The following is a 144,179-nucleotide window of genomic DNA, read 5'->3' as shown; positions in this document are numbered from 1 at the left end:
GAAGTTCTGATGGTTGTGGCAAGTATCACAATGGTAGAGAGAAGCTCTTGAACTTTTGAAGGGATGGAATGAAGTTTTAGAATGCTTTGATGCTCCTTTATAACTTGAAAAATCAGATTTTTGGCTTGGTAGTGGAGTGACATCATGTGTACCTTTGAGAAAATGACTTTATGATATGATTTGACTACAACATTATTACTTCAATAGGAAATGTTACTTTGATTCTTTTTTAAAACTTTATTCCCTAATTTTCTAACTCCCATGATGATGACCAAAATGGATGACATGACTCCCTAAATGGATATTGATGACTAATACAATGATGACCATCAAATACATATCCTAGACCATGACCTAAATGGTGACCAACTAACTCATTTGATAACCTAGGATAGGAAATGATGACATGACCAAGATGGCTTTTTGTGACTTTGAACAAGTGGAGGGAGTAGCAATGATACCTAGACAATGACTTGGAACCATTTGACAACCAAGAGAGATGTCAAATTTAATTTGAAAATATTATAATTTGACCTAAGACTCTATCAACAACATGAAAAGAGTAAATTTGATCACTGTGACTATTGGACACTAACACTTAATATGAAAAATTAACTATTCTAGTCATTCACACATAATTTTGTTTAGTCAAAGTATTGTGATTTGTTGAATTGTGCTTGTGCATTAATAAAAAAACTTACATTCTTATTGAACTGCATATACACTAGTAGAAAATAAACAATTAGTGACTAGGTGACTAAAAATGTTAGTCCCCACGGCTTTTCCAAGTGAAACATTACCAAAAATGAGCAATCTTATGTGACCAAACTAAAAACGACTAACATAAATCACTAATTTAGTCACGGGTTAAAATATGTGACTAGCTAATAAGTAATACAACTAAAAATGACTAATTTAGTCTAAGAACAAAAATACAACTACCTAACAAGTACTACAATAATATGAATCAGTTTTTTATGTTAATCATCTTAATTGTGTCAAGCAATCTAAACTTACAAGTGATAGGGGATTGAAAGGTTGTTAAAGATTGGTTGAAAGGTTATCCTTCCTTAAACACTTCTTCATCCTCACATGGTGTATAGGTGAGCCAACTTTGCACTATGTATCTCTAATAATTTGTAATTTTAAAAATATATTTTTTAATAAAAAAAATTATTTTATGTATTTTTTAAAAATCTATTCATTGAATCTAGTTCTAATTTGAAATTAATTTAAAGAGAAATTTTAATTTTTAATACTATAATATCAAATAAAAACTACTTTAATTTCATATTAACGACCTAGATCCATCTTAACCCCGGATCTATCTAGAGTTGAGAGGGATCTAATCTCTCGAGGTGGAAACTTTTCTTCTAGTGCAAAACTTGAGGAAATGTTTTCACCTCAAGAGATTGGATCCCTTGCGGCACTTAATAGTTATAGGGTTAATATGGATCTAGGTTGGTTATATAATATTATATAATATCTATATTTGGATTTATTTCTCTTTGTTATTCCCTCCCTTTATCTCACCCCCCAAACATACACGCACTCTCTCTCCCTCTCTTCCCCTTCTCTGTCTATTTCTCTCTTCCCCTTCTCTCCCTCTCTATCTATATCCTTCTCTCTATTGCCTCCCGCTCTCCTCTCTCCCTCTCTCTCTCTCCATGACTCCCTTGTCACCCCCTCTCTCTCTCCACCTTTCTCCCTCTATGTTTTTCTTGTTTCTCCCTCTCCTACCCCCTCCAGTTCCATCTCTCTCTCCTCATCTCTATATTCCTTCCTCTCTATCCCTTATCTCCCACCTCCCTCTATCTCTACCCCCCAAATCACTCTCCCTCTCTCTCTCTCTTTCGTCCAACTCTATCACTATCTCCCCCCTCCCTGTCCTTCTCCATCTCTCTCCCTTCCCCTTCTCTCCCTATCTCTGTCCTCTCCTCTTCTTTCTCTTCCCTCCTCTCCTCTCTCCCTCACTCTCTCTCCATCTCTCCCTTCTCACTCCTCTCTCTCTCTCCACCTCTATCTCTCTATGTCTTTGTTATTTCCTCCCTCTCTCTCCCACTCCAAATCCATCTCTCTCTCTCTCCTCTCTTTCTTCCTCTCACTCCCTCTCTCCCCTCTCCACCTCCTCCCCAACTCTCTTAAATTTGATCACATTGTATTGTGTTTAAGAAATTATCTAAATTATAAAAACTTAATTGGTTGGAAAATATTAACCCTATATTTTGAATCAATCATGTCAAAGAAAATAAAATAATGAGAAACTTTAAAAAATCATGCACTATATTTAATCTATTATCATTAGTCAATTTACTTGCTCTCATTCTTTGGATCCTTAGCTATGATGGATCATGTCGGTTCTTTATATATATATATATATATATATATATAAAGAATCTGCATAGATCCATCTTAGCTTAATTTTATTAAAACCTTATTTTAATTTCTATGGGAATATTTTTAGTAGTTTGTGAGGACAGAGGGTTTAGATATATCTTAAATTGTAAGATTTTCCCTTTTAGATTCAATTAAAAAAATTTGTAAAATTAAATTAAAATAAAATATTTTTACTATGAAATAAGTTATGATTTTTTGGAATGTGGTATTGATAAGCCATGGTATTGTAACAAAGCGGATTTACAAGTTAATATCAATGGATTTAGATATATCTTAAATTGTAACATTTTCCCTTTTAAATTCAATTAAAAAAAATTGTAAAATTAAATTAAAATAAAAAATTTTACTATAAAATAAGTTATGGTTTTTTGGCATGTGGTATTGATAAGTCATGGTATTGGCCCATGGTATTGTAACAAAGCGTATTCACAAGTTAATATCCATGGTAAAATGAGGGTGAATATCCATGGTTAACAACCTTGTCATATTGTTATAAAATATTTCATTGTGAAATAATTTATGTTTTTTGGGCATGTGGTATTGTTATAAAATATTTTGATTGTGAAATAATTTATGTTTTTTTTGGCATGTGGTATTGATAATCCATGGTATCGCAACAAGCTATTTTTTACAAGTTAATAATATTTACCATAATGTGGGGGTGAGTATCCATGGTTAAGAATTTTGTCATATTGTTATAAATATTTTAGTTGTGAAATAAGTTATGGTTTTTGGACTTATAGTATTGATAAGACATGCTATTGGCCTATGGTATTGGTTGTAAAATATTAAACCTATACTTTGGATCAATCATGTCAAAGAAAATAAAATAATGAAAAACTTAAAAAAAATCATGCACTATATTCAATCTATTATAATTAGTCAATTTTCTTGCTCTCATCCCTTGGATCCTTAGGTAAGATGGATCTATGTCAATTCTAGATCCATCTTAACTTAATTTTATTAAAACCTTAGTTTAATTTCTATGGGAATATTTTTAGTAGTCATGAGGATAGAAGGTCTAGATATATTTCAAATTGTAACATTTCCCTGTTAGATTCAATTAAAAAAATGTTGTAAAATTAAATTAAAATAAATATTTTTACTATGAAATAAGTTATGGTTTTTTGACATTTGATATGCCATGGTATTGGCCCATGGTATTGTAACAAAGCGGATTTACAAGTTAATATCCATGATAAAGTGGGGTTGGGTCCCTTGTCCCACAAACAAGGGGTCTCATACACCAATTTGGTGTCTGATTTGGCTGTGACCTTAAAAATGGATATTATTATTATTATATTTGATTGTGAAATAATTTATATTTTTTGGACATGTGGTATTGATAATTCATTATTGACCATGATATTGTAACAAAGGCTACTTTTTACAAGTTAATAATATCTATCGTAATGTGGGGATATAATGTGGGGATGAACATCCACGGTTAAAAATCTTGTCATATTGTTGTAAAATATTTTGGTTGTGAAATAAGTTATGTTTTTGGACTTGTAGTTTTGATAAGCCATGGTATTGTAACAAAGCATATTCACAAATTAATAACAAAATCAAAATATAACAAATTAAATTTTATTATTTTTATTAATTTAACTTTGTATTATTAATTAAGGTCATATTTAAATGTTTACACTCATCGCAATATCATTTTTAACTTCTTCTTCTTCTTTTTAATTTAGCAGTCTTACGAAAAAATAACAAATTCTTAGTAAAAATAAATCATTTAACCCAATTGCAATTTATATATTTTATTTTATATTATAATATTTATTTTATTGTTTCTATTATAAACATTTCTTTTCTTTTTCATTTCCAGTTTAGTTGGGTTCAAATAAAAAATTCAGAGATTATAACATCACATTGTAGCACTGTATTTTTCTTTGCCTTGTCTACGTGGAAATTCCAGAAGAAAGATCATCAACGTGATCTATGGATTTCATGGGATTCAAACCCCAAATGAAGTTTGCATGGGAAACACTTTATGAGAGCATCAACTATTAGATGGAGCAAGGGCAAGGTCACTCGGTATGAATTTGGATTCTGTTCTTTCTTTTTACTAAAGAGGATTTTTATTTATATGGGTAAATAATTTCGAGGGGCAAGGTCACTCGATGTGGATATTTTGGTAATTTGTACATGGGTATGAATTTGGATTCTATTCCTTCTTTCTACTAAAGAGGATTTTTATTTATATGGGTAAATAATTTCGAGGGTTTATATGATCAAAGTCGTTATTTAGAGGCAGGGTTTAATGGTAAGGGAAAGGTCATTGGACTGTGGATATTTTTGTAATTTGTACATGGGTATGAATTTGGACTCTATTCTTCCCTTTTACTAAAGAGGATTTTTATTCTATATGGGTAAATAATTTCGAGGGTTTATATGATCAAAGCATAAATTTTATTTAGAGTTGGGGGTTTAATGATTATGATAAGGGAAAGGTCATTGGACGTGGATATTTTTGTAATTTGTACATGGGTATGAATTTGGACTCTATTCTTCCCTTTTACTAAAGAGGATTTTTATTCTAATGGGTAAACAATTTCGAGGGTTTATATGATCAAAACATAAATTTTATTTAGAGTTGAGGGTTTAATGATTATGATATTTTGGTAATTTGTACATGGGTATGAATTTGGACTCTATTCTTCCTTTTTACTAAAGAGGATTTTTGTTCTTATGGGTAAATAATTTTGAGGGTTTATATAATCAAATCATAAATTTTATCTCGAGCTGAGAGTTTAATGATTATGATAATGCAAATCTTGATTGGGGCCAACAATTCATCAAAAGACAATGCACAAGTAAGCATTTTGCATGTCCTTATTGTACAAAGGGTTTAAAGATTATGATAATGAAGATCTTGATTGCGGCTAACAATTCATCAAAGACAATGGACAAGTAAGCATTTTGCATGTCCTTATTGTACAGATCAGTTCGCTCCTCCCTAACTTTTCTAGGGTCAGAATGCATGAAATTTTATTTTTTCTTTTCACCTTTTTTTTAGTGTTTGATTGTTTTTGTAATGGACTCTACCATGCCCAAATTAAAAGGGCTCAAGTGATGCAAGAAAAGTTTTTGGTAGGATGCAAATGCTAGACCTTCCTCAAACTTTGTTACATGAAATTAAAATTTCTTGTAATCATGAACATAAAATCTTTTTTGTTTCATCCTTAGATTCTGATCTCAATGCCTACAGTTTTAAACCATGTTACTATATTTTAAGTAGAATATACTTAAATCCATTAAACCTTACAACTCTCCAAAGCTTAGGTTAATTTCAGCTAAAAGAAGGAACTTGAACAACTTTTGCAATTTAGATTCAATTCTTACAGATAATGATTAGAAATGGAAGAACTCAATGGTCTAATAACTTTTACCGACACATCAATTTCGAAGACATTTGGTATTATTTTGAACCTAAACAGAGAGAGTAGAAGAAGAAAAAGAGCATGGATGAGGTGGAAGAACTCAATGGTCTAATAACTTTTACCGACACATCAATTTCGAAGACATTTGGTATTATTTTGAACCTAAACAGAGAGAGTAGAAGAAGAAAAAGAGCATGGATGAGGTGGACCCTGACCTGCTTGATATTTTTGAAAAGTTGGGCATGTGCTTGACTAGAAGAAGAGATTGACCAACGTTGTTGTAGATGTTGTTTTTGACAGTGTTTTCATTGCTACCATGCATAGGTAGACTCTATAGGTAGTTTAGGTTATCTTTTGTTCATTATAAGAGGTAATTTAGGAGTATATTGATCTAGTTAGGAAGTAGCTTGGCAGGGTTGTTGCTCCTATTGATAACTATTATGATGCATTGTATTTTTATTTTTTTAGTGATAGCTCCTTCTATTAAATCTCCAAGCACACTTTTTCACCCATGGAAATATCCACTTATTTCAGGGTGAATGAGATGGAGACTAGGCATTTTGAGAGGACTCTTATTTTTGTAGATGAGAGGAGTTCTGTGAGGTGAAAGGAGTTTTGTGACATATATTGAAGGATGAACTATACCATTTTATGACACCAATCATCTCCATGCCATAGTAGTGGATCTCTATTGCACCAAGGGAGAAATGATAAAGTATTCCACTTTAAAGAATTGGTATGTCGGGGACGAGGAATGTAGACGTGGGATTTATGATTTTATTACGAAAAGAGCTTTTTGTGATGGATACAAATCAAGGATTTCATGGACCTGAGTAGAGACTGTTCAAAAATCACCTGGAAATACTCAAGCATTGTTTTGAAAGGCAATCATGCATTTGGAGAGTTCTATTATATTGCCTTGAAAAATAACTATCAATACGGGGGGACAAAGATGATCCATATAGGGAAGAATTGTAGTAGGATTGTTTCTAAAATTATATCTATAGGCAAGGCGATGGACTACTACAGAGGATTAGTGTAGGTGTAACCAAATTATCATAATTCAAGGAATTTTTCACATTGTGATTTGATGCTCATCAGTGACCAGGAAACTGTAAATACTTATCGTTACATTCAAGTACAATTGAGTTTCATTATAAAATCTCTAATTTCATTTATTGATAGTCCTTCTTGTGTCCTTGTCTCTCTTAATTTCATTGTGGTAGGATTGGAATGGGTTAATAAATCAAGCATATCATTGAGTCAAATAGACACCCACATGTCACTACATGTCATTTTGCATACTCTTTGTTTTTTATACACTTAAAAGTGAGCAATATGATGTGTGCACACACAAAAAATCCTAGCATGCATGATGAATCCCCCTCCAATTCCAATTTCTATGGTGACATTTTATTTGCTTTGTTTATACAAGTCATCTAGTCACATAGTGGCCACTATCGAATGTTGAGATATATGTCGTATAAATATTTTATAGTCTACTTTATTTTATATTCAAGTATTCATCGTCTTTCATGTCTTATACTCTGCATTGTATCTTCTTTCATTTTCAGGGGAAGAACTCAATATTGATGGGAAAAAGCAACAATTAAAGAAATAGAAGAACAATAGCACTGGAATGACAAATGAAAAATGAGAGAGAAAAGATAATCTGTCTAGTGATACCCTTAGAGCCAATATCTTGCATAAGAGACACTCATAGAGACTGAAGGTCAAGCCTTCAGAGTTGGTGAATTCACTTAATGACTAAACCAATGAAAAATTAATGACCAAATTTATAACTAAATATACTACTACATAGTAAAATTGAGGAAACCAATTAATGACTAAGCTAAAAATGACTAAAAGTTGTTCGCGTTATAAGACACTGTAAATTAACTACTATTGGTCACCGACAGAAAAATGGTTGTTTATATGCAAAATTTAGTTGTTTTTTTAGTAACTAATTAGTCATTTTATACTAGTGATATTATCGAATTGTGTCTCAAGCACCTCTAATATAAATTTCTTCACATTCTAATTGAAAGGCATATGTTATCAAGTTTTGTCTCAAGCACCTCTAATACAAATTTCTCTAATATAAATTTCTTCACATTCTAATTGAAAGGCATATGTTATCAAGTTTTGTCTCAAGCACCTCTAATACAAATTTTCGTTGTACTCCGTAAATTTAAAAAGGAAAAACCAGTGTTACCAAAGCAAATTTCAATGCCCCCACCCTGTATTTACATTATTGTAAGCAACAATTGTTAGACATCAATAATCTTATCTACCTGCAAAATTTATCAGAGCAAATTGACATGATTTTAGCAGATACATAATTTACATTCAATAAAGCATGGAAATGGTCAGTGGTCATGTTTATCTATCATACAAGTAAATGCTCTGAAAATTGTTACCTTCAAGTAGGTATCTGTATACAATGACATGTTTGAACATTTTTAGTTCCCTCTTATGCTTTAGTTTCACTTTTTGTTAGCCCAAAAAGTTATTTTTTGTAGTCATTAACAAAAATAGTGTTGTCTTTGTTATTTATTTCTGTTAAACTCTGTAAATATATAATGTTGCCTTTACATTACTAGAATTTCTTTTAGTTATATATTTGTAGACATATTTATATCTATATACTAAAGTTCAATAATTAAATAAAGTGACAGGAAACTCTAACCATGCGGGCTTATTTACACAATTGTCTCATTATAATCTAATTTATTAATTATAAAATCAATCTCTAATTAAAACTTTCTTTTAATTTAAATTCACATATCACTCTACCTATAAATAATATACAAAATAATATATAAAACAATATATATATATATATATATATAAACAATAAACCCATGTACAGATCTAGATAAATGTTTGTTTGTTTTTTTTTTAAGAAGGAAAAATCGCAGAATTCTATTATACTGGTATATATGAATTACATAACAGAAAGTATAGAGTTGATTTTTTTTATTTTTTTTTACTAGAAGAAAAAAAGCGGAATTTTATTATATTGGTATATTTGAATTACATAACAGAAAGTATAGAGTTGATTCAACAACTCAGAATGTATAAATAACCTTCATAGTGTTGTAATAAAACTAAATCCATGGAGACTGTAGTCATGAGAATTCTGGAAATAAAGTAGAACGAAAGTAGGGTAATACTTACATAATAGAAAGAGCTTGAGCGATAGAGTAAATCAAAAAACCGAGGAATGGTACATACCAAAGCCAGATGAATGGAAGAGAGAGTTATGTACCTGGAAGATCGAAACCCTGAATATGGTACCTTAGTTCCCCCACTGCAATTGTCATTTCCCATTTACCAACTTGTGATTGAAGTCCTTTCTTTGATAGTACATCTGCCTGTGTATTTTGGGACCTGTTCACATGTTTTATTGCAAAATCCTTCCTTGATGACCATAGGGATTCTATTCTGTTCATCCATCCAGACAGATAGTGATTTTCTATGGAAAGCTTGACATTAACATGATCTATAATGATCTTGGAATCACCATAGATCTGTAGGGACTCAATATTTAAGAAGACACTGATTTGAAGAAGCCCTGTTAGTGCCATAGCTTTCGCTTTGTTGTCTGCTCCTTCAGCCCCATTCCAATATATGGCAATATGCTGATCGTCCTTTGTGACAATGTAAACTCCACAAGCACATATTCCATTTTTAGCAGCCCCATCAAAATATGCTCTAGGAATGACCACCGGACAAGGAGAATAAGAATGTTCCTTAGTCTTAGCTTTCTTCTACTGTGAGCTGTAAGGAGAAATCGAATGGTACTAAGAGATGATGTTTTCAAAGACATATTTATAACTATCCTTGCCGTTTTGAAATAGAGACTTGTTCCTTCATTTCCAGATAGACCATAAAGCAATTAAAGGAACAAGTCGCCAACTCTCTTTCTGATTACTCCACCAGATAAGTGCATCTATTATAGAAAGATGAGATATACTTGTGAAACCAAAGTAAGTGGCCAGGGCCCTCCAAAGCTCCTGGGAATGTACACATTTTAGGAAAATGTGAAGATTGTTTTCTCCCTCCGCTTTGCATATTAAGCAAATCGCTGGAGCATGCCAATTCCTCTGATCTAGATAAACGTTACATATTTCTCAGAGATAAAACTCATCAAAGCCAATTTCTTTCCTTTCCAAGGGTCAATTTCTGTGTCAATCAAATACTCACGGTCAAAATCCATAAGGGTAATACTTGCAGGCTTGGAATTTGACGCTCCACGTAATGATTTTGGTGCCTTTTTAAAGATATATTCGAGGGTGAATAATAATTCTCAAATGTCAAACTGTGATTAGAAGAACAGAGAAAAAAAAACGAAAAAAATGAAAATGATCTGGAAAAATTGTGAAATCTTAGATTTAACATCGAATGATTTAAATTATTTATATTATTTGTCATTAGTTATGGAAACTGGTTTACCGACTGGACCTAAATTGAGAGTTACCCTATTTAACTTTTATAAATTAACAATAGGATTAAATGGGAAATAGATGTATTTACGATATACATATTAACTTCATTCTATTGAGGACATTTATTGGACAATATCCTAAGTGTTCTTTCATTCATGTTCATCATTCGTTCAAAGAATGCTCGACGTGTTTCTTAAATTTGGTTCCACAAGTACACCATTATCTTAAAAGTCAAAGCAAATCCTATGAAAAGATGTTGAGTCAATGCAAATCACAAGAGATTTACGAGGAAGATCTCATGGGAGGAGCTTCAAAAAAAACGCACGTCCACTATTATTAACAACTACACTCAGTGGTTACCACTGGTGCACGAGCCATTTGTTCAGTTACAAGATCTGGAAGTGGATTCAAGAGATTTTGTTTTAACAGTGACTTCAATTAGATTAAATATCAATTATTAGTTCCTCATTAATTTTAGAAGAGTGTGAGAGTAAAAACCAGAGTTCAACATGAGTGTACAACTAGTTTAAGGTCCAACTAGTAGAGATGGCCCTACTTGGAAGCTTTTACCAAAAATAACTACCAGTTCAAATACAACATCAATACGACCATAAACACGAAAAATAAAGATGTACATAGGTTATTTATCTGATTCCTTATTGATAAGAGCAATATTAATTTTGATTAACAACTAGTTGGTCAACGTTTCTAACTATCTAGTATAGTTCATCAGCGAGAAAAAAGTGAAAAAATCAATCTATCATCATGTTTAAATATCATGTTTAAATAACAGAGATCCATCCAGTTCCAAAAATAACCGTTTAGAAAATAAAATAATTTAATTAAAATTTAACTATTGTCGTTGCTCTTTCCAATTTCATCATTATGGTTTCATTTATGCTTTTTTTTAAGAGTTTATGAAATTGTCCACAACTTTGAAAAGCTTCAAACACAGTGAATCAATTAAAATATAGAACTTTGCAGTTTCTTACCAAAATGTTTACCATGGTAGTAAATTGTTGGAAATATTGAGGGGGTGAATTAATATTTCTTTTCAATTGTTATTTTTACCAGTTAAGATCACTTATAATCAAAATACAAAATGAACAATAAGAATAAATACTTTTATTAATCTCTTTTTTACAGTAAATTCAATACAATAATGTGTAGGGCTCCAACCCTAGATGAAGACACCAATCTTCAATCTCCCAAGCTCCAACCTATATTTTGCCAAGCACTGACTTGGACTTCCCAAGGCTCCAACCTTGTCACTTTGAGGCATCAACCTCTAGGGCTCCAACCTGGTCTTCTTGAGGACTCCTATCCTCTAGGGCTCCAACCCGATCTTCCAAGGCACCAACCTTGCCTTTATGAGGCTCCAACCTCTAGGGCTCTAACCCTCAAGCTTCAATTCGTCAAGATAAGTTTTTATGATTGTTCACGGCTCCCAAAATCTTCTTCAACAAGCCTTGTCTATCTTCAGCCATGCCTCCTCCAAATCACTTTATTAATGACAACCTTGTTTTCTTAGAAGGTGTCACCACCACTCTTCATATTACCCAAAACAAAGATCTCCAAAGTTACCTCATGATGACATCAACAATGCATCATGGTCTCCAATAATGTCTCCAAGACCTTCAAGTTCTGCAATTATTTTTCAATAACTACTTCAAGGTTTGACTCCAAATAGGTAGGCAGGGCTCCAAGGATGCTTTCTCGGAGGTGTCTATAGATTTGCTTCACAAGATAACTGACCAAAAGATGCTTCCAAGAGTATCTCCAATGAATATTCTTCACAGTCCAATACTTCACTGTCAAAAACACCAAATGCTCCACTGTCCAAGGTCTTCAAGTTCTCCAGCTATCATTACCAAGCTTTACTGATGAATGTTCTTGCCTCCACTAGTTCTCCACAGAAAACACTGATCGCTGAAATGATGATAATCCACAATTATGTGACCACTCAACAGTTGTATCACCACAAAGCCTTCCTCAGTTGTATTTCCAGTCTTCCACAAATCTATCCAAGCTCCAAAGAATCACTGGTCTATACTTCCGATTCTGTGATGATCCGAGCTGCTTCAGAGGTCTGTTCACACAAGGCTGGGGTCACTAAAGCAGTGATCACAGGTCACAGTTCTGACCCTTAATACAGGGGTGCAACACAGGTCCGAGTTATGTGGTGTGGGCAATCTAAAACACAAGTCTGAGCCCTAACATTGGGTTGTAACACAGGTCTGAGGGTTGGTTCAGCTGATCCAAGTTCTGTGTTATAGCTCCAGCAAATAATCTGAGTTTTGTGGTATAGCAAATGATCCGAGTTCTAAGATTTAGCTCTGTCCTCCAGCAAATAATCCAAGTTGATTTGCAGGTGACTATCCACGCATATATCCAACGTATCACAGGCTATTTCTGAGGCTATAATCCGAGGTAGAAGTTTATGTTGTGAGCTAACTCCTAGTTACCACAGGTTTGTGGTATATCCACCGAAACCTCAACAAGAATTGTCCAGTAGTCTAAGCTTCAAGAGATATGCTTCTCTTCAAAATATTTTGAGCCTTAGCACAAATCCGAGTCCTAAATTTTCTGTCACAGGATACTAGTAAATCGAGGTCTGTACTCCTCCTTGTTCAATCTCAGATATAACCCAAACAATAATTCTTCAAATCCTTCTCAATGTCCCTAGTTCACAAGTTGTGAACTTTTCGCTCTTCTATTTTATGTCTGTAGTATTCTTCACCGAGATAATGATCTAAAATGATGAATTCGAACCCTTATTTATACAGATTTATTTTATAACTGAAGGGACACGTCTATTTGAAGTGAGGTCGACTTGTATGACTGAGTGTAGGTCGGCTTGCCATAAAATATATATTTCTCAACTTAAAAATTCATTTTCTCTTCAACCACTGGGAGTTTGAGATTGAGTGAGGGCTCGTTGGAAAGAGGAAAGAGTCCTCTTCAAGATGGGGAAGTGTTAGGATATTCCAACACATAGGATACCGATATAGTTAAGTTCAACTTGGTCTAGTGTAGAGTTAGGTAAAGTGTGTTTCTTTACCGTTGTACATTTTGTAACTTACAATCCGACGGTCACGATATGTAGTGATCCGACGGTTCACTCTCTCCTCGGTATTACCGACACTTGATCCGTGGCTTGACACCCGATTGGTCCATGAGTTCTATTTAAAGCGCATGGAGGGTCATTGTTCGGGTAATCCGTGCATGAGAGAAGCTTATGTAAATTTTTATTCTTTGATTAATAAATTGCCTGTAGTAGCCACGTTGGTGCAGGCCGTGGACTGTTTCCCTGTTTGAGGGTTTTAACCACGTCAAAAATACTGGTGTATTGATCTGTGATCTGGTTGTGAGCGGTGTCCTTTTGGTGTTCTTTCTGAGGAACTTACCCTGTAAATTCCTACATGGTATCAGAGCTATTTGAGGGCCACGTCCGTTGGTGATCCAAATCTGAAGCCGGTAGAACTGCATGCGGTTGTCGTTTCCTAGATCTGCTGTTTCTGACTGCTTTCGGGCCGAGAGGACTGCTCTGTTGCGTTCGGAGCATCTGTTCCAGTGAGGAACCCCTTTCGTTTCACGCGAAAAGGTTTCTGGTAGCCCTAGCTGCGTCATTTTTCAGATTGGGAGGTATACAGTGTTTTTGCAGTTTACTGTTATTTTCTCTCTGCTTATTTCGGTTTCGGTTTATTTAGCCCTTTTTTTAACCGGATCTATACCTTTCATTTCTGCGTATGCTCTTTGCCCTGCGACTCTGTGCGATCTGGGCAAATCAGAAACAGAAAGGAAGGATTTTTCTCATGCGTATGCTCTTTTCCCTGCACCTTAGTGTGATCTCGGAAAATCAGAAACATTGAGAAAAATATTTAGTTTTTCGGCTAAAGCTAACTTTGAGAATTTTTTTTAAAAAATATCTAGTTTTTTGGCTAAAGCTAACTTCGAGCCGCAAGGTTCGTTTTTCTTTGCATATTCGTGTTGGGTTTTTTGTTTTGTGTTTTGTAGGGAAAAAGAGCTTTCTCAAGGCAAGCACGCAAACCAAGGCCCCCCTCTCTCTCTCTCTCTCAAATTTTTTGTATAGATCAATTGGTTCAAAGCTATTTTAAGAGAGTAGAGGTCTTGGGTTCAAGTCTCCATTTTGTGGGGGCGGCTTTTTTCATTCCCGCACTTTCGCGCACTTTGCCGGCAACTTCAACAAATTTTTTTCAAAAAGCCATAACTTCTTCATCCGGAAGCCTTTTTCAGAGCCGTTTTTTTTAAAACAGCCTAATTTTTCGAGATCTATCCATTGGAACACTTACCTTCAGCATCTTCAGCTTCAGTTTTTTTAAAAATGGAAAGTCCATGCCAAGTCATTCTTGACAGCACTAACTACTTCCAATGGATAGCCTACATGGAAGATTTACTTAGAAGTAAAGGTCTCTACAGAATAGCCACAGACCAAGAAAAGAAACCAAAAGATGAAGACAAGGCTGCAAAATGGGAAAATAGACAAGATCAAGCACGTGGTTTGATAGGGATGTCTATTTCTCCTGATCTTAGATTCCATATTGCAGAACTTGAGACTCCTCATGAAGCATTGGAAAAACTCACTAAAGTTTTTGGGATTAAAAATGAAATTAGAGCCCATCAACTTGAAAATGAGTTGCTTACATTGGATCCTAATAATTTTTCTTGCATTGAAGATTTCTTGTCCAAATTCAAGACCCTTAGATATCTTTTGGAAGGTGTTAAGGTTAAGAAAGAAGATAGTAACCTTATTTATTCCATCCTTACTAAGTTGGGACCAGCCTACTCTGTATTTGTTTCCACCTTCCATTCTACAAGGGAAGCTTTCATTTGTCAAGGAAAAGACTACAAGGCCCCTTCCTTTGACTCTTTTTGTGATTCTTTAATAAGAGAACAAGAAAAACTCTTACACCTTGGTCTTCTTAATCTTGGAAACTCTTCCACGAAAGCGTTAGCCGCCCAGCAGCAACCAAATTCAAAGAATCCTAAGAAGTCATATCCTCAAAAGAATGGTCCTAAACCAACTCAGCCTCAAAATGAGAGATCATTTCAGCAAAATGATAAGACCAATAAAAACAAATGGAAGAAGACTGATAGACATTGTAACTTTTGTAATCGAGATGGCCACTTAGAATCTAAATGCTTTAAGAAGATGGAAGCCTTGGAAGCCGCAATGAAGAAACATAACATCCATGTGGAGCATACTTCAACTTCAACTTCCGGAATGGCACTTTCTGCATGTCGTTGTCAATCATCTCAGTCTGGTTATGCATTAAATGTATCTTCTTCCTCTCCTTCTCATGAGTGGCTCATTGATTCTGGAGCCTCTTATCACATGGCCAAAAGCCAAGCCATGTTTTCTTCTTTAAATGATTGTAACACCAAAAATATATATGTTGGTGATGATAGATCTCTTAATGTTGTCGGGACTGGAACTGTTCATCTAGACAATGGTCAGTTTAATGATGTATTATGTGTTCCAACCTTATCCTGCAACCTTCTATCTGTATATCAGATAACTCATTCAGGTGAAGGTAAAATTGTTGAATTTTCACCTCATGATGTTGTAATCAAGGATCTAAGAGATCCTAAACAGATTCTAGCTACTGGTATTGCTGATGATTTCACAAGGTTGTATAAGTTTCACAACTTTGGGTCATCAAATCTTCCCTCAGTATTTGTTGCTCATAATGATGAAGTGAGCAAACTTTGGCATGAGCGATTTGGTCACTTAAACTATCGCTCCCTTCAGCATCTATGTAAAGAAAATATGGTGACAGGTCTTCCTATGGTATCTTGCAGAGATGGTGTTTGTTCCGGATGTGTACTCGGAAAACATCATCGGGACAGTTTTGACAAACGTGCCTCTTGGCACGCCTCAGCCCCTTTACAGCTTGTGCACAGTGATTTATGTGGTCCACTTCCTGTTGCTTCATTCTCTGGCTGCAAGTATTTCTTAACTTTCATTGATGATTTCTCCAGACGCACTTGGGTATACTTCTTAAAACTCAAGAGCGAAGTATTTAACACATTTTTGGCCTTCAAAGCCTTTGTTGAAAAACAATCTGGACATCAAATTCTTAAGCTAAGAACTGATAATGGTGGAGAATATGTTAAAAACACATTCATCAACTTTTGCACCGAAAATGGAATTCAAATGCAACATACTGTTCCATACACTCCACAACAAAATGGTGTAGCTGAAAGAAAAAATCGCACCTTAAAGGAAATGGCTAATTGTATGCTGCAATCTAAAGGACTCAGTCTTAGTTTTTGGGCCGAAGCAATTAATTGTGCAAATTATATAATCAATCGCACTCCTACTAAGGTTCTAAAGAATATCACTCCAGAAGAAGCTTGGAGTTCCATTAAACCAGATGTAAGTCACTTTCGTGTTTTTGGAAGTGAAGCATGGGCCCATTTCCAGATGAAAAGCATAAAGCTTTAGAACCTAAGAGTGAGAAATGTACTTTTGTTGGATATTCTGAAGATGTAAAAGGTTATAGACTTATTCCATTTAAGTCCAAAAATGTTATCATTAGAAGAGATGTAAAATTTGATGAAAACAAATCGGCCTGCGACTCTAGTCCGGCGGATGTGCCACCTCTTCCTATCTCTTCTACTTTTGAAAACATTTCTTCTTCAGATGATGAAAGTGAGGATGATAATCCTCCCCCACCTTCTCAGGATCCTCAACTTCCAAGATGGGTCCGTGCTACTCGGGATGCAGCAGGTGATCTTGCCGGTGATCCTACAGATCAGCGACGTACACGTTCTCAGTTTGAAAGAGCCTCTTCTTTACTGGCTCAAGCTCCAGTAAATCATGATCCTGACACTTTTGCAGAAGCTTCAGGCCATCCACATTGGGAAGCAGCTATGAATGAAGAATATCATTCATTGTTGGCAAATGATACATGGGATCTTGTTCCTCTACCAAAGGGACGCAAACTTGTTAGATGTAAATGGGTTTACAGAACCAAGTATGGACCAGATGGGAAAGTTGATAAACATAAAGCTCGTCTTGTTGCTAAGGGCTTTTCACAGGTTGAAGGCATTGACTACACTGAAACCTTCTCCCCCGTTGCCAAAATGAACTCTATCCGCCTTGTTCTTTCCCTTGCTGCCTCTTTAAAATGGGAAGTCCATCAGATGGATGTTAAATCTGCCTTCTTGCATGGGGACTTGCAGGAAGAAATCTATATGGAACAACCCATTGGCTTCATACAAACAGACTCCAGCCTTGTTTGTCGACTTAAGAAATCCCTTTATGGTCTCAAGCAAGCTCCTCGGGCTTGGTATGCCAAAATGGATAGCTTTCTTTTAGAATCTGGCTTTTCTAGGTGTTATTCTGACAATACTGTCTACACCAAGAAAGTGGGCAACTCTCTTATCATCCTTGTTCTTTATGTTGATGATCTTATTCTTACTGGTAGTGATCCCAACCTTATAAACCATGTGAAGTCCAGCCTTAAAAAGAAATTTGAAATGACAGACTTAGGACACTTACACTATTTTCTCGGTCTTCAAGTCTTGCAATCCAAGGAGGGTATTTTCCTTTCCCAGTCCAAGTATGCTTGTGATATTCTTCGTCATTTTCACATGGAAGACTGTAAGCCAGCCCCTTCTCCCTTTCAGTCTGGAGTCAAACTTTCAGTCTCTTGTACTTCTCCTGAAGTTGATGCTACCTTATACCGTCAACTTGTAGGAAAACTCTTGTATTTAACCCATACTCGTCCTGACCTTTCCTTTGTTGTTGGCCTTGTTGCTCGTTTCATGCAAAACCCCGTGAAAGTCATTGGAAAGCAGCTAAAAGAATACTTCGTTATGTTCGAGGTACAGTACAGTTTGGGATTCATTACAGTGCCAAAGCAGCTCCTCTATTAGTTGGTTTCACTGATTCTGATTGGGCTAGTGACCCTGATGATCGGAAGTCTACTGCCGGTTATGTCTTCACTCTTGGTTCAGGACCTATTACATGGGCTTGTAAGAAACAGGCTGCCATTTCTCTTTCGTCAGCAGAAGCAGAGTACCGTGGTGCCGTGGAAGCTAGTAAGGAAGCCTTGTGGCTTCGTCAGATCCTATCAGAGTTTGGCTTTGAGCAGCAGCATCCAACCACACTTTGGTGTGATAATCAAAGTGCCATTCAGCTATGCAAAGATCCAGTCCAGCATCAGCGCAGCAAACACATTGAACTACACATGCACTTCATCGGAAAGCTCATTCATGACCATGTTCTTGAAATGCAGTATTGTTCAACAGATGATCAGGTTGCAGACATCTTCACAAAGGCTCGCACAGAGGCGAAGTTCACTAAACTTCGATATATGCTTGGAGTTCAGGAAGTTGTCACTAAGGGGGGATAGGCTCTAGTGCCTCCTTCCTTCTCCTATTGTGTCATATTTGTAAATCCTTCAATCCTATCCCAAGTTGCTCTTAAGGGGGGATGTTAGGATATTCCGACACATAGGATATAGTTAAGTTCAACTTGGTCTAGTGTAGAGTTAGGTATAGAGTTAGGTAAAGTGTGTTTCTTTACCGTTGTACATTTTGTAACTTACAATCCGACGGTCACGATATGTAGTGATCCGACGATTCACTCTCTCCTCGGTATTACCGACACTTGATCCGTGGCTTGACACCCGATTGGTCCATGAGTTCTATTTAAACTTTAAAGCGCATGGAGGGTCATTGTTCGGGTAATCCGTGCATGAGAGAAGCTTATGTAAATTTTCATTCTTTGATTAATAAATTGCCTGTAGTAGCCACGTTGGCGCAGGCCGTGGACTGTTTCCCTCTTTGAGGGTTTTAACCACGTCAAAAATACTGGTGTATTGATCTGTGATCTGGTTGTGAGCGGTGTCCTTTTGGTGTTCTTTCTGAGGAACTTACCCTGTAAATTCCTACAGGAAGGAGCCAACTTAATAGGATGTCTCTGTTGACACATAATCATAGGGATTGGGTGAACCACTGTAATTAATGTAAATAAATAATAGAAAAGATGAAGAGTCACCGGGAGATGAAATGAACAGTCTCTCCCTCATGTACATAACAATGACCAACCTGAATGAATATCATAATTCGCTTTGAGGAGTTACCTCCTAGCCTGACATGGTATCAGAGCCAACCCTATTTTTAGTTTTCTTCTGTCATGTAACTCCTTCCTGCCTCTGTTCTGCATTTTTGTAGACTGTCATCTCTGTCAAATCTCTATAAAATCTTTGTAATACTGTCCCAAATTTTTGCGCTACATCCTCTGTCTACCCTTAGTGCATTACAATTTTTTTGAACTATCCCTTTGTGTGTTCAGATAGAGTGATGAATTATCTATGTGTTTTATGTTCTCTGCGTTCAACACTGAGTGGTGCATTGAACAGATTGGTGAATGTTGAATTCTGTCAATGCAAATGTTATAGAAGCTATTAAAAAAAGGGTCGTGACCAGTTGCGTTTAAATTGATGCATGGATTTGAATAGATTTATGTCGGTTGAATAAATTTTGAGGCCGTGGTGAACCTGATACATGGAAGATCGTACGGCATCTATGTAACTCGTATCCTTGTGACTAGAGAATAGGCATATAACTGAGTGACAAGTATAACCCGCACTCTGCTATGGTATGGTCTGTGTTTCTCCAAGTAAGGGACTGCATTTCTTTATGATAAGATCTATAGTTTTCCAAGGCTCGCAGGCCCTCAATTCTTTGAGCTTGCATACCGTGAGGCTCACACCATTGGCTGACATACTCTGTGCCCTGACGTGAAGCAGCGGAAGCGTGGTGAGCGTGGACTGTGTGTTGGCTTCCTGTATATGCTGACTGACAACTTTTGGTACTGTGAACATGGATTTGAAGACTACAAATTCTTTTTTTCTCTACTCTCAGCGTTGATTGTTGTCGGAAACTCCTACTATGTTACATTGGAATTTTTAAAGGGATTCATTTGGTAAATTGAATGTTGTGTCTATATTCTGTCAAATAATTCTAGAAGATTGTATATGGACTACCATCCGGACACTCTTTTCCCTAGCAGCTCAGAACGGTTGGAAAGTCCATCAAATGGATGTAAAAACTACTTTCTTGAATGGAGATCTAAAAGAGAATGTTTTTATCTCCTAGCCTGAAGGATTTGCTGTGAAAGGACATCAACATAAAGTATGCAAACTTGTGAAATCCTTGTATGGCCTCAAACAAGCACCGCGAGCTTGGTATGAAAAACTAACTGAGCATCTTCTGAAACTCAATTTCAAACATTATGATCTTGATGATGCAACTTTGTTTGTCAAGAAGGTTGGCAAAACAGTTGTATATCTTGTGGTATATGTAGATGATCTTTTGATGACAGGGAACAATGAAAGCTACATTACATCCATAAAGAAGGAATTGAGGAAAGGTTTTGAAATGACTGATTTGGGCTATGTTCATTACTATCTTGGTATTGAAGTAACTCAACATCCGAAGTCCATATTCCTTTCTCAAAAGAAGTACATTGGAGATCTGTTGAACAGGTTTGGCATGACAGAATGCAATCCTCTTACTACTCCAATGGAACAAAACTTAAAGCTCACATCCATTGAAGGAAAAGAATTTGAGGATGCAACAAAGTATAGACAGCTTGTAAGAAGTCTCAACTACCTAACTACTACCAGACCAGACATTTCATTTGCTGTTGGAATCCTCTCCAGGTTTATGCAAAAGCCTTGTGAGGGACATTGGTCTGCTGCAAAAAGAGTTCTAAGTTACTTGAACGGAACTCAAGACTTTGGACGACTTCAGCTTGATTGGATACTCTGATTCAGACTTCAATGGAGACAAAGAAAATGGGGTATCTACTTCAAGTTATGCTATGAGTCTTGGATGAGGAGTTGTCTCCTGGAGATCACGCAAACAATCAGTTTCAGCAGATTCCATAGTAGAGGCAGAATATGTGGCAGCAGCTGAGGCAATAAAAGAAATTGTGTGGCTCGGGAAAATTCTTGAAGATTTGTAGGTAAAACAAGTACAATCGACTCCACTCATTATTGACAATACCTCAGCAATAAAGTTGGCCAAGAACCCAAAGTTCCATGATCGAACAAAGCACATCAATACTAAATATCATCTGATTCAACATCATGTTGAGGCCAAAACAATCCATCTCCGCCATTGTTCCACTATTGAGCAAATTGCAGACATCTTCACCAAAGCGCTTGGAAGAGAAAAGCTTGAAAGATTCAGAACGATACTTGGACTCACCAACATCCCTTCAGATTAACAGGGGGAATGTTGACACCTAATCATAGGGATTGGGCGAACAATTGTAATTAATGTAAATAAATAATAGAAAAAATGAAGAGTTACCAGGAGATGAAATGAACAATCTCTCCCTCATGTATATAACAATGCCATTACCCATCTATGCAGCATGATTCCATCCAATTGCACCAATCTTACTGCTCCAGACTCTCTGATTTATGTTACTATAAACGGTCCCAGCTAGTGCATCTGTAGTTTCCTTGGGAATTTATGGAACTCGCTGTCGTATAGTAGTACCTGTTGACCACTACCGGTCAACTACCCATGCAGTACACCCCCTTCTCTTTGCAAAAAGGGGCAGCGCTTGATCGACATGTCCGTGCCATTCAGCAGTCATCAGTAGCTTTGTCATTTTAATTGTAAACCCAGTCTGCATGTATGAATTGTAAATAATCTTAGCAGATATGAGTCGTGTATGTAAATTGCCTAGGTGGACCTAACTTTCTAATGGTAATCTACGTCCCGGAAGGTTTTTCGTCTCACCAGTCCATGATCGGCAGAGTTTTCCTTCAGCCTGACCCCAAAGCCGGGATGGATTTTGTCATTAGAATTTTAGGAGAATCCTAGTGTGTTACTCTGCTAGATTATAGTTGTGTCGCAGAACTGGGTGGTTTATGAGGATCTATGATAAAGGGGTTTTCCCCCTTAAGATGTAAATTGTAAAAGTCATGATGTAAAGTGTCTTGAGGGTTGGAAAATGTTTTAAATCCCCTCATGAGTCCTAAGTCCTAGGTCCTAGGAGATTTTTCCCAAAGGCTAAGTTCGAGGATCCATTTTAAAATGAAGCCGGGATGGATTTTGTCATTAGAATTTTAGGAGAATCCTAGTGTGTTAATCTGCTAGATTATAGTTGTGTCGCAGAACTGGATGGTTTATGAGGGTCTATGATAAAGGGGTTTTCCCCCTTAAGATGTAAATTGTAAAAGTCATGATGTAAAGTGTCTTGAGGGTTGGAAAATGTTTTAAATCCCCTCATGAGTCCTAAGTCCTAGGTCCTAGGAGATTTTTCCAAAGGCTAAGTTCGAGGATCCATTTTAAAATGAATTAAAAAATTAAAAATAATTAAAAAATAATAATAATAAATATAAAATATAAAATTATAAAATATAAAAATTATAAAATAAAGCAAAAACCATAAAATAATAATATTTTGAGTGAATGCATGTAAAATATCATTTTTTAATAAATCGACGGATGAGATTAAGAGATGTCTTGATTCTCATCAACGGTCGAGATCATTTCGACATGGATCACTCGAACTAGCCGTTGGGATCATTTCCTTTAAATAGGGTGCTAGGGGTCAGTTGAGATCAGATTGGATCTGTGAGTCTTGTGCTGAAGAAGCTCTCTTGTAGTTCATTTTTTGTGCAATAAAGAAGACTTTGGGGTTAAAAATCTTGCTGGTGTTACTCTTCTGAAAATGCTGTAAGATTGTTCTATTTGTTCTGCATAATTTTATTTTCAGCCATTAATGATAGCTTAATGAAGATTGATCTAGGCACACGTATCTTGTCTGATCTTTGAGGTTTGAATGATAGTTTAGATCCTGAAATATATTGGCAGGTATCTCCATTTGATCGGGGTTTCATTATTGTTTTCTCCTTCTATGTTGATGGTTGATTTTAAGCTGTGCAGGAAATCCTTTTTTCAGATTACCGGGCGTTAGGGGAAGTTCTCGGCTGAACCAGCCAACTCCCGAGTTGTGTTTTCTGAAAGAGCCCAGCCAGTTCTTGATCCCGGGCTTATCACTCGAAATATATTTTTTATGAATGCATGCAGGGTTTTCTGAAGCGTTTTACATTAAAATCAAATTTTGATAATATTTCTGCTCTTATTGCTAAATCTGGCTATTAAGGGGCCACAATTTGTAAATTAACTAGCTGATCTGGGTTTTAAATTTTGCCTTATACGCAGTCTTCATTAGGGTTTTGTTTCCTTGTGTTTGCAGGTATTGGGTTTTGATAAATTTTTCAGCGTTTCTGGAGCAGGAGAAACTGAGAATTTTTTAGCTCCTCATTTGTCGAACACCCGACATATCTGAAAACATTGTAGGCTTTGAAAGACTCAGCTGCACGCCTCAACACTCCAAATGCTGTTATGAATTTTTTTTTTTTTTTTTAAATTCCCGGCACCTTCAGTTTTCACATAATAGGTGCAGGGCCTATTGTTCACCTGGGCAGCGAATTTTGGTGACCTTGTTTCTCAAAATTTGGATCGTATATGATACCCACGCGTTTTATAAACTGCCGCCATCACGTGAGCCTTGTCGGAGGCTACAACGCACACACTTGAAAATCCTTGGCGATATTCTTTGGGTAACGTTTCAAACCACAAGTATCCGTCGAAGTGTTGACGGCAGTATTTTCGGTAGACAAATCTATGAGCTTCACAGTCCCGGATCAGTGGATTTCAACTGCAAAAAAAAAAAAAACCAACCTAAACACGTTGCTGTCGAGGGTATCCGCAGACAGAGGCGCTCAGGTAATAAAATCCATTTAGATACAGCATTTAACGTGAAGCCGTTCCTAGCCAGGATCAGTCGAAAGTCCTCAACGTGCAAACCTTAATCGTTCCTGTCTGAGGCTGAAAGCACGCACTGAGGTTTTCTGGGCATATCGCTCCATATATCAGTGCGTCATCTGGGTAATTTTCTCTTCAAAGTTGTTTTCAGTTAACAATCGGTCTCTGCGACGGCTGTTCCCAGACGTGACTGCAAATTGCCTCCACGATTTGTTGCATATTCAGCTCTAGTAAGGATTAACAGTTTTTTTTATCGTTCCATTCGCAAACATTTCAGGTAAGCTTCGAATTGGCTCATGTTTCTATCCATCGCCGTCATCTGCTATCACATTGAAACTCTTTACACATTCAGTCATCGAGGCATTCAGGGTTACAATTCTGTCATTTTAGCCGCCATAGTGTATCGTGTTATGCACATTCGACTGTGTTATAGACTTTTACGTGGTTATGTTTTAGTTTCCTTAGATTAGGGTTTAGTTATAGTTTCGAATTTTATTTTTTTAGGATTTTAATTGTATTTTAAATAATTTTCTTTTGGGACTTTATTTAATATAAACTCAGAAAAAAAAAAAAAAAAAAATTAAAGCGTAGAACTGGATTTTATTTTTTGCCATAATTTGAAAAAGCATAAAAATATTGTGGAGGTTTCTTTTGCCAGATTCAGTTATTCTCGGGAAATTATCTCGTCATATTTTTACGCTGAGATTTAAATTTATGAGGAATGAATGTTTATCATTTTAGATAAATCTGCGCATGAATGATCATGTTAAAGATTAGCTGCAAATGATATCTGGTTAATGATTCATGATTTGTGTTGTTGTTTAAAGCATTCATCTCTTCAAAATTCTCAGTTACTGGATATCGTTATTGAGATTTGGTCATTACAAGAACGTTGTTGTTTTAACTGATATCTTGCGTCGTTCTAGTCGTTTGATGATAAATGATTGTTGTTCATGGTTTGTATTTCTATATCATCTAGTAAGTAATCATTTAAACATAAATCTTACAAGGAACTGGTCTTTTAACTTCTAAATCTTTTTTTAGTGCTTCGTGTCTCCCAACCCAACTATTTGGCAGTTGGTCTTCATCATCTCATAGGGTCTATCCCCCTTAGCCGTGGGAGACAGGCTTAAACGGAGAGATCGGGGATCAGAGTGACAGCCCCCGGTCTGAGCGTTGTCGTGACAACCTGTGCGACAACAGTACCTAATCCCCAATTTTGAATGTATTTTTCTTGATATGTTATCGTGCCAAGATTTTTGCCTTCTTTGCTCCATTGAGTGATGAAACTTAGCCAAGAATCAAGATTCGTCAAGTTCCATTAGCTAACTAAGTCTTTCTCTCAAAGCCATGATGTTTGTCATTCTTGTTGCTTCAGATATGAACATGCTTGGTATAATGAACTCTACTAGTATCACTGCCTCCCTTCTGTATACTAGCTAAAATGGAGTTTTTGTATGGAGTCAACCTAAATGAATATCATAATTCGCTTTGAGGAGTTACCTCCTAGCCTGACAGTCTCTAAGGTGACAAAAAATATTTTTCTTTGTGACTCTTCTTGAAATTTTCTAGGTATAAGGTATTTGGGATAGAATGAGCTCATTAGGGCTTTAAGTGAGGTCTCCAACCATTATACAAGTGTGTCATATATGATCTCCATTGTCATGTCTTCAACTATGTCATCATATCATCTCCATGTCATCATATGGTCCTCCATATCATCATGTGGTCTCCAACCATGTCATTATGTATAGTCATCTAAGTCATCAACTTATTAAATGTTTAGGTTAAGGCTTCTTCACATGAGCAAGGACATCATCATGGTTTTAGGGCCTCTTCATCAAGAGCAAGGATATCATATTCCCACAACAAGGATAGTTCTAGGGCTTGTATATTGGACACATAATTGACACTCAAAGACTAGATCACTATGAACATCAATCTTCATGTTTTAGAGCATCATGGGCATCTTAGACTAGACTTATTCATTAGTGGCTTGACATCTTCATAATGTAAGAGCAACCTTAGCACCTGGGGATTGCATGAGGTTCATTGACATCACAAGAATATTTTCCATCTCCAATAATGCTATATTGACATCAATGACAACCTTGAATAACAAATTTCTTGATAACGACCAAAAATTAACAAAGAATCACATTGTTGAGCTTCTAAAAATATGAACTCTAGCTGTCAACGTCTTCACACTACACAGTGGGGGTGACAAATATTTTGTTTGTTATTTGAGATACCTGCTAGTGTGCCAAAGAAGCTCACTTATCAAGGAAAATAATAAGTATTTACCAATGGAGCATGGCAACCAATATTTCTGGAGTTATCTATCCAGTAATGCACAGAGCAGTATATGTCACTCGTTGGATTTTGTACTTGATTAAATCCAATGAGTGGCATATACTGCCCCGTGCATTAATGGATGGATAGCTCCAAAAATATTGATCACCATGGAGCATGATACAGTTGGATATGGAATACTTGAAATAGAGTGGTGCACATGTCAGTGTCATGTCATTTGATGTGCATAATTTCTTGACAATGATAGAAAACGGTTATGAATTTACCATAACTTGAGTTTTGGTTATCTTGATTTGAACAATATGATTGTTATTTGATCAAGATAAAAGTATTTGAAGTGCTTTGTCTCATGAGTAACATATGAACCATAATTTCGACCAACAATGCAGTGCCTCATGGGACTATACTTCTTGTCGAGCTCCTTTTTTATGTAAGTTGCGACATCCTTCTCTACAGTACGTTTCTCCAAGGCTTCCAGGGAAAAGTTAGTGGCTTCCTTCTACATCTCATCGCCCATATCGGGGCTCTTGATGATTGCCTTCTTATTAGTTAAAATGAATACTTACAATAAATTGTATATATATTTTAATAAAATTAATCTTAATTATATACATAAAATTACATACAAATTTTCTCTTTAAATCATATCGTGGATAAGTACTAAAGCTAAGGATTGCATCTCCTTTCCTTAGCTAACAACCAAGTATCTGAGATCTATAGTATGCACAGTTGAACTTACTATTGCAACAATTGCACAATCTTATACCATGCAAGTAGTAATCAACTAATTCAAGTTATTAATGATAGTTGTGATTTCGGCAATTAAATTAACAAATGCTATCTAATTAACACAGTGTCAACATGGTGAGTACAACACTTGATTATGCCACATGTCCTTACTGTTGATTTGGGGTAGCATCAGATGTGCTCTAGCCATGAAAATTGGTGGAGAGGCTAAAGCACATGAGATCTCCAAGACCCATAAATGGTTTGGACAGATTGTACCTGGTTTGGGAGATATTAAAATAATTAATATTTTTAATGGAGTTTCTAAGTCAAAACTTAGGAAAAATAAAATATTAATGGGTATTAATATAAAAATGAGTTAGAAGGTTCCAAAAGTCACGGATCAAGTCAAATCTAATCTTAGTTGTTGATTAGAGATTTAATCTTGATTGTTGAAGGACAAACGAGAAAATTATAAGAAGAGGCTTGAGGGTCAGTTGGGAGAACACACCAGAGTGATCAGTCATTCATTTTGCTAGAGCAGGGTTGCTAAGCAAAAGTGAATCAGTGATCAATAGCGAGGGGCAATGATTACTGGACAGAGAGGCAGAGACAGTGCCAAGAGACCAATGCAGAGGCAGAGAGCGAGAGTAGCAGCTAGAGCAGGCCACGCAGAGCCCAACAAAGACAGCGGAGAGCCCAAAGGGACTGCGTCATCCACGCAGAAGGCAGAGGGAGTGACACAAAGGGTCCCAGAGGTTGCACAGTGCCTCAGAGGGCTGGCGCAGAGAGGTTTGAGGCTGACGCAAAGGCCAGAAGGGCCAGCGCTGAGCTTCAGAGTCGCTGGAGAGGGTTTCGTGGGACAGGTTTTCTGAATACCTGTTTCCGAATAGAGAGGTATTGCTACCGTGTATTTTTCTCTGTCAGGTGAGTCGGTTAGGCACCCAATTGTACTCAAGGAAATATTGCATAATAATAAACCCTCAGAATAGTTGCACCGGTTTTCCCACATTGGGTTTTTTCAGGGACATTTGTCCAAAAATAATGGTGTCACTTGTGTGTTTGTTTTCTTTTAGCTGATGATCTGTAGATGTTGTGAATGTATTGTATTTATTTTGGTATTTAAATGATTTAAATAACTTGTTCAGAATTTACAAGTAGAAGAAATAAACTAGCAGAATACAAAGTAATTTTTTAACAAATAGACTTAGAAAATTCAACATGGTATCAGAGCATGGTTGCAGATCACAAGAGAGCTGAAGGCATCAACTAAGCAGAGAAGTTGCAGCAAAATCAGTTGTCCTGAGTGACAGAAGTTGATCCGTGTAGAAGCGACAAAGGAAGGGTTGACGCAGAGGGATTGTGTCATCAGTCTGGGCCAGAGAGAGGCTCACGCAGAGCCACGCAGAGACTAGGAGGGTTGACGAAGTGGCTGAGGGAGTTGTTTTTTCCAGTGTCGGGATTGCGCAGAGCCTAGAGGCTCATTCCTTCAGTTGTTGGGGCATAGGAAGCTGTGGGCAATTTGCGGTAGCATAGCTGGTGGGGTACTATGGTCAGAAAAGTACCTAACAGGGAAAACCCAAGGTAGATGGAGTTGCTACCGAGGCAGATATCTAGCCAAGAAATCTGGATCACTGTTGCAATTGCACAGACGATCGAAGAGGGGCAACTTGACGATTGGCAGAAGGATTTCTAGGAGGGAAATCAGGACTCAAAAGGGAGTCTAGCAGAGAACTTCCAGACGGGAAGTAGAGAGACTCGGAGGAGTCGACAGAGACGAGCAGAGAGATGGGAGTGAATGGGCTGAGGGATCAGGATAGGTTGGACGAAGCGTCCAACTTTGTGGTCTGGAAGGCCAGGATCCTGTCCATTTTAGATAAACATTGCATCAAGGCCTTTGCCTTGAGAATTGTGGTGATCCCAGTTGACCCAGCTGAAAATGAGAATTAGAGGAGGCAATGGCCAAGGCGAAGTGCATCATCCTTGATGGAGTCAAGGATCATGTGGCCCAACATATTGCTGAGAAGGACATGGCAAATGAAATGTGGGAAGCCCTGAAGAAATTGTACCAGCATACTTCCGTGCAAAGGAAGGTCATCCCAGTTGACCCAGCTTAAAATGAGAAGTACAAGGAGGCAATGGCCAGGACGAAGTGCATCATCCTTGATGGAGTCAAGGATCATGTGGTCCAACATATTGCTGAGAAGGACACGGCAAATGAGATGTGGGAATCCCTGAAGAAATTGTACCAGCATACTTCCGTGCAGAGGAAGATGTTACTTGAGAATCAGTTGCGGTCATACCAGATGCAAAAAGGGGAGCAGATAGATCACTTGATCGATCGATTGAAGGTGATCTGGGACAAGCTAACTTCCATAGTGGCCACGCCAGATGAGGAGATGTTAGTGAGGACCGCACTTAACACAGTCTCCGAGGAGTGGGAGACATTTGTCCAAAGTATACTGGGTAGGGCAGATCTTCCAAATTAGGAAGAATTGTGGGCGGCTCTTCGCCAAGAGGAGATCAGGCGGTTGAGCAAGACGGGGAGTAGCGGGAAAGGAGTCAGGATCAAGAAGGAAGAGGAAGAGGATGTGGCTCTAGCATCTGCGGGAAAGCAGGAGAAGAGGAAGAAGGACCTCTCCAAGGTCAAGTGCTTCCATTTGTGGGGAACTAGGTCACTATGCGAACCAGTGTCCGAAGAAGAAGAGTAAGGGAGAGGCTTCTGACTCTAAAGTAGCGCCAGCAAAGGCAGAGGAGGAGGTCGAGGAGGATGACGATTGTGCCATGAGTGCTCATGTACCTCTAGAGAAGAGGTGGGGAGACATCGAGCTGTAGTCAGAAAGACTATAGGCGATGAGGGGCAAGATCCTTGAGGTACCCAACCTCTTGGATTATACCTTGCTACGAGAGCCCCAAAGAGAGAGTAGCAGGACTGGCGGATGCTGGTAGAGACGGATGCGGATGAAGCGGCAAAGGGTGCTACAGTGTAGGAGTCCCCGGGCAATGCGAGGCTAGAAGGCTATAATAGTGCGAGAGGCACGGAGAGTGTTGCAACAATGCAGGATGGCATAGAGAGGTGTGCAACAGTGCGAGATGCAAGGAGTTGTTGCAGCAGTGCAGAGGTCAGCAGAGGGAGCACTTGTTAGCGGCAAAGAGAGCTTCAGCATCAGGAGTATTTATAGCCTAACAGGGATGTCAGAAGTTGGGAGGATCAATTACTTACTTCTTAGTAACTGAGTTGAAGTGCAGTAGCACGATGCAGCATGATGAGAGGGGGATGGAGTGCAGATGTAGTGTTGGGAGGATGGACTAGCAGCAGCACAGATGCAGAGGGAGTTATCGTATGGATGCAACAATGACAATGGCAGGGCCATGGGCAGTAGTACAGGATGCAACAATGCAGAGGATGTTGGGCGGGGAGGCCTAGCATCAACACAGGTACCAATGCCGTATGATTAGAGTGATTCTCAGTGTGGAGTATTATTAGAGCACAGTCCTCACTAAGAGGGAGTGTTGATTTGGGGCAGCATCGGATGTGCTCTAGCCATGAAAATTGGTGGAGAGGCTAAAGCACATGAGATCTCCAAGACCCGTTAATGGTTTGGATAGATTATACCCAGTTTGGGAGATATTAAAATAATTAATATTTTTAATGAAGTTCCTAAGTCAAAACTTGGGAAAAATAAAATATTAATGGGTATTAATATAAAACTGGGTTAGAAGGTTTCAAAAGTCATGGATCAAGCCAAATATAATCTTAGCCATTGATTAGAGATTTAATCTCGGCCATTGAAGGAAAAACGAGAAAAGTATAAGAAGAGGCTTGAGGGTCAGTTGGGATAACACACCAGAGTGATTAGTCATTCATTTTGCTAGAGCGGGGTTGCTAAGCAAAAGTGAATCAATGATCAGCAGCGAGGGGCAGTGAGTACTGGACAGAGAGGCAGAGACAGTGCCGAGAGACTAGCGCAGAGGTAGAGAGCGAGAGCAGTAGCCAAAGCAAGCAACACAGAGCCCAACAAAGACAGCGCAGAGCCCAAAGGGACTGTGTCATCCACATAGAAGGCAGAGGGAGTGACGCAAAGGATCCCAGAGGCTGTGCAGTGCCTCATAGGGCTAACGCAGAGCAGCAGGAGGCTGACGTAGAGGCCAGAAGGGCTAATGCTGAGCTTCAGAGTCGTTGGAAAGGATTTTGTGGGACAGGTTTTCTGAATACCTGCTTCCGAATAGAGATGTATTGCTGTCGTGTATTTTTCTCTGTCGGGTGAGCCGGTTAGACACCCAGTTGTACTCAAGGAAATACCGCATAATAATAAACCCTTAGAATAACTGCACCAATTTTCTCACATCGGGTTTTTCTGGGGACATCTGTCCAAAAATAACGGTGTCATTGTGTGTTTGTTTTCTTTCAGCTGATGATATGTAGATGTTGTGACTGTATTGTGTTTATCTGGGAATTTAAATTATTTAAATAACTTGTTCAAAATTTACAAGTAGAAGAAATAAACTAGCAGAATACAAATTAATTTTCTAACGGATAGGCTTAGAAAATTCAACACTTACAATGATTAGGGTGTATGTTTAGTTAAGAGAAGTGGCAGTATATTTGATAACAACTCTTTCAAACAAGGATGACTGTTGGATAGATGGAGGATCAGATTGTGATGCTTGACGTCTTTGACCTATATTAGAACCAAAAGTAGGAGTAAGAAATTGAATATTGACATTGGTCGTTCCTGGAGGTGCCCCATTTGGAGAGAGAAAGTCACTGGGGAGAAATCTCGTCACATTCTCTATGGCGAGAAAGACTCTTTTTAATCCCATCGAACCAAAACTTGATTGAGCTCAAGCTTACAAAAGGAAGTGATGAAGGTGGATTGAAGATTGAACAAGGGGAATTGCTGACCAACAAGTCCCTGTCTAAGCATTGTATGCAGGGGGCAGGGGAAAGGTAGCTTTGACCATGTTTAGCAGTTTTATTACTTTATATATTATGCAAGTGATATGTTTAATGCGTCAAGTGATAAGCTTTGGTTGTCAGTGGCTAGAATTGCTGTTTGCTTTTTAGCACAACCATCAAATTTCAATTTTTTAATGTTCTCTATCAGCCTATTGATTTCAGAGGACTTTGTTTTGTTTATGGAGGAACTACAACAATGCATATTATGCAAAAGTAGGTGGTCTTTCCACCAGGGATATTAATCATCTTGAAATTGAGTTCTTGTTCATGTTAGACTTTCGTCTACAGATAAGTGGATTTGTTGCAGATTTCGATTGAATAGTATTCAGTTTATGGATTGAAAATTTTCAAATGGCTTATCTTTGTACTTTGTATTTTATCAGGGACGGGACCTTGTCATTGCAAATGTTGGAGACTATCGGGCTATTCTAGGAACAATGTCTGCTGATGGAAGTTTGTCAGCCATTCAGTAGACAGTTGACTTGAACCCAGCCTTACCTGGTAAGCCCTCTATCTCAAAAAATCTTGCAAACAAATTTGAGATGTATTTAGCTGATTGCATCAACTCTTCAAGTACCTATTCACAATTTCACATACTATTTTATCTATCTATATACAATAGCTCTCAAGAGGTTGGCTATGGTGTTTGGGACCATGGAATGTCTTGGTCATTGGAACATCATGTACATGCAGTCACCTGTGTGTTTATGTGAGTGAGAGAGATCCTTTTTGTTTGAAATTTGAGTAGTGTATTGTTGTTGCTAATGGGATTTTTTTCTTATGCTTGCAATGATCTATGACTCCATTTCAGTAAAAGTTCTACTTTCTTTGATATATATTTTCTTTTCTATTCCACCTCATAATTTCTCTCAAAATATGCTCTTTGGAGGTTTTGTACAACAGGGCTTCTGAGTGACATCCTTATTGAAGTTGCAGATATGTCCTTTCACTTGCACAAGGTAATACATCACAATAAATAATTTTCAGTAAAATTGGAAACTATACATCACAATAGAAATATCAAAGAAATATTTTATGAGAATAATCTGAAAGCTGTCCACCTTTATCTTCACACACCAACCACATCCCAGCAACCAGTTGATTCCTTTCTTGGAATATGTAGGAGAAAGTAACCTGTGTGAAACCTCCTGAATCATCGGATATAAGTCAAGAGGATATAGAGCAAATCTCTTGCTAACTACTCACAATGATATCTCTAACAACGATAAGGATAAATACAACCTATAACTACTGCAATCCAACAAATAGAACCTATAACAACATTCAGATAACTGTGTCAAGGACTAGATTTACCATTTATGTTTTGACAGGGTGAGTTCTCTTTGTTTTTTTGAGTGAAAAAGTTACTCCATTTTTTCATTTAGAGATGTCAGAACTTATTATAAACAAAAAAAGTTGGATCTCAAGCAAGCCTCATAAGCCAGAATTAATTTCTGGCAAGATCACCAAACTAGTTGCTTCCATTCACTCAGTTTTGCATAAAAGTTAAGTGATACCTAGATTCAATGATATTTGCTGCAGGGAATTCCATCTCCAACAAGGTTCACAGAATGCCTATCATATAAGTACTGTCTTGACCAGATATGATGTCCATTTCAAACTTCAGAAAGATGTGAATTTTTGCAATATGCAGTAATCGTGGCACTAAAAATTATAGGCCTTAACATTATTTGGCCTTAAAATTATTTGGCCTGCAATAGAGACAAAAAAAAAAAAAGAAAAAATAGCCATTTTAATTGACCATTACTTCCTGAGCTTCCTTGAGTGACTTCAGTGGCAGGACTGGAATCTTCAAGCTTCACAGTAATGGATTTTAATACCCTAATTTGACTCTAACTGAGCAGATCTAAAAAGTTGCTTGAAAGTTTGCAAAGTATAAGCTATTGTAACTTTCTTCAATGAAAAGAAAAATTGCCAACAACTTGTGGCGAGTATATTTACAAATGAATATCCTAAACTTGGTGATGAGAATATTACAGACTTGGCCAGAGTAACTCCAAGACAGACCTTAGCCAAAGATTCCTTGCTCTCATGGACATTTAGTAAGAAACTTAAGCACCTACTATGTCAGTATAATGAGACAATCTGTCATACAGTTTCTATTACTGTAACTTCTCTTGCACACCTGCCACTTCATCCATATCATTATTACATAATTGCCAATTCAACCTTAATTTAATTCTTTTTTCTAACATGTTAGATTGAACAACATCATTAAGTGAACACTTGATGGTCAGTTTACTGTGATCATCAACTTTTAGCATATAATGAAAAGTCAACTTTTACATGGATCTTCGCCAAGCAGGTCAGGTCACCGATCAATAGCCCCCCACTCACCCTGCATATCTCTGTTGAGTCAAGCAGGGTCACCAACCTACCAGTGTGGACCAGTCCCTACTAGGGACATCAAAGCGCATAATAGCAAGTGCATACTCTGCAACTGATAGCAAGTGCATACTCTGCAACTGATTCTATTGGACTTCAATTTCAGATCAACAATTTGCATTCAGATTTCATTGGCTGGAGTGTTTAACTCTCATAACAAGAATTCCCCCAATTTCCGTTACTAAAACCTTTGCTGGACTGATCAACCAAGAAAAACAACCCTTAGATAATGCTGACCATGCGTAAACCGTACCTGCCATAGCCAAATCCATACCTCACTTCTATTTACCATGCTACCTGAGCCCTAAGCTGTTATTAATAGCATCACATTGATGTTAGCCAGCATTTAGATCCATCTCCTTGAATAGCAGAAGACCTATATGCCCTACAAGAATTAGCTCACATGTATTGGAACCACCTTTGTACACTTCATATCAGAGAGGTTAACTTAGGTTTTTTATCCCACTTAGTAGTTTTATCTTATCTCGCTCTTAAGGAGGGGCTTGATCTCCTTAGTTTTTCAACCATATCCCGCTAAAGTGTTGCGCTGGGCTGGATTCATAGCGGAGTGAGTGCACTTAATAGGGAGAGCCTTTGACATTTAAGGGATCACCGTTGAAAAATACAGACAAAGAAGAGATGGATTCGGCATGGAAAGCTTCATTCATAGAAACCAGTATTAATTAGTCTTTTGAAGGATTAGATAAGTAGGAATTACAAAGAATAGATATATGTATTAGGTGTTTATTTTATATTAGGTATTAAGTAAAGGAAGATATTAAGTCTGCTTAGCATCTCTTCAACGCTGCTGGAATAAAAGTAATCTATTTTATACTTAACAAATCCACGAGACAAGGGAGCTTTGCTTCCTACCCTACACAGCTCACGTTGAATTAATTACTCCAAAACATTACTACAAATACCCAGACACACCTTTATTAATAAGGGAATAAACCAAGGTGAATAAGACTTTGACCCATATTACAATTAATACAAGGTAGGATCTCTCCTAGAAGAAAGGAGGTGTGGTAACCATCTTGCTCCCCCCTAAGAGCATATCTTGCTACAACAGAGTGGCTAGGTAACAGGAGTTACTTAAATTCTTAGAACATTAATAATTAGAAGATAGTAAGTATGAAAAGTAGAAGGTTATGGAAATAGTAATAGATAGAACTCTTTTGTAACAAATAACCATATGAAATTCCGCAAGCATTTTTCAAGCGGCAGCAACAAATAACCATGTAGAAAACATAAGGAATCTCCAAAATTTGCAAATTTGCATGTAAAGGTGTTAGGAATACTTTGGAATACCAAGAGTGCAATTGGTCAAGAAAAATGCTCCATGTTATTTTGCAAATTAGATACAAACTTTTGTTTTTACTTGAAAATCCAGACATGGAAATCCACCAATTTATTATGTTCATAAAAGTTTTACCAACTTTTTCTATAAAATATAATCCTTGATATTAAAGAAAGGATGAGTTCTAGTTTACTCGACTTTCATGGCAATGGAAAAATATAGACAAAGGCCACATTCAAAGAAATGGATCTTCATTGCTTAATTATATAGAGTGTTTTCTCACTTTCATGAAAGGCTGTAACAATCCATGTATGTTCAGAAAAAAGTACCTACTGCGAAGGAAGCAGAGAATTCAGTTGAGGAATGCAAAGATTTGGCAGGGCATGAAGGGCCCTATGAATGTTTAACCCACTCATTAGCATTCAATATGTTGGAAGCAACAGTCAGAATCTCCTCATTCTTCACAACTATTACAACAGAGAGACCTCAGTTGGCAAACGTAGTGAGAACTTCTGGGTCAGAATCATAAAGCTTCACTCTGCCTATTTTAAGGGCTTTCATGAGTGGAACAGCCTTGGCAGGGGAGAGGAAGATTTTTCCCTGCACGAACATAGTTGATACCAATAGAATTTCATTAGCATTCACAGATAAAAAGAACCAATTACAGTAAGTACAGCAAAAAACTCCAAACAACACTGATGTATATGAAAACCCCAAACAAACAATAGGATTATCGTCTATTGATTAATCATCCATGCAGCGAAGCATTTAAAAACAGGAAAGGCCACAAACCGTCACAGAAGGCACAACATGTCCAATAATGGAGTTTAACAATAGATATGCTACAAATATTTGAAGGCCATAGTAACAGAAACTTAGTGGGAATCCTGCTCATCATATAGTAGGTCACGTCTTTAAGGTAGCAGCTTCAATTAATAACAAGGTGGCCGGAGGGATTTACTCTAAGACTTTGTTATAATGTGTTACCAAATGCTGGGTGAATGCTATGCTGTTGTTGTATCGAACGCCCGTCCTGTCCATCTATGTCAAGACCAATGCCTCTTATGTCAAGACCCATGGCTCTATGTCAAGACCCATGCCTTTTCAGCTGGTAATTGAGCCAGTAAAAGGTAGATGAAATACAAAAAACACTCGGATACAAGACAGACAAAGGGTTCAAAAATGCAAGCCCACCTACAGCCAAGTTTTTTGTTTTTTAATATTAGCCTTATCTTCTTATATTAGTTTACTATATTTTATTTTTGATAGTAAATTTTCTCAAAAACACGAGGAGAATTCAATATAAAATAAGTTGAATAACTGTTGCAGCAGCACACCTGTATAGGAGGAGGGTGTTTAGGGTCCTTTTAAGGAGAGTTGGACCTATTGGCAGCTGTTGTCTGAACCAATCCCAGCTGCCCCTGTAACTTAAGCCAGGCCAGGGAGCGATAAGCCAGGCAGTGACTCTGATTATAAAGTATTCATCTTTATAAACCATACCCCCTAAGCAATGGAGTTCTTATCAATAAAGCAGGAGAGCAGGGGAGCTATTACGATTATTTCTTTCTTTATTAACTAGCCAAAGCAATGGAGGGACTCTACTCAGCTAATGCAGCCAGATGAATGCGAGAGTAATTTATTGCAGCAAGACCAAAGCCCCTCGTCCAGCTAGTTAAACCAAAGAACGAAGTAGCTCGAGAAAAGGGATAAGAAGAAAAGAAATAGCAATAGAGTAAGGTAAGGCAGGCAAGCTTAAGAGTTCTAAATACTATGTTCATATATATATATACATACAGATTCAAAGGGTAACTTGTTGTGGAATGTTGATTTTTGTAGCTCGGGAGGTACTCCAAGCCTGGAGGATCGAGGATTTGGAGGAAGGAGCTCCACAAATGGCCTTGTGGGCTTGAAACCCAAGCTTGGGGTTTTGCACCCATCGATGTTGGGGACTAAACTATGGAGAGATTTTGACATGTGATGGATGAGGATGATGGTACTCATTGAGACGAATCTGAAGCATCGAAAACCATATGATTCCGATTTGTGGTTGAAGAGAAATGAATTTTTGAAGTTAAAATGGGTAAATTTGTCTAGTTAGGCAAATCGGCTTGAGGTTAAAGTAATGCCAAAGAAAAATTCATTGGAGCCACTTGATGCCTATAAATATAGGTCAAGTGTGAGGCATTGAGACACATCTATGGCACAACACATCTAAGAGAAGAGCTTTGTTTTGGCCACAGAATAGAGGAGCCCAGCAAAGGTGAAGGAAGTCATAGTTTATGCCTCCTCTAGACTGTTTGGGAGCCGAGTTACTACAGGCAGGAAGTCGAGGTCATGGTGGGAATTTTTGGGCAGAAATAAGAAGAGACCTCATAAGTGAACAAACCGAGTCTCTTTGGGCAATTACAGGTAGGAAGGAAGGCTTGTTTTGGAGGCTGAGTCGGGTATTAGGCCCTCCAAAACAAGGTCGCATACTCCTGTAGCAGCAGCGAAGGAAAGGGAGGCTTGGAAGGGTTTCCGAAGTGTTTTTGCAAGCAAAATGATGCCCTAGGTAGGGCCAAGCAAGTGTAGTAGGGATACGCATTGTAGAAGGACAAACCAAGGTGGTTTGTGGAGCAACTTGTGCATGGAATGATGGGTATTCTCTCTGGTTGGTGAGCCGCAGACCTTGAGGTGAGTTGCAGATCAAGCCGAGGTCTTGAGGAGGTGTTTGGAAGGGTTGTGGGCCCTTAAAACAAAGACAAGACTACCTAGAGCAGCAACAGGGTGTTATTTGAGGGAGGCCATAGTCTTTAAGAGGATTGTTGTAGCTGGAAGAAGGGTTGCGTGTGTTGACCCTGCTGCCTACACCTTACTACAAGTTAGTGAGAAAATCCTTCAACCCCACAAGGTGTGGTTGGTGACAAGGAACTTAGAAAAGGGGTTGTCAAACTAATTTCGACTCTCTCCATTTGAGCTATCTCCTAGTTAGCTAACGGGGGTGATCCCTAATGAAAAGTTAAGTTAAAAAGGATGTGAGTTTCTAGGAGAATTGTTTGAGTTAAATAGATTATCTCTTTAAGATTGATAAGCAAAAATATGATATGAGCAATAACCATCATAAGATAAGCATGAAATACATAAACAATCAGTGTCTTCCAAGTATTTTCTCTTTAAGAAATGAAATTCTATTTTGCTTAAAATGAATTGAAATGCTTTCAAATGGAAAGCCAAAATAACCCTGAAAAGTGAAACACTAAATTGTTAACACAAGATATTATAAATGCTTTCAAGATGAATAAGTCTACAAATAAAAGCATGGAAATTATCTTGCTCAAAAGGATACAAAAAGAACTCAAATGTTAGACCAAGATGACAACATGCAATTAAGTTTGCAACCCAAAATAATAGTACTTGAAAGTGAAATCAACCATTCATGACAATATGCAATTAAACCAAAAGATGAGTCAATTTCCAAGTACAAGAAAATTAAACTTGTTGCAAAATTAAAAGAGATTACAATGCTTGCATCCAAAGTGCCTCTTGAAATAAGATTTGCATGTGAGACTTTAAACCATCAAGATAGCAAGAAATTTAAGAACTTTGCAAACAAAGCAAATGTGATGGAATGAGTTCTTGGTTTATTTTATTAATTAGTGCTAAGGCAAAGTTACAATTGAACTCTAGTCCTCAAACCTCATCCTCGCCCAAATATTTGGATCTCACAATGAGGAGTCAATAGAGGTAGAGGGTCCCTAAAAGTCTATTCAACCAACTTAAGTTGGAGGTAAGTTTTAGTGATGCTTGGGGCATGTAAATAAATTAACCAAACAATGAGAATTAACTTCTACTTGAAATGTACTTGCTTGACATGAAATAAAATGTTACTTTATGGAGAAAATTTGTCCAAATACTTGATGCATGTAAAATGTGCTTAATGGTGAAGCATAAGTAAACTTGGAACTATGTTCAAGCCAAATAAGATCAAGTAAAAAGTGTTTGCATGCAAAAAATTTGAACTTGTTATGGATTTAAAACATGTAGTAAGTTAAAATAAAGTGCATGCAAAATGAGTGTGATGCATGTTGTGTTAATTTCTCAATTAGATGATATGCATGCAAAATGAAATAAACCAACAAAGTCAAACCGCCAAGCCTCTCCAAAAGGTGGAGAGATAGGGATACCAATGGGTAAAACCCACGCTCCCAAAATTAGAAATTTTATTAGTTGTTACAAAAAAGAAAAGACAATGAAGTCTTCTCTTCAATCCAAAGAAAGTTTTAATGAATTAGCATCAAACCATGGACCTTTCCTCGCTAAAAATTTCTGCAATTTGAGGCCCACAAAGGCTCAACAAAATGCAGATTTTTTTTGAAGAAGAAGAGAAAATAAGCCTCCTCTATGGCCATGGCCAAGAGAGAGAAAGAGATGGCCAAAATGAACTATGCCTCCCTCAAGAAGAACATGGCCTTATCCAAGATGTATTCAACCTAAAGGTGGAAGTAATCACTAAATCTGAGCCCCAAGGTCTTGCATGCAAACTTGTAAGTAATTTTCTGATAATGAATCCCGCAAGTAGCTGCAAAAGAATATGTTAGAAACAATCTACAACAACAAATGTTAGCTCAAGATAATTACAAAGTATGTTACAAAAATAATCTACAAAAGGCTAGGCCAAAGAATATGAGCAAGCTCTCCTCTTTAACTAGCCATGACTTAGCTCTTTGAAATAAACAGATATTTATAAATGAAGTACAATACGTAAAAATAATTTTTTCCAAGTTTGATATTTTGATGCAAGAAATAAAAGCTTTAAGAAACTTGAAAGAATCCCTGCAAGACACAAATAAGATATAGATGAGACTTTGGAATTTAAAACATGCATGTTCTCCTTGAATATTTTTCAAGAATGGGTTGATTCCTCTGAGAATTTCCCCTCACGCTTGAAAAGCTTGACCAAATAATGATTCATCTACAAAACTTCACCACAAATCATTAAATCGACATGAAATTAAATAAGTGCAGTGGAAAGAATTCCTAGAGATACATCTATTATCCACTAGAAGATTTATTTTCCTAAAGAAAATAATTAATTCTTATGCTAATATGAGATAGTTGCATACTAACATAACTTGAAACAAGCATGAAAGAAACAATGACATGAGGAAATAAATAGAAGCATAACAACAAGTCAAGAATTTACCACACATGCAAGGAGAAGAACACCATCACGCTTTACCCCAAAGACTGTTGTATTATATTGCAAGTAGTGAATACAATCCCGCAGAGTCTCCTCAAGCACAATAGCTCGTATTACATGATACAATATGAGAGCATATAGCCTCATTATATAAAGAGTTGGAAGCAAATCCCAAGGAAGAATGCATGTGAGAACTAAACTTGGAGCAAATCCCAAAAAATGATAAGTCAAGTTCGATGTGGAGAAAATAGAGACATCAGAGCAAAATCGAATTCCATATGTGCACATCAAGGGAAATCGAATTCCATATATGGCATAGTAAACTCATCCATGAGTGAATCCAAGTACCATGATAAATCCACTCAACAAATGCAAACTCGAACTAAGTGATGCCACATGTGTAGATGATCCCCAGATAGCTCTGCGTAAGTCCCCAAGAACTACGTGATTCCTCCATGTGCAACTCATAGTCTGGCCAAGTGAAACTCGTAATCCCCAAGAGTGGAGTGCTAAGAGAAGAAGAACCTGAGATAACTGTGAGATGAGGCCCCACATAATCTTCAGTCTAAGTATTCCATAGAATATTCCTTCAGTACATGATATCCTCTAATACATTCAATTTTTCACATGTTCAACTGTTGCTTTATATCTAGGAAATTCGATTTTATGAAATAATGGTATATTTCTGACTCAATCATCTTCCACATGTCCGTTGACTCAACTCTTTGACTTAGGATAATTTCCAAGTCATTTCCATGTCATTCTGTCACATGAAATAATTTATTTCTCTCTATTTTATTTAATTCTAGCCTAATTAAAAGCCACAATTTCCACTACACTTAGGAAATGTGGTTTTTGAGGGTCCAAAACACGTTATTAACCCCTCAAAGTGTGTCATAGTAGAAAGTTGAGGGTGAGAGGTGTAATTTCGATCAATGTTGTTAAAATCGCGATATTATCGTTTAAGCGTGATTTTTTCGGTAAAAATCGCGAGAGGCTCGGGCAGCACGATTTTAACAGGGAAAACACGATTTTTGTTTATTTCATTTGGACAGTAGAGCGCGTGGTGGGGTTTGAAGGCTTGGAGTGTTGGAGAGGCTTGGAGATCTTGCCATTTTGGAGCTAAATCAACTACGTGGAGGAGAAAATCAAAGAGTGTGCTAAGGAGGAGACAGATTATCTCCATAAAAACGGTATGGGCACGAATGTTTTTTGTTTTCATTATTTTGAAACTTTGTTTTTGTTTTTTTTCAATGTTTTTTGTTGGGTTTGGAATTGGGTTTTTGACATTTGTCCAATGTAATTTTTTTTTTGTTTTTTTGGTTGGGTTTGGAATGGGGCTTTTGACATTTGTCCAATGTATTGTTTTTTTAGTTTTTTTGGTTGGGTTTGGAATGGGGTTTCTTAAATTGTATGTAGTTTTTTTTAGTTTTTGTACAACGTAAATAGTAAAATACTAAATTGTAAGTTTGTAACTTGTAAATACTAAATTGTAATCCTTATTTTCCCATAGGTTCACCGAAACACCATTCAAGTTTTCAACTTCAAAGTTCAAAATCAAACATGCCAAGGAAATTGGACCCTTTCTGGGAATTTGGTGAACCTAATGCTCCGAATGATAAACTAAACTTGACTTGCAAGTTGTGTCGGCAACATATGTCTGGGGGGTGTACAGATTGAAGTATCACCTTGTAAAAATCCCTGGATTTGATGTAGGGCCTTGCAAAAATACAAATCCTGAACTCATCCAAAGAGCCATGAAAGCATTGGAAACTTTAGACCAGAATAGAGAGGCCAAAGAAAAATTGAAGAGGCAACTAAAAAAGTTAGCTGAACAAGCAAGTGGCACTGGTTCTACTGCAGCATCAACCAATCCGGTAGCTGCCTCATCATTTTTTGTTCCTCGAACCACACCTGGTTCACAACCATCTATCAGTTCAATGCTAAAAAAACTGAGAAAGAACAAGCTGACAAGTTGCTGGCAAAATTTCTCCTTTGGAGTGATATTCCTTTCAGCATTGTAAGGAATAATCCATTTTTCCAACCTGCTATTGATGCTATTGCAATTGTTGGCCCAGGGTACAAAATCCCTTCTTATCATGATTTCAGAGGCCGGATTCTTCATAATGAAATGCCTGACTGCACCAAAAGATTGGAGGATTTTAGGGCATCATGGGCACAAACAAGATGCACTGTGATGTCAGATGGTTGGACTGACCAAAAGGGGAGAACCCTTATAAACTTCTTGGTTAGTTGTCCCAAGGGGACTATGTTTATCAAATCTGTTGATGCATCTGCACAAATCAAAGATGCAAGAACTTTATGTGATTTGCTAGATGTGTTTATTTTGGAGGTGGGTGCAGAAAATGTTGTCCAAGTCATAACGGACAATGCTGCAAATTATGTTGCTGCTGGCAGGATGCTTATGGACAGGCATACTACTTTATTTTGGGCACCTTGTGTTGCACATTGATTGATTTGATGTTGGAGGACATAGGTAAAATTCCCTTTGTCAACGATATTGTTGAGTCATCCAAAAGCATTACAAAATTTATATATAACCATACATCTGTGCTTAGCTTGATGAGAAGATTCACCAACAACAAATAGTTAGTGCACCCCGCCATTACACGGTTTGCACCAGTTTCATATCTCTTCAATTCCTCTTGAATTCTATGTGGGATGTGAAGAGAATGTTTCTTTCAGAGGAGTGGCGTGCTTTGCCAATAAGCCGTAAACCAGAGGGAGAGGCCGTATGCAGACTAGTTTCATACCAGGAAGACTTCTGGGCGGGAGTGCAGGAGGTGTGCGCCGTTACTGAACCTTTGGTAAAGGTTCTTCGGTTAGTTGATGGTGAGAAGCCCGCAATGGGCTATTTATATGAGGCCATGGACAGGGCCAAAGAAGCCATTCGGGCCTACTATGATGATAAGGGAGATGAGGGGTTTCAGAGACAACTCCTCCTATGGAGAGTGATTTATGAGCGATTGAACAACACACTCCATCGTCTCATTCATGCTGTTGGGCTTTTCCTAAACCCTGCATTTTCTTACGCATGTGGGTTTGTATTTGATGCTGAGATCATGGATGGATTCTTATCCTGTGTTTAGAAGATGGTGTGATCTCCAGTAAAACGTACATAGATCTCTAAAGAAATTGAGACATATAGGATGGCAGGTGGCACATTTGGCTTTGACATGGTTGTGACTGATAAGATGATTAAAATGCCAGGTATTTTTTAGTTTGTAACTTTGTTTCAAATTTCAATGTCTCTTCAAATTCCATTTTTTCTTATGTTTATTTAAAATTTTATTTGTAATTTTGTTGTAGATGCATGGTGGAGAATGTATGGTGCCAGGGTGCCCCTTCTGCAAAAGCTTCTCATTCAAATCCTCAGCCAAACATGTAGCTCCTCAGGATGTGAGCACAATTGGAGTGTATATGAAAAAATACACAGCAAGAAGCGCAACAAGTTAACACTTAAAAATTTAAAATATTGCAAATTTCCAAATAATTTTTTGAATTCATTAAACAATATTTTTTTATAATTATTAATTATTATTTCATGATCTTTGTACAAGTTGGAGTCCCAGCGACTTAATGACATGGTCTACATCTACTACAATCTTCGATTGTGGGTGAGGCAACTTGAGAGGACAACTGATATGGAGGCCATCTCATTGGATGGGATTGACACCACTGCTGCATGGAGGGTTGAGGCCGAGAGGCCTCTCATGGAGTCTGCTGATGATTGGTTAGTGCAGGATGTAGTGGAGGAGGAGGAGGAGGAGGCCGAGGAACAGGAGGAGGAGATGACACCACCTGCCCGGGCTACAACTACCACCAGTAGAGGACGTGGTCTACCTCCTATAGCTCCTACTTCTAGTTCTTCAGCTTCTAGACCACAGCAAACTCCACTACCAACTCCACCAGCACCAGCATCTACATCTAGAGGGAAAGGGAAAGCTATAGCATTTTCTCGCAAGAGAGGCAGAGGAAATCAATATAATTAGTTATTTGGTTCATTTCATTGTATATGACATTATGACTCATGATATGAGATACATTATTATATTTTTTGTTAATATTTTGAGGCTGAGTTGGGACTCAGGGGTCAGGACTTACTATTCAGGACATGATTCACTGTTATGTGTGATTTTAGCACTAGAAATGATATTAAACATCTTATATATTAATTCTTTTATCATATTTATGTGTCAATGTATTTATTTTATGTTGTAGATGGTTTAGATATTAAAAAAAATGAAAAAAATGAATATTTTTGTACCAAACGATTTTTTCCCGATTATTATGATTTTTTCCGATTTTTCCCTCGCGCCGATATTATCTCGATAACGATTAGTGCAACATTGATTTTGATTACTCATACCCCATACAACTTCTCTAGACTACACTTATTACAATTTAAATACAATTTTATTTGCAATTTTTGACTTGCGGGAAATCTAAAAAATTAAAGAATAACTACCTAAACCTAACCAAATTCTACGAAATGTTTTGTGTGATCTAGTATGGTAATACACATTGAGTCTAGACACTAAGGTGTGTTAGGGGCTCAACCTTCAAACTGTCACCCTTGATTTGGGGTAAAAAGTGAGTGAAAAAAACCTAGAAAATTATCAGCCTTTGAAAAGGAAAAGATAATCAACCAATTAAAAAAACACTTCAAGGTCTACTCGTTTGCAGATCAAGTCCCAACATCCTAGGCCTGTTACAGAGTCAAAACTCATCATACTAGTATCACTTATTACAATTCCCGTAGGGTGTGGAATATGGTTATAAGAAATATGATGAGAAGATAAAAGTAGAGTTAAAAAGTTGACTGATGATATATGATGGTACAACTGTCCTCTGGATCATCCTTGGGCGTGGAGTCTTCATATAATCATTAGGTGCCACTCCAATGGTCAACAGGTTGAATAGGGTTGTTTGGATGCCCTAACCGGTGATTTTATGCTACAATAGTATGCACAAGTTCCAGGTATGTATTTGATGTGTTGGGTCTAGTTTTGGACCAATTTGGATGGGTCTCCAAGAATGGGACAATTCTGGGTTGCTGTGTGCAAGTTATGGTATGGTATTCTCAATATTGTAGGCAGTAGATCCTTGGTATTATTACAGAGAGGGCAAAAATTGTGGCGGTTAGTTGGAGGATCCAAAACCACCTCAGACCTGTCCCTATGTTGCAGCAAAAGGAGAATCTTACTGTGAGAAGAAAACCACAATAGAAGCGGAGGTCTAAAGGCAAGGATCTAGGGCTGATGTGGACTAATATTAGCCCTAACCAGATTGCAAACTTTCCAGCTGTGACACATCAGCTCATGAGATGGACATATTGTCCTAGAAGAGGCAGATTTGACGGAGCCGGTTAGCAACCATGTGGAAGGGTCTCCATAGGTGTTGGATTCCCTGACTAGGAGCTACTGCTACAACAAGTACTAGTCACTCATGGGCTGTTGGATGGCAGCGTGAGAGTGGACCAAGTGCGGACGTGGATTGGGCATTTATACTCTGTTGGAGGACAGTGTGATAGTGTCCAAGTTGGATCCCGGAGTGCACCATCTTCATGGACCTAGGTGGTTGCTAGAGTGGCAGTTGGTGTGCTCAAAGGTTGACGAGCCAAAGGAGCAGTTGAACATCCCTAGACTTGTGTGTGGAGAAGGACTTCTACAGCGGATGATGGGCAATCCTCCTAGCCAGTGCTCACTGTGGGAAATGGACATCTTGTAGTGCTAGGTGACAACCCTCCGTGCCCTATGTTGGTCTTCATTGGAGTAGCGCAGGAAGACCATAGTGGGTTGAAGTGCCTGGGTAGCTAAGGAGCAGCAGTGGGTAGATTGAGAGTTGTTCATAAACGGAGTTGTGAACAACTCAACAGGAGTTTCGATGTGTTGTGTCATTGATGGACTAATGCACAACTAATGAGCAGATTGATTATCGAGGTTCAGTCGCCAGATGGACTTGCAGCATTGATAGAGTCAGAAGTTGCAGATCGGGAGCCGCAGGATCGGACAGGTACAGGGTACGACCAAGGCAGCTGTGAGGAGCTCTACAACATGTGTTGAAAAATGTGCAACAAGAAATGTTAAATTTAGAATGTGCTAAAAATAGACCTGCTAAAAATAGCATGTCTAAAAATAACAGTTTGGCCAGTGACGTCATTGGCCACATTGGATGAGAGGTGAAACTGCTAAAAATAGAAAGTTCTAAAACTAGCATTTCTGAGTCCCTTCCTATTTATAGCACTCCCTAGTCTATCTATAGGAAGTAAAATTAATTTTGGTCTTAACAACAATTGGAAATATTAATTAATTAATTCAATTGAGTTAATTAGTTAAGGAAATTCGAATTTGAAGTCTTTGTGAGCATGCACATGAGTTGTCCCACTGATTGAGGAATTTATCCTTAATTTCCTCCACTGATTGAGGGAATAAGTATGAGTTCTATAATGAAAGAATCAGTTGACTTAGTTCTAACTAGTCAAGTCCAGTTAGATTATTTTAACAAGTTGTTAAAATAATAAAATATAGTTTGTTAATGCTTGCATGCATGTGACAACTATTATTTTAGATAACTGAGGATTCACTCATGGATAACTGTTGCATGTCAGTTCTGTCAGAGACCCAGTTGAGATCAGATGAGGGACAGTGTACTATCAGATGCTTGGATATTTCTAGTAAGTATTCCTTGCATGGAGAAGGATCTATTATAGGAGATTGGAGGACTTGTGGCCTATATATTGAGGCCTAGGTAGTCCATGATTTTCATCTTCTGATTGAAGATCATTAGAGTACAGAGAGAGCAGGATAGCTATTGACCTGATTCTTTTTGTATGTTGTTGAGGATTTCCACTTAATTGATAATACAGTGTTGCGGTTTTATGCTGGTGCTTTCCCCAGTGATATATTCTGTGTTATGTGTGATTGGTTCCTTCTTTTCAGTTATATGTGTTCTTATTGATGTTGTTCATGGTTGATTAAGCTTCTGCTAAATTGTTTGTAGAAGTAGATCAAGTGTTTTGCTTTAGTACATTGCATTACCAGGTTGATCTACAGGTGAGAAAATTTCTACATGGTATCAGAGCTAGCTGATTTGTAGAAAAAGTTCTACATGGTATCAAAGCTAGCTGATTTGTAGAAAAATTCTACAAAATTCTACATGGTATCGGAGCACAGGTGATCAAGCAAGAACAGTATACTGAGAGGAGATTTCAAAGTTTTGAGTTTTGGGGCGAGAGTTTGCAGAGCAGATCTGAAAATTTCTGTACAAATTTTTCAGAAATAAATAGCAGATTTGGATTCCTTGCAGAAAAATACCCAAAATCAAACAAAAAACCGCTGAATCGGAGTTCGGATGAGGGAGATATCGCTGATTTAAAATCAGCTCCTTTTCTAGAAAATTTCATGACGGCGAAAAAGTGGAAATAGAATGGTGTGCTAGCCAAATCCTGTATGCACTTGAGGTACAAGATGCATGCAAAGCCTTGAGGAGCAAAGCAAAGATTAGAGACTTGGTGGTTGAGAGCAAGGGTATATTACCTCTCAACATGCAGAACCAGAAGAAGTTTCAGACGATTGTGGAGGAGCCACGATTGGTGCAGCAGCTTCAGGAGATTGTGGAGCAACCACAACAGGGGAAGCTGAGTGGAGATCGAGTAGAGACATCTACTCATGCAGAGAACTCCAGTAGTGGGAAACATCGAGCCAGGTGGGCAGAGAGATCACATGCAGCCATACCTCCAGGTAGGAGGTGGGGCAATATAGAGTGATCGTCCCAAGGAGGAGGGGCAGGATCCTTGAGGTACCCAACCTCTTGGATGAGACCTTGCTACAGGAGCCTCGATGTGGAGTAGCAACAACTGACTGATTGAGTAGAGACAGATGCGGATGGAGCGGCAGAGAGAGCGATAGTGCAAGGAATCCTAGGACAGCGCATAGCTAGCAGGTTGTAGCAATGCGAGAGGCACAAGTGTTTTGCACAGTGCTAGGTGGCACAGAGAGGTATGCAATGGTGCGAGATGCATGGAAATGTTGCAGTAGCGCAGATGTCAGAGAGGGAGCACTTGTCAGCAGCAAGTAGAGCTTCAGCATCAGAGTATATTCCTAGCCCAATAGAGTGGTCAGTTGGGAGTGTTTTTGTTCCAAGTGTTGTTGGAGCAAGTGGAAAGGGTAGATGTGTTGCATGCAGAACATTCCAGAGTTACAGGATCAGGTTCGAGAGAAAGCCTTTCTTGTTGAGAGGGAGTGTTGAAAAATGTGCAACAAAAATTGTTAAATTTAGAATGTGCTAAAAATAGATCTGCTAAAAATAGTATGTCTAAAAATAATAGTTTGGCCAGTGAGGTCATTGGCCACATTGGGTGAGAGGTGAAACTGCTAAAAATAGAAAGTTCTAAAAATAGCATTTCTGAGTCCCTTCCTATTTATAGCAGTCCCTAGTCTATCTATAGGAAGTAAAATTAATTTTGGTCTTAACAGCAGTTGGAAATATTAATTAATTAATTCAATTGAGTCAATTAGTTAAGGAAATTCGAATTTGAAATTTTTGTGAGCATTCACATTAGTTGTCCCACTGATTGAGGAATTTATCCTTAATTTCCTCCACTGATTGAGGGAATAAATATGAGTTGTATAATGAGAGAATCAGTTGACTTAGTTCTAACTAGTCAAGTTCAGTTAGATTATTTTAACAAGTTGTTAAAATAATAAAATACAGTTTGTTAATGCTTGCATGCATGTGACAACTATTATTTTAGATAACTGAGGATTCACTCATGGATAACTGTTGCATGTCAGTTCTATTAGAGACCCAGTTGAGATCAGATGAGGGACAGTGTACTATCAGATGCTTGGATATTTCTAGTAAGTATTCCTTGCATGGAGAAGGATCTATTATAGGAGATTGGAGGACTTGTGGCCTATATATTGAGGCCTAGGTAGTCCATGGTTTTCATCTTCTGATTGAAGATCATCAGAGTACAGAGAAAGCAGGATAGCTATTGACCTGATTCCTTTTGTTTGTTGTTGAGGATTTCCACTTGATTGATAATACAGTATTGGGGTTTTATGCTAGTGCTTTCCCCAGTGATATACTCTGTGTTATGTGTGATTGATTCCTTCTTATCAATTATATGTGTTCTTATTGATGTTGCTCATGGTTGATTAAACTTCCGCTAAATTGTTTGTAGAAATAGATCAAGTGTTTTGCTTTAGTACATTGCATTACCAAGTTGATCTACAGATGAGAAAATTTCTACATGGTATCAGAGCTAGCTGATTTGTAGAAAAAGTTCCACATGGTATCAGAGCTAGCTGATTTGTAGAAAAATTCTACAAAATTCTACATGGTATCGGAGCACAGGTGATCAAGCAAGAACAGTATAGTGAAAGGAGATTTCAAAGTTTTGAGTTTTGGGCCGAGAGTTTGCAGAGCAGATTTGAAAATTTCTGTACAAAATTTTCAGAAAAAAATAGTAGATTTGGATTCCTTGCGGAAAAATACCCAAAATCAAAAAAAAAAACGACTGAATCGGAGTTCGGATGAGGGAGATATCGTTGATTTAAAATCAGCTCGTTTTCTAGAAAATCTCGTGATGGCAGGAAAGTGGAAATAGATTGGTGTGCTAGCCAAAAACCTGTATGCACTTGAGGTACAAGATGCATGCAAAGCCTTGAGGAGCAAAGCAAAGATTAGAGACTTGGTGGTTGAGACCGAGGGTATATTACCTCTCAACATGCAGAACTAGAAGAAGTCTCAGACGATTGTGGAGGAGCCACGATTGGTGCAGCAGCTTCAGGAGGTTGTGGAGCAGCCACAACAGGGGAAGCTGAGTGGAGATCGAGTAGAGACATCTATTCATGCAGAGACCTCCAGTAGGGCGAAACATCGAGCCAGGTGGGCAGAGGGATCACATGCAGCCATACCTCCAGGTAGGAGGTGGGGCAATATAGAGTGATCGTCCCAAGGAGGAGGGGCAGAATCCTTGAGGTACCCAACCTCTTGGATGAGACCTTGCTACAGGAGCCCCGATGTGGAGTAGCAAGAACTGACTGATTGAGTAGAGACAGAAGCGGATGGAGCGACAGAGAGAGCGATAGTGCAGGGAATCTTAGGACAGCGCATAGCTAACAGGCTGCAGCAATGCGAGAGGCACAAGTGTTTTCCACAGTAATAGGTGGCACAGAGAGGTGTGCAATGGTGCGCAATGCATGGAGATGTTGCAGTAGCGTAGATGTCAGAGAGGGAGCACTAGTCAGCAGCAGGTAGAGCTTCAGCATCAGAGTATGTTCTTAGCCCAATAGAGTGGTCAGTTGGGAGTGTTTTTGTTCCAAGTGTTGTTGGAGCAAATGGACCGAGTAGATGTGTTGCATGCAAAACATTCCAGAGTTACAGGATCGGGTTCAAGAGAAAGCCTTTCTTGTTGAGAGGGAGTGTTGAAAAATGTGCAACAAAAAATGTTAAATTTAGAATGTGCTAAAAATAGACCTGCTAAAAATAGCATGTCTAAAAATAATAGTTTGGCCAATGAGGTCATTGGCCACATTGGGTGAGAAGTGAAACTGCTAAAAATAGAAAGTTCTAAAAATAGCATTTTTGGGTCCCTTCCTAATTATAGCAATCCCTAGTCTATCTATAGGAAGTAAAATTAATTTGGTCTTAACAGCAGTTGGAAATATTAATTAATTAATTCAGTTGAGTTAATTAGTTAAGGAAATTCGATTTGAAGTCTTTGTGAGCATGCACATGAGTTGTCCCACTGATTGAGGAATTTATCCTTAATTTCCTCCACTGATTGAGGGAATAAATATGAGTTCTATAATGAGAGAATCAGTTGACTTAGTTCTAACTAGTCAAGTCCAGTTAGATTATTTTAACAAGTCGTTAAAATAATAAAATATAGTTTGTTAATGCTTGCATGCATGTGACAACTATTATTTTAGATAACTAAAGATTCACTCATGGATAACTGTTGCATGTCAGTTCTATCAGAGACCCAGTTGAGATCAGATGAGGGACAATGTACTATCAGATGCTTGGATATTTCTAGTAAGTATTCCTTGCATGGAGAAGGATCTATTATAGGAGATTGGAGGACTTGTGGCCTATATATTGAGGCCTAGGTAGTCCATGATATTCATCTTCTGATTGAAGATTATCAGAGTACAAAGAGAGCAGGATAGCTATTGACCTGATTCTTTTTGTATGTTGTTGAGGATTTCCACTTGATTGATAATACAGTGTTGGGGTTTTATGCTGGTGCTTTCCCCAGTGATATATTCTGTGTTATGTGTGATTGATTCCTTCTTATCAGTTATATGTGTTCTTATTGATGTTGCTCATGGTTGATTAAGCTTCCACTAAATTGTTTGTAGAAGTAGATCAAGTGTTTTGCTTTAGTACATTGCACTACCAGGTTGATCTAAAGGTGAAAAAATTTCTACATGGTATCAGAGCTAGCTGATTTGTAGAAAAAGTTCCACATGGTATCAGAGCTAGCTGATTTGTAGAAAAATTCTACAAAATTCTACAGCATGTAGACGGTCAGAGTATCTTGTTGAGGGTAGATTGATTGTCGATGGACTGACACCAAGCCCCAATTTTTTATCTTGTATCAATGGATGTATGAGGGCTATTATCCCTAGTACAGGAGCCCTAGACTGTTGTATTATATGTTGATTAATATAACAAAGTTGGGTTGAAAATTGTAAAAAAAATTCCATATTTTGTGCACTAGTAGATTTACTGTTGTTTATATTCCACTGTGCAAAGTAGTATCGTTGTGATTCTTGGTTTGGTAGCATCAGAGATTCTAAGATTCTATATTAGACCCAAGATTGTGGAAAAACAACATGGTATCAAAGCATATCTAAGCTAATTTGAGGGAGAGTGAATCAGAGTGTGCACAGCGAAGCAACTCAGAGGGAGTTGTAGGTGTCTAGATCATGGAACAGGGGTTCAGCTGAAGACATGGAGATATGGTCTCGATAGACTACATGGTGAGATGGTTTGGGAGTTCTAGTGGATTGGTGGTGAGCCTGGTGAACAACAGTTTGTTGTAGGGCAGATTGTTGATCATGGACTTCTGTTGATTTGCCATGGATGATTGAGACAACTCAAGGATTGCTTTAGCGTGGACAAGATCAGTTTGATCGAGATGGCTTCATGTGATGGACTACAGGTTGGCAGGCTAGAGTCTTCATCGGATCGTGATGTTGCATATCTGAGATTAGAGGGATTTGCACGGGTGTTATTTGATCTAGGAGGATGAGTGCTTGCAGGACTAAGCCAATGGAGATTGTGTAGGCTCAAAGGAAGTCTAGCCTCAGAGGGAGAAACCCTATGGAGGTTTGGGATCTTTAGGTTCAGATGTGATGAGGCAGAGGCACTACTGAGATTGCAAGGTTCATTCTATAGAGTATGTTGCAGTGATGGATGCCAGATGGGCTAGTGTCGTCGGATGATGATGGTTACTTCCTAGTCTTGGAAGTACCTTCCTCGCTAAGAGGGAGTGTTGATTTTTGTAGCTTGGGAGGTACTCCAAGCTTGGAGGATCAAGGGTTTGGAGGAAGGAGCTCCACAAATGGCCTTGTGAGCTTGAAACCCAAGCTTGGGGTCTTGCACCCATCGATGTTGGGGACAAAACTATGGAGATATTTTGACATGTGATGGATGAGGATGATGGTACTCGTCGAGACGAATCCAACGCATCGAAAATCATCTGATTCTGAGTTGTGGTTGAAGAGAAATGAATTTTTGAAGTTAAGATGGGTAAATTTGTCTAGTTAGGCAGGTCGTCTTGAGGTTAAAGTAGTGCCTGAAGAAAAATTCATTGGAGCCACTTGATGCCTATAAATATAGGTCAAGTGTGAGCATTGAGACACATCTATGGTGCAACACATCTAAGAGAAGTGCTTTGTTTTGGCCACAGAAGAGAGGAGCCCAACGAAGTTGAAGGAAGGCATAGTTTATGCCTCCTTCTAGACTGTTTGGGAGTCGAGTTACTACAGGCAGGAGGCTGAGGTCATGGTGGGAAATTTTGGGCAGAAATAAGAAGAAACCTCACAAGTGAACATGACGAGTCTCTTTGGGTAATTACAGGTAGGAAGGGAGGCTTGTTTTGGAGGACGAGTTGGGTATTAGGCCCTCCAAAACAAGACCACATACTCCTATAACAGCTGCAAAGGAAAGGGGGCCTTGGTGAGGGTTTCTAGAGTGTTTTTGTAGGAAGAATGATGCCCTCGACAAGGCCGAGAAAGTGTAGTAGGTAGTCGCACTACAGAAGGACAAACCTGGGTGGTTTGTGGCACAACTTGTGCATGGAATGATGGGTATTCTCTCTGGTTGGTGAGCCACAGACCCTGAGGCTTAAAACAAAGATAGGACTGCCTAGAACAGCAGCACGGTACTATTTGAGGGAGGCTACAGTCTTTAAGAGGACTATTCTAGCTAGAAGAAGGGATGAACATGGTTGTTTGGATGCCCTAACGAGTGATCTAATGCTACAACAGTATGCACAAGTTCTAGGTATGTATTTGATGTGTTAGGTCTAGTTTTGGACCAATTTGGATGGGTCTCCAAGAATAGGACAATTATGGGTTGGTGTGTGCAAGTTATGGCGTGGTATTGTCTCAATATTGTAGGCAACAGATCCTTGGTATTATTGTAGAAAGGGCAAAAGTTGTGGTGACTAGTTGGAGGAGCTAAAACCACCTCAGACATGTCCCTCGGTTGTAGCAAAAGGAGCAGCTTAGAGGCAAGGATCTCGGGTTGATGTGGACTAATATTATCCCTAACCAGATTGTAGACTTTGCAGCAGTGACACATCAACTCATGAGATGGATATAGTGTCCTAGAAGAGGCAAATTTGATGGCGCACGTTAGCAGCCATGTGGAAGGGTCTCCATAGGTGTTGGACGCCCTAACTAGGAGCAGATGCTACAGCGAGTATTGATCACTTATGGACTGTTGGAGGGCAGCGTGAGAGTAGACCAAGTGTGGACGTGTATTGGGCATTTATGGTCTGTTGGACAATAGCGTGATAGTGTCCAAGTTGGAGTTCGGTGTGCACCATCTTCATGGACGTAGGTGGTTGCTAGAGTCGCATTTGTATTGCTCAAGGGTTGACGAGCCAGAGGAGCAGTTGAGCAGCCCTAGACTTGTGTGTGCAGAAGGACTTCTACAGCAGATGATGGGCAGTCCTCCTAGCCTGTGTTCATTGTGGGAGATGGACATCTTGCAGTGATAGGTGGCAGCCCTCCATGCCCTATGTTGGTCTTCATTAGAGCAGCGCAGGAAGACCATAGTGGGTTGAAGTCCCTGAGTAGTTGAGGAGCAGCAGTGGGAAAATTGAGAGTTGTTCACAAACGGAGTTTTGAATAACTCGACAGGAGTCTCGATGTGTTGTGCCCTTGATGGACTAAGGCACAACTAGTGAGCAGATTGATAGTCGAGGTTCAATGGCCAGATGGACTTGGAGCATTGATAGAGGCAGGAGCTACAGATCGGGAGCCACAGGACTAGGCAAGTACAGGGTATGACCAAGGCAGCTGTGAGGAGCTCTAAATAAGCTAGATAGTCAGAGTATCTTGTTGAGGGTAGATTGGTTGTCAATGGACTGACACCAAGCCCCAGTTTTGTATCTTGTATCAGTGGATGTATGAGGGCCATTATCCTTGGTACGGGAGCCCTAGATTGTTGTATTATATGTTGATTAATATAACGAAGTTGGGTTGAAAATTGTAAAAAGTTGTCCATATTTTGTGCACTAGTAGATTTACTGTTGTTTATATTCCACTGTGCAAAGTAGTATCGTTGTGATTCTTGGTTTGGTAGCATCAAAGATTCTAAGATTCTATCCTAGACCCAAGATCATGGAAAAACAACATGGAAGACATATAGTGAATTCATGATAGTAGTGGTGCGAAAGATATAACTGTAACTTTATCAATCAAAATATCTGAGCCTGATGGCTGAAGGAGGTTTGTATACATTTAGCTTGGTTGAGCCCTACCACTAGCAAAGAGTGTCTTGGGATGGGCTCATCAATTGTTGGGACCAAGCATAAGGCAAGCCAAGAGAAATTAGGAGAGCAATACCTTGGCTGAGCCCTACCACTCATTGGCCTTCCCGAACCGGATTCGACTGATAGCCCTGAACGCAACTTCCTTCCGAAAATTGATACTTGTTTCGGTGGAGTCCTTTGTGGTTATTCGGTCGTCTGTTATTACTTCCTGCACTCTTCCAATCAAAGTCATAGTGTACTTGGTCGAACTGATCAGTATCTCTCAATTTCAATGACTAATAATAGATAATAGTATAGAGAAAGCAGGTCTACTGGTCATGAGAGTTAGACAAAAAGAAGCCCCGACTCCCTGCGATGGGTAACCGTGCATATTGGGTATTGGGACTACTTACTTGAAGGTTATCAACTAGTTCAAATAGGTCCTTCCAGAAGAAGCCTGGTTAGATGGACCATCCCTGTCGCTAGTTTAAATAGGTCCTTCCAAAAGAAGCCTTGTTAGATGGGCCATACTTGTCCATGCAGAGGAAAGCTAGTTCATCGACATAATCAAATGCTTCAACAACTTGCTAAGTTAGGACATCATCTTTTGGGCAGCAGTGATCGAGCTTCTAATCATTGTATTTGTTCAGATGTTCCTGAACTTGGCGTTACCATCAAATGGAAGCCTGTGTAATGGGCAGATAGGTGGTGTTGAAGCCGAAGTTGGCATTACGGCTGAGTGGGAGATTTTTTCCTGCATTGAAGTCTTGTCCTTGAGATCCTTAGCCATGGAGACTCTGATGTGTCCTTGAGCTCCTTAGCCATGGGGACTCTGATGGGTCCTCCCCATTGAATCCATAGATATCTGCATTATCCCCATTGCTGCTTTTGGGGTTTTGCAGAAATTGTGGGGTTTTGCAAAAATTGTATCAGTTGGGCAACCTCGGCAACGAGATTTTCAAAGACTTTCCATGGAGCATGCAGACCACTTGTTTTCATTTGCATGGGCCACTTGGGGATTCAAGCCACTTGTTTTCACCTACATGAGCCACTTGTTTTTGTTTTCATGCTCACTACTCGTTGATGAGATATAGGGATATATCTGTCTTATTGATATCTTAAACATTAAATGCTTAATAACTAATGCTAGCATTAAGCTAGAATTACCTTTATGTTAGAGAAATGATCTTGAAGTCATGAAATATATCATAAGTATTGCCTCTATTTGCCTCGATATGAGGCCAAATAAGATGGCCAATTGTTTCATTGGATGAGCCGGAATATTCATCCGAATATGAAAAAAAAACTTCGATTAAAAGGTAAAATGACTTGCTTGATTTTCGTGTCCTCTAATAGCACATAAAAAAACGATCATAATAGTCCCTATAGTCCTGAAGGGGCAAGGGCTAATAAACAAGGAAAAGGGGTTAGGTGATGGTGAAAATTAGGAAATATTTCCTTGTTAGAAGGGAGTACTCCATCGAGAGAGAGACCCCATAGCAAAAATTTTGTTTGCTTCGATGGACAAGTTGAAAGCAGATGTGTGCATTCATACTGATTGTTGAGACAATCACTAGAAATGATTTATTTCAACTAGGCCTGTGATATATTTTCTCTCACTTTGTATTCAGATTGATCTCGTTCATTGAGGCCTAACTTAAGAGGATTGGTGAAGTTTAAATGAGATGCAATTTGAGACACCGAAGTTGTCAAACATTGTGGTTTGGAGGTTGAAGATAAGAAAAATAAATTATCCCTTTTTTGGTTAAATTTTTGATGTGTTTTTAAGATCATATTTGTATTGCCCAATGGAGATATTATTGCGTAGTATAAAATAAGAGAAAATGGAAATATTCTATAGGCAATAAGGGATCATTGCCATCAATTTATAACCTTATCCCAATTTATACATAATAATATAAGGGAGAAGCATCCATCATGGAATTCCACTCGAGTATAGGCATGTTATCCAAGAATGGACTAAAACTAATTCTCAATTAAAAAAGCATCCTTTCCTTGAAAGATAGCGAAACTAAGATGATAAGAACCTTGTTGTAGCACTTCAATAAGATAAAAAAAAAATGAATTAATTATCCTTTGCAACAAAGGAACAAAAGGTTGTTGGACCAGATAAGAAAACAAACAACTCCATTTTTTTTTTTAAATTATCATTCAACTTCAAAGGGTCCATAGGTCTTAGAGATTGAACTTGTGCTCTGATACCAAGTGTAGGGACCATCCCTATGATGCCATTTTTTTGAAACCTTGTTGGGTCCTTCGTTTTTTGAAGAAATATGGAAAACAAGCGCGCAGAATAGTCGCAGAGGACGAATGGATAAAGCCACCAAAAGTAGATCGCCGGAAAATTGAGTGCGGTAGTAAACTAAATGTTAGGACCTGAGAAGCCAGAAAAATAGGAAAACACACCAGCGAAAGCAGGAAAGCTGGATTAATTTTGAAAGAATCAAGAGGAAAAGGGAAAAAGGTACCAAGATTTTTTCAAAGTAGACCAAATCAAGGGCGAGATCAAGGAACCTCTGTGAGGACCATATCAAGTGAGTGAGCCTATAAAAGAAGATATAGAGGTACAAATCAGGCATCAATCAATCAATAGATAGAACCTCTAATCCACATGTTTTCCATCCTTGCTGATAATTTCCTATAGGATTCTGCAATATGCGCAGAAGTTTTGATTCATGTATATGGATTGTAATGTCTGATGTAATGTGATTTGATCTAAGAAGATCATGCAAGTCTGTCTGGATCCTCAATGTAATGGTTGGGCTATATTAATAATAAGAGGAGTTCTGGGAAAATATTGTGTTACATGGTTCAATGTTTGCATGGCCCCTTTTAAAATTTCTTGTCTCTTTTAAGTATATGATGTCTCTGTCTTTCCTTTTATGAATGTAAGTCTCGACAATGATTTAGTTGTGTGGGATAATAAGATGATTAATGATGCAAATGATAGCATGACAGACTTAGTTTTCCGCCATTGATCTAAATCCCTTATTTATTCCACTAGTTTTGGCTCGCCTTGGGTGAGATGCTCCTTTTGCACAAAGGGAGTGAAAATGCCAGCGAAAATCTAGACTACGATGACCTCCTTTGTTGGAAAACTTAGGCCGAACCCTGGGACTTCACTACTCTAAATTTTTCGCCAACAAATGGTTACGTTGTTGGGACCCTAAACTTTTAGAAGGGATCTAGATCATGGTATCTAGAATTTTTGGTAGAGGTATTTAGGATTAGTGGCATGAGAAGGTTGACCATTTTATTCTACAACAGGCTCAACTAAGGCAGAAGAATCTAGATTGGGTTAGAGAAGATATTTTGCACGTTGAACCTGCTTATGACCAATACAAAATCTTTTGGTGTGAGTTTCCTGAGAAGTTACAAAACCGGTTAAGGTGGTTGGAAATTAAAGCAGAAGCTGGAAATTGCCCTAGGCTTCATAGAGATTGGCTGACTACTAATTTGGTTGAACTCCACAGCGTAGACACAAACCTAACAAGGGTTGTTGATTTTTGGGTAAATGCAACATTAGAAGGCTATATTATTGAGTTTGCGGCCGAAGATCATTAGTCCTTTTCTAGAGCAGAAGCAATATTCAAGTTTGGATTGCGCGAAAGATTGTTGAAAGAGATCCCCCTTTGGATCAAAAGTCTTGATGGTTGAAGAAAATATACTACCGTTCCAAGAAGATCGAATGGCCGCTTAAAACCCTTAGTGTCGGGGGTTGGATCTAGGGGGAGGAATGTTGTGCAGTTGTGGAAAATGAAGGGTTGTTGCGATGGACCAAGAAGAGTTGCGTAAGGCACGAGATTTTAGAGCATTGCGAAGGGCGAGAATAGTTGATGAGTGGAGAGAAAGGAAGTTGTGGGAAATTAGGCATAGAAGAAGAGAGTTACAGAGAATAGGATAAGCAAAGATAAGTTCAGCATCACAAGAGAATAACATGGATAGTCCTAAGTTACGGGGAAAAGGAGAGAATGAGGGACCTCCTTTTGGCGAAATGGGAGACAGCAGCAGAAGTATTGCAAGAATTTTGGTTGGGACCAGTAGACCCCACTCAGAATCAAGAAGATTTCATGCACCCGAGCCATTTGTACAACTGATTATGATGTCTGGTGAGCATACTCTAGTAGACACTGACATGCACTTTGTGATGAGGCAACTGTTCTTTGAAGATGAGTCAGTTCCCGCTCATGACAACTCACAACATAATAGTGTAACTCCTCTCCCTAACCTTCCCTTGGTACTTGTTGACCACTGGAGTGGCACCTGATGATTATATGAAGACTCCATGCCCAAGGATGATCCAGTGGACACTTGTACCATCAAATATCATCAGTCAACAGAGTTTTTTAACTCTACTAGTACTTCTATCTTCTGATCATCTTTCTTGTATCCAAATTCCACACCTTGCGGGGAATTGTAATAAGTGATACTAGTAATCATGAGTTTTTGAGTCTGTAACAAGCCTAGGATGTTGGGACTCGATCAGCAAACGAGTACACCTTGGAGTGTTTTTTTTATCCGGTTAATTACCTTCTTTTTCAGAGGCAGATAATTTTCTGGGTTTTTTCACTCATTTTATACTCCAAAGCCAGGGTGACGGTTTGAAGGTTGAGCCCCTAACACATCTTGATTCTTAATGTTTAAAGTCGATGTATATTACCATACTAGATCACACAAAAAAATTTGTGAAATTTGGCTAGGTGTAAGTAGGAGTTTTTAATAATTAAAAATTTCCTGCAAAACGGGAATTTTTAATTATTTTCTATGTAATGATGTAAATAAGTGGCCTTGGGAAATGTCTGGAGTGTGTGACTACTCGAAATTCATCCTCAGAGACCCAGCATTATTCTAGGACCCACTTTGGGGGTCAAAAAACGACTTATAGTCCCTCAAAAGCCAATTTTCTTAATGTTAGTGGCAAAAATGAGGAAAAAATTAAAAAAAAAAAAAAAATAATTGGAAAATTTTATAAATTTTTCCAAAGTCAAAATAAGTCAAATTTTGACATGGAAATTATGTGGAGAGTCAAAAGTGTTATTTCAGTTACATGGGATCCACCAAAAAGGCGCTAGCTCAATTACAACTCAAGTCAAAGTCAAACTGGGCCAATTGAGTTCATACATATGGCGAAAAGTTCACCTTGATATAATTCAAATGTTATGGATTAAATGTGATGGAATGTAAGTCTGAAGTTTAAACTTTAATAAATTGGGTGGGGATTGGACCCCACCTCAATCATATAGTCTACTTAGGAGGCAATCAAAACAGATTTATGCACATGCCATTAAAGACTCAACGCAAAGGGAAAAGAAGGTTCCACGCAGCAATGGAAACTCCAACATAGCAACATGATATTACACAGCGGATTTTTGAAGAGATATTTACGCTGCCAATCAAGGAGACAACTCCACGTATGGGCAGATTAGGTACACATTGGCAGTCAAAGATCAACACTATAGCAAGGGAAATCAACACATGGTTCAGATTTTGTAATAGCAGATCTAATTGCTATTATTTTGGGAGGATATCTCCACACAACTTCACATCCTTTACACTTGTATGCACAGTGCCTACCTTAGCCTCTACGTAACAGCTAGTTCAAACCACACGCATATTTGGAAGGGGTTGTGTTATTTCAGTTAGTGGGGGACATGTGTCAGAGTTTGTCCCCCAACAAAATCAGTCAAGAGATACATGTTGCTGAGTTCATACGCAGAGTCAGCTTGACATCGTATTTTTTGGGGATTTCATTGGAGTTTACAGCAGTTAACTAAGGAGTTGTCTCCCCATTCCACCAGCACTTATACACATGGCAGCAGTGAGGATGTAAGCACAGGCCAGCAGAGGGTATTCACAACATTTTGATTTCTGCACTTCACAGTCACATTGCCACTTGAAATTTGACTTGGTCTTTGGGATTGTCATCAAGCTACACTTATCACTTGGTTTCTCCATTGGGATCATCTCCCATTTTCTTATTTATGAGTCTTGAGCTCTCATTTTTGTATCTTTAGAACAAGTTGTGGGACTTGCGAAGACTCTGCTAAATTTTGTATTCATCTTTCGTATAATAAAAGAGACTTTGGGGTACTATTGTGTTGGTGTTCTCCTTCCACTTTTTGAGGTGATGTTATTTCAATTTTGTGCTTTACATTCTACATGTATGTTGGATTATGCTAGTTATCATTTTGCCAGTTGTTTGGATTAACATATGCAAGCTATTTTGTATGGTTTTTGGGTTAGAGAAATACTCTAGGAAGAGGTGCACTAGAAGATTTTTGGTGAAATCTCTAGCCTTCTCCTCCATTGTATAATCTAATCCCTTATGATTGCTGACATCTTTTTCCAAGTGTGTAGAGATTTTTAGATTTGGTTGAAGGATTTACTTGGGCGTGGGGTAGCTCTCCAATAGACGAACTAACTCCCAAGATCATGAATAGAAAAACTTAATTGGTTTGCCTCAAGGATCTCATCAAACGATTTTGAAAGAGGGAGTTTCCTTTCCTCTAGCTTATTAAGATCAAATAAATTTAAATTAAATATTTTTATTGATCAATATCTTGTGCTTTCAAGGATTTTATTTGCTACCTAGAGCATTGTTTTAACTAGACAAGTATGGAGTTATACTTGCATGTCTTGATCTAGTTCTTGTACACTAATTGTAGATTATCATTTTGACTATTTCATGTCATCTTTGTCTCCATTTCAGGATTGTTTTGCTTTCAATTTTTGAAGCATTCTACTTTTGTTTTAAGCAAAATACAATTTCATTTCTTAAAGAGAAAATACTTGGAAGGCACTGGTTGTTTATATATTTCACGCTTATCTTATGATGGTTATTGCTCATATCAGTTTTTTGCTTATAAATCTTAAAGAAATAATCTATTTAACTCTAACAATTCTCCTAGAAACTCACATCTCTTTTTTAACTTAACTTTTCATTAGGGACCACCCCCCTTAGCTAACCTAGGAGATAGCTTAAACGGAGAGAGAAGGGATTCAGTGTGACAGTCCCTTCTCTGAGTTCCTTGCCACGAACCACACCTTGTGGGGCTGAAGGCTTTTCTCACTGACTTGTAATACTCATAAACTTGAAAGCAGGAAGCATAAAAATTTGATTTGTACTTACCTGAACTGCTAGCTGATCCTGTGAAGCTGTCGATACTGTTGTTGTTTTGTTCTGCTGCTGTTTGCTCCAATTACTGCTCCAATTACCCAGGGAGACCAATTCCACCCAACCTGATTGAGCAGAGGCTGGCTGCTCAATCCAGCAAGCTTCTCACAGAAGCCCACTGTCCCCCGTGCCCAGAACCTCAGTCGGATTAAAGCTCTTCCAATGTCAGACCTCTCTCCCTGCTGAATTCCCTCTCTGGCTTCACTGCTAAATTCCTCCTCTGCTTTCTCCTCCGTTCCTTTCTCCCCCCCCCATTCTCGGTTCATAATTCCGGTTTTAACCACGACCTGGCGGTGGCCGCCCTCCCGCATGCAACCACCGCCTTCCCCTGTCCCGACACGCCTTCTACGCATACGGCTCTCTCTCCCTGCTGTCATATGCGCTCTGATATGTATCTTATGGCAATTAAACGTCCCCCTTGAATAAGGGTCCTTGATTTATATAATTTAGTTTCATAAAGTTAACTTATATTTTACAAAGTTTCATTTATAATTATATGTTATAAAGTTAATTTATATATTTTGTAAAATTTAATATATATATATTTTATAAAATTTAGAATTATATTTTATAAAGTTTAATAAATTTATATTTATAAAACTTAAATAAATTTATTATTTAAAATTCATCACATTTGTTTTATTATAAAGTTTGAAACTTTATATAGTGGATTAGTTTAGATGGGCCGTTACATACACTCCCCCTTAGAAAAACTTCGTCCCGAAGTTGGAATTTTAAGTTTATGATTTTGATGGATGACTTTTACCCTATCCAAGTTCCCAAGCTATTCTAAAATCATCCTATCCTTCCTAATCTCCTCCGCTCCCATCCTATCCGTCCTCTACTGGAGTATGCCATGGCGTCAGTTTTACTGACCTAACCATTCATAAACTCTAAGGTGGCAGCGTCGATTATACCGACCTCATTCCCAGTAGGCATCCGGCAGTCATCATCACACGTCTAGGGGAGCGTGATTCACACAGTCCTCCCATGACCCCAGGGTTCGGAGGATAAACGGTGGGCAACACCTCCACCCCTCCTAGTAGAATTTAGGATTAATACCCTTTCATAGAATCACTTGGAGCTTTAATTGTTCTGAGGTTCTGTCATCACGTGGTCATCCCGGTAACTGTCTATTACCTGCGATCATACACTTATCCATGCATCCATAAAACGTGCATCAGCATATTCAAGATAACTCACATATTATTCCCTTATTAATTCATTTATGATACTACAGTACAGCATATTTTTCCATATTCCATGCATGTCTTTTGACTTTCATCTAGAATGTATTCACTTCCTGATTTATATCCTATTGATCATATTGACATGTATAAATAAATCAGATCTATAATATCTTAATTTCTATCAGAAGAAAAATCATTCAACTGTCTTAACTTTACTTCGACAACTATAATTTAGTAAAATGAACCATATATATTGTTTTGGTATCCATGTACCAGCAGGAATTAAACATATATTATTCTGATATCCATGTACCAGCAAAAATTAAACATATATTATGCCACAAAATTTCATGTTTATCCATAATCATTCAAAATGTTTTTGAGTCTCTGATTGTAGTGAAGTAAATATATACTAAACATAGTGTAAGGTTCTTCAAAATGGACATAAATTAGGGTATCTCTGGCATATGTCCTCCGTATTTTCCCAAGTTGCTGATCCAGGACTATACTTGTCCCAATGGACCCTAACTTGGTCCACCGGGCGGTTCCTCAGCTGTCGAACTCTACGTTCCAGTATACGTAACGGTTCGACCGTTACGATTCCCTTGATCCATACCTGAAGATCCCGCTATAGTAGGTTGATGCGCTTCTTGGTCGTTGCTGATTACTACATGAATTCTATGATTATCTTGATTGTTTGATATTGGTCCCTCTCCAGTCCTATGCGACATATTCGACGAAGCTTCAGGACAATCCCATTGAAAATGCGGTCCCCCACATCCCCAACAATTTAGCGGCATTGATCCTTTTGACTCAGGACGTGAATTTCTAGAGAACGAGCTTCGTCCTCTCATGCTGATTTCTCTCGAATTTCTACCTCTGCTGGCAGTCCCTTGAGATGACCATGACCTAGCGTTCGATGATTCCGAGGCTATAGTGTTTACTGCCATGGGAGCTCTTGTTACAATATTTCTAGAGGTAGACCTGTTATCGTAAGGTGGCCTTGAGCTACCTCCGTTGATAAAGTTTCGAGGAGTCTTTCCAGGAAATCCTGATTGTAAAGGTTCTGCTAGCCCTATCTCTTTTCTGATTCCAAGGTGCTCTTCTGCATAACGACCACACTCAACCGCCTCGGCTACTGATGACGGTTTCCACATGCTTACCAAGGCTCTAATGCGAGGATTTAACCCAAATATGAAGCGTTCAGCTTGACGTTCATCAGAATCTAAGTAGTGAATGTATTTTACCAGCTCCATAAACCTTATTTCGTACTCTTCCACCGTTTTATTTCCCTGAATTAATGTATGAAAGGCTCTCGCTTGCTGTTGTTGAAAGTATGGAGGTAAATACTTTGCGCGGAACCTTCCCTCAAATAGTTCCCAAGGAACATTATCCGATGTAAGGTGCAGCTGCTTCTCCAGATTTCCCCACCAAATTAAGGCACTCTCCTTTAATTGAAACACGGCAATTTTTGTTTTTGCCGAAGGCGAATATTCTCTTAACCTAAAGCATCGGTTCATTCCTTCCAACCATGCTTCAGCGCGTTCACCTGCTCGACCTCCTGAAAATTCTGGGAGTCTAATTTTCTGAAGCTCTCTAGAGATGTCTTCTCTCGATCTTCTGGCCTCCAAATTATTTGGTTCCGCTGAACTGGTGGCTACATGCTGAAATTCCTCTTTGGTTTTAGCCTTAGCTGATTCCTTTAATGTCTCCAATAAGGCTTCCAAAGAGTTCATTATCACAGTCAACTCTGGCGCTGGAGTGTTTGATGTTGACAGTGGTCTTGGTGGTGATGAAGGTGATGGGGATGATGATGGCGACGGTGGCGGCATTAATGGCGATGATGCTGCCTGGTCACGTCGTCATCGCTCATACGTCCTTACCATTGTAATGGTTCCTGAACACACATAATAAAATTCCGTCAAATTTTGAGGTGGATAACCGAATTTTAACACACAATTTTCTTTTGCAACATCACATTCCTAAACGGGTATAGTTTTGCTATTTATACCCGCTAGGCGGATCTTACTGGTACCGAGGTCAAGGAGGGTGGTCTCGCGACCTCCTTGTCCTAATGCAGGGTATTCTATCCTAATATGAATAATGCAGAAGTAAGGTTATTAGCTCCAAAGGTAAGACATCTAAGGTTTATTTACCTAATAACATCTACAAAATGAAAATGTTAGATGTCTCGTTTACAATGCACATCGGTAACATACCTGTCATACCTCAATCTGACTATTACATTTAAGGGGGTCATATATATCTATATCCCGAATATATTACTTGGATATGGGTTAAATCCATAAAAGAAGGGTTGTTTTGTTTCCATTTTAGATTAACCTTTAGCCGTAAAATTTACCATAGACATGTCCTGGTTTATGATTTCGATACTTTAATGGTTGATGCAAAACGCTTTTTGACTGTAATAGGATTTATAGAGGATTCATACACATTTATAATTCTAAAGTAACGAAATCCTTTTATTCACATTCAACACTGATGTACTTAGTAGTCCCAGGAGACTCATTTTATTTCTTCTTTACAAATCTGGAAATCACAGAAGCTCACCATATTCCAGATCTGCCCTAAGAACTAGAAGTCTAGATACACTGTTTTCATACCTAAATCCTAGACTAGAGTTTGAAGCTATAAAACTGCAAGTTGAACCTTCTGACAGCATACTTTAAGACTCAAGAGCAGATTTATATGTGTGTAAAAATCTGTCTGTCAAACAGAGAACCGAACCTTGAGATCGTACCTTCATCACTGATCATTTTTAGCCCATAACACAAGTCATACTTATCATCCCATTTGAATAGGTTGATATATATATATATACTGAGCTAAATGTCATTCAACCCAAGACCCATTTCATAGTACCATCTAGATGCATGCAAGTTGTAACTACGAATATTTTATGACCATGCTATTGACATACTATAAGATGAATTATATTTGTCATCAAGAAAATGTAACCCAATTTATTCAAGTGTCACGCACCAAAGGGTTATTCCATTAGTGTTTGTACCCTTAAGGGATTAGAGCATATATATAATTGTATCAGTTTATTTCATAAAATATTCTCCTAAACGGGGTAGAATTTCTCCGAATGATTTATGGGTCTGGGAGATCTTATGTATTCTAGCCCCTCCACAAAATTTCGGAGCTAGAGCACATCCTATGCTACCCAAAATCAACAATATGCATCCTATGCATGTGGAATAACTTCATCTACCAGACTGTCATGGATAAGATAATTAGAATGAGAGCTTCTATATTTCTCTCATCATAACTTTCTCTTCTAGCTACCTCATCAAGCCTAGTTTCTAACCCAACGGTAACATACCACAACTTTTTAGAGTTAAAGCTTGTCTTTCTTTTGGGCTCCCCGACAGCATAAATTTTCTGATTTAACTTTGGAAATCCATCATTAACATATTCTGTGATTAAGTAAACATTTGATACCTGTATTTGGAAACTACAACCCCACCAACAATGTGGTCAGGTCAAGCCTTTTGGGCGACCATGAAACTACATCAACTTCCCAACCAAAATGTGGCTAAATTGACAACAAACTCCAAAAGTTTCACCAAGCCATTAGTTGTTCTCTTGTATTCAGAGTAAAATGTTTCACGCATCCCCTTGAAAACCTGAGGTTTGGACATGCAATTTTTAACTCCTCTTTATAGTCGTGAGCAAAATGCTTTTTCAAAAGTAGCTCAAACAACAGGAGCCTTTCACAAGCAATTTCAATCAATAAGCCTTACACAGGAAATTCAGTCAACAATAAAATGCCTTAGACAAATAGTTTCAATCATTAAGGCCATCCTTACAAAATTTCAAACAACAAAATCAAGCTTTTCACGTGCAATTTCACAGAACTAGATAATTCCTAAATGCTGCAAACTGATCATTCCATGCAACAATTTGTCAAACCAAATAATACATTAAAAATCATATCAACTTTATTATTGTATCTGGTCATATTGGGATAACATCATTTATTGCCTATCACCGCAAGTTTTGTTACTCAAACTTATTTGTTGACTGTTGCTGATGTGGAAGCATTCATGACAAGTCAAAGTACGAATGTGAACAACACACACCATGGAGAATTCAAACAAGATCAAAAATGAAGCATGGATGTAAGGCAAAGTGAAATAGCATGGGCACAGAAGAGCATGCTTGTGCAAAAACAACTTGGAGCACTGTGGAGTAGCACACAATCAGAGGAAAAAGGCACACTAGAGAGATAGACCAAGTAGATGAAGAAAAGTGCAAAGGATGGATTCAGGCAAGAAGATAAGTCAATAGGATAAGTGTGGAGACAAAATAAAGCATGCAAACGGTGTGGTCCAGACATGAAGAATAGTGCGAGAATGAGCGCATGGATTGGCACCAAGAGAGATGGACAAGGTAGATGAAGGTGCAAAAAGATGGAATTAGGCAATAAGATAAGTCAACATGATAAGTGTGGAGACAAAACCAAGCCTGCAAAACTAGTGCGGTCTGGAGATGAATAGTGCTAGAATGAGCACATGGCTTGGCACTGAGTGGGAACAGCACAAAAGAAAGATGAAATGATATGTGCTAAATGGATGGATTCAAACAATGAGACAAAAAGTATGAAAAGGCAACAAGGAAGACAAAAATCTCAGGACCATTCCCTACACTCCCAAAACGATTCATGTTGCTACCATACCACAGGAGAAGAAATTCGAAATTGCTTGTGGCAAGAAGCTTGAGAAAGCTTAGTAGATAGTAGAATTATTTTTCTTTTCAGTTAACGATATAGATTCAATAAGTTAGAAATATTTGTCTTTATTATGGCCCATTTTGTAAACATTCTATGAAAATTGAAGTTGAAACTGTTGACTGCATATTACAACTCTTTGGTCATGATGCTATGTTTCATTTCATGGTTGATATTATCTACTACAGTTTATTGATGACAAATGTTATATATGTTGAAACTTGAAACTTGAAGATTGATGTTATGATTGATCATTTGATGACAAAGCTATAACTTATAACTACCAGATGCTTGATGTTAATTGAGTACTAAAAGGTTGATGTTAATGATATCATTAATCTACTACCATGATACCATGTGTAATGCCTTCCCCAATTCTCGAGCTATAGGTTCGTCACCGTCTAGGGCATCAAAACTGTCTGAGTCACATCCTTACTTGCCCATGTCTAAGCAAACGTCCGGTAATGAAGAGCAAAACCCAAACTTCAATGATAAAAGTTGACAAAACCCCCGCAAAATATGCCACCACTAAAGAAAGCATTCTGACAGAAGAGGCAGAGAACTCTACTGAACAGTACCAAGGTTGCCCTCTAAAGTCATCATAAGAAGGGGCTTTGTACCTCGGGCCAACATTAGCAATAGCATCAATCGTGGACTGGAAAAATGGATTGTTCCTGACAATGCTAAAGGGAATATCACTCCAAAGAAGACACTTTCCCAACAACTTGTCAGCTTCTTCCTTCCCTTTGTTTAAGTGCTGACCTAATAGATGGTTGTGCACCAGGTGTAGTTCTAGGAACAAAAAATGATGAAGCAACTATGGGGTTGGTTGTAGAAATTGATGCTGAAGAAGAACCAATACCACTCTCACGGTCACCTCCCATCACTCCACCCCTTGCCATTTGACTCTTCAGAGTTGCCTTGGTCAATTTGGTTGTCTCTATATCTTCCAATGATTTGAGGGCTCTATGGATGATCTATGGATTTGTGTTTGTGCAAAGCCCTACTTCATGTCCAAGAATTTGTGCAAGGTGGAATTTCAATCGGTATACTCCCCCTGTCATATGTTGCCCACATAACTTGCAAGTCAAATTTGATCTGTCAAACCCTCCATCAAGTTCACCAAATTCCCACATAGGGTCCAATTTCCTTGGCATGTTTGTAACTTTGTTGAACTCTTGAGTTTTAATGTAAGATTGAAGTTTGAACCTAGGGCACAAGAAGAATTTCAAGTTAAACAAATGAAATTAAAATTTAACACACAACATTTTGAATTTTTGACCAAAAAAAAACCTCAACTGAATGCAACAATAATGGGAAAAAAAACATTCAAACCCAAGAAAAAATCATGGAAAAAAGTTAGGGCACAAGAAAAATTTAAACGAATAAAACTAACAATCAAGATTTGAATTTTTTATCCAAAAAAAACCCTCTCCACTAAATGCAACAAAAATGGCAAAAAAAATAAAAAACACATTCAAATCCATGCAAAAATAATGGAAAATATATGGGTGACTGAAACCAAAGAAAAAAAATGATAAAACAAAAAAGATAGGGCCAAATTTGATGCCCATAGCTGAAAACTATGCCATGTTGAAGAAACTTGTCCAAACTTGAAATTTTTTTGCTAGGGATGCTAAATTCCTTCATTTTTCTCCTCTCTTGCCCTTGTATATGAGTTCTCCTCCTCCTTAGTTGTCACCCTTGCCCTCTATTTGCAAAATGAATAAAAAAAACCGAAATTGCCTTTTAAAAATTCGTCATTTCTACAGCCGGTGATTTTGATCAAATCGCGATTTTTTCAAATTGAAAAATCACCAATTTAATTGGGTAATTAAATCGGCCCAGCGAAAAAAACACATTTTAATTGTGATTTTCGCAACACTGCTATGGATTCATGCTTATCTTAAAGTGCAGAAACTTTGGTGAATCTTCCTAATTATTAAAATGCCAACTTTAGAATGTTTGGCTTTATTCTTGTAAAAATACTTAAATTCTGAAGGATTTTATATAGGTGGAAGAAAATATGGAAAATTAGCCCAATGGTGAAATTTAGCCATTAAATTCTCTTTGTTAATCTCTTGAATTCGCTACTCATCTCTTCCCATCTCTATAACATTTAGCAAGAAGGTTTCATGTGCACAAAGAAGGAGCAAACAAACAGAGGAAGGAGAATGAACTTCTGAAACACATGAAAATTACCTCGATGTGATCATTAATCAAATATTGTACTTATTAACACGCATCCATTTTGTAGCTGACCACTTATCACCCTGAATTACAGGACAACTACCTGGCAGAAAAACAACAATGTATAAACTTAAAAGCTTAAATTACATTTAGAGGCAAAATAGAATAGTGTAAGACAGTGCGTTAGGTTGATCCTTAAAGAAACATATACTCCCAAAAACGTGTGCCTTGACAAAATGATATTCACATGCAACTATCTTTGGCTGGATTAATATTTAGATGTTAGAAATATAGACAGAAATACTAACCATGAAGACTCAATGGATCCAAAGTAGCATTGGGTTTCATGCTCCAAAAGAGCAAAGCATCTCCCATTCTCGGCCTCACCGATAAGCCAGATCTTCCACATTTAGATAACTCGTTCCACCATGGAACACTACTGCTCTCTACTTTAACTCCTGGAAAAACAGTCTCTCCTCCTTTCTCCACATCTGAACTGCAGTGAATGAGTTTCTCAATTAAATCACAAAAACAACTATAAGAGTATGATGCCAATACAAAACATCTTGATTGTATCATAAATTAGTAAATAAAGAACATACAGGTACATCAGTATAGTAGCTATACGCTGCCCACCATTCTTAGTATTCAATTGATCAAAGAAAAAATCAGTATGTGGCCCATATTTCTGCCCAATAGCATAGTGAAGAATTTGAATACCTTCTCCATGTTCTGTTACCAATTGCAGAGATAAAACAGTTACTTTTGGCTGTTAAATTATATTTTCAGAATATCCATTCTCACATCATTCGTTTCTGGCTTGTACACAATTATTGAAAACCAGACGTTATGGCTTATGTTGTAATGAGATAAGCATAAGACAATGATCAACAAGACATTCCCATCAAGTGCAGCCTTTCAGCTTCTAGCAGACTTGAACCTCTGCCAAAACCATGCTGACAAACATAAGAGGAAAGAAATCCCTACAATCTCTATTTCAAGAGTACAATGATCCATTGTACTAATGACTTCGGATAAAAGGGATTGCAATTCATAATTCATAAAAAGTAACTACAGATTAAGATGTAAAAGACAGTGGACACTCATATAGAGATATAAGATCTATCAATCAGATGTCATACCCATAATAGCAGAATGCCACAATTGCAATTCACACATCATCAAAAATAACTACAGATTGGATGTAAAAGACAGTGGACACCCATAAAGAGATAAAAGAGCTATCAATCAAATATCATACCATGAATACAAGAATGCAAATAGGAGAATGGATAAGCTATGGGACGATGAACTGGAAGAGAAACATGACACAATGACTGAGAAAAATAATTGTGAAACATGATTCCCAATTAAAGAGGAATGAATATAGATTGCATACCTTCAGGTATAAATGCAAAAGCTGCAATTCTTTGTTCAATCCTACTTACAATATTATCTTGTCCACGCCTTAGGAAGGCACTGAAGCTTGTGCGAAAGCTGCAATAGAACATAAGGTGTCAAATACACCAGATTGATATGCTATAAAGAAGTAATGTCAATATCAAAAGCTCAGAAAGTCCAAAAATACAGATAAACCTGCTCTCTATTCTTCTTCCTGTCCTGCTATCCACAACAGTTGATTTTTCCATGTGTGGTCTGGCAATATTAATTAAATACTCACATTCATCCTTTGCCTGCATAAAGGTCATTAATCAATAATTTGAAGAATGCTAGAACTCAAGACCAACTATCTGTGGATATCAGTACTGAAGACATGAAAATTAATTCAACCATTCTTGGTATTAAAAATACCAGAAAATGCCTGCATATGTGTTTCCATAATGAAAAAAGTTAACTAAATTAGGGTGCGTACTCAGAAATGTGTCAAAAATATTTTCCATTAATTTGTATACTAACCAAAAAATTGTGATATAGAAAAACTCGTGGCTCCCACGACAGAACCTCCACCTGGTGCTTTGTTTTGACATGTCCATAACTAATATTTCAAACCAAACAGTTTGGTCAGCCATTCAAAGTGCATATGCAGTGAACTATTTCTTGAATTTAGTTTTGGCAGTTTTCCTCGTAATTTCTGATTCAAATCCTACCAAAAGCAAGTGAAGTAAAACAGCATGCCCTAGATGCAACGTAATATGCACTAGAGTGGAAGGAAACACAAGATAAAGATTACACTCTGCTTTAGCAGATGGTTAATCTATCAAGTCACTTTTACACCTTTGAATTTTAGCTCTGATTTAACTTGGGTAGAAAAGCAAGACCAATTTGAAATTAGATAAGCATAATGGATACTGTTATGAATAAAAATACATATAAAATAATACAAATAATGTAAAACAATAATAGTAATAAATAATGATTAATTAGTAACTAGTTAATGAAAAGGTGTGACCACAAGGACATAACCATTGGTGAAGAGGTACCTGCCTAGGATATATAAGCAGGCCCTCACCCTCATTGTAATCATCTCACATCAATTCTTATACAATATTTAATATACATTACTTGTCCTACAATGGATGTTTACGTTTTCGAAAAATTTTGAAGCTTATTCCGATGTGTATATGAATTTTGTTCGTTACATTGGTATCAGATCATTTCTCAAGTATGTGAAATTTGTTCATTACATTGGTATCAAAGCCCACATAAGATGAGTTCCATACAACAATCATTATTTTGGACTAAATGTCCATTTTGTCTAAACGAAATTGGATATACATATATTCAAAAAAAGTGCAATTTATGTTGTGCAGCGTGTGGAAGATTATTTAGCACCGAAGAACATGAGGGTAATACATGGACACAAATAAAAAGATTAGAGGAAGAATTCGCAAAGCTTGAACAACAAAAAAATGCTTTGGAAAAGAAATATAAAGATCTCGAAGACATATTTTACAATAAGTCAAAAGAGAAGGACGAGGTAATTTTGCACCTAAAGGACTATAATCAAAAATTACTTGAACAGATCAAAAAGTCCAAGGTTAAGAAGCAAAAATTAAAGAAAGAAAATGAAAGTTCTAAGAAGAAATTCAACGAGAAATTATCGAAGAAGGAAGAAGAAAATTTTCACTTAAAAACCCTTAATCAAAGGTTATTTGAACAAATCAAAAGTACAAAAGATAAAGAGAATTATACTAAGGACAAAGTCAACGATTCAGAAAATGACGAACTTTCATGTCTAAGGAATCATAACCAAGCCCTACTTACGCAAATAAAGAAGCTTAAAAGTGACAAAAAGTCACTAAATGACAAGTTAAAACAACTTACTCAAGAAGAAGTATTGAAGTCTCCAGTCGTTTCAGTCCAAGTTGAAGATAAAGGAATAAATACCAATCCATTCAATATCACAAATCAAGAAGAAGAGAAACCTATAGAAGTTAAAGCCTAAGTTGCACGAAACGCCGAAACATTTCGGAGTTTCCCAAACGAGTACGTTTAGAAACGTCACCAACCAAAAATGGAAATGTCGGCCGAAATGTTGGCTGAAACGCCATATATGTTTTATATATATATATATATATATATATATATATATATATATATATATATAAGTGAATAATGCATTATCTTGCAAGAAAAAAGGGAATAAGACCCATAGATGACAATTTAGAAGGAAAACCAAGTCTATATTAACTCTCATAGACAATTACATAATGGTCGAGTTTCGGTCAGGTTTCGGTCGAGTTTCGGAGTTTTGGGTACGGGTACGTCCCGAAACGTAAGGTTGCTAGAAGTTTCGTGCAACATAGGTTAAAACCAATCCAGATAATTCAGTTCAAACAATGGAAATTCCAAGTGATGGTTTTGTAGCCAACTCAACAACAGCAATACCCGAGTAAATGAGGAAATTACCACACATGATAAGGGGAAATCCAACCAATAGAACTCCTTATCGACATCCCAAACATAAGAGTAGACAACTAAGTCAGTGTATATATTTGAAGCATTTAGAACGGAAACAACAGATTTGTGTTCCAAAGAATACAGAGGTTTGCAAAATCTAGTCCTATGATAACAATTTATTTCAAGATTCCAGTGATCGGAAAATTCCACAAAAGGTTAATCTAGGATGGTTGTTGGGTCCCTGACTCCCTATAATACTAGTGATTCCCCCATTACTATTGTAGTTATACCCCTTATTAACATTGTTGTGCCCCTATTGTCCCCATATTGTTATTACTGTGCCCCATAGAATCCCTCTATTGTTATTTTTGTGTCTTTATATTATTATTGTTAGGTCGGCTTGGTTATATTGTGACCCCTTAGACTCCTATATATAGAAAGGAAGTTTTGTCATTTGAATCATCGAAGAATTGTTCATTTGTGTAATGTAAAGGAGGTTGCCCCCTCAAAGAGGCTGAATTCTAAGGAGTTGATCTATCTTTTCTATCTTTTAGTGAGCTGGTTTCATAACATTTGGTATCAGAACTTTGGATTCTAGGGTTTCGCTGCTCCAAACAGGTCATCGTGGCATTTGCGCTATAACTTTTTTCTGTGACGTTTTAGACGCTAAAAAAAAAACCCATTTGGGCCGAAATCATTCTAAACCTCGGGTCCAAAATTTAGAGCTTTTCGCGCTATATTTGCAGAGATGTGATCTGAGGAAGTTGGCTTTTTTGCAGACTCTTGAATTACATTCCAAATAGGTGACCTGGGGAAAATCGTCATAACTTTTGTTTTGAGCATCAGATTGAAATTTCGTAAGAAGTTACAAAAGAGGACGAACTGTAGTTTCCTGTGTATATTTTTTAGACCCAAAGGTCAAAACAGCGACACGTGACACTTTATACAATTTCGCTCTTCTGAAAAGGTATATAATCAAGTCATCTTGGGAGATTGTGCATAACTCTTTCTTAGAGAATCTAAATTCGATCAAACTGGTGGCATTGGAAAGAGGACGCAGAGGGCTACTGCAGGTCGCAATTTCAGAACTAGATGATCCGAAATTACAGAAATACATCAGATTCAATATCGAGCTCCTACAAAGTGAAAAAAAGGGTCATAGGGGTCATTATGAATTTTTGGTCATGCCTTTTGGCCTTACCAATGCACCTTCTACATTTCAAGGTTTGATGAATTCCATTTTCAAACCCTTCCTTAGAAAATTTGTGTTAGTATTTTTTGATGATATACTAATCTACAGCAAGTCTTGGAAGGATCATGTTGAACATGTTGACAGGGTGCTACAACTATTGGAGGAGAAACAATTATATGCAAAAAGCTCCAAATGTTTCTTTGGAGTACAAGTTATGGAATATCTGGGTCATATTGTATCTCATGAAGGTGTTAAGGTAGACCCTAGCAAAATTAAAGCCATTAAGGAATGGAAAATGCCCACATCCATAAAGCATCTGCTAGGATTTCTCGGGTTGACAAGGTATTATCGCAAGTTTGTTAAGAATTATGGGAGAATAGCAACACCTCTAACAACATTATTGAAGAAAGATGCATTTTCATGGACTCCAGAAGCAACAAAGGCCTTCGAACATCTTAAAGAGGCAATGTGCCAAGCACCGATCTTAGCTACACCAGACTTCACAAAAACCTTTATTATGGAATGTGATGCTTCAGGAAATGGAATTGGTGTTGTTTTAATGCAAGATGAAAGACCCATTGCTTCTTAAAGTTGTCCAATCAAGGGAAAGTATTTACACAAAGCTATTTATGAGAAGGAAACGTTGGCAATACTACATGCACTTAAGAAATGGCAACCCTACCTAATGGGAAGACACTTCAAGGTAAAAATGTATCATGGTAGCCTTAAATACTTTTTAGAACAAAGATTATCCTCTGAAGAACAACAAAAATGGGAGACAAAGATGTCGGATTATGACTTTGAAATCATCTACAAAAAAGGGAAGCAAAATGTTGTGGTAGATGCACTCTCAAGAAAGGATGAGGATGTGGAAGCATTGTTGTGCGCCATTTCTATTATCCAACCAGATTGGATAAATGAAGCAAGGGAGGAATGGAAGAATGACGAAGAAGTGTGGGCACTTATTCGAATGTTACAACAAGATTCCAGTACATCTGATACATTTAGCTGGAAAAATGATTCGTTATGGTACAAAAATCGCTTATACCTCTGTAAGAATTCCCAACTCAAACAAAAGATTCTTATGGAATTGCACACTTCTCCCTTAGGAGAGCACTCAGGATTTTTAAAAACTTACCACAGAGTTAAGAAGGAATTTTTTTGGGATGGCCTTAAATCAGATATTCAAAAGTTTGTGGCAGAATGTTTGGTTTTCCAACAAAATAAAGTTGAAACAATTAAGACCCCAGGTCTATTACAACCTTTATCCATTCCAAGCCAACGTTGAGAAGAGGTTTCAATGGATTTTATCACAAGTTTACCCAAGTCTGAAGGAAAGAGTGTCATCATGGTGGTAGTTGACAGACTTACCAAGTATGCACACTTTTGTGCATTATCACATCCATTTAAAGCCAGTACAGTTTCTACTGCATTTATGGAAACAATTCAAAAGCTACATGGAAACCCAAAGATTATTGTAGGTGACAGAAATCCCATCTTCACTGGAAACTTTTGGATAGAATTATTTTCTTGTCTTGGTACTCAGTTAGCCCATAGCTCATCTTATCATCCTCAATCTGATGGGCAAACTGAGATAGTAAACAAATGTTTGGAAGGATATCTTCGTTGCTTTGTATCTGATAAATAGACACAATGGGTCAAATGGTTGCCTCTGGCTAAATGGTGGTATAACACTTCCTTCCATACTGCAGCAAAAATGATCCCATTTATGGCACTTTATGGATATCAACCACCATCCATCACATCATATTTAAGAAAAAATTCTAAGGTTCAAGCAGTGCAACATCACATCGAGCAACAACAAGTTCTCCAACTCTTAAAGGATAACCTCGTGTTGGCGCAGAATAGAATGAAACAACAGGCAGATCAACATCGCAGCGAAAGAAGTTTTGATGTAGGTGACTGGGTATTCCTACGGCTACAACCATATAAACAAATGTCCCTCAAGCAAGCTAAAAAGGATAATAAATTATCACCAAAGTATTATGGTTCGTACAAGGTGTTGCAAAAGATTCGTACTATGGCATACAAATTGGAGCTTCCTGCAACTTCTCGAGTACACCCAGTTTTCCATGTTTCATGTTTAAAGAAGGTTATAGGCAACAAGCTCCCAGTTCAAACAATATTGCCAGAACTTGACAAGGAAGGAAAGATTATATTGGAACCGAAAGCAGCCATAGAAACAAGAACTCGACAGCTACGAAATCGATCAATTTCGGAGTATCTCATCAAGTGGAAGAACTTATCCGCTGACAATTCCACATGGGAGGATGAGAATTTTATACAGAAGCATCCAGAACTACTCAAGCATTGAGGACAACACTTTTTTGAAGGAGAGGGGCATGTTGGGTCCCTATAATACTAGTGATTCCCCCATTACTATTGTAGTTGTATCCCTTATTAATATTTTTGTGCCCCTATTGTCCCCATATTGTTATTACTGTGCCCCATAGAATCCCTCTATTGTTATTTTTGTGCCTTTATATTATTATTGTTAGGTCGGCTTGGTTATATTGTGACCCCTTAGACTCCTATATATAGAAAGGAGGTTTTGTCATTTGAATCATCGAAGAATTGTTCATTTGTGTAATGTAAAGGAGGTTGCCCCCTCGAAGAGGCTGAATTCTAAGGCATTGATCTATCTTTTCTATCTTTTGTGAGCTGGTTTCATAACAATGGTCTAATCCATTCCCAGTCTGACAATTTTTTTAGCACTCAAAGCATCATATCGTCTTGTATCAACAAAGATGAAAGTTCAAAGATGAGAAGATATTCAAAACGAGAAAAGAGATCAAGCCCTTTCATCAGTAAGCTTTAAGGACAAAACTTTTTGAAGAGGAAGGCAATGTTATGAATAAAAATATATATAAAATAATACAAATAATGTAAAACAATAATAGTAATATATAATGATTAATTAATAACTAGTTAATGAAAACGTGTGTCCCTAAAGACATAACTATTGGTGAAAAGGTACCTGCCTAGGGTATATAAGCAGGTCCTCACCCTCAGTATAATCATCTCACATCAACTCTTATACAATATTTAATATACATTACTTGTCCTACAATGGATGTTTACGTCTTCAAAGTATTTTGAAGCTTACTCCGCTGCATATACGAATTTTGTTCATTACAGATACTTATAGTGAATCCTATTCAAAATCTACTTTATACAATTTGAAGAAGTGGAACTCAAGTAAGATTGAAGCAAGCCCCAACTGTTAGCTCAATTGGTTGAACCATCCACCCAAGTCATGCTTTCGATAGGAAGGTCACAGATTTGAACTCATTTGAGTCCTTGAGGATAACCAACCGCAATTGTGGCTGGCAATTGAACAAACCTCCATCTAGTATTCCAAGGAAGTGAGGAGGATCCTAAAACATTTTCCTTGGAAAAAAAAAGGCGAGATTAAAGCTCCAACCATACTTATTTCAATTTAAATACCTACCAACTTTATTTTGATGGCCTACAAATATCACTCTAGGGTATAAGGATTCAAAAAGCATATTACTCCAAGTCTAAGAAAACTTGCCTGCAAGTATTCATCTATTCCTTATCATGAACCAAGTAGGTTTATGCTTCAATTTGAAATAGTTGGTCTCTTAGAATGGCCACTTTGGTATATGAACTCGTGGTCTAATGACAAACTGAAGAATTTGTTGGCTATAGCAACACTACTATGGCATCCAATCACTAAGTTGGCAATCATTTGGATCTTGTACCTGGGGGGTGACAGTGATTATCTATGCTAAGCTACCATTGGATTTTTGTGTGTTTGGGGGTGGTAGTGATTATCTAAGCTAAAACTATCATTGGATTCTCATGCCTCAAAGTGGTGATGATTATTTAGGTTCAGACAGCTTAAGCTACCATTGGATTCTCATGCCTCATGTGGAAGTGATAATTTAAGCTAAGATACCATTGTATTCTCATGCCTTGGGGTGGTGGTGGTCAGCAATCAAAATTGAACCCTTCCTAGCCCTTCTAAGGAGTTCAAACTTGTCCTAGAAGGGTAATTTGAGAAAATACTGTTAAAAAAATTGTAAATTGTTGAAATTACATGTCATTTATGAAGGACAAAAAATATCATAAAATGTCAAAAGAACGGTCAAATTTTTAATAACCCATCAATTTCCTCACTTGAAAGGGTTTATAGAAGGAGATTTAACAGATTCTCTTCTCGTAGACTCCTTGCAAATCTTGGATAGAAATCAATCTCTGATCTCCACCTTTTTGAAGCTAATAATAGTCAAGTGGAAGAAATGGATGATTTATTTGCTTCATGTGATTTTTCTAACATTAATGGGTATCCTCATCAAATTCCTGACAAAGCTATACAGAAATTGCTCCCCTTTCAGGGTAATAATGCAATAAGTGTGAAAATACACATAAGCAACTTCAATCTTTGCATAAGTAAATGGTGCAACAACACAAATCAAGAGGATGTAAAGAAGAAGTTATTTGTATTGTCTTTGGAGGAGGATGCTTTGGATTGGTTTACAGAAGTTAATGCTAAATCCTTTGCAAATTTAAAGCAAATCATTGATGCTTTCAACAATAAGTGGGGAGATAAAAAGGAAAATCGTCACCTATTAGCTATTGTGAGCGGAATTAGAAAGAATGAAAATGAGACCATAGAGGAATTTACAAAAAGGTTCAATGATATAGTGAAGTCTTCCCCAAGACATTAACCTCCAAAGAAGTATATTCTCATATATTATATTGATGCATTCAATACAGATACCTCATATTAGTTGAGGGGAAAGGAACCTGCAACTTTGAGGAACACCTAAAGTTTGGCTGAGAAGATAAAGAAATATAGGCAAGCTTTAGGCAAGTCGGATCTTCCTAGTTTTACAAGAGGAAATACTTCAAAGAGTAAATCTAAAGTTAAGGAAGTAGCAAGTGACCCCATCCAAGAGCTACCTCAGTAAATAAAGACTATAGAGATAACCATGCGAACCAAACGAATGCTATACAAAATAGATTGGCTGCTATGGAAAGGTCACAAGCAAGTTGATTTCCACAGAGGCCTAATGATAGATAGCAAAAGAAAGGGAATATTCCAGATCAAAGGCCACTTAATCCTCTTGAATCTACAAATATGGGGGACCACCAAACCCACCCTTATTGTAGGCCTTGCAAAGATTTTCATGAAGAATATACTTGTCCCTTATATTGTCGGATTGTTGAAGGGGATATGGCTGGGACAAGTGAACAAATTAATATGGTGGGCCAAAGTTACACTATTTCCACGGAAAATTGGATTGAAACCATTGAAAGGAGCCAGAGTGTTAGTAATGTGTCCATTGTTTGAATGTTAATAACATGATTGATGCCAATGATATGTCACCAAGATATTTGGAGAAAACCTGTTACCTACCCAAAGGGTGACCCCATAGGAGAATTTTTTCTCTTATAGCCAACAGTCCCCGACAATCACTAGTAGTCGATGATGATGTGCCACTTATATCTCTGCCACCTACATTAGTCATATGTTTCCTCGCCCATTTGACAAGAGCACATGTTGGAAGGTGGGCTTCTGATCAAAAGATACTTTATTCATTTTGTAATCGGGTGCTTATGCTTGTTTTTATTTGGGAATTTGACATGGATTATGGGGTAACTTGGAAGAAAGAAAGGTTTTGGCCGAGATCTTGTTCCCTCACCTTAAATGGGGGGTTAATTTTCAATCCTACTTGGAAGCCATGATTGAGATAGCATAGTCCCATCTCTTTGTATTCCATACTTACCATTTTCCATCTTACATTACAAGCCCCTATTCCACCTCCATTCTTTGGGTTCAACTGACCACTAGTTCATTGAGATTTGGCACCCACACATTCTCATGCTTAGATAGGACCTGGAAATGTACTCTGGGAGGTTGATGTAGCTAAAATAAATAGAAAGAGCATATGATAGCCACATAAGAAAAGTAAAGAATAATAAAATGCAAAGGATGGTCAAGACATTCAAATTATCATGTGGTCAAAAGCCAAACATGAGCTCTACCTCACTCATATGGTCATCACCCGATTCCTAGGTCAATGTTTCCCTATCTCATAGAAGACAAGGAACCATTGCATTTCCCAACCTCTGATGGGCGACGAACTACCCCATATGTAAGGGGGTTGTTGACCACCAAGTGTCATCTACCCCATGAGCAGAATACATAGTCAGAGCAGTTAAAAAAAAATCAGATTTCATCATCTTCATTCAGCTTCTGGACTTCAAATGTAATCCAAATTCTGCAGCCCTCTGGGTCAATGTTTCCCTATCTCATAGAAGACAAGGAACCGTTGCATTTCCCAACCCCTGATGGGCGACGAACTACCCCATACTTAAGGGGGTTGTTGACCACCAAGTGTCATCTACCCCATGAGCAGAACACATGGTTAAACCAGTTAAAAAAAATCAGATTTCATCATCTTCATTTAGCTTCTGGACTTCAAATGTAATCCAAATTCTGCAACCCTGTGGGCCATTATGTAAAAATGATTCTAATATGTTTATGAAGCCATGTAACACACTTAGGTAAGCTTAAGAATTTTTTCTAGAGAGTTTCACTCTAGGGAGTTTTTTTTTCCCTCGGCTAATTATTTGTGTTTTTCAACTGCAAATAATTGGTTGAGTTTTTTTCCCAAACATACCCCAAAGCTAGAGTGGGGCTTGATGGTAGATTCTTAAGTGAGTCCTAGTGTATACATTCGATGTAAACTACCATAATATATCATGCCTAAAGTTTTGAAAATTTTGGTTGTGTCTAGGGGTCAGTTTTTAATTGTCAAATTTCCCCTTCTAAACGGGATTTTTATGTAATATTTGATGTAAAGATGTAAAAAAGTGTTGTCTATAGAAGTTATAGGTGGTATGAGTAATCATAATTAGACCTCATCGCCTAAAATTTCTATTTAGACACACTTTGAGGGTGGAAAAATATGTTTATACCCCTCTAGAGTCTTATTTTCTATTTTCTGGCAAAAAATGGCAAAATAATTAGCCAAAAAATGGTCAAAAAATTAAAATGAGAGAAAAATAAAATTCTCTCCAAGTGAAAAATATTAAAAAAGGAATGTGCCCTTTCCAAGTAATGAATCTCCACAAATCAGGGAAGGAAAAGTCCTAGAAAAATTCATTGGGCCAAAAAAAAGGAATTAATTCCCAGAAAAATTCATTGGGCCAGAAAAAAGGAATTAATTCCCAGAAAAATTGGTTTTTTAAGGAAAATCGAATTTGTGGACCAAGGTGGTTAAATTGAATGAGGGATTTTCGAGAAAAGGAATTAGAAAAATTATTTTTTGGTCCATTCCAACTCATCATCAAGGAGATCGAATTTTTTCTCAAGGCAATCAAGGGTCGAGATTAATTTGACATGGATCAACCTTTCAACTAGCCGTTTTCCCCGGGATCAAGTCAACTTTGTGCACCTAGCCATTTTTCACTTGGAGAGGGATCTAGATCTCTCATTTTTCTATAAATTGAGCTCAAGGCTCCTCATTGTAACACATTGTAATCAAGCTCTTGACTAGAGAAGCTCTGCTAGAATCTGTAATTTTTCCTGGAATAATAAAGCAAAAGTCTTTGGGGTTCATTCATGGTGGTGTTTCTCTTCTTTCCTCTATGGTAATGTATTCTGAATAATGTTTTTAATACTCTACTGGATCTAAATTGATATATTGTTATTTCACTAGCCAGTTGTGGACTAACTATTTGCACAGGTATCTTGCATTAGTTTTTGGGTTAGAGAATCAATTTTGAATTTAATAGGTCTAGCAGGTATCTCTAGATCTGTTCTTTCAATTTTGTTATTTGACCCTTGTGATTTAACAATTGTATTTTAAGTGTGTAGAGATCAATCACTTTCAGATCTTGGGCGTGAGGGGAAGTCTTTGGTTGGACCAGCCAACTCCCAAGACAAAGATTGAAGAGCCTACTTTGTCTCTCCCCAAAGATTTATCTAACGAGTGTTGTAGGAACTTCTTAGTCATTGCTTGGGAAAAAAACTTATTAATCTTCATCTATTTTTCTCATCTAAAGTGCTTAATTGAATAGATCTGCTAATATAGAGTTATTATTTGCTAATCATGGAACCGAGTTGTACTCATATTCCATCGATTTAGCCTTTGTAGATTTGTAAATAATTTTGTAAATATTTTACTTGTATAACGCTTGTATATACTTTGTCTTGAGCATATAGTTTATTTGCAGATCTGAAGAGGAGGTGTAAGGGTTTGGTATAGACTTATTTTTGTAGGTGGATCTATCAAGGAGAAATCAATTTCTAAGAGTCTAAGCCCTCATCTAGCCTAGCGGAGGGTTTATTTTGAAAAGATCATGTTTTTAGGGGTTGTCTATCAATTTTTAGCATCTCCTCGAGGTTGCAAGGGTTTGGAGGCCCTTTTTGCCTCCAGATCGTAATTTCCTCAAGGCTTTTCAAATTATAGATTTTCTGCGAACTGTTTTCAGAGGGTTTTGATTGGGGTTTTGGTTTTCTGTAGCTCAAATAATTTTTTTTGTGAAGGCCACTAGGGGTAGGCGTTAATTTTGTTTTGGGCCACAAGGGTAGGCATTAATGTTTTGCTAGGTTGCAAATACTTAAGCATTTAATTCCTTGGTTTTTGTTTCATATCCATTAACCCTTGTTTTGTAGTGATAGTGTGATTTTTTGGCAGGGATTTCATCAAAAAATTTGGCAAAGAAATTCATTCATGAAGGCTTGGAATTATTTTTCAAATTTTTGGAGAAGCTGCATAATTGTTTTAGGTCTCTACCCTCAAGGTCGAGAGCTCCTAAAGGAATCTCTTTTCACCTATTGTGAATGGCAATTTAGAGGAGGGTTTTCAAAAAAAAAATTGAAGAGTTTAGGATCCTGAGCCTTAATGAATTCACTTTAAAATAAAATAAAATAAAAATTAATTCCAAATTTTTTGATTAAATTTTTGGACTAGGCCAAGAGCCCTTGGAGGCTTCTTTATGCTTGGGTCGTTAACATTTGGGGGATACATTAATCCTTGTTGAAGGTCGAGAACCTTGGAGATCTGAAGTATTTGTTTTGGAGGCTTTTGAAATCAAATTATAAGTGGGTTAGCCTTGTACCTTGAGGAGAAATTGGATATTGTAAAGCTCTTTTCATCATTGTAATTCTCCTTAAGTTGAAGTGTTAAAAATATGAAATTGTGGTCAAACTCTACTTGGACTACTCATTTGATGGAGATGATGATGGCATTGAATTCCTCTTTTCGAGAGGACCAAAATCGACCTAAATATCACCTCGTTCGAACAAGCAGAAGTTGGGTTTTGATTTTGTGCACCCACTCATGGATATTGGATCAGGTCGGCTTCACTCTCATGCACACTTGGACAGGTCAGCCTCAACATCAAATGGACATTGTTGGACAACCCCTAAAAGCCTATAAATACAAGTGACCTAGAAGCTCATTGGATATCACAACATCAAGCAGCTTCTTCTCTTCTATCTAATTCAATTGGACACATTGACGAAGGAAAAGGTCGTACAGAGGTCCAAAGTCTTAGATCCGAAGCTCACGCAAAATTAGGGTTTATGTTACGGACATTGGCACAGAACTAGGAAATTTTGGCCCTAGACGCACGCATGCTATGGTTAAGACAACATCTAGGAAGCTACAAATGCACGCACGCTAACCTGAAGGGAGCGTCCAGGGATTTGACTATAGTTGACCATCATCCGAAGTTTTCTGAAGCTGTCTGAATCAAGTTGTCTTTGATATATTCTGCCACTGCAAACCGGTTTCTGAAGTTGTTGAGTTGTATTACTGATCACATTGTATTGGGCTCATTATACTCTCTACTAAACATTTTGTGACAATCTAATAAAAGAAGAATTTCAAAGGGTTTTCCCCCTAATGGGTTTTTTTCCCTAGTGTCTCTTGTTGATGTGCTGATTGTCTTCTTTGTCATTGCATATATTGTTCTATCTTCAATTATTGTTGATGAATGGAAAGACTAATTGTAATTGGAAATATTGCTAATTGAAGTTTGGAATTCGGCTAAAGTAATTGACATAGCATAGAACAATCTGAAAATTTAACATGGTATCAAAGCTAAGGTGAAGGACAAGCCCAAAAGGAGACAAGCCTTGAAGCACTCATCTTTGGAAAGTTGAAAGAACTGATCTAGTCAAAGTCAAGATGACTTCCTACTTCAAGAGTGATGAGAAGTTGGGTGACTCATCTAATTTTGTTGCATGGAAAGTTAGGTTGGAGATCATAGTTGATAACAATGATGTTTTGGACTACATTCAAGGAAAGGTACCTGAGCCTCCGGAGAATGCATCCGCTGCTGCCAAGAACAAGCACAAGAAAGGTGAGTTGAAAAAAAACAAATTATAGTTGATGGATTACAAGATAATCTACTTGCATATGTTGGAAACTTGAGAAGGTCTAAAGACATGTATGATAAGGTAGTCGGCATGTATGAGGTCAACAATTTGAATGAAATCCTCACCTTGAAAGATCAACTCAAAGACACCAAGATGAACAAAGGAGAGTCCATACAATCCTACATAATGAGGATCTCTCGTATTAGAGATCAATTGCAAAGAGTTGGAGAAGTTGTGCCTGACAGGGAACTGGTGGTCATGACTCTAAGAGGTCTCCCTCCTATTTGGGAAACATTCATCACTACTATAAGCAACACAAATGTCCTCCCTTCATTTGATGAAATTGTTGGAAAGCTCACTCAAGAAGAGTCAAGGATGATAGCAAGAGGAAGGATTCAAAAGCACGAAGAAGGAGAACCCGTTGCATACATCACTCATGACAAGAAGAAGAAAGGGAAAGGAGGTCCATCAAGAAAGCCTCCTCCTCGAAATTCTAGTGGAAGAAAGGAATATGTGAACATTGAATGCTACAATTGTCATAAGAAAGGGCACTATGCTCGAGATTGCCCCGAGAAGAACAATGGACCACATTATAATACTAGAAGCAACAACAACAGGTTCAATGATCAAAGAAGGAGAGATGACCGAAGGAATGACCACAATGGAAGAAATGATAGAAGAAGAAAAGATGCTCCAAGTGACCATGAAGAAGATCGTCATCCACAAAAGAAGTCAAAATTCCCCAGGTATGAAAGTAATGTTGCAAATCAATCTGAATATATTCTTATTTCCGCTCTTACTAGTTCATCTCCTCCGGATTCGTGGGATAGTTGGTTGGTTGATAGTGGGGCCACTCATCACTTCTCTGGTTACAAGGAAGTTCTCTCTAATTTGGTAGAGAGGGAGTCAAATTTGAAAATCATTCTTGGAGACAACTCCACTCATCCCGTTAAAGGTTTTGGATCTGTCAAATTTCATTTGAATTTTGGGGAATCTATTGTACTACATGATGTAATGTATGTGCCTGGGTTAAAGAAGAATTTGGTATCAATATCTGCTTTGGAAGACAAAGGGATGAGGGTTGCTTTCATCAAAGGAAAGGTTCTTACTTGGCCTGTTGGATCACTTATGAGAGATGCATTCACTTTGGGAACAAGATATGAAGGACTCTACAGGGTCACTGGAAGACCACTATTAGCATTGGTTCATAATACAAATCATCTAAGCGAATTATGGCACCAAAGGTTGGCTCATCTTCATTATGATGCTCTTCCGAAATTGGAGAACTTGGTCTCAGGGATTCCAAAGGTTCAAGCTCAACATGATGGAGTATGTCCGAGATGTGCTAGTGGAAAAATGACAAGGGGACCATTCCCCTCTAGTGAAAACAAGACCACTGACATCCTCCATCTCATTCATTCCAACATATGTGGACCGATGCCCGTGCACTCTATTAGTGGATATCTCTACTACATCACATTCATTGATGACTTTTCAAGGAAGACATGGATATACTATTTGAAGCATAAGGATGAAGCCTTCGAAACATTTAAGGAGTTCAAAGCATTGGTTGAAAATCAAACAGGGAAGAAGATCAAAATATTCAAGTCCGATAATGGTGGAGAATACATGTCAAATGAATTCATTGACTTTTGCAAAAAGGAAGGTGTCAAGAAGGAAACAATTGTGCCATATACTCCCAAACAAAATGGTCTAGCTGAAAGGAAGAACAAGTCTATAGTAGAAGCCACTCAAGTGATGCTCCATGATCAAAAGTTGCCTAAATTTCTTTGGGCCGAAGCTTCACATGTTGTCGTATATGTTCAAAATAGGGTGCCTCATCAAGCTTTGGAAAACAAAACTCCCAAAGAAGTATTTACAGATGTGAAGCTCGACATTAGTCATCTTTACATATTTGGATGTCCCGTATATTTCCATGTGCCGAAGGACAAAAGGAACAAATTGGAAGCTACAGGAAGAAAAGGTACATTTGTTGGGTATTGTGAAAATTCTAAAGAATTTAGAATATATATTCCTAGTCAAAGAAAGATCAAAATTAGTCGGGATGTTACATTCGATGAAGATGTTGATCTTGGAAAAGCAAGAGACCTTCCTCTGCCTCCTCCTCCTAAGAAGAATGGTGATATGGATATCTTGGATGGTCCGTCTGTGCCCGAATCTGAGACTGATATTGTTGATGATCCCATGGAACCCATGGATCCCTTAGATTCTCCTCCTAGTAATCCTCTTACTAGGAAGAGACCACTTTGGCTCCGTGACACTCTTCAGGATGCTGATAGTCATGTGCTTGTCCGAAGATCGTTTAGAGAAAGGAAGAAGCCATGCAGGTACCAGGGATATGTTGCAGCCATGAGCACTATGATTCAAGCCGAACCTTCCACATTCGAAGAAGCTGTAAAAGAACAAGTTTGGAAAGATGCTATGGCCAAGGAATATGAATCTATTATGAAGAATGATGTATGGGATGTTGTGCCGAGACCAAAGGGGAAATCCGTGGTAACTTCGAAGTGGATATTCAATATCAAGCATGGAATTGATGGAAGCATTGAAAAATACAAGGCGAGGTTTGTGGCTCGAGGATTCTCCCAAAAAGAGGGAGAAGATTATGATGATATATTTGCACCTGTGGCTCGATATACAACCATTCGTTCGATAGTTTCCCTTGCCGCAAGTCAAGGATGGACCCTTCATTAGATGGACGTAAAGACCGCATTCCTCCATGGCATGCTACAAGAAGAAGTATACGTTGAGCAACCATAGGGATTTGAAGTAGAAGATTGAAAGACACACGTTTGTAGATTGAAGAAGGCATTGTATGGTTTGAAGCAAGCCCCAAGAGCATGGTACGCCCGCATAGACAATTATTTGGTGAAGTTGGGATTCACAAGAAGCAATGTCGATCCCAACCTCTACTTCAAGGTAGTCCAAGGTATGCCATTGATTTTGGTTTTATATGTTGACGATCTATTCTTGACAGGTAGTGAGCCTCTGATGATCGAGTGTAAGAGGGAGCTATCCTCTGAATTCGAGATGAAGGACCTTGGACTCATGCACTATTTTCTAGGCCTTGAGGTGTGGCAAAGGCCCGGTGAGATTTTCCTTTCACAAGGAAAATATGTTGTGAATCTGTTGGAAAGATTTGGAATGATAGAATGCAAGTCCCTACCCACACCGATGGAAATGAACTTCAAGAAGTTATGTGGAGAAGCTACAAGACCTGATTTGGCGAATCCATCCAAGTATAGACAGTTGATTGGGGCTCTGATGTTCCTTGTGAACACCCATCCAGACATATGCTATGCAGTGAACACATTAAGTCAATTCATGACCAAGCCTCTCCATGCACATTGGACCGTTACCAAACATATTTTGAGATATTTGCAAGGAACGATTACACTTGGTCTGAGATACTCTGTCAGAGATGTTCGACTTCATGGATACACCGATGTTGACTAGGCGAGAAATGTTATCGACAGGAAAAGTACGTCAGGATTTTGTTTTAGTCTTGGATCTGCCATGATATCTTGGATGAGCAGGAAGAAGTTCATAGCATTGAGTACCGCCGAGGCAGAGTATATTGCCGCTAGCATGGCTAGTTGCGAAGCATTTTGGTTGAGGAAGCTCTTTGGAGAGCTATTTGAGCAGGTCCTAGACACTATAGTGATATATTGCGACAACAAGAGTGGGATCCATCTAGCAAAGAATCCTGTGTTCCATGACAAGTCCAAGCACATAGAGATCTGATACCACTTCATTCGTGATATGGTATAGAGAGGAGTCATTCAACTCCATCACATATCAATAGATGAGCAAATTGCAGATATTCTCACCAAGGCTTTGCCGAAAGGGAAGTTCTTGGTCTTCAAAGAGCAGCTTGGATTGATGGATGTGACCCCTCCTAATAAGGGGCACCATTGATCGAGGACATTGAGCCATACTCTTCCCCCTTGTCTGAGCTCCCAAGGTGAGGAATTGAGATAGAGGGCTCCTGGGGTTGAGGGAACTCTGGACAATAGGGTATCACCCCTATCTGTTACCCATAGGGTTGGAGTAGTAGCTCACCCTATCTTGGTCTTTGCAGAGTATACCCCAGTTGGCATCATACCCACAAGTTGGGCTTGTTGGGATTATCCCTCCCTGTCTAGCCAATGGGTGAGGAGGCTTGGGGGCATGAGATCCTTACCTTTGGTAAGTCGGGTATCTCGCCCAAGCTAGGATTATGATGCAAGTGTTCTACCACATGACTCTTAAGGGTCATTGTTGGGAAGATCGATAGGCAATAGGATGGGTTGAGTAGTAGCTCCCCTACATCACCTATTGCTCGATATGGGTTGAGTTGTAGCTCCCCCATGATATTCCGGGTAGTAGCCTGATGACATATTTCTGGGTAGTAGCCCGCTAGTAGATATTCTGGGTTGTATTCGTTGATAGATATTCCGGGTTGTGGCCCGTTGATAGATATTCTGGGTTGTATCCCGTTGATAGATGTTGGTAGCTTTTGCTCCCCATAATTCTTCTTCTTTAGATTCGAGAATGTTTCAATAGATAGAGTTGAGCATATTTGTACACATGATGACAGGATGACACATTGATCGATGGACATGTTTTACAGGTGGAATTCTCCCTAATTGAGAGGGAGTGTTAAAAATATGCAACTGCGGTCAAATTCCACTTTGGACTACTCATTTGATGGAGATGATGATGGCATTGAATTCCTCTTTTTGAGAGGACCAAAATTGACCTAAATATCACCTTGTTCGGACAAGCAAAAGTTGGTTTTTGATTTTGTGCACCCACTCATGGATATTGGATCAGGTCGGCTTCACTCTCATGCACACTTGGACAGGTCAGCCTCAACATCAAATGGACATTGTTGGACAACCCCTAGAAGCCTATAAATACAAGTGACCTAGAAGCTCATTTGGATATCACAACATCAAGCATCTTCTTCTCTTCTATCTGATTTGGTTCAGCACATTGGCGAAGGAAAAGGTCGTACGGATCTAAAGCTCACACAAAATTAGGGTTTATGTTCCGGACGTTGGCACAGAACTAGGAAATTTCGTCCCTGGACGCACGCATGCTATGGTCAAGACAACATCTAGGAAGCTACAGAACACACACGCTAACCTGAAGGGAGCATCCATGGGTTTGACTACAGTTGACCATCATCCGAAGTTTTCTGAAGTTGTCTAAAGTCTGAATCAAGTTGTCTCTGATATATTTTGCCACTGTAAACTGGTTTCTGAAGTTTTTGGGTTGTATTACTAATCATATTGTATTGGGCTCATTGTACTCTCTGCTAAACAATTTATGACAATCTAATAAAAGAAGAATTTCAAAGGGTTTTCCCCCTAGTGGGGTTTTTTCCCTGATCTTTGACCAAATCTGGTGTCTCTTGTTGATGTGTTGATTGCCTTCTCTGTCATTACATATATTGTTCTATATTTAATTACTATTGATGAATGGAAAGACTAATTGTAATTGGACATATTGCTAATTGAAGTTTGGAATTGGGCTAAAGTAATTGATACAACATAGAACAATCTAAAAATTTAACATGAAGAGCCTTTTTCTCTATCCAAATGGCCTCTTCCATTGTAACATAATAATAAAATTGATCTTGTTTAATAGGGAACTTGGGATTTTCCCATGGTATCCCTCCTTATTTAAGTCAGAGGATTTCTACTTTCTTGGTTTAGTTTTCCTTCTTTAACCTTTAGATCTAACTCCTAATTGTTTCCTTGCATCTCATTGGATTAGTTTAGCTGCATGTTCATTGTATCATTGATCTAATTTCTTGAATTGCATATTGGCTACTTGATCTAGTGCACTTGGAATATCTCTTGTCTTTGTTTCACTTGCAATTGTAGATCTAAAGTAGTTTCTTATCTTCTTGTTAGCAATCTCATTTGCCATCTCTTAATTGTGATTTCATCATAATTCTCACTTGGTTTCCTTGTCTAACATAAGTGAAGAACATCTTAAAAGCATTTTAAGCAAAGGGCATTTTGAGTTATTGCTTTAACATCTAATCCTAATTGTCATTTCTTGTTTCATTTAGTAATTGTTATATGCTTCATTGGTCATTTGTGTAAGCTAATCTTGTTCTAAGTGCTTATCATTGCCTTGTGGATTAGTATCTCTTTTTTGAAGCATTTGATTCAATTGTATCTCATTGGAACATTGCATTTCATATTATACTTAAATTTTCATCTCTAAAATCTACCTCCAAGCTTAAGCTTGGTTGAATAGAAATTTTAGGACAACCTTCTCCACCATTCAATTTAAGAAGCTTGACCCTTAAGCAATGATTAAAACAGGTGATCTTGCAGTTCTCTAGTGGCCAAATCCCTTGCAGGAATGGAAGCACTTAGGTTGCTAAAAACCCTGGGTAAGTATCGTTAATGAGGCCATTGCGTCCTTCCTTAGCACTTCTTCCAACAACCTTGCTCTAAGACAAGTTTTGAAAATTGAGGAGAAAGAATTCACCCATACGTTAGGAAAATAACTTAAAATCAACCAAGATCCTTGCATTATACATAAATAGGTTTTGCATTCATCCATCTAGCATTGTCTTTTAATTGGTTATTGTAATTGGAATTGTGGGCTAATTCATTTATTTGCAAGATTTACTTTACACTCTTGTACTCGTCTATTATTTATATAATTGTTGAGCATTTTCCATTGGTAGTACAAGCTTTCTTTTCTTGCAAGTTATATCTCAAGTCTTGTTGCTCATATTTTCAGTTATTTGTAATCTCTTGGTTTCTTGTACTAACACTTGTCTTGCAACAATTGCTTATCGTTGTGACTTGAAGTATCATTCCATTTTGCAAGTGTTATTTCTTTATTGAGCATTGTTTTAAGGCACTGGTTTATCATTATTATCTTGTCATTGTCATATCGATCTTATTGGAATCCATCTCGTTAATATTTACATTGCTCACTCAAATAATCATACTCATTAAATAATCCTTAAATTCAAGTTACATAGAAGCAATTGTCTTGCCCTTAGTCTCCTAGAACATGGTGTTTTCAACAAATTTTTCCTTTATAATCATCTTAAGGGACTACCCCCCATAGCTTCTCTAGGAGAGAACTTAAACGGAGTGAGTAGGGAATAGGTGACAACCCCTACTCTGAGCGTTGCGCCATAAACATTATACCTTGTGGGGTTGGAAACTTTTTCCACACTTAGGTGTACATCTTAGGCGACAACATTTACTAGCGCCATTACTAGGGATAAGTTTCTTGTTCTCGGCGTTTGACTAACTTTCGGTTCTTGGTATATTAGATTTTTAGATATAGGTTCCAGTTCAAGTGGCGGCCCCACTTGGTTCATCTTTTACAAGAATCTCTACTAGAAGGAACCCAAGCCTTCTAGTCAATCCTACTTCTGAACCTAAAAGGGTTTTCAAATTACAATTAAACAAGCTTACTTCTCGTAGATTTCTTGCTTATCTTATACAGGAAGCTCTCCCTGACATCCATTTTCTTTTTCCTAATCCAGTTCAACAAGACATCATGGATGACCTGTTTTCTCCCTGTAACTTTGTTAACATTCAAGGTTATCCGCATGATCTTCCAGATAAAGGCATTGACAAGTTGCCTTCTTTCCAAGGCAACAATGTGATTAGTGCCAACTCTTTTAGCTCTTTCATCGGTAAATTTTGTAGCAATGCTAACTATAATCATGAAGATGTAAAGATGAGGCTCTTAAAGAAGTTGATAATGATCCTATTAAATAATTGACGCAAATAATTAATAATATGGAGCTCAATCAAGCAAAGTTGATATCAAATCATGCCAAAGAAATCAGTGCCATGCAAGCTAGGTTGGTTCAAATGGAAAGATTGCAAGCACAAAATCTCTAACCTAGGAATAATCGAGGTAATAATACTTGGCAGAAGAGGGGCCCATTGAATGAGTAGAGACCGCCAAATCCACTTGAGTCTACCCATCTTGTGGAGGAAGCTCCACCTTATTGTAGAGATTGTGATGCCCTTCATGATGAGGCTACTTGACCCATTGTGAAGAGAATCATTGATAGTGGAATGGTGGGGACAAGTGATCAGATAAATGTTGTCGATGATGAGCATCACTTGTCCATGGAGGATTGGATTGAGGTTATGGAGAAGAGTCATGACGTGAAAAATATTCAATATTCTTATAGTATTAATACTTTTAATGATGAGAAGGATATGATTTATGAGTTGTTTAGTGAGAAGCCTTCTCCGAAACAAGTCTTGGAGCTTGAAAAAGATAAAGGATTAACTTATTAATGGAGAAATAAGGAACAAAATGAAAATAGATTACCCCTAAAGTTAACCCTAGTTTGAATTCTAACTCTGGATTGAATATTGATTTGGGAGGTTGGATTAATAATGCGAAAATCTTGGTTCCTGTCACCAAGATATTAAAGATTCCCTCTCAAAAGGCTAAGTTATTGAAGGCTATGGATGCCCCTCGTGTTGATATTTCTTGTGAAATGGCTCATGAAATTGGTTATCAGGATGCACCGGTATATTTGGATCCAAATAATAAAGATCATCAGCCATTTTATATTACTTTGCTTGTTAATCGATTTTGATTATATAATTGCATGTGGATTCTAGTGCATCGATCGGTGTCATGACCAAGAGGGTCATGGAACAACGTAACTTAAGGATTTCTAGACCTTATCACAACATTTGTGCCATGGATTCTAAGAGAATGATGTACATGGTTTAATTAAGGATTTACAAGTTAATTTGTCTATTTATCCTGATATAATGATTACCATGGACATTGTTGTGATTGATGTACTTGATGCTTAGGGTATGTTGCTATCAATGAAGTGGGCTTCGGATCTAGGAGGGAGTATTCAAATGAATTGGTCTTACGCTACTATTCCCCCACCTAGAGGTAGTGGTTTTGTGAGGCTTGATAAGGAGATTGGAAGAAGATTTCATGTTGAAGACCCCAAGGGACCCCATAATGAGATTATAATTGAAAAGCCTAGTCTTGGGAATTATTCTATCTTGCCTAATTCGATAGTTCCCTTAGACGTAGAGACTCCACATAAATCAGAATGAATAAGATGAAGTACCTGATTGGTTTTGGTTTTGCTTGAAGGGAATGGTCCCTTTACATGCTTTCCACTTGCACACCCTTGGCAGACCCCATCATGATCCACTCTAATCTTTGACATTCTAGAAACCATCTTTCTCACATGAGGCAATGCTTTATAGTGCAGATGAGCGAACCTTCAGTGCCAAAGTTCACATTGATGATTGTTGTCATGAATCAGTGCATGGATTGGTCTTCCATTGACTTTATAAAGACCTTCAAATCTTGATCCCAGAGTGAAGGCATCTCTCATGCTAGATCTCATTGGCCAAGTGAGAACTTTTCCATTTATGAAAGCAACTTTCATTCCTTTATCTTCTAAGGCAGATATAGATACAAGATTCTTTTTCAAACCAAGTACATACAAAACTTCTTGAAGAGATATAGTTTTACCTTGATCCAGATGAAAAGAAACAGAACCAGATCCCTTTATAGGATATGTAGAGTTATCTCCAAGTATAATTTTCAAATCTGTCTCCCTCTCAACCAGATTTGAGAGAACTTCTTTATAACCAGTAAAGTGCCTTGAAGCACCACTATCAACCAACCAGCTATCACAAGAATATGCAGGAGAGTAACTAGAAAGAGTAGAAACAAGAAAGTACTTTGATTGTGTCTTGGCTGAATTATTATCACACATTGGGTTCCTTAAGTCTTGGAAGAACGATAGTTTTCTTTACGGCCAACAAGTGCTTCTCTCCTTCTTCTATAATCAGATTTGAAGTTGTTTCTACGATTGTTGTAGTTGTATCTTGGTGCTGTTTCGTTTTTTTGACAGTCATGGGAATAGTGGCCATGCTTATGGCAGTGGTAGTATTGAAGTTTTGATAAGTCCTTGCTCCATTTATAGGAATTGTTGGATTTGGGAGCAAGCTTTCTTGAAAAGTGATGAGCTCTTATTCCTTTCTGCTTCTTGTCTTGGACAGCAAAGGCAATAGGTTCTTCCTCTTCATGCTTGGGAATTCTTCCTCTAGAAATCATTTTGGTCTCTTCTTGACAGCACTTTCCCAGGAGCTCATCAAATGTAGGAAACTTATCATTGTTGTTGATGGTAGTAATTAAAAGTTTCCCAAGTTGGAGAAAGACCTCCAAGCATAATCAGCACCAGCTCTTTATCAGATACAATTTCACCAATTGTTCACAATTGATCGTTGATTTTAAATATCCTCATTGTTGGAATTTCTAATTTTAACTCGTTAGAAATTCTTCCTGTATTATCTGGTTTATTTCTTCCTACTTGTTTAATTACTTAACAAGTTATTTACCATGTAAATACTGAAAATAAACACAAATACAGTATCAACATCTACGGATCATCAACTGAAAGAAAACAAGCACACAAGTGACACCGTTATTTTTGGACCAATGTCGCCAAAAAAACCAAATGCGGGAAAACCGATGCAGTTATTCAGAGGGTTTTATTATTATGCAGTTTTAGAATACAACTACGGTGCAAGAAATGGCTCACCCAACAGAGAATGCCCTCGGCAGTAGTACCTTTCCTCGGAGACAGATATTCCGGCTGATTAATCACCGGATGAACGATCCCACAGCAACAATTGCAACTTCCACCGCTCTGTGTCACTCTGATAGGGACTGCGTCACCCTATCCGGCTCACCAACACCCAGTCTGCCCCACAAAAATCCCCCCAGCACTGCCTCTTGGCCCTGTGTCAACTCTAATAGCCTCTGCACAGCTATTGAAGCCTTTGCATCAGCCCTCAGACCCTCTGCGTTACCCACGCTGGCCTTTCTTGGCTCTGCGCAGCTCCCAGCTGCCTCTGCGTCAACCTCTCTGGGCTCTGCGCTGTCTCTCTGATACCAACTCTGCCTCTCTGCTATGTATTCACTACCCCTCGTTGTTGATCACTGATTCGATTTCTCTTAGCAAACCCCGCTCTAGAAAATCGAATGACTGATCACTCTGGTGTGTTCTCCAACTGACCCTCAAGCCTCCTCTTATACTTTTCTCGTTGGTCCATCAACAGCCGAGATTAAATCTCTAATCAACGACTAAGATAAGATTTGGCTTGATCCATGACTTTTGGAACCTTCTAACCCATTTCTATATTAATACCCATTAATATTTTATTTTTCCTAAGTTTAGATTTAGGAACTCCATTAAAATTATTAATTATTTTAATATATCCCAAACTGGTTAGAATCTGCGCAAACATTTCTGGGTCTTGGATATCTCATGTGCTTTAGCCTCTCCACCAATTTTCATGGCTAGAACACATCCGATGCTATCCCAAACCAACACTCCCTCTTAGCAAGGATTGTGCTCTAGTAATACTCCACACTGAGCATCATCTAATTATCCAGCATCAGTCCCTATGCCAATGCTAGGCCTCCGCACCAAACATCCTCTGCACTGCTGCATCCTGTACTGCTACCCATGGCCCTGCCACTGCCACTGTTGCATTTGTACAGCAGCTCCCTCTGCATCCGTGCTGCTACTAGTGCATCCTCCCAGCACTACATCCCCTCTCATCATGCTACTTCATGCTGCCCATAGCACTGCCACTGCTAACTGTAACTCAGTTACTGAGAAGTAAGTAACTGATCCACCCAACTCTGACATCCCTGTCAGGCTAGAGACACTCCCGATGCTGAAGCTCCCTCTGCCGCTAACAAGTGCTCCCTCTACTGACCTCTGCGTTGCTGCAACAACTCCTTGCATCTCGCACCATTGCACACCTCTTTGTGCCATCTTGCACTGGTGCAACACTCTCGTGCCTCTCACACTGTTTCAGCCTGCTAGCCTCGCGTTGTCCCGGGATTCCTGCACCGTAGCACTCTTTATCACTCCATCTGCATCCTTCTCTACCAACATCCACTAGTCCTGCTACTCTTCTTCGGGGCTCCCGTAGCAAGGTATAATCCAAGAGGTTGGGTACCTCAAGGATCCTGCCCCTCATCGCCTGTAGTCTATTTGACTACAGCTCGATGTCTCCCCACTTCTTCTCAAGTGGCACATGAGCACTCATGGCACAATCATCCTCCTCCTCAACTTCTTTCTCCGCCTTTGCAGGCACTACCTTCGAGTCCAAAGCCTCTCCCTTGCTCTTCTTCCTAGGACATTGGTTCGCAAAATGACCCAGTTCACCACAATGGAAGCACTTGACCTTGGAGAGGTCCTTCTTCTTCCTCTTCTCCTGCTTCCCTGCAGATGCTAGAGTCGCATCCTCTTCTTCCTCCTTCTTGATTATGACCCCTATGTTGCTACTCCCCGCCTTGGTCAACCATCTGATCTCTTCTTGACGAAGAGCCATCCAAAGTTCCTCCCAATCTAGAAGACTCGTCCTGCCCAGTATGCTCTGGACAAATACCTCCCAATCCTCAGAAACTGCGTTCAGTGTGGTCCTCACCATCAATTCCTCATCCGAAGTGGCCCCTATGGAAGTTAGCTGGTCACAAATCTCCTTCAAGCGACTGAGGACGACATCTATATGCTCTCCCTTCTGCATCTGGTATGGCCGCAGCTGATTTTCAAGTAACATCTTCTTCTGCACGGAAATATGCTGGTACAATTTCTTCAGGGCTACCCACATCTCATTTGCTATGTCCTTCTCAGTAATATGTCGCACCACATGATCCTTGACCCCATCAAGGATGATGCACTTCGTGCTGGCCATTGCCTCCTCATACTTCTCATTTTCAGCTGGGTTAACTGAGATCGCCATCACTTTCAAGGCAAAATCCTTGATGCAATATCTGTCTAGAATGGACAAGATCCTGGCCTTCCAGACCACAAAGTTGGACGCTCCGTCCAGCGTATCCTGATCTCTTAGCCCATTCACAGCTATCTCACCACTCTACTTTCGACTCCTCCGAGTCTCTCTACTTCCCTCCTGGAAGTCCTTTGTTCGACTCCTACTGAGTCTCTCAACTTCCCGTCTGGAAGTTCTCAGTTCGACTCCCTCTGAGTCTCGATTTCCCTTCTGGAAATCCCTCTGCCAATGTCAAGTTGCTCCACTCCGATCGTCTGTGCAACTGCACCACGGATCTGAATTCCTTGGCTAGAAATCTGCCTCAACAGCAACTCCCTCCACCTTGGTCTTACCCTATTAGGTATTGTTCTAACCACAGTACCCCACCAACTTCTCTCCGAAAATTACCCACAGCCTCCTATACCTCAACAACTAAAGGATTGAGCCACTTGGCTCTGCGCAATCCCGGCACCGGCAAATCAGCTCCCCTAGCAAACTGCGTCAACCCTCCCGGCCTCTGTGTGAGCCTGATTCTGCCTCCCTTAGCCTTTGCGTTGCCATTCTCTAGCCTAGAATGATGACGCAATCCCTCTGCATCACTCCTTCCTCTGTCGCCTTCTGCAAGGATCAGCTCTATCACTCAGGACAGTTGAATCTGCTGCTACTGTTTTGCTAGCTGATGCCTTCAGTTATCTTGTGATCTGCAACTACGCTCTGACACCATGTTGGAATTTCGAATTTTAACCCGTTAGAAATTCTTCTTGTACTATCTGGTTTATTTCTTCCTACTTGTTTAATTACTTAACAAGTTATTTACCATATAAATACTAAAAATAAACACAAGTACAGTATCAACATCTACAGATCATCAACTGAAAGAAAACAAGCACACAAGTGACACTGTTATTTTTGGACCAATGTCCTCGGAAAAACCCAATGCGGGAAAATCGGTGCAGCTATTCAGAGGGTTTTATTATTATGTAGTTTTCATAATACAACTAGGGTGCCAGAAATGGCTCACCCAACAGAGAATGCCCTCGGCAATAGTACCTCTCCTCGGAGACAGATATTTTGGTTGATTAATCACCGGATGAACGATCCCACAGCAACAATTGCAGCTTCCACTGCTCTGCGTCACTCTGATAGGGACTGTGTCACCCTATCCGGCTCACCAGCACTTAGTCTGCCCCACGAAAATCCTCCCAGCGCTACCTCTTGGCCCTGCGTCAGCTCTGCTAGCCTCTGCGTTAACCCTCAAACCCTTTGTGTCACCCACGTTGGCCTTTCTTAGCTCTACACAACTTCCAGCTGCCTTTGCGTCAACCTCTCCGGGCTCTGCGCTGTCTCTCTGGTACCAACTCTGCCTCTCTGCTATGTATTCACTACCCCTCGCTGTTGATCACTGATTCGATTTCTCTTAGCAAACCCCACTCTAGAAAATCGAATGACTGATCACTCTGGTGTGTTCTCCAACTGACCCTCGAGCCTCCTCTTATACTTTTCTCGTTGGTCCATCAATGGCCGAGATTGAATCTCTAATCAACAACTAAGATTAGATTTGGCTTGATCCGTGACTTTTGGAACCTTCTAACCCAGTATATTAATACCCATTAATATTTTATTTTTCCTAAGTTCAGACTCAGGATCTCCATTAAAAATATTAATTATTTTAATATTTCCCAAACCGGTTAAAATCATCCCAAACCATTTCTGGGTCTTGGAGATCTCATGTGCTTTAGCCTCTCGCCCAATTTTCATGGTTAGAGCACATCCGATGCTACCCCAAATCAACACTCATAAATTATGCTTGAATGGTCTCTCCTATGTTCAACTTAATGTCCTTGAGTTGATTCTTCAAAACAATGATTTGACTCAAGTTGTTTACTTGATACATTCCAATCATCTTGTCATACATTTCCTTAGATTTCTTCAAGTTGGAGACATTGATGATGAGATGGTCTCCAAGAGAATCAAGGATAATATTTTTAGCCTTGACTTCTCCTTTCTTGTATCTAGCCTTGATAGCAACATTCAAATTTTTTGGTGGATCTGCTACCTCACCTTCAACATATTCCAACACATCATGCTCCTCAAGAGTAATATCCAACCTTGCTTCCATGGACCAAAATTTCAAGCATCATTCAGCTTCTCTTCATTCTTGAAGTAAGAAGAAGACATCTTAATCAAGTCAAGCAGCAAATAGGACAACAAATAAGATCTCCTTATTTCGGCAGCAAATAAGATCTCCTTATTTCAACAACAAATACGATCTTCAAAGGGGCAGCAAGTAAGGAGCAGCAAATAAGATTTCAGCAACAAGGAGCAGACAATAAGATTTCAGCAACAAGGAGCAGCAAGTAAGATTTCAGTAGCAAGGAAGGAGCAGTAAGTAAGGATTCTTTATTTCAGCAGCAAATAAGAAGTGACAACAAATAAGATCTCCTATTTCAGCGGCAAATAAGATCTCCTTATTTCAACAGCAAATACGATCTTCAAAGGGGCAGCAAGTAAGGAGGAGCAAATAAGATTTCGGCAACAAGGAGCAACAAGTAAGATTTCAGCAGCAAGGAAGGAGCAGTAAGTAAGGATTCTTTATTTCAGCAGCAAATAAGAAGTGACAACTCGTTATCTTCTTGGGCTTGTCTTCACCAAAGCTCTGATACCATGTTAAAATCTGATGTTCTATAATGTAACAATCACTTATTACAAAACTTCTTTATGTTGCAATATTAGTTAAGCAATTGTAGATAGAAAATATAAATAAAATGCATAATAGAAGACGGCCAAGAACAGAATGAGACACATAGAATTTAGGTCCAATGACTAGGGAAAAACCCACAAGGGAAAAACCCAACCAATGTAATATCCCTAATAGGAAATTAACAATGATAACAGAAAACATGTAACATGAACAGTACCGAACAATTGCATGCACACACAAAAATTAGATACACAAATAATGGCACCAGAAACTAGGTCTTTTTATTAAATCCTTGCCCAAGAGATGGAAACTCTGCCCACCAAATCTTTGCACTGACAGGAACTGAGAAATCTCCCTCTATATTGCTCAAAAACTCCTGAAAATGCAGTTGGTACTCCTCAAGCAACTCCACAAAACCCAGAAGGAAATTAGCCTCAATCCAACACCCCACAAAACCCACAAAATGGGGTGTACGGCTAGTTTCTCTGCCTGTACGCACTGCCTAGATTTGCTATAGAATGCCCCCAGAAATTTGAGCCACAACCTCCCTGAATTTCTCCTATAAATTTCTCCACCAAACTCTTTGTGACTCTAGCCCTCAAGCCCCCAATCTCTGCTACTCCTCAACCTCTACGCAATTCAGCCAATGAGGACCTGTGCAGACCCAAGAAGAAAAAATTCTGGCCTGTATTATTCCCTCAATCTCCATCCTGCAAATCACTCAAAATCTTCAACAAATGTCTAGCCAAACCATCCTTGAATTTCTTAGAATTTATCTTGCACCAGAGCTACCTCCTCCCACTAGTCTGAATTTCTCCCAGCATCCTGGCCACACACAGACCTGGGTATGAGACTCCTACTATAACTCCAAAATAGTTCCCAAAGTGTTGAAAGACTCCCCCAAGTAACACTCGTGATTCACTAAAGGAGTTGAGATCTTTGACCAGAAATTTCCTTGTGTTAAGCAGCACGATGTTACCTTGGCTAAGCAACTCAAGCAAACAGAGTGTTCAGTTGTAAAATTATCAAAAAGGCCCCAAATGTTGGCCCTCACCTCCTATTTATGCTTGTTTCCTCCTCTCTCCTTGTGGATCCCTTTTTCCACTAGCTCGATTTCCCTCCTCTTCTATCCTCTCCACAAATGTGTGTTGCCTTAAGGGGTGTGCATTCCTTGGGTGAGTGGCCCCCACAACAACCAAAATTTCGATTTCTCCCTTAAATTAAGTCAAGTACCAAAATTGTTGCCAAAGCCTAAATTTGTCAAAATTGAGATTTCTCTTATGTAGTTTAAGAAATTGTGGATATTACAGTCCCCCTGCCAAAATTTTCTTGTCCTCAAGCAATTTCAATGTTGGATGTTGTAGCACCTTCTCCTCTTCCCGTATTGCATCCTCTTCAGTAAGGTCTTTCCATCTGACAAAAACTCCTTGATAGTCCTTTTTCTGAGCTTCCTTTCATGCATCTCCAGAATGGCCTCTGACACCAACTCTAAATGACCCTCATCATCCAACGATCGCAGATTTGCAGTGGCCATGGCCTACTGTCCCAATGCCTTTTTCACATAGGATGCGTGGAAAACATTATGCACCTGAACACCTCCCAAAAGAACATCTTTGCGATCGTGAGGCTTAAGACCTAGATGAAATAGCGAAGAAATGGGCAAACTTGGTCAACCTGTCAACCACCACATAGATATAGTCACAGCCCTTTGCTACCAGGAGGCCTGTGATGAAATCCATGGACACGCTCTCCCATTTCCTCTTTGGAATAGGGAGAGGTTGTAGTAGACCTGCTAGGTGTGTTGGCTCTCCCTTGTTCCTCTGACAAACTACGCACTCCTACACATGCCTCAACACATCCCCCTTGAGACCCCTCCAAGAGAAACGCTCCCTAATGGCCATGTATGTTTTGAGGAATCTAGGGTGTCTTGCCATGGGTGAATCATGGGTTGCCTGCATAATCCTCTCTCTGAGTTGTGACCCCGGCACCAGGTAAATCATGTCCTTATAGTATATCACATCATCCATCGCCTTTTACCTATCATCTTCGAAGGTTCCGTCTAGTGTCTCGCAAGCCTGTCTATCCTTAGAATACTCTACTAAGAGTTGCACCCTCCAGTCCTGAGTAATATCCATCCGAGATAATGTCGCGAGCCTACTAGATAGGGAATTTGCCACTATGTTCTACTTTCCCTTGACGTATTCTATCCCGAAGTCATAAGTTTGGATCTTGCTGACCCACTTTTGTTGCCTCTCCTAAAGTTCTTGCATATTTTTATGGTGAGTGGCAATTTTGCCTCTCCAAGACTAGCTTTCCACGCCTAATTTTTAGCAAATACTTAATAAGGTGGATTGTATCAAACCTTTTTCTTTCATCCAATTAGGTTGAATGTTGCAAACTAGTCATTTCTACTCCATAGCCTACCTCAAAGTAGTTGATTGTAGAAAATTAGTTGTTTCATTCATGCAATATTTCATGACTCCATTAGCCCAATAGATTGACAAGCATTGGTTTCTTCCCATTTCAATTCCCTTTCTTATTATTTTCCTCCATTCCCTATCTTATCCATATCCCTTTCTCTTGTCCACTTTCATTTCCACATTCTATATTGTACTACAACAAACTTGTTTTATATAGGCTTATTCTGCATTTTCATGTTGAGCTTCATAGCCTTGGTAATCCTAATTTAGGGATACCCCCTTGGGCAAGAGAAGAGCTAACCTAAATTTAGAGGATGAGAAACTAAGGTGATAGTGGGAAACCTTCCTGAGTTAGACAAAGTTAGAACCTTGGTTCTTCGGAATTTACACTTTTGTGGGTGCTAGATTTTGTCGTAACAAGCTCTCTAGCCATTCAACAATTTACACATCCAAAGATTATTTTCTGCAACCTCGCTTCCTAACTAGAAAATTCCTTTTTTGAGTGCAATTAGTAGAAGACAAAGGCAGAGATAGGGGGCAATGAGAAGGCTAAAAGACCTGACCTTTCATTTCACAATCCTAGCTCTCTTCTCTCCTATTTTCATTTTATCCTCATTTATTTTTTTCATTTTCTTTCATTTACTTTTTAAATTTGCATTGTCTTTTACTTTTTCTTAAACCTTCATCAGTTGTCAAATTGCTCCTGGGTAGAGTCCTACAACCATTATTTTTTGTTGGGATCCACTTCAATTACACCTCCCGGTTGAGAGGCTTTTTGGTATCCAAAATCTTTGAAGGAAACCAAGCTATGGATCAATTTACCTCTTGTTTGCTTCTCTAGAACATGGCTTTCAACTCTAGTACCCATCTACATCTCTAACTCTGGCTCTAGCTCCTTGCCCTGTTTCTACTTGTGGCTCCAAATCTGGTCTCTAACTTATTCCCACAATATAGAAGTCTGCTCATTGACTCCTTACTCTAAGCAATCTTCAAATCTAAACTCTTCAATCAGAATTCATTCCCATCATTATTAAATCTCTTTCATTCTCAACCTTGGGGATTGTCCATCTTAGCAAGGAATGGAAGATGAGTCGAATTTTGGTCTTTGTTTGTTCAATGAGATCCCATCAAGCATATGCTATCAGCAACAAAGCAAAAAAATAAAGTGTGGTCAACCCTCTTCCGCTAGGACAATTACTTCTAACATGGAAACAATTATTTTTGGTGCAATGTCAACTAGATGACATCCATCATCTGCAACCATAAAACCTTCTTTTGGGCTAAACAGTTGACAAATCATGCAATGTTTGGCTATAGGTGACATCAATGCCTACAATCTTGAGGACAAGGTAATGCCTCAAGATTGGACAGTGCAAGGAATGGCTACAGGAAAACTTGATGAAACATAAGTTATGTAGCATTCTTTTTGCTTCATTGGCTTCCATGGAGTTCCAAGGAACCCCCAAGGTCATTGATCTTTGTGCACGAATCATCGACACATCTCCAACAAGGGAATTTTCTATTTGGATACTGAAGGAAACACGAGGAATGAAGTTGTCTTTGATGACGACATCAACTTCTTGTCCACTTCATGGGTGACATTGACCTCCTGTGCTATGGTCAATCATTGGACAATCTCTACTTCTTGGACTTGAAATCTAGGGAGCTCTTCATCCTCTTTCATTTCCACTCTCCTCACTCTTCCCTTGACTAAGTGGTTCCCAGGATGAAGCTATGGATGGAGTTGTTTATTTTCATAGCTTGCAAGCTACTCCAAGCCTTGAGGATCAAGGGTTTGGCGGAAGGAGCTCCTCAAGTAGCCTTGTGAGCTTGAAACCCAAGCTTGGGGTTTTGCACCCATCAATGTTTGGACCAAAACCATGGAGCCTTTTGGACATGTGATGGATAGAGATGATAGAGGATGATGAGACGAATCCAGCACATCAAGAATCATCAAAATCCAAGTTGTCTAAAGAGAGATATTAATTTTTGAAGTTAATGAGTGGGCTTGTGTCACAACGTTTAGGTTGGACTAGTGTTTTTGGTCACCTTATGACAGTTGGCAGCCCACCTTCATGAGATTCATTGAATCCCTTGAGAAGGATATATATTAAGGGCATGCGTGAGGTTATTTTACACATCCATGTGTGCAAATATCACAAGTCTTCTCTGAGGTAGCCGCGGGGAAAAAGAGGCCTAGCAAAGGTGGAAAAGGAGGGTTGTAGGGTTGTTTGTGTAGGAGCTGCCAGCGAAGAAGGAGGAGGGTTCTGTGCCTTGTTTGAAGGGTCTTCTCCTCAAGTATTATGGTCTGAATTTTCTGTTCAAGCCCTAGTTGCAACAACATACCTATAGGTGACATTTGGAGGACCGAAAGTCTAGAACAAGAGGGTTGTAAGTGGTGTATTGGATAGTGAGCAAGGAGGACTTGTTTATGAAGAGAGGTCACAGTCCTAGAAGCATAGATGGTCGAGATTTAGGGGTTGTAACAGTGGTTATAGTCTGCCCTAACTAGAGGGCCAAGATTGCAGAGGAAGGTACAGGATTCCCAGGACAAGAGTGACAGCAGAAAGGTATGGCTTGTCTTCTTGTTGTGATGTTTCACTAGAGGATGTAGATGTCCAAATTGGGAAATAGTTTGGGGACATCCTAAGAGCAGTCATCATCAACAGTAGGATTTGTGACAAGAGGAGCAGCAGGAGGTTGCAGGACAGGTGTGTCATCTCTTGGGTTGATGTTGATGCTAGTTGGATGGTAGTCCTAGATTAGGATAGTTGTGGACATCTTAAGGAGCAGTCACATCAACAGCTTATGTGTCATGTCAAGAGGAGCAACAAAAGGTTGCAGAACAGGTATGGTTGTCCTCTTGAGTTGATGTGACTTGCAGGTGAATGGGTGTCCTAGGAGAAGTCTGTTAGCAACCAAGTGGAAGGGCTTCATAGGTGTTGGATGCCCTAACCAGAAGCAGATGCTACAGCAAGGATTGGTCACTTGTGATCTGTTGGAGGGCAACGTGAGAGTGGACCAAGTGTGGACATTGGATTAGGCATTTATGGTTTGTTGGAGGGCAGCGTGATAGTGCCCAAGTTGGAGCCCAGTGTGCACCATCTTCATGGACCTAGGTGGTTGCTAGAGTGGTAGGTGTTGAGCTCAAAATTTGATCAGCCAAAGGAGCAGTTGAGTAACCCTAGACTTGTGTGTCGAGGCCTTCTACAGCAGATGATGGGTAGTCCTCCAAGCCTGTGTTCATTGTGGGAGATGGACATCTTGGAATGATAGGTGGTAGCCATGCGTGCCCTATGTTGGTCTTCATTGGAGCAGCGCAAGAAGACCATAGTGGGTTGAAGTCCCTGAGTAGCTGAGGAGCAACAGTGGACAGATTGAGAGTTGTTCACAAACAGAGTTGTGCGCAACTCGACATGAATCTCGATGTGTTGTGCCCTTGATCGACTAAGGCACAACTAGTGGGCAGATTGGATAGTCGAGGTTCAATAACCAGATGGACTTGGATCATTGATAGAGGCAATGCTGTAGATCGGAAGCCGAAAGACCAAGCAGGCACAGGGTACGACCGAGAAGAGCTGAGAGAGCCTGCAACAACCAAATAGTCAGAGTATCTTGTTGAGGGTAGATTGGTTGTCGATGGATTGACACCAAGCCCCAGTTTTGTATTCTTGTACTAGTGGATGTATAAGGGCCATTATCCCTGGTACGGGAGCCCTTGACTGTTGTGTTATTCAGTTAGATTTACTGTTGTTTATATTCCACTGTGCAAAATAGTTTCATTGTGATTCTTGGTTTGGTAGCGTCAGTGATTTAAGATTCTATCCCAGACACCAAGATTGTGGAAAAACAACAGGAGCCTCCAACACTTTGTTTCTCAATGTCTGAACTTGCAAAGCTTGCAAAAGTTCTTGGCACTAAATGGACTACTTGACATGCTCTTCTTCTCCATGTGACTCTAATATGTTGTTGCTTTGGGGAAGTGTTTTTGCCATTCTTCCTCTGAAAGCATGCAGGCTTGTGGGAACTAGCTTGCTTCTCCCAATGAGATGCCTCTAGATATACTTTTGTCTAGCAAAATGAACATACCTCATAATATTAATACCTTGCAATGGTATGGCCTCTCCTCCTATAACAATGACAAAGAAGGGATGTCTTATCTACTAAATACCTCTTGGTCATCTTCTTCTTCTTCTTCCAGCTAATTAACTTGCCACTTCTTCTAAGTTCTGGTGCAGCCTTAGCCTTTGCACTCAGTCATCACTTCCCTTCTGCAAAGTGCAATCTACCACAAGAAGAAAGGGGTGGCAATCTGCTACTATATTCATTGGTTGTTGTTCTTTCTTCTAATGAGCAAGCCAAATCTACCATGCCATTCGCCTTTACAAATGTGATCTTGGTGTCCATGGCCTTTTCCTTTGTGCCATTAAAACCTAGGCCTCCATGGTTCACCCTCAGTTCAGCTACAATGGAGCTTATGATGCATTGACTCCTCTTACCTAGCCCTTAACCATCATAGCCCATCTTCCTTGGCAACTTGGAACCAATGCCTTTAGTTTTCTTTTCAAAATATCCAAAATGTTCTTGAAAAAGGTCTAAAGATGAGCTTACCATGCTTGACTATATCATCGTACTAGCTTCTACAATAGCAATGGAAGGATGTTTTGTTTCCTTTGTCTCTTGTACAGCATCCTGTAGCTTTGCCAATGCCTCCTCATTCTCTAGCAATTCTTGGTGTAGCAGAGCCATCATCTGAGTGAACCACTCCTAACAACTATCAATTTCAATGACCTTCTCTCACAATTCCACAAGCTAAAATCTACACTTGCCACAAACTACTGAGACAGTGGTGAGGGAGTCTTGACGTTCAATAAAGTGATTCTTTAGCAATGACAGTAGTTTTGTAAATATCTTAAGGTCCTTTTCCAGCTTAGCTATCTTTTGGTCAAACCCCTATACCTTCTCCTTCAAATGTCATTTCTCTTCTTCGAGTTGCACATTACTAGCCCTTAAGCCTTCCAGCATTTCTCTCGCAACTGTTTTCTCCATGTGGGGACTACTTTTCAAAGAGCACAGTTGTGTCATGGTCAATGACTCACATTTCCTGTAAATGTGAGACTTGTAGCCCACTTGTCTCCCCAACACAAATCCTCTATGGAAATAGATTTTGATATATGTTTTCTGTATGATGTCAAGTTCTCTGTTCTCAGTGAAATATGCACAAAACTAGTTGACAACGCCAAACAAAATGAACCTCTGAATTCAAGAATTGTTGTTTTTAATCATCAAACCTGTATACGAGAAATAGCTCTATTTATTGCCATCAAGGCTTTGGGATTTGCTTGCTATGGAATCCAAGACCAACACTCAGTGACAAATTCAAGTAGGTTATGCTTTAATTGCCAGTAAGATAACCTGTACACTATTTGCGATCAAAAGTCATATCTAGCTCTAGTCCAATGCCAAACTTACTCCTTCACATATAACTATATATGGTAGTCAAACACATAACCTGGAATGCATGATTGCACTTTACATTGGAGTTTTAGGCTCTGCATTTTTGTGAATTGCCGAAAGTGATATTGCTTCTGACAATCGATTGTATGAGGTTTCAACTTGTAGGGACAGGGAGATGAAAAGCCAGGTATTCACTTGCGACGGGACTGAAAATAAGAACAGCATTACCTTGGCATGTCGCTGCAAGAATCCCAATGCAACATTTTTTAAACTATTGATGACAAGTAAGACCATGCAATAGGGAAATGAAAACACACGTACTATCTACAGCAAGCTTTATGCAACACTCTGTCCTCCATGTTATCGCTCATTCCTAATGCTCCGAGCAATTTAGAATTTTCTCATACACAATGTACACAAGACAAACAGAGTGTTAATTCCTTTTCTTTACCATCAAATAGACATGAGAATTGCAAGAAATACACGCGCATATATTTATCCTGCAACAGCCAAAAGGATATGCTCTATTATTGACAAAAGGATAACAATGTTTTCGAGTTGTATTGCTCTAGCATCATAAAGACAAGAAATGCTTTCTTCTTCGTCAACATTTAATAGTGTGTGCGCAGCCACATGAGGAATAGCATGCAAGACAAATTGAATTGAGTTGTGGCCATTACAAGAGTTAGACCAACGTTGCAATATCCACAGTATTCCTATAAGCATGTAATTGGAAGTGTCCTTCCACAAAAACTTAAATGCACTGCCCAGCAAATAAGACAAATGGACAAGGAGGAAAAATGGCCTGTGTATTCAGATGGAAAATGAGGTAAATGGCCAAGTACAAGATAGCACTCAAATTGACATGATTTACCACTAAATAATGCCTCCACAAATATTACTTGTCCACGTATGGCTAAAGGGTAGAAAGAAGGGTGTTGGCCAGGGAACCACAATTTTCCAAGTAAGACAACACTCAGCGTTGTCTCTCACTTTACCCAAGTCAGTTCATACCACGAATTGTCCATTGGCACACTAGGCTTCCTTCTCTTAAGATACAGAGATCGATTGAATATGTGAAAGCAGGGGTACAATTTCAGCTACTCAGTTCCCTTGGAAGCAATCGATATCACATACACCGACAACAAGAAAGCCCACAACGAATGCATACAGTCATTCTAGATGCCAACAATTTCTTAGAATGGAAATGGATTGTTATTTATGAAATTCTGAGAACAAAAACTAGCTCAACAAACATGCCATTACATCCATTGATCTCGTGGACACCATTAGCAATACGATATTTTTCTAGGTCTAGGATATTTTTCTCTTGTATTAGCAATGCGACAGGCCCAGCTTTACTCTAAGAGAAATAATATCACAATAATCTAAATTTATCATAAAAATTCTTTAACATGCCATCACACATCATCATAATAAAACTCATAATCAATATAAACATTTTACCCTCTAGATCCAAATCCAAATGAAAAAATTATTTTTGAAAGGTTTCAGTTTTAATTTTGACACTATCAAATTCCAATGCAGCTCATGGCTCTATAAAGATTGAACAATTTACACGTCTAAACTTATTTTTGGCATCCTCACCTCCCAGCCAACAAAAGTCCAAAATAATTTTGGGATGGGAGATATTGGCGGAGATGGGAGATGGAGGGTAACCAGAAGGATAAAAACCTAGATCTTTCATACCCAATTCTTATATCTATATTCTCTTATTTACATTTTTTTTCCATTTATTTATTTATTTTCATTTCCATTCTTTCTTTTACAATATTTACAGTTTTTCTTCATTTTTTATTTAACTTTCAGTCATTGTCTAATCACTCGTTGCTATGAGTCTTAGAACCATTCATGGATTCATTTCAGATCATAAATTAAACTATCAATAGGATTTTCACACATTAAGGTGCTAGTGATGTCTAAGTTACCTAGATTGCCTGGTTGACTCTTTTCAGCTATGCCCTTATCTACTACTCTGGATATTGATGTAATGGTAATAAAGCTACGTTGTTGTGATCGTACCTACTGGCATCAAGCAATAAATAAAGCCAATGACCTCTGAATATGGGGTTCAGAAAGAAGGATACCAACAATTTTTTCTTGCATACTAGCACAATATATCAATTCCCCCAAAAAAAAAACATCAAAACTGTAAATGTACATACAATACACGTTGTACCCTGAATTGGCTGCATGCTCTTTTGATTGTACAGAGTTATGGAAATATAACCAGACATGACAGAACAAGGAAAATGGGAAAAAATAATGAAGAGAGTTTGAAGTTCACCTGTCACCGTGAGCATATTTGACGACTTTATCTTCTTTGAGTTCAGCGAATATACCCAGAAAGAGCACGAGCAATAAAACAATGCACAGAAGAACAAGCAGTAAGCGCTCCAATGATCTGGGTGATTTTTGAAATCCGATTGCTTTAGTCATTCTTCTGTCTGCAATATGTATTATGTTCATGAGAGGAAGATATTGAAAAGATCCTATAGTTGATATTATAGTTTTAATTGAGGCTTCCTGCCTAACCATGTGCCGCACCTGAAATTTCCAGAACAACCATGTCAGCGTGTTGCGCGATACACACGAAACAAGTTGACAAGTGAACTTCCTGATGACGATGTCGACGAAACGACTTGATTTTCCCAAAAAAAGGTTTTACATGGATAGATAATTTGATTTTAGCAGGGTTACTCCAAGAACAGGAGACTTTGTTAAGAATTTAAGAATTTACTGCTGTTACAATGGTTGCTTAAGCTTGTCGAGATTCGAGATGGTTATATATATATATGTGTATATATTTGTTTTTTAATCACTCTGGCGGTGTAGATTATCCTCTTAAGGGGTTTTTGGTTCAAACCTTCTTTAATTAAAAGTTTTTAATATATTATACTAAAATTGACTTATTATTTATTATTTTATGACTAAAACTTTTTTGGTTCAAACTCGATTTACTTTATTAAAATTAACGTTATATAGTGAAGTTTATTATCTTAAAATTAAAAAGGTTTTTATTTATTCAAACCCGATTGGGGACACTGTGATCCATCTTAGTTATTGATTTAACCAAATTATCTTAAAATTAAAAGTTTTTAATATATTATACTAAAATTGACTTATTATTTATTATTTTATGACTAAAACCTTTTTGGTTCAAACTAGATTTACTTTATTAAAATTAACGTTATATTAAACTATTGTTAGTGAAGTTTATTATCTTAAAATTAAAAGGGTTTTTATTTATTCAAACCCGATTGGGGACAGTGTGATCCATCTTAGTTATTGATTTAACCAAATTATCTTAAAATTAAAAGTTTTTAATATATTATACTAAAATTGACTTATTATTTATTATTTTATGACTAAAACCTTTTTGGTTCAAACTCGATTTACTTTATTAAAATTAACGTTATATTAAACTATTGTTAGTGAAGTTTATTATCTTAAAATTAAAAGGGTTTTTATTTATTTAAACCCGATTGGGGACAGTGTGATCCATCTTAGTTATTGATTTAACCAAATTATCTTAAAATTAAAAGTTTTTAATATATTATACTAAAATTGACTTATTATTTATTATTTTATGACTAAAACCTTTTTGGTTCAAACTCGATTTACTTTATTAAAATTAACGTTATATTAAACTATTGTTAGTGAAGTTTATTATCTTAAAATTAAAAGGTTTTTTATTTATTCAAACCCGATTGGGGACAGTGTGATCCATCTTAGTTATTGATTTAACCAAATTATCTTAAAATTAAAAGTTTTTAATATATTATACTAAAATTGACTTATTATTTATTATTTTATGACTAAAACCTTTTTGGTTCAAACTCGATTTACTTTATTAAAATTAACGTTATATTAAACTATTGTTAGTGAAGTTTATTATCTTAAAATTAAAAGGGTTTTTATTTATTCAAACCCGATTGGGGACAGTGTGATCCATCTTAGTTATTGATTTAACCAAATTATCTTAAAATTAAAAGTTTTTAATATATTATACTAAAATTGACTTATTATTTATTATTGTATGACTAAAACCTTTTTGGTTCAAACTCGGTTTACTTTATTAAAATTAACTTTATATTAAACTATTGTTAGTGAAGTTTATTATCTTAAAATTAAAAGGGTTTTTATTTATTCAAACCCGATTGGGGACAGTGGGACAGTGTGATCCATCTTAGTTATTGATTTTAGTATTTTTTAATTAGATAAGTATATATTAAATTTTGTTACCACATAGTGGAAATAAAAAAAACTATATTGGCTTATCTAACATTATTACTACTAGCATTTGCACCAGATGTTGCAAAGGAAACGCCATAAGGCATAAATTGAAGAATGCAAATACAACAAAATAATACTTTCATGAAGAATAAAAATACTTATAATGAATTTATTATTAGATATTCATATATATTGCACTATATATTAGCCCCACTAATTTTTTCCCTTTATTAATGTAACCTTTCACCACTATGGTCACTATAATATCAAATACAATGTGTCTTAACCAAAAACCATTATGAAAGTCAAAATACTTATATGTCCCATATCCCATATAAACCATAATATACTTTGATCACTCTTGGAGAATTGCAAACCCTTCCAAAATGCAACTTCTAACCACTATTACCATTAAGAAAAAATGGCATTTATTACCTTATAATCCTTAAGGGAATAACTCTATTATTAAGTAAACCATAGTGCAATATGATTTTTAACACAATGAATTCTAAAAATTATGACCCTTAGTACACTCTCATCATAAACACATTGTAACTCCTAAAATGTTACAAGACATAAACTTTAATACCTAACACATTAACTATAACATTAAAACTATAACCTATATGTACTTACATTGTCTTAAAGAATCAAGTGTGGCTCTTTAAATTCAATCCTATGAGAAGCAGATATAAAAAATGTTGATTATTATGTAGATGATATTTTCACTATTGACATTGACCCCAAAACCATTTTATGGGAGAAACCTATGGTAATGATGTTGATGGGTACTCATTATTCTCCCATTAAATGGTATAATGGTGGCCTACATTTTGTAAATAATTTAAGGTCTTAATGTTTGTATGCCTCTGGCTCTTTTGAGGCCATGTTGGATTGAAAGTCTGAGTTCAGGATTTGGGTAATTGCTAAAGATGGTGTCAACTGGACTTGCTGAATCAGAGAGGTGAACAAGAGCATGGATGCCATTGACAGAGTTTGCTTACCCACATCCTTGAGAATGTTGTTTTTGTGCTGTGCATATATCAACTGAGAAATACCCAGGTTTTTGAAGGTGATCTAAAAGGTGTTGAAGTTGTGGGTTATTGAATCGGGTGTACATTCACTGACAGAGTATGAATGTTTTATGCGATTGAAGGTGGGCTTGTAATTGAAAATGGAGAGGAAAGAGAATGACTTAAAAGAGCTAACGCAGCAGGAACTGAGTGGCATTTTAACTGGGGGTGGAGAAAGACTCAGAATGCTCTTGATGGTTGCTTGCTGAGGCTTGAGCTTGAGTTGCCATGAGATACTGGAGATGGGTCTAATCACAAAACCGCTTAGATAGCCTAAAATTCCAATCTTTGCACATTTAAACCTACTCTCAACCATAAAAAAACCACTAGTCTAGCCTAAATTACAACACAAAACAGCACCGACCTATCTACCGTTAGGCAACTAATTGGCCAAGTGAACGCATTTAGTGCTCAAACAGCAGAACCAACCCAACGTTACAGAAGTATCGATTCAAAACAGAACATGCAGAAACCCATTACACAACATTAATGACAAGTATGGAAGTCGCAGAACAAACCCGATGATACAGAGACCTGACATAAAAACCCAACCCCCTTATGTAGGGGACCATTACAGAATAGTTGAACCAAAAAAAAGTGTCTATGTGACATCAGAAACCAAAACTATTTCGTGAAACGTGTCATTTTTAAAAACACTTACGGAAGAAACCATAACGATGAGATAGTAAAACCGTATAGTGCATATTCAGATTGCAATTAAAGAGATCAACGGAGAGCTAATCGAGAGCAACAGAGATCCAGATCAAAAAGCAGACTAGTTTACAGAACATCGAATACCAAGCCCAAAAAGCAGACTAGTTTACAGAACATCAAATACCAAGCCCAGGGACAGTTACCAGCATATAGCTCTACCATCAACAGGATTATTACATGGTCTTTGAAGAAATCCAAAGAAGCAAATAAACAAAAATAAAATCCACCGAAACCCCTCAAAAACCCTAACAAAACCACTGATATAGCCTAAAATTCCGAACTTTGTACATTATGGGGATGGCCCAGACCTTGTAAGGATTCTCATTTTCCACTCTGACTTGTCTTCCAAAGCCTACAACTCTTGTGAAAGCTTCACTGCTTGGGCTAACTTGTGCACCGCTACAGCCATGCATAGCACATTTAGAAAATCGAAAATGATGCCAATTGGCTCTTGCCGTGAATTTGAACAACATAACCAGAATTTATAATTCTTCTTTTAAATTCTTTTGCTATTTATTAAACGTAATTCATCCTCTCTTTCGATTCTGAAAATTAAAAGAAAGAGTAAAAAATAGTAGTAAAATTGTATAGTGTATATTGAAAACTTTAACATGGGGATGTCTTTTCAATTCATTTGCAGAGATCTGCATGCACGCACTTAAATGTTCACTCTTCTTTTGCCCATCATCCGATATCCTATTTCTGGTGTGCGAATCGAAGCTTAGTTTTGCACTGCAATAGGTAGGTGCCACTGCCAATTTTACAGCACTCGAGAAAGAAATATGTCGTCTACAATGGAAGATGTCCTGACCCAGGATGTGAATGCTGTCGAAAAGCTACTGTCCAATGGAATAAATCATCTTCAAGTTCAAGATAAATATATCCTGCCTCCCAGTGAACGCCCCCACCTGTCTGAGGTGTCTTACTCTGAGAGCATTCCGGTGGTGGATCTCCAGGACCTGGATGGACCTAACAGAACAAGGGTAGTTGAAGAAATCGACCATGCGTCGCCTTCATTGCCCCTACAGCGTCCTTGGTTGATGAACAACATCCGGCTCGGTACAAAGGATATAAGTTTGGAGAATTCATGAGAATTTTCTGGAGCCAGGAATTAAAGAATAAGACAGTGTTGGACCATTTCAAAATCGAATATGCAGAGAACAACGGTGAATGAAATTTGTTGTTGAATTTGATTTAAGGGAGCCATTATCAACATTATCACTATCACTGGACCATCCAATAAAATCGTTGCCCTCTGGATGAATAAAAGATGATTACATAGTTTTAACTATTGAACATAATTTTATTTTCAATTCCAATCTTTGCACATTTAAACCTACTCTCAACCATCAAAAAACCACTGGTCTAGCCTAAATTACAACACAAAACAACACCGACCTATCTACCGTTAGGCAACTAATTGGCCAATTGTGTGTACGAGAGCATTGACATGCTTTGACATGTGCCTTATGTGAACGTATTTAGTGCTCAAATAGCAGAACCAGCCCAATGTTACAAAAGTATCGATTCGAAATAGAACATGCAGAAACCCATTACACAACATTAATGACAAGTATGGCAGTGGCAGAACAAACACTATGATACACAGACTTGACATAAAAACCCAACCCCCTTATGCAGGGGACCATTACAGAATAGTTGAACCAAAAAAAAGTGTCTATGTGACATCAGAAACCAAAACCATTTCGTGAAACGTGTCATTTTTAAAAACACTTACGGAAGAAACCATAACGATGAGATAGTAAAACCGTATAGTGCATATTCAGATTGGTGCCACTGCCAATTTTACAGCACTCGAGAAAGAAATACGTCGTCTACATTGGAAGAAGTCCTGACCCAGGATGTGAATGCTGTCGAAAAGCTGCTATCCAATGGAATAAATCATCTTCAAGTTCAAGATAGATATATCCTGCCTCCCAGTGAATGCCCCCACCTGTCTGAGGTGTCTTACTCTGAGAGCATTCCGGTGGTGGATCTCCAAGACCTGGATGGCCCCAACAGAACAAGGGTAGTTGAAGAAATCCGCCATGCATGCGTGGAAGATGGATTTTTCCAGGTACATCATACTTTAATTCCCCTTCTCTTGCCAGTGCTTTTCTTTTAATATCTTTGGATTCTCCTCTATGCACACCAAAAAGGCCCTATGTTACAAATTAATCTTTCCATGGATATTCTAGAATATTTCTTATCAGTTTTCTATTCCTGAAGTTTTTGAAGCTATTACTTTCAGAGTTGTAGGATTATTTAATCTATATTTTTAATGTCAGTCTGATGTGTTAATAAGATCTAGTGACTGGTTCAAGTTTCATATCTGAGGGTATGTACTATTCTTTTTTATGGCCACATATCTTCTGGTTGATCTAAGTGAGTGCAGATAGTGAACCATGGCGTACCAGAAGGAACCATGAAAAGCATGATGGAAATTGCCAAAGAATTCTTCGAAATGCCCGTGGAAGACCGAGCATGCCAGATTCAATAGAGGGTAACTAAAAGAAGTCCAAACTCTGGAGGAACGATATTGCAACAACAACAAGTACTTATCTTGCATATGCTTTTATACAGAGAGATCGCAGGCAACTAAGCTATGAAGGTGAGAGCTCTGATTTTAAGGCTGCTGGCTGCCGTTTCTGAAGCTCTAGGGCTCGATTCCAGTTACTTGGATAGAATCTTCGGAAAACACACCCAACTCATGGATATAATGTACTATCCTCCATGCCTGAAACTGGATATTACTCTTGGCACACCACACCATTCAGATGCACGTGGCATCACTATTTTAATGCAAGGCGAGGTCAGTGGTCTGCAAGTACTCAGAAATGGAAAGTGGGTTGCTGTAGAACCCATACCCAACGCTTTCGTTGTTAATATGGGAGATCAACTGCAGGTATTTAAAAAGAGCAAGAGCAGATCCAATACTTTATTTCCTCCTGAAAATTTGACAATGTTATTGTTAATGCTAATGCTAATGCTAATAATTTATCAGGTTGTGAGCAATGGGAATTTGACAATGTTATTATTAATGCTAATAATTTGTCAGGTTGTGAGCAATGGTAGATTCAGAAGTGTGGAACATCGAGCAGTAACGAATGCATCTGCTGCACGTATATCAATTCCTATGTTTTATGGTCCCTCGGAGGATGCCTTCATTGCCCCTGCAGCGTCCCTGGTTGATGAATAGCATCCAACTTGGTACAAATGATATAAGTTTGGAGAATTCATGAGAATTTTCTGGAGCCAGGAATTAAAGAATAAGACAGTGTTGGACCATTTCAAAATTGAATATGCAGAGAACAACGGTGAATGAAATTTGTTGTTGAATTTGATTTAAGGGAGCCATTATCAACATTATCACTATCACTGGACCATCCAATAACCCCGTTGCCCTCTGGATGAATAAAAGATGATTACATAGTTTTAACTATTGAACATGTGCTGTATTGGGCAAACAGATATTCAAATGGACTTAAAATGAATATGATAATAAGCATAATCTAATGTAAAGTTACAGTTTAGCTAGGCTAACCTCAACTGCAGTCATGGTTATCTTTTAAGATTCCTTACAACTCAGCAGAATGATTAGTGGAAAGAAACCGCACTACATGATGTGAAGAAAGAAAAACTAACCAGGGAATAGGTGCTAACAAGGAAACGTGGACAAAAGGTGGGCAGGCTACTTCTACAACTCAACTGTGGCAATTCCAGAAGGACATACCATCAATGAGATCTGTCACAATCCACTGGCCTTTTTTAAGCTCATTAAACGGGAGTCTGGTTTGGTATAGATGTATATCCAGTGCTTATAATTGTCATAGGGGGATAAAGAATGTGCTTAGATGAGCCATACGCCAAGGGAAGCGATTGTAGGGCTGGTATGCTAGTTATCTAGGGACTTTTCTTTGTATCAAAGATTAGAGATAATGGAATAAAGACAACTTTTCTAGCTTTTCGGCAATCTAAAGATTGGTGTTGTCCCCTGTAGATTATTCATCCCCAACCTGAATATTTTAGTGGTTTGCATTCATAAATACCGCAATTGTTTGCAGGAACAGAGCATCACGTAATTCTTCACTAAATCTCTTCTGCTGTAAACTTGTTTGCAGGTTTTGAGATTGGAAATCTTCATTTGATCCCTCTGCTAAAGCTTGCACAGCCTATTCTCTATTATAGTTACTAACCCCTTTTCAGATCACGGGAAGCGTTCTTTGACATTTATGTTAGGTTTAAATGGGTGGTGTAAGTCTACCCCTATGGAAACCTGAGGACCAGAGTGTTGTGCAGATTGGAGGTGTCTGCATCAAAACATAAAGGCATACTTTTCTCGTAGAAGAACACTGTTAAAAATTCCATATGTGAGCATAATGCATACTTCGCACATGCAAAATATGAATATATCTTGCTGTGATATGCTTTGTACACACTAGCTTGAGCACTCTAGTATTGTTCACAGCAAATGAGAAGATCCACTAATCTCCATTGTCCTTCACAAAATACACTACTTATTGAATAACAGTGAACTTAAAAATGCTTATGAAGGTTATAAATTTTCAACATAAACACATCAAAATTGGCTTGATGACAATGATATTGGACCCATTCCCTACACCTGGAATTTCCTTGTTGGTCACAATGAGATTGATGACAAGGAACTTCCCAAAGCTATACATTATACAATGGGAGGCCCTTGGTTCGAGGCCTGGAAAGATTGCCAATTCGCAGATCTGTGGCTTCAGGAAGTGGATGAGTATAAGAGGTCCCAGATGATACAGAAGGTGATTCAAGATGAGCTCATAAGGCTGTTGGATACAAGAATGAATGAAAGAGCAGGAGAGCTTGAAACCAGAGTAGGTGAGTTGGAAGGCAAGGTTAGAGAGATCTCTGCTCTACAGAAATTGCTGTTTTTTTATCTGCAATAGAGGTTTCTAACAGAGGGAGCGAATGGTGTGAAAGAACCTCCTTTTGATGCCTAGTTGAACAAGGGATTGCAGAGCAGAAAGAAATTGCTTTGGAATACCCTGTCGGATCTTGTGAGAGTGCAAAATAGGAATATGTTTTGGAGGTACTAGTGCAGGATATAGCCTAATTATTTTTATTCGATTCTATTTTTATCTCTAAATATTAGAGAGAAATTGTAGTTTTCTGCATAAATTTTGAACTGGAAGTTAACTTATTTCTTAATATACTATTCGCCCATGGTATAGTCAAATCACCTTTACTTTATAGCAGCTAAGAAATAGCTACATTCTTCATTCTCATCCTTTTTCCTGAAAGAATGGTATGAAGGGTTTGTACCCTATCTGGACAATAATGTCATTGTGACAAATTTTTTTCTCCAATGTAGTTATCTCAGACATTGCAATTTCATGGAATATGCTTCATCATATCAATTGGTGTAATTGTATATGGATGGTTATTTTAGGTTATTCACCTATGGTATGTGTTAGGATATTCCGACACATAGGAAATAGTTAAGTTCAACTTGGTCTAGTATAGAGTTAGGTAAAGTGTGTTTCTTTACCGTTGTAGATTTTGTAACTTACAATCCGACGGTCACGATATGTAGTGATCCGACGGTTCACTCTCTCCTCGGTATTACCGACACTTGATCCGTGGCTTGACACCTGATTGGTCCATGAGTTCTATTTAAAGCGCATGGAGGGTCATTGTTCGGGTAATCCGTCTATGAGAGAAAGCTTATGTAAATTTTCATTCTTTGATTAATAAATTGCCTGAAGTGGCCACGTTGGCTCAGGCCGTGGACTGTTTCCCTCTTTGAGGGTTTTAACCACGTCAAAAATACTGGTGTATTGATTTGAGATCTGGTTGTGAGCGGTGTCCTTTTGGTGTTCTTTCTGAGGAACTTACCCTGTAAATTCCTACATGGTATCAGAGCTATTTGAGGGCCGCATCCGTTGGTGATCCAAATCTGAAGCCGGTAGAACTGCATGCGGCTGTCGTTTCCTAGATCTACTGTTTCTGACTGCTTTTGGGCCGAGAGGACTGCTCTGTTGTGTTCGAAGCATCTGTTCCAGTGAGGAACCCCTTTCCTTTCACGCGAAAAGGTTTCCGGTAGCCCTATCTGCGTCATTTTTAAGATCTGGAGGTATACAGTGTTTATCTGCAGTTTACTGTTATTTTCTCTCTCGTTATTTCGGTTTCTATTTATTTAGCTTTTTTTATTACCGGATCTATACCTTTCATTTCTGCGTATGCTCTTTGCCCTGCGACTCTGTGCGATCTGGGCAAATCTGAAACATAAAGGAAGTTTTTTTTCTCATGCGTATGCTTTTTTCCCTGCACCTTAGTGTGATCTTCGAAAATCAGAAACATTGAGAAAAATATTTAGTTTCCGGCTAAAGCTAACTTTGAGCCGTAAATTTCGTTTTTCTTTGCATATTCGTGTTGGGTTTTGTGTTTTTGTTTTGTAGGAAAAAAGAGCTTTCTCAAGGCAAGCACGCAACCCAAGGCCCCCCCCTCTCTCTCTCTCTCTCAAATTTTTTGTATAGCTCAATTGGTTCAAAGCTATTTTAAGAGAGTAGAGGTCTTGGGTTCAAATCTCCATTTTGTGGGGACGTTTTTTTTCATTCCCGCACATTCGCGCACTTTGCCGGCAACTTCAACAAATTTTTTTCAAAAAGCCATAACTTCTTCATCCGGAAGCCTTTTTCAGAGCCGTTTTTTTTAAAACAGCCTAATTTTTCGAGATCTATCCATTGGAACACTTACTTTCAGCATCTTCAACTTCAGTTTTTTTTTTTTAATGGAAAGTCCATGCCAAGTCATTCTTGACAGCACTAACTACTTCCAATGGATAGCCTACATGGAAGATTTACTTAGAAGTAAAGGTCTCTACAGAATAGCCACAGGCCAAGAGAAGAAACCAAAAAATGAAGACAAGGCTGCAAAATGGGAAAATAGACAAGATCAAGCACGTGGTTTGATAGGGATGTCTATTTCTCCTGATCTTAGATTCCATATTGCAGAACTTGATACTCCTCATGAAGCATTGAAACAAATCATTAAAAATGAAATTAGAGCCCATCGACTTGAAATTGAGTTGCTTACATTGGATCCTAATAATTTTTCTTGCATTGAAGATTTCTTGTCCAAATTCAAGACCCTTAGATATCTCTTGGAAGGTGTTAAGGTTAAGAAAGAAGATAGTAACCTTATTTATTCCATCCTTACTAAGTTGGGACCAGCCTACTCTGTATTTGTTTCCACCTTCCATTCTACAAGGGAAGCTTTCATTTGTCAAGGAAAAGACTACAAGGCCCCTTCCTTTGACTCTTTTTGTGATTCTTTAATAAGAGAACAAGAAAAACTCTTACACCTTGGTCTTCTTAATCTTGGAAACTCTTCCAAGAAAGCGTTAGCCGCCCATCAGCAACCAAATTCAAAGAATCCTAAGAAGTCATATCCTAAAAAGAATGGTCCTAAACCAAACAAGGGTCCTAAGCAAACTCAGCCTCAAAATGAAAGATCATTTCAGCAAAATGATAGGACCAATAAAAACAAATGGAAGAAGACTGATAGACATTGTAACTTTTGTAATCGAGATGGCCACTTAGAATCTAAATGCTTTAAGAAGATGGAAGCCTTGGAAGCCGCAATGAAGAAACATAACATCCATGTGGAGCATTCTTCAACTTCAACTTCAACTTCATCTTCAGGAACGGCACTTTCTGCATGTCGTTGTCAATCATCTCAGTCTGGTTATGCATTAAATGTATCTTCTTCTTCTCATTCTCATGAGTGGCTCATTGATTCTGGAGCCTCTTATCACATGGCCAAAAACAAAGCCATGTTTTCTTCTTTAAATGACTGTAACACCAAAAATATATATGTTGGTGATGATAGATCTCTTAATGTTTTAGGGACTGGAACTGTTCATCTAGACAATGGTCAGTTTAATGATGTATTATGTGTTCCAACCTTATCCTGCAACCTTTTATCTGTATATCAGATAACTCATTCAGGTGAAGGTAAAATTGTTGAATTTTCACCTCATGATGTTGTAATCAAGGATCTAAGAGATCCTAAACAGATTCTAGCTACTGGTATTGCTGATGATTCCACAAGGTTGTATAAGTTTCACAACTTTGGGTCATCAAATCTTCCCTCAGTATTTGTTGCTCATAATGATGAAGTGAGCAAACTTTGGCATGAGGGATTTGGTCACTTAAACTATCGCTCCCTTCAGCATCTATGTAAAGAAAATATGGTGACAGGTCTTCCTATGGTATCTTGCAGAGATGGTGTTTGTTCCGGATGTGTACACGGAAAACATCATCGGGACAGTTTTGAAAAACGTGCCTCTTGGCACGCCTCAGCCCCTTTACAACTTGTGCACAGTGATTTATGTGGTCCACTTCCTGTTGCTTCATTCTCTGGCTGCAAGTATTTCTTAACTTTCATTGATGATTTCTCCAGACGCACTTGGGTATACTTCTTAAAACTCAAGAGCGAAGTATTTAACACATTTTTGGCCTTCAAAGCCTTTGTTGAAAAACAATCTGGACATCAAATTCTTAAGCTAAGAACTGATAATGGTGGAGAATATGTTAAAAACACATTCATCAACTTTTGCACCGAAAATGGATCAAATGCAACATACTGTTCCATACACTCCACAACAAAATGGTGTAGCTGAAAGGAAAAATCGCACCTTAAAGGAAATGGCTAATTGTATGCTGCAATCTAAAGGACTCAGTCTTAGTTTTTGGGCCGAAGCAATTAATTGTGCAAATTATATAATCAATCACACTCCTACTAAGGTTCTAAAGAATATCACTCCAGAAGAAGCTTGGAGTTCCATTAAACCAGATGTAAGTCACTTTCGTGTTTTTGGAAGTGAAGCATGGGCCCATATTCCAGATGAAAAGCACAAAGCTTTAGAACCTAAGAGTGAGAAATGTACTTTTGTTGGATATTCTGAAGATGTAAAAGGTTATAGACTTATTCCATTTAAGTCCAAAAATGTTATCATTAGAAGAGATGTAAAATTTGATGAAAATAAATCGGCCTGCGAGCCTAGTCCGGCGGATGTGCCACCTCTTCCTATCTCTTCTACTTTTGAAAACATTTCTTCTTCAGATGATGAAAGTGAGGATGACAATCCTCCCCCACCTTCTCAGGATCTTCAACTTCCAAGATGGGTCCGTGCTACTCGGGATGCAACAGGTGATCTTGCCGGTGATCCTACAGATCAGCGACGTACACGTTCTCAGTTTGAAAGAGCCTCTTCTTTACTGGCTCAAGCTCCAGTAAATCATGATCCTGACACTTTTGCAAAAGCTTCAGGCCATCCACATTGGGAAGCAGCTATGAATGAAGAATATCATTCATTGTTGGCAAATGATACATGGGATCTTGTTCATCTACCAAAGGGACACAAACTTGTTAGATGTAAATGGGTTTACAGAACCAAGTATGGACCAGATGGGAAAGTAGATAAACATAAAGCTCGTCTTGTTGCTAAGGGCTTTTCACAGGTTGAAGGCATTGATTACACTGAAACCTTCTCCCCTGTTGCCAAAATGAACTCTATCCGCCTTGTTCTTTCCCTTGCTGCCTCTTTAAAATGGGAAGTCCATCAGATGGATGTTAAATCTGCCTTCTTGCATGGGGACTTGCATGAAGAAATCTATATGGAACAACCCATTGGCTTCATCCAAACAGACTCCAGCCTTGTATGTCGACTTAAGAAATCCCTTTATGGTCTCAAGCAAGCTCCTCGGGCTTGGTATGCCAAAATGGATAGCTTTCTTTTAGAATCTGGCTTTTCTAGGTGTTATTCTGACAATACTGTCTACACCAAGAAAGTGGGCAACTCTCTTATCATCCTTGTTCTTTATGTTGATGATCTTATTCTTACTGGTAGTGATCCCAACCTTATAAACCATGTGAAGTCCAACCTTAAAAAGAAATTTGAAATGACAGACTTAGGACACTTACACTATTTTCTCGGTCTTCAAGTCTTGCAATCCAAGGAGGGTATTTCCCTTTCCCTGTCCAAGTATGTTTGTGATATTCTTCGTCATTTTCACATGGAAGACTGTAAGCCAGCCCCTTCTCCCTTTCAGTCTGGAGTCAAACTTTTAGTCTCTTGTACTTCTCCTGAAGTTGATGCTACCTTATACCGTCAACTTGTAGGAAAACTCTTGTATTTAACCCATACTAGTCCTGACCTTTCCTTTGTTGTTGGCCTTGTTGCTCAGTTCATGCAAAACCCCCGTGAAAGTCATTGGAAAGCAGCTAAAAGAATACTTCGTTATGTTCGAGGTACAGTACAGTTTGGGATTCATTACAGTGCCAAAGCAGCTCCTCTATTAGTTGGTTTCACTGATTCTGATTGGGCTGGTGACCCTGATGATCGGAAGTCTACTGCCGGTTATGTCTTCACTCTTGGTTCAGGACCTATTACATGGGCTTGTAAGAAACAGGCTGCCATTTCTCTTTCGTCAGCAGAAGCAGAGTATCGTGGTGCCGTGGAAGCTAGTAAGGAAGCCTTGTGGCTTCGTCAGATCCTATCAGAGTTTGGCTTTGAGCAGCAGCATCCAACCACACTTTGGTGTGATAATCAAAGTGCCATTTAGCTATGCAAAGATCCAGTCCAGCATCAGCGCAGCAAACACATTGAACTACACATGCACTTCATCAGAAAGCTCATTCATGACCATGTTCTTGAAGTGCAATATTGTTCAACAGATGATCAGGTTGCAGACATCTTCACAAAGGCTCTCACAGAGGCGAAGTTCACTAAACTTTGATATATGCTTGGAGTTCAGGAAGTTGTCACTAAGGGGGGATAGGCTCTAGCGCCTCCTTCCTTCTCCTATTGTGTCATATTTGTAAATCCTTCAATCCTATCCCAAGTTGTTCTTAAGGGGGGATGTTAGGATATTCCAACACATAGGAAATAGTTAAGTTCAACTTGGTCTAGTATAGAGTTAGGTATAGAGTTAGGTAAAGTGTGTTTCTTTACCGTTGTACATTTTGTAACTTACAATCCGACGGTCTCGATATGTAGTGATCTGACGGTTCACTCTCTCCTCGGTATTACCGACACTTGATCCGTGGCTTGACACCCGATTGGTCCATGAGTTCTATTTAAAGCGCATGGAGGGTCATTGTTCGGGTAATCCGTCTATGAGAGAAAGCTTATGTAAATTTTCATTATTTGATTAATAAATTGCCTGAAGTGGCCACGTTGGCTCAGGCCGTGGACTGTTTCCCTCTTTGAGGGTTTTAACCACGTCAAAAATACTGGTGTATTGATTTGAGATCTAGTTGTGAGCGGTGTCGTTTTGGTGTTCTTTCTGAGGAACTTACCCTGTAAATTCCTACAGTATGGTCAAATATGCCTTTAATTTAGCTACATTCTTCAATATCATCCTTTTTCCTGAAAGAATTGTGCGAAGGGTTTGTACTCTATCTGGACAAAAATATTATTGTGGCATTTTTTTTCTATCTTAAATGCAGTTATCTCAAACATTGCGATTTCATGGAATATACTTCATCACATCGATTGGTATAATTGTATTAATTCTATTTATTAGCTATCTTGATTGCAATGTATGGATGGTTGTTTTCGGCCAGGGTCAAACATCTCTGTGTTGTTGGGGTTGCCATTGTGGTGTATTTAGTGACTATTTTGATGTGTTTATGTTGAAAATTTATAACCTTCATAAGCATTTTTAAGTTCACTGTTATTCAATAAGTAGTGTATTTTGTGAAGGACAATGGAGATCAGTGGATCTTCTCATTTGCTGTGAACAATACTAGAGTGCTCAAGCTAGTGTGTACAAAGCATATCACAGCAAGATATATTCATATTTTGCATTTGCGAAGTATGCATTATGCTCACATATGGAATTTTTAACAGTGTTCTTCTACGAGAAAAGTATGCCTTTATGTTCTGATGCAGACACCTCCAATCTGCACAGCACTTTGGTCCTCAGGTTTCCACAGGGGTAGACTTACACCACCCATTTAAACCTAACATAAATGTCAAAGAATGCTTCCCGTGATCTGAAAAGGGGTTAGTAACTATAATAGAGAATAGGCTGTGCAAGCTTTAGCAGAGGGATCAATGAAGATTTCCAATCTCAAAACCTGCAAACAAGTTTACAACAGAAGAGATTTAGTGAAGAATTACGTGATGCTCTGTTCCTTAATGCTTTTCAACTATTCTGATATAATAATCACTTCTTACATCTGGCCTCTTACTCTTACATGCTAAACAGAACAAATATCAATGTTTATGAAAATCAAACCTTCATCTTCTCAAATTCAAAAAATGTCTCCCAGCAGCTGAATGATTCCTCGCCTTCTAGAGTTTAACATCGCTCTGCAGAGAAAATTTAAGTTACCTTAACTGGACTTGGATATATCAACCATAAAAAGAAATCAAGAATATGCTCATCTCAGCAATTGTAGAAGATTCAAGTACAAGAAATTTGCACAATCTCGAAGTAATAATTGAGTCCTAGCCAAAGTAGTCCAATAGGTCTTCATCAATCTCAAATTTGAATTTTAGAAGTATCCATTTACTAACGAAGTTCCATTCAGGATAAATCCATCTTAACTCTTTATTTGGAAAAGAAACCATTACACTAGCAACTCAACATAACTTATATAAAAACTTGTGCTCTTTTGTTGTGAGGTCCAACAGAGATATCAATGTCAAATCTTAATTTTGAAGTAAGTACTCATTCACTTACCAATTTAAGATGTTCCAAGTACCATAAATCTAACTTAAACCTGAATAGCAATTAAACAACAATTAATAGATCCAGGTTTTATATATATCCTATTTGTTTTTGTACGGATAGGACCATTATGAACACAAAGACATGAAGAAATGACATCTTCCCCATCAGGGCATTAAAGCACCTCATTTCTCTTTGATACTGGCATCACTAACAATGTCAGTGTCATATTCTGTAGGTTCTTTCTAGTTTGTAGTTGTATTTATGTGGGATGGTTCGTTCTTTCTAGTGTGTAGTTGTATTTACTATTTATGTCGGATGGTTAAACCAATTGAAGTAACTCTCAAAGTTATGATTGTTATATTTGTTAGAGTCTTGGTCACATGATCTCGGCCCTACAATTTTACTTGAAGTATTAAAACTGCAAATTTTTTAGATAACTATAAATATTGTTAGATATTCATAATATAGTGATGGCCAAATAGATATTTATTTACTTGCAACTAAATTGTATTTCTTATTTCAGTAGTAACATGTTAGAAATAAATGAAATCAGAACTGTAAATATAGGTTTGATTTTTCAAATACTATTTCTTATTTCAATAGGAACATGTTAGATATAAATGAAATCAGAACTGTAAATATAGTTTTGATTTTTCAAATGATTTATAGATTTTGTACATTATTTAACTTCCTTTTCGAACTGGTTTGGGTTGTGGGTGTGACCTTCAAACACTTCGTGTAAGTAGTGCCAGGAAGCTTAATTGGCAGCGCGCAGAGTCCTGACATAAAATCTGCAAACCTCTGCATGAGTATCTTCGATTCTGCAGTCTCCGAGTCAAAACCAATGAGCCGATTCATCAACATGATAAATGTCATCTGCCCAAAAAAGTGAAATCCAGAATGAGCTATGGTATTATCTAAGCACTAGGAATTCAAGAACAATAGAAACTGAAAGTATTCTATATGTTTATTGCAGATTTCAGAAATATCTCAAAATCAAAATCAGATGGTTAGTCTTCAAAAAACAGTGGAAACCTCGAAGAAATTAAAAAGCCCCTTCAGTTGAAGAAACAGTAGAAACCTCGAAGAAATTAAAAAGCCAGAGGAGCTGGTTGCAAGCACGGCTGAATCGCCTGTTGAAGTCGGTGGTGATCTAACGAAGGAGCTGGTTTGGTTGAATTTATTGGTGAAGAAAAAGAACTCGGACGGTTGAAGAAGAAGTTGAAAAGCAAAGGAATACCGAGTCGGTTTACGATTAAGTAGGAGGAGTCGGTGGTGATCTAACGCCCAATATTGTTTTAATCGTCTAACATTTCATCGAACGTTGCAAAACTGTACACGGTGGCAGTTAGGTGAGTTCGTTTCAAAGAGGAACGCCTTACGGCGTAATTAAATTAAAGTTTTGAAAGGGGTATTTTGCAGGGTTGTTGTTAATTTTTTTTTTTATTAAATTTACTTATTTATTAAAAATAAATTGTATCACATTATAATACATTAATTTTTCTCTAGTTGCATTATATAATATTACATTTTGTCTTTCTTTCTTTTCTTCTTTTAAACATTTATCTAACTCGAGGGATTAAGACAACTACTTCCTTTCCTTGAGATGTTTCCATTGTCGAGTGCTCCAACATATTTGTTGGCTCCTTGTCACTATCTAAATGGTCTGATTCATGGGTACGTTTTTGCCCACTCTTTACAGATGCCAAAATTATGGCTAAATTTTGTGTCGTACTAATTGACGATTGAGCTTCCTCCCTTGATGGTTGATATGGCATATCATGAGTCTAAGTTGGGTGTGCAATAACAGTGTTGGCCTCGGGAGACTTCAGATTCTAAGTACTCGACCTGTGAGCCATAGGGGACTTAGAACCATTGGGTCTTTTTGGATCTTGCCATCCACGATTTTTCTTCTTGGCTTCAGGGTGCGAAGAGGTGCCTTGTGAATATGGGAAAATATTTTGTAGGTGTCTAGGCTGTTGACAATATCTACAATGAAAATTCGTATTTTCATAATCCGCTAGTTGGGAATAAACTCTATTTCCTAAATAAATGAGGATTTTATCGACAAACCTTTACAGAGGCCCACTTCAACACAAATGTGAATGAATGTGTGAATTCCTTTCATAATCATTTATGAATCAATTTTGATGAAAAGGCCTAACAAATTTCCCAAATGTTTTAAGAAGTTAGATGTGTCAAATGGATGGGCAAATTGGGAAACCTCGCCCATATTGGAGTTGCCAGATTTGACATAGATAGGGGATTAAAATCAGAAAATCTGGGTTGAAGGGAGAGATCGGATTGGCCCCAAAACCAGGATCCTTAATCAAAAACCTCCTGCTAGTCCTCTCTCTTCTAAAAAATAACAATAAAAAAATCCTTTTAAGGATAAATGCACTGCAACATCTAGAGGTCAATTCGTGTGAACCCACTCCTTGAGAGTTGATGAACAAGGCCAAAAACCATTGAAACAACAGATAAACGCTTTTTATTCATTATTTGCAGCTATGAAAGTAGATGCAATATTTTTCACCTCGAGAGAGGGGGGTTTCAACTAACTGCTCCACCACAAATGTAGATCGAGGGAGATCATTAGGGTCTGGCGAAGGAGGCCTTGGTTTTAGAGCATCTTTAAATGATCTTGGTGGGGATGAGGTGGATGCACCTCCACCTTTGGCTCCACCTCGAATTCTTGCTACCGTGTAAATCATGGCATCCTTGGAAATGTCGTATTCACTAAGGAGCTTCTAATCCTGAAGTTGTCATCATTCATGAATGAGTTGAAAGCATTCATGAGGAATGTGTATCTTCTCTTGTACCCTTTTCACAAGCAAGAGAACAAGATTTGAGTTTGAAATCTGCAAACAAAAAGATTACCCTAAGATTGGTTTTACCAAGATCAGGAAACTCTCTAGATTTGAGCTCCAAATTGCTACAAACCCTTCATCATCAATCATTCTTGAAACCCTAGCAAAGCAATACTTCAAATGCTTTGCATGTTAAATTGTGTGTAATTAAATAATATATTTAATGGTTTGTAATAAGAATAGTTTTATTTAAAATATTGTTAATAATTTAAAAAATTAAATATTAAAATGGATTGCAAAAATGCAAAATGATTTAAGAATATCTTGAAAATAGTTTTTACTGTAAATTAAAATAAGATCTATAATATATTTAAAATTATTGAAATATAAAATTGATTTACTTCTAATAAATATATATAATTATATTTTTAAAATAATAATTTAATTAGTGTAAATTTAGTTTAGTTTTAAAGTTGTCAAGTATAGATTAATAATCCTTTGGATGATTGGGACACTCTCGGATGGCAGGGAGCTCAGGGTCACGAGTTAGGGTTTGAAGCAGGTTTACCTTGGCAAGCCTGCTATAGCACCAGAGGGCAAGAGAAATAGCAGATCCTGACAATACAACACGATAGTTGATAGAAGGGCGAGACAAAGGGGGGCAGGCAAGGCCTGACGCAAGCATGACGAGCCTAGAAGGGGGGGAGCGATCCCCTCCTATAAGAATGTTACAACAGGGGAGGCGAGCGAAACAAGACAAATGGACCACAAGGAAAAAGGAGCAATACATCGGTCATGGGAGCGCGATGGCAGGCGGCTCTTGGAGGCAAATGCTTACCAGAGTAGTAAAAAAGCCCAGGTTCGTCATTCCTAATAACAAACTGGAAGAGTACAGGGGGTATATGAAAGATCATGCGTTGATCTGTAAATTCATAGGAGCCTGGCCAACAGAGAAAGAACTGATTAAATGGATCCAACAGCGTTGGCAACCCAAAGGTCACATAGACCTGAAACTAGGAGCGAAAGGATTCTTTTCAGTAGTTTTTGCTCACCTAGCAGACAAAGAGAAGGTCTTTGAGGAGGGGCCCTATTTCTTTAATAATGCTGGCCTATTCATGTGACACTGGGAAGAGTGTTACAACCTAGATCAGGAAAAAATGCTGGCGGTGCCAATCTGGGTCAAGCTATTCGGCCTCCCAATGGATTTCTGGGATCCAGATATTTTGGAAGGGATAGGTAACTCGATTGGAACCTTCGTCAAAATGGCGGATACAACAAGAAAAGGAAGGTACACTTCTTATGCCCGGATCTGTGTGTACATGAACATTACAGAACCTCTCCCTGATTGCATAGAAGTAGAATATCATGATGAAATATGGCAACAGCCACTGGATTATGAGCATATACCATTCAGGTGTAGGAGATGCCATGAATACGGCCACCTATTCAAATCTTGCCCCTTGAACATCCCAGAGAACACTCAAGGAAACAAGAAAGAGGAAGGATCGAGTAAGGAAATGGAAGGAGGCTTTCAGGAGGTCCACAGAAGAAAAAGGAATCAAAAAACGTCGGGTATCCACAAGAGTCCTCAGAAAGAGAAGGAATAGGAAAACCAAAATAAATTTGCAGTGCTACAAGAGGAGGAAATGGATGAGATACTTATGGAAAGTAGTGGAGAACCTAAGGAGCCCAAACAGAAGGAAAAAGGAAAGCAGCAGGTACCGACAAAAACAGTGGAAGAAAAAGAAGGAGAAATAAACAGAGAACAAATAGAGCAAAACCAGATGGAGATAGACATACAGAAGGAAAACTTTAGCGAAGAGGAACAAGTAATGAAGAGACTACTGCAAGAGTGGAGGCACCTGGATGAGAGGTTCATCCCTGAAGATCAAAAACAACTATACAAAGAAATGTTTCAACAATACAAACTAAAACGAGGAACGATAGTGACAAATCAACCAGAACATCTTGGATCACAAGGAGGACAAGGCCAGGAAACGGGAGCATCAGGCAAAGGGGGGAAAAATGGGTAGAAGACCCATGAGCGAATCCATCCAAATGGTGGGAGAAATGCTAGTTAACTTAGGGAGAGTGGTGCCATATTGGAGGTATTCCACCAACCAGCCAAACTGTTGAAATCACGACCTGGAACATAAGAGGTCTGAACAGTAAGGGGAAACAGAGATATCTTAGAGAAAGATTGAGGAAAGATAAGCCAAGCATTATGCTACTACAAGAAACCAAGATCAGTGAAGTAAAGATGAAGGAGATCATGGGAAACTTTAGACCAAGGTATGAGGTAGTAGGACAAGATGCCATTGGAAGTGCAGGAGGATTGGCCATACTCTGGAACCCAGAAGATGTTCGATTCGAGGATTGGACAAGTATGCCAAGAATACTCTCTGGAAAATTTAGAAACATTGGATCCAAAGAATGGGTCCTTCTCTCAGGAGTCTACGGTCCCCATATCCCAGGAGAAAGGAAAATTTTCATTAGCAACATGACAAAAGTGAGAGGCCTGTATCAAAATATTCCATGGATAATAGGAGGAGACTTCAATATGATTAAATCCCTAAATGAAAAAAGAGGAGGAGTATGCAGGGTGGATGCAAACATGGAGATGTTTGGGGATACCATAAATGATCAGAGGTTAGTGGATATCACAACTACTAATGGAACTCATACATGGAATAATAGAAGAGGAGGCAGACATCAAATCACCTCAAGACTAGATAGATTCCTAATATCTGAAGAGATAGTAAGCAGAGACATTTTTGTGGAAGCAATGATATTACCTAGGATGGGATCAGACCACTGGCCGGTGAGATTGGAGATTGAACTCAAATCCAGCCCTAAAAAACGACCATTCCGATTTGAAGCATTCTGGCTTAGAGACCCTAGATTCATAATCAAGGTAGAGGAATGGTGGAAACAGAGTGAACAGAGGGGCAGGAATAGAATGCAAACGTTCCAACGCAAGCTAAAGGAAATAAAGCAAAAAATAAAGGAATGGAACCAACAGGAATTTGGGAACATTATGAAAGACCAACAACAGTTAAATCAAAAGATGGAAGAAATCCAACAAGAAATCATAAGGGAAGGGAGAAGTCCATACTTAGCAGCAGATGAGGGCAGATTGGTTAGCCAAATAAAGGAACGCAAGAAGAGATCTTATGGCGACAGAAGTCAAGAGTAAACTAGTTGAGAGAGAGAGAGAGAGGAACACTAAATTTTTCCACAAAGTAATGATACAGCACAGGCAGAGAAACAGAATCTTCTCCCTGAAAAATGAGGCAGGTGAACGACAAACCCAGCATGAGGAAATGGAGGAAACCCTGGTGAGGCATTTCAAAGACCTCTTAATAGAACCTCATGAGGAAAGATAGGAGGCAACCCGCAAATTTTGCAATGAGATCCCCAAGTTAATCACTAGAGAGAAAAACCTTGCGATAATGAGAGCAGTCACGATAGAGGAGGTTGAGGAAGTGGTGCAAGGACTAAAGAAAAATAAGGCCTCGGGACTGGATGGATTTACAACGGAATTCTACCAAGCAGCCTGGAAATTTATAGGCAATGACATTGTAGCGGTGGTGGAAGAATCAAGGAGAAACCAAAAGGTATGTCCAGGACTAAATGCTACCCTTCTTTCCCTCATACCTAAATCCTCTAAGTCTGATGAACCGCATGGATTTAGACCGATTTCCTTGTGTAATGTTATCTATAAAATTATCTCTACATTAATAGCTAAGCGACTGAAACCGATTCTTCCTAGTATTATATCCCCTGAGCAAACAGGCTTTGTAGAAGGTAGACAGATTTTAGATGGTTTGATAGTATCCCAGGAAGTGGTGCACTCATTAAAATCTAAAAAGATGGTAGGAGTGATGATTAAATTGGATCTATCCAAAGCCTATGATAGATTAAACTGGGAGTACCTAAGGAAAGTAATGGAAGCTTTTGGGTTCTACAAAAGATGGATAGATTGGATTACAACAATGATATCCACCCCGATCTTCTCAATCCTATTAAATGGAGCCCCAACACCCACCTTCAATGCCACCAGAGGGCTAAGACAGGGGGATCCCCTATCTCCCTTCCTATTCATTATAGCAGTTGAAGGTCTAGGAAGGTATATAAAAAAGGAAGTATAGGAGGATAGAATCAAAGGGATAAGGGTATGAGGGAATGAGCTTTCGATAACCCACCAACAGTTCGTGGATGACATTATGTTATTCTGTAATGTGTCTCTTAGGGAAGTTAAAAGAATGAAGGACATCCTGGAATTGTTCATGGAAGCCTCGGGTACCCAAATTAACAAAGAGAAATCTTGTGCTTACTTCTTTAATACAACAGGTAATGTCGAATCTTATCTATCAACGATGTTGGGTTTTAGGGAAGGGGAGCTTCCAACTAAGTATCTAGGCATACCTCTGACAATCAACTCCTTAAAAATGGTAAACTGGCAGCAAACTATACAGAAGATCCAAGGTAGGATAGCCAACTGGGCATTCAGATCTCTAAACCTGGCAGGCAGAGTGGTATTAGTAAAAGCAGTCCTGCAATCCATACCAATTTACCAATTATCGAGGATGGCAGCACCAAAAGGAGCATGCTCCAAAATGGTGGAAATATTGAAGAAATTTATATGGGGAGGCTCTCAACAGCAGAAAAAATGGGCGCTAATGTCATGGCAAGGGATGATTAGAAAAAAGGAGGAAGGGGCCTAGGATTGAAGGACCCATACCTCACCAACCAAATTATGGGGGCCAAGCTTTGGTGGAGGTGGATGACTGGAGGAGGGGACCTCTGGAAATGAATATGGACCAAGAAGTATAACATGCCAGGAAGAATAGAGGATATTTTAAGACATACAGAAAACCTCGCGGATCCAACATCTGGAACTTGGCCAGCGAGAACAGGGATGTAATCACAAACCATGCCTTCTGGGAAATAAGAAATGGCAAAACAACAAATTTTTGGGACGAAGCTTGGCAACAACGTGACAAATTAAATGGAAAGCAAGAACTTAGAAGTATTTTGCAGTATTCAAAAGATGTAGGACTAAATAGAGTGGATGATTTCTAGAAGAATGAAAACAGTGAGGAGAATTGGAGAGTTTGGAAAAACCCAGAAGAATGGGGTCAAAATATAGAAGAAGAACAGAGAAATCTCTATATGAAAGAAATGGAAACGAGAAAAATTCCAATCAGAGCAGGACCAGATATTTTGAGATGGGGCTATGCAATGAAAGGTACTTTCACGGTAAAGGAGGCATACGATCTAAAGGCCGAAAAGGAACAGGAAGGGAACCAACACTTATGGAAGCAAATCTGGAAGAGCAAATGGTGGCTGAAAGTGGCCCACTTCTTATGGCTAACATGCAAAGGCAAAATTTTGACATGGGATCAATTACAAAGAAGAGGGATGCAGGAACCAACCCGCTGTGACCTATGCAAATAGGAAAATGAAAATATAGAACACCTAATGAACTCATGCCAGTTTGCACAACGACAGTGGGAAGCTATCTATGAGGTCTTCGGAAGGACGGACAAGAATCCACAGAGCATAAAAGAGACGGTTCAACAATGGGATGTGGCCATTTTATCAGCCCGGTCCTAAATAGAGCATGGGGCTAGCTGTAGGTTTCAATCTATGGATGATATGGAAGGAAAGGAACAGAAGGATCTTCAAGAATGAAGAATTTACACAGGAGAAGGTATGGAGAGGAGTAATCGAACATATAAGAGAAACCATACTAGCAGAAGAATGGAAGCAAGAAGATTGGGAGACCCTGCCGCAGGAAACAAGTATCCTAAAAAAGCTTAACTTAACCAAGGAGATGGTGGGAGCGCATGCATGGAAAACAACGAGAATGAGTGGGGTATTGCCCCAGAAGTATAGTAGACCAGCAGAGGGCTTCATCAAGTTAAACTTTGATGGAGCCTCAAAAGGCAATCCAGGTAATGCAAGAATAGGTGGCATCTTCAGAGACAGCCAGGGCAGGACTCGTTTGTTGTACGCGGCTTATGGAGGCATGATGAGCAATAATGAAGCAAAACTTATGGCAGCAAGATAAGAGATGAGAACAATTGTCAGGCTTAGGTACAAACAATGAGGAAACTATATAATGGAATGGCATGGGATAGGATTTGCCACAGTTGGAGAACAGCCAGCCTTATACAAGAGTTGGGTGAAATCATTAAACGTTTTGATTACATAATAATCAAACACGTTAAACGAGAAGGAAATAAAGTGGCCGATTTCTTAGCCAATTGGGGAAGTGACCCACAATTGGGACACATGGAAAGAACCTGGCCCATCTAGCCAAGGGATACCAGAATGGACCTGCTAAATGAAATATTAACCAAAGATGAAGAACATGCATAATCGAAATCACAAGGATTATAACAGGCCCCCGATCGGGGTGATGGAGTGGGGAAGGAGCCATAATGGCGATGTCAGAGACTTGCCGGAGCGAGGAATGCTTACCGCAACTCGCATGAGGGAAAGGTAGAATGTGGAGTGGTATCACCGAACGATTGAGAGAAGTGGCATGAGGAATGTCAGGACGAGGAGAGGTGGGGAGGACGACGATGAAGGTAGGATGGGACAACAGGGTGATGGGAGGAGGTATGAAAGAGGGAGTAAGGAAGGAAGGATGGTTAGAGTTAGAGAGAAAAAAAGAAGAAGTGCGACGAGGAAGCCAGACAAGCAGCCAGAACACAGGAAGCGAAATACCGGGTATGTTTACTATCTATGCTCTATAATTCAAATAGCAAATTGCAGTATGTCGGATGGGGTTAGAAACAGGGGTCTAGGGGAGAAGGCAAAACCTTGTGAGGAGGTTCTGTTGCATAAACAGAATGGGAATCGGGGGAAGGATGAGCCCGGTAGCTCGGCTCCGAGGCAGAAAAAGAGAGGGGGTGTAGATATAGACAGGAAGGGGCCTGCTGAGTTTAGAACCAAAGTCATAAATGTTAAAATGGAGAGTGATCGTGAGGCCGGGAGGGTGAATAGTCTAGAAAATTCAACCAGGCAGGGAGCCTGGGTAGGGGAGGGAAGCCCGAGCTCGAGTCGAAGAAGGGAGCGAACCGGGGAGGGGAAACCGGGTAAGAATCCTAGAAAGAGGGAGAAGACCTCCCGGGGGGGAACACATACGAGAAAGGGAGTGGAGACAGCCAGCAAGGGAGGATGGGAGAGAATTTTGATAGACAGACCCATGGGTTCACCATACCAGGGAAGCCTCGAGAAAGGGATAGCCAGCCGGAAACAAAAGGGGGAGACCGAGGAACTGACGAAGAGACAGTTCCCAGAAACCTGAGTGAAAAGCAGGAAAGGGGGAGTAGGGAGAAGGGGCGGACTAACCTGGGCCCTTCGGGGTATTTGGGAATAGAGGAATGCAGGCACAAATGAGATAGGGCAGGTAGTCAAAAAACACCAGAATTTATGGGAATTTGGTGGGAAAATGATTTTATCCTGACTCAGTACTGTGCAAACTGTGAACAGATAGAAGGAAGCGACGAAATGGCACGGACAGCCAGAGGTCGCGGTTATGGTCGTAGGGGCAGGACAAATGCTAGTCCGCGCTCTCAAGATAGTGACACCCGAGGCAAAAGGTTGGGGCATCGTCCCATGGACGAGACTGTGAAGGAAGCGACCAGAGCTTACATGAAGGACACAGATGCCGGCATCAGGAAAATTATTGATGAGATGGAAGACAGGGTTAAGGAAGAGGAGTCGGAGGAGGAGATGGAAGAATGGAGAGACCTTATCCCTGACCCTGGCAATATGAGAGGCCGGATGGCTCAATACAAACAAACTCTCCATTTGTACTGGCTCATGAAGAGGTTGGTGTGTAAGGCAATGGAGCAAGTTTCAGTGGGGATGGCACTGATAATCAGGGATATGCCTAATTACAAATGGGACCTGCAGACCATACAATTCCAGCTCTGTAAACAAGATATGCGCCTGGATCGCATACAGAGACACATCCCCTGCATCGTGGAAATGACACCAGCAAACGAAGGCTCAGCAGAGGATCCAACAGTCGTTGAGCCAGACCAGGATGAGCCGAAGGAATAGACTGAGCATATGATCTCAGGTCACTGTTTTTTAGTGGCTGGTTTTTCTTTAAATATGCATGTTTATGGGAACTGTAGATAAAAACTGGTTTTTTAATAGTTCTGTTTATATAGCCTGGGTAGAAAGACTTCAAACTTACCAATTTTGGATGGCGTATAATATGCATAGGTGGCCAACAGACTTGGTTTCCCACTGGGCAAGTTGAGGCCACCTATTGATAGTATGTGTACTCAGCTTGTTTTTATATAAATAGAAAAAAGGACCTACCTAAGCTTACAAAAAAAAAAAAAGAAAAAAAGTTGTCAAGCATAGAAAATGATAAAATCTTTTTGTAATATATTAATTTAATAATAATATTTTTTAATAAATGTGAAATTAAAATAGGTTGAAATGAGTTTTATTAAATTTAATTGATTTATAAATGAATATTTTACACTTAAAAATAATTTAGAGGTAAATAATTATTACATTGTTTTAATAATAGATAGAGATGGTTAGCTTATGAGGTGTGCGCCAGTTGGTTTGAGTGGGGTTTAGTCTTCACCAAGTATCAAGTTCAAACCTCATGAGGAGGCTACTTTTGGTGGAATTAAACAATGCCAAGGGATGACCAAGCTCAACTAAGCTTTGCACAATCCTGGTGATAGCATCCCACTGTGGGTAGATCATTCTTTCATCTAATAGACAAGCTAGCCCCATCCTACAATTAGCCTAGTTACAAAAATAAATGATGGATATAAAGAGTTGAAGTTTGTGTGGGGAATAACCATTGTAATGAAATAGAAGTATGTGTTGTCTTACTTTTCTGAAACAATCTCATTTTTTATTTTATACACTGATATGTACTGATTATATATCATACATTCTCTGGGCTAAAGGCCTTATGAATGTTGTTTAAGTATTTTATTTCGACTTTAAATACGTGCTCTTTTTCCTTGGAAAAAATAAATAAAAAGAAAAGTATGAGTTGTCTTACAAGGACTCGAGTTACTCTTGAAAATATAAGGGTCCAAAAAACGACGATGCAAATTGTGGGATTCAAATGCGAGAAGGAAGCCTATAGGTAAAGGGTTGAGGAGAGAGAGAAACCATATCCACATGTTGCCTTGTGAAGTTACAAGGTTTAGGAATGGGATCTTCCTCCCCATAGGCTTGTCAAGTCTTAAAGGTGAGGTGGCAAAGGCATTTAAATGTCATATACCATCCCCCTCGCAACCCTTTTTCACTTATGCATATCCTTATTTCTTGCATTAAATAACTAGGCCTCGACAACCATGGAGCATACATGTGGGATTAATTGTATTGTTCATGAATTATTGCTTCCCCTTCTTAAGATTAAAGGAAACCTCAATGAGAGTGATAATAACCTAGGGATTGACCTCAACAACATCATTTACATTCCTCCTAGTAAAACTTTTTGTGTGATACACAAGTTTTGGGTGTCAACTAGTTCATCTATTAAGTAATGGGAGACTCATAGAGCATTGTCATTGTTTCAATAGCTATGCATCCTTTGTGATCTTGAAGGTTCAAGGGTGGGTCTTTGTAATTGTGAGAAAGATGTGGCAAAGATGCAAGACAAGGCGGTGTACTTTACAATTCAGTGGGAAAGATGGAATAATGGATTTGAGTAGAAGAATTTAGAGAATAAGAGGGTAAGGGACAATTTCTCCTTAGGAATGCGAATGCAATTGTTTAGCATGAGTGACTAGGAATTTGAATCTTGTGCCTCCATGACTAAACTCAAAGGAAGATAGTTGGAAATGGATTATGCCTTGACCTCTCTGCAATCTCTAGTTAGGTGCATATCGACCCATACGAAGTGTTGAAAAAATGTAGCTCAAATAAGAATTTTTGGAAAGGTTTCAATGTGAATGTGTAGGAAGTGGTTCGAGATGTTTTGAAAGTCACCACTTGGGAAAAGTGGGTAATTAATTCAAATATATCAAGTTTTTGTGTTTGACATAGCTCAAAAATTCTAATAAAGTGCATTTAATACATTAGGGAATTAGATTTAATTTACTTCATACATCTCAAGATTATATTAGTGTTTTAGAAAACCATAAATAAGACAAGACAAAAGAAGTAAACCCAACTTGGTAGATCTAGCAAGCATGAGAGAAGCAAAAGTACAATAAGGAGAAACATAGAGTTATACAACAAACCCATACAAAAAAATTGTACAATAGTTGTACAATAAAATGATATAGTAACATTCATATAGTAGATTCGTACAATAGGTCCATACACCAACTATACAATAGGTCACGCAGTGTGTGTTTCTATTTCTATTATTTTTCCTTTTTGATGCAAGTTGTATAACTCTTTTGTAGGGTGTATAGATTTAATTAGAGTTGATGCTTAATCATAAAATTGTTGGTTGAGCAATCTATCAAGCTTACATTATAAGCCTTGGTCTAAGGAATGAAAAGTTGATACGAGTGGCTCCAGAAATAGAAGTGGCCTTGAAATAGCTCAAAAATCAAAGTCATCGGATGGAAGTGAAACTAGGACCAGATCGTAGTGTTTGTCGCCTTAAATCCAACAATGTGAATGACACTAAAATCCGAATTTGTCTGCTCAAGATATAACTAGTCAAAGTTCTGGTCAAACTAGGCCAAGTGGCAGTCACTAACGAGGCAACAATTTGGCGAAGGGGTGACGCATGGAAAACGACAATCGGAAAGGGAAAATTTGTTGCCTCTTTAATTTGTCTAATGACCCTTAAAAATCGACAAATTATTTTTGACTCCTTTTTTTTAAATTATGAAAAAATAAAAAATAAAAGAAAAAAATATTAAAGGTCCATTGGCCGGAAGTAAACCCCTGCCAATCGGGCCCAACCAAGTCACACTATAATCATAGTCATTGGAATAGTGGTACCATATAAGGTGATATCGATGGGATGCGAACCTGCCCTTCCCAGTGGGGCCAACCTGCCAAACGGGCTGTCTCGTATTAAAATCAACGCCGCTACCAAATACAAAACGTTATCATTATCACAACTACCGCTAGTCAAATCCCAAACCACTGGACTATTTTCCGCGTATTTAAAAACGGTTCCACACCAAGTTTAGGGGGTTGGGTTTTGAACTCAGTCTGCCCCGTAATGTTTTCCCACACCACCAACGGGTCAAAGGCCCAACATTGGTAGGTCTGTCACACTTTTGGTATATAAACCTCAATCAAATTCTCATTTGACCAATAGAGAGTGGAGCGGGGTCTGACCAACGGAACTAGGAGTGGTCTGTGAGTGGTGGAACCCTGAAGGGGGGTCTCTTTTGATGCTAAGAAGACTCATTTGGGGTCTTGAAGTGCCAGTGTCATAATTTGGTAAATTTATAGTCGTTTTTACATACTTTTGCACCATGAATCCAATGGTGATGTTTGTGTATGCATTTTTCGTCCATGACAGAGATTGGAGGTATAATGGTCATTTATGTAAAATTGATTGTAATTCATTTCACTGTTGTCATTTAATGAAAGAAGGCCTCTCCACTTTGAGCAGGGCCCAAAGATGTAGCCCACATTGGGTGAGCTTCGTAATCAAATTGTTTGTGTGCCTTTGACCCCATGGTTGCTTTATGATTTCCGCTTCTTTTTCATGTGTTAAGTTACTTGGTTAACATGCTCTTTTATATGTAATATGTATGCATCCTTGAAGTTAAAATATCTGGATCAAGTTTGGTATCAGAGAAGGTCTTCTTGATGCGAGTTGCATGAGTGAATGCTAATTAGGAACAAGCTCCAAAGAGGAGAAGGAAAACTTAAATCCTTTGATCCCGAAGCGGGGTGTGCACCACGAAGACGGAACATGGAAGATGAGGAAGCTCGAATGGAGGAAGAACGAAATTATCGCAAGATCTTCTTCACCATGGTAGAGAAAGTTGACAAGTTATTTGCAGAATATGATAAGACAATCAAGCCTAAGAAGAAAGAGCCAAATGACCATGCATTGGTAAATCATGAAGGTGGAAAAGGAGAGCCTCCTGAACCACCCTCTCCATCCTCTAGTGACAATTCTTGATGCGGGTTGCATGAGTGAATTCTAACCAGGAACAAGCTCCAAAGAGGAGAAGGAAAACTTAAATCCTTTGATCCCGAAGCGGGGTGTGCACCACGAAGACGAAACATGGAAGATGAGGAAGCTCGAATGGAGGAAGAATGAAATTATCATAAGATCTTCTTCACCATGGCAGAGAAAGTTGACAAGTTATTTGCAAAATATGATAAGACAATCAAGCCTAAGAAGAAAGAGTCAGATGACCATGCATTGGTAAATCATGAAGGTGGAAAAGGAGAGCCTCCTGAACCGTCCTCTCCATCCTCTAGTGACAATTCTTCT

The 144,179-nt window shown here is 38.4% G+C and overlaps 2 protein-coding genes and 1 pseudogene across 7 annotated transcripts; 2 read left to right on the top strand and 1 right to left on the bottom strand.

Moving 5' to 3' along the window:
• Positions 1-32,962: 32,962 nt before the first annotated feature.
• LOC149200111 (putative prolyl 4-hydroxylase 3) lies at positions 32,963-112,910 on the bottom strand. Of its 5 annotated transcripts, XR_016253334.1 has the most exons (10): positions 112,721-112,910; positions 112,473-112,632; positions 73,222-73,300; positions 72,901-72,998; positions 72,704-72,801; positions 71,907-72,036; positions 71,613-71,800; positions 71,317-71,407; positions 36,102-36,372; positions 32,963-33,214 (listed from the first exon to the last, which is right to left on the bottom strand). XR_016253334.1 is itself a non-coding variant. In XM_089399522.1 (9 exons), exons 1-8 carry the CDS (start codon positions 112,752-112,754, stop codon positions 71,334-71,336), a joined length of 822 nt encoding a protein of 273 aa, XP_089255648.1. In that variant the 5' UTR covers positions 112,755-112,910; the 3' UTR covers positions 35,970-36,372; positions 71,317-71,333. The 5 variants fall into 5 exon arrangements, 4 of the variants coding, with proteins under 4 accessions (XP_089255648.1, XP_089255649.1, XP_089255646.1 ...); XM_089399522.1 differs by lacking the exon at positions 32,963-33,214 and having other exon boundaries at positions 35,970-36,372; positions 71,613-71,795; positions 71,941-72,036; XM_089399520.1 differs by lacking the exon at positions 32,963-33,214 and having other exon boundaries at positions 35,977-36,372.
• A 5,903-nt stretch (positions 112,911-118,813) lies between these two features.
• LOC149200110 (protein DMR6-LIKE OXYGENASE 1 pseudogene) lies at positions 118,814-119,407 on the top strand (annotated as a pseudogene). Its single transcript, XR_016253661.1, has 2 exons — positions 118,814-119,113; positions 119,267-119,407. The product of XR_016253661.1 is annotated as a protein DMR6-LIKE OXYGENASE 1 pseudogene (transcript).
• A 17,971-nt stretch (positions 119,408-137,378) lies between these two features.
• Positions 137,379-137,828, top strand: LOC149200109 (uncharacterized). Its single transcript, XM_089400850.1, has one exon. The coding sequence runs from the start codon at positions 137,379-137,381 to the stop codon at positions 137,826-137,828; it is 450 nt and encodes a 149-aa protein (XP_089256976.1).
• The last annotated feature ends 6,351 nt before the right edge of the window (positions 137,829-144,179 follow it).

The sequence above is a fragment of the Pinus tabuliformis genome, chromosome 2_1 (genome assembly GCF_031772625.1).
Source record: "Pinus tabuliformis cultivar Carrire ecotype Pingquan chromosome 2_1, CPIR1, whole genome shotgun sequence".
Classification (NCBI taxonomy): Eukaryota; Viridiplantae; Streptophyta; class Pinopsida; order Pinales; family Pinaceae; genus Pinus; species Pinus tabuliformis.
This window is presented reverse-complemented; position numbering and strand designations above follow the sequence as displayed.

What these genes read in the sequence shown, in the direction of transcription:
- LOC149200111 (XM_089399520.1), bottom strand. Translation starts at nt 112,754, where the DNA reads ATGGTTGTTCTGGAAATTTCAGGTGCGGCACATG. An exon ending in TTCTATATCACAATTTTTTG is followed by an intron (nt 72,999 to 73,221) that starts GTTAGTATACAA and finishes ACCTTTATGCAG; the next exon opens with GCAAAGGATGAATGTGAGTA. An exon ending in TTTTGCATTTATACCTGAAG is followed by an intron (nt 72,037 to 72,703) that starts GTATGCAATCTA and finishes AATTGGTAACAG; the next exon opens with AACATGGAGAAGGTATTCAA.
- LOC149200109 (XM_089400850.1), top strand. Translation starts at nt 137,379, where the DNA reads ATGGGGCTAGCTGTAGGTTTCAATCTATGGATGATATGGAAGGAAAGG.